Below are 124,266 nucleotides of genomic sequence, written 5' to 3'. Positions count from 1 at the left end.
CCCACTGTACCTCGTGGCCCTGCCACGTTCCCGGGTTCCCCCGTGTACCTCAGGGTCCTGCTGCATCCCCCTGTTCCCCGGTGTACCTCAGGCCGCCACCATGTTCTGGGCCACCACTGGGCACCCCATGCTCGCCAGTCCCCGCCGCCTACCCCAGGTCCCCACCATGTCCCCTAGGGTCACCGTGATGTTGGCCACAATGGCACTCGGTGGTGTTGGGCCACTGGCTGGCGTGTGCTGGTGGCGGCCTCTGAGGACACACAGAGGCTCAGTTACAACGGCCTCTCCCACTCGTGCCTCTTTTTAACAAACCTGACATGTTTCAGCTGCTTTTTAGGATGATGTCAGTGAAGACGGGCCCTTCCCTGGGGCTGTCCAGACACATGGCCACAAACAAGCCAAAGAAAGCGAAGGCGAGTGGGAAACTCTCCTGAGCAGGAAGAAGAAAACAAAGGAAAACACTGGTTATCGGGCAAAGGTGTGCTCAGAGTTGATGAAAACATAACCAGAACATTCGACTAGTGACCAGAGGACAGAGCTGCACAGTCTCTGGGTGTAAAGTAGATGGATATTTGGAAGATATTGTTTAAGAGCAAATAATGAAGAACGTTGCTTTGCTCCAGGAAGCAGAAATGCTGGGTGTTAGGGTAATCCCGTGGTCCTTATAACCAAACTTCCTGTCTCCTGTAAAGAATTTTCACTCATATTTTGCAGTGTTAGTGAACACAAATCAGTTTTCAATTTCGTGTCTTTGAGCTCTGCTGAGAGGATCTTTAGTACTGTGAGGCAAGGAGAGGTATGTCTTCGCTAGATTGATCATTGATTTACTGATTTCTTATAATTTCCCCTGATTTTTGTCTTCTTTCTAAGTCTTATTTACAGTAATTTTTTCAGGCTTCCCTTTTCCAGACATGCAGTTGTGCAATGGAGTAGTGCAGCACGTAGTATCTAGGTGAGGCAGTGCAACGAAAAAACATTTTAATATTCTCTCCATTACGCTCCTGAGACACCATCAGTCCAACTTTGAGCCAGAGGGTGAATAATGCGCCTAATGAAAGCAGCTGTGTTTACAATTCCCATGGCACGCCTCCGCAGGGAGCAGAACCAGTGCCCTTTGTGTCGCAGCAAGGGGAAGTGCCAGCTCCTGTGTTTGGTGGAGAGACAAAAAGCTGAGACAGAGCTTGATGTTACAGTGCAGGAGAGCAGATCTCTGCTAGTGAGGTTATGAACTGTCTTCCATGGCTGCGTCGAAAAATACTGAGCAGCTCTGTGTCTGCTCTGGATGAGCATGGGGATGGGGGGGGGGGTCAAAAGCGTGTTCACGTTGTAGGATCGGGGAGGTATGACAAGAGTTCCCCTTTAGGAGGATCTTTGGAGTGCTGCGTCTCACAGTGCGCCTGATCCCGTAGGACACATCTATAGTTCTAAATTAAGCAGCTCCTGGGGACACTGCTGGGTACAGGAATGTGATCATGTGTAACGACAAACTGCCAGAACAGGCCCTGGCCCGGGTTTGGGACAGTGCATCATCACACTCCCCAGGGACTGTTCCCAGGCAGGGAACATGGTGGGAACATCCCAGGGGCTGCTCCCAGTATCTGGATGCTGTTTGCCAAGAGATTTTACAGGCAGGGATGTGTCCTGGAGCAAAGTACTCTGTGCCAGCAGCAGAGCTGGAGTTCTCTGGGGCAGCAGGAAGGGTGGGCTGAGATGGCCCAAGGAGACTTGGATAAGGACAGAGGTTGGAGGGAGGGCTTGTATGAGGAAAGAAGAGGCTGGGGCTGTAGCGTGGATCTGGAAGGCTCTGAGTGGGCAGAGCAGGGAACTGGGAGCTCTGGAAGGGGAAGGAATGAGACACAGGCTTTGGCACAGGGACTTCAGGTGAGGATGGAGGCCTCCGGGGCAATAGAGCTGGGGTGCGAGGGGCTCCCCCCTGCAGAAAAGGCAGCTACTAGCAGGAGCCACAAGCCCTGTGCCGGGCTGGCAGTGCAAGTGCAAGACTGGGTCCTGGCATGTCCCAGCTACAGAGCCTGTCCGGATACACTGCTCTGCTGACTGCTGTGTAGCACAGATGTATTATCCTTCTGGGGCACCACAGGGCTCCCAAAGCCATCCTGCCAGGCTGCCTTGTCCCCTGTGAGCTCAGCTGGAGCTGGTGCACATACCTCTAAACTGCCCTGGCAATGCACAGGCCTTGGACTAGCTACAACAGGGCCGGGTGAGGGTTGGCTGCATGACAGCAGTCACAGCACCGTGCTGTGGGGCAGGGACACGTGCTCCTAGCAGTGTCCTTCCTTCCTGCCTTCGGCTGGAGCTGGTCCTGTCCGTCTTACATCCTGCCAAAAGCAACTGTGGCAGCACACGGGAACATAACAGAGAGGAGTAGGGGCTGACCAGGATGTGAAACGCTAGACTTCATTCAACAGACTGATTGTAATGGTCCTTTTTGTACTTAGCTCGTTCAAGCCACCAGGTCTGAAATGAATTTTCAGTGGTTGCATTGGTTTAGGCTGTCAGTGTCTGGCTTGGATGTTGGTTGATGGTGGCCTCTGTTACATCTGCATTACCATGTACCTCAGCTCGCTGCCCCACATCATATGGAATAATAAAACTTCTCACCTGTAAGACTCGGTGATGGGGGTTTTTATATTGAAGGCATCTCTGTATTGCTAGGTTATGCCCCAGCACGCTAGTTTGTTTTGACAGATTCTGTCCTCCCACCACATCAGCCCTCTGTAAGGTACTGACAGCATCCTCAGCAGTTCCTCAGATCTGCGCCACTGCGGTTTCATATTTGGGTGTCTTGAGACACTGCAGGCCACTGCTGTCTGGGTCCCGCTCAGATCCTGTCTCTGCTGCCCTCTCGTGATGCGTTTGGGATATGCTGGGCTTTGGGAAAGTCCTTTATCAAATTCACAATCAACTGAAAGATTTCAACACCAATCACCACTGTTGAAAGATTTTCAACTGTCTTTACAATTCCAGAACTTTCCCAAACTTCACATTCAGTTGTTCCTTGTGATTGCACGTCTTCCCCTGCCTACACAAGGGTTATAGAGCCCTTCTGAAGGGCTTACCCTGGGCCGCCACTCACAGAAATCATATCCCAGCTGCTCCTTACTCCAGACAGTCCCCTAGCTGCACACAGACAAATTGCTCATTTTTTTTTCAGTAGAAATTAAGTAGCTAAATTCTGTTAGTGATTCAGCTTTTTCAGCTACATTTTTTTTTCAGATAAGCAGGTCTCTGCAACTGCTGTGGGCTGCAACTCCCTGCTCTTCTCTGTTGTGGCCTGCAGTGCTGCCACTTGGCTTTTCCACACCTCCTCTGCAATCACTGCATGTACGATCCAGCTTCTGTCCATCCCTGGGTCACGGGCAGCTGCTCCAGGTCATTACAAGGCATCTGAGTTCTGCTCTTATCAGGGCATGAGGAACTAATTGCTGTTGCCATGAAAAGACCTGCTTTCTGAGACACGTTACTCAGTGAATAGCTATGCGAGGCACATCAGCTGACTGTCATGATGTGGCATGGAAAAGATCTGAATTAAGTCCCAGACAAGTGTAAGAGGTTGGCCAAGGAGCTGGTGAAATCTCCATGCTTGGAGATTTTCAAAGTTGGGCTGGATGCAGCCCTGAGCAACCCAGCAAAAGTTTGAAGTTGTTCTGCAGAGTGAAAGGTTGGACTGGAGATGTGAAGAGCAAAGCTGGGGGCTGAAAAGGCATAACATGGCCTCATGGCGGGGAGCCCTGATCTGTGAGATACAAGAGGCCAGAGCATGGGCCATGGCTTGGAGAAGGTTTTCCAGGTGGCCTTTCCCCAGGCCTGGGCTCCCAGGCATGCTCTTTGCAGAGTGCTGGGCTAGGGAAATCCCGGGCAGACTTACTCAGAGTTTCCTCAGAATGCCTAAATTAGGGCAGCTGAATCCCAGCCTCAGGGACTAGATGATAAAACAGCCCAGGAAATTCAATGAGCTCAAAATATCATCCACTGAAAATCCTGGACTCTGCATTTCCAGCAGGGAGCTGTGAGTGACTCTTTGCAATAAGCCCCATGGCTGGACAAGGAGCAAAAGCAGGTCCTGAGCCAGGTTTCTTTATTCCTAACTCAGGCAGTCTTCTTGTGTCCGGGAGGCAGCAGCCCCGCTCCAAGCTGCACCTTGCTATATAGCCCCCAGACATTGTCACATTCACTCTGTTCAAAAATAAACCTATAAACATACTGCCTCAGACCAGTGGCTAATCCCATATTTCATGCACAGAACCACAAAGAGCTGTTAAACTCCCCTGATAAACATAGAAAGGGTAGAAGTGTTGGTTAGAAAGGACCACTGGTGATCTCTAGCTCAGCCTCCCCTTTGACCAACCCTCTTTCCCAGCATGTCCCATGGTTTTCTTTAGGGCCCTCCCAGCTTTTGCCCAAGAAGATACCTTAGCCTGGTGCTGTGGCTCATGTTGTGTCTCCTCCCATGCCTGACCCAGGTCCGTGAACCCTCTCCCCATGCTGGGCACCAGCATGTCAGTGTCTGGGTCCTGCTCTGGCCCTGACCCCACTATTCTTGCTGGTTGGACAGTTTTATTTCCCCAGGATGGTCAGCACTTTCCAGCATGCGGCAGAGTGGCAAACCTTAATTTTAATATCTCAGATGAAACACGTGAAAGTCTGATCTTAGCAGTTTTATTCTTACAGTGTTACAGAGGGAGAAAAGCACACAGGATCTTTGCACTCTCTTTGGTTTAAAAATTGAGCTACTTTCTTCTAATCTGTGAGAACTGACAGTAAATTACAACATGCAGACGGAGGCACTGAAGAAAGTTATGCAACAGTGACACAGAGGTTAGCACAGTACAAACCCGACCCAGGAGTGTAAATCTAATTCCTGGAGCCTTTTGTTACAGCTCTTGGAAACCCAATCTCTAATCACAGTCACAAATGAATCAGCACAGCTCTTGCTGCAGCCCTGGGCTTTCTTCAGTGCTTCTTCTGGCCACTACTGGCCTCATGTCACCATCCAGAGTCCTCGTGTCCCCTCAGAGGGGTGCAGGAGCTCACAGGCCTCTTCTGCTGCTGCTGGTGCTCCAGCAGCTGGTGTCCAAGAGGAGTAGGAGGACAGCTTCCCACACACAGTTTAGTGCTCTGCACGGGAGAAGCTGGCCAAGCACTGCCCGCAGAAGGCAGGCTGTGTCCTTGCTCGTTGTGGCACATCTGCTGTGGTTTGCCCGAGAGGTTGGTGCCCATAAGTTGATGAGAAAATGATTGCTGGGGCCTCTGAAATGGCTCTGTCTTCTCTGGAGCTGTTGCCTGCAGCCCCGAGCCGTGCAGCCGTCAGTGCTGCTGGCGCACAGAGTGGCTGCTCTCTAAGGCTTTTTCCCCCAGCCAGTCTCTCTTGCTCAGGATCCTCAGTTAAGACCTGCATGATGATGATGCCAGCAAAGAAAAGCAGCCACCGCTTGACTAAGTCTTTCTCCTGACGTGGCAAATATTTTCTCACCTGGGCTGGGTATAGCACCTTCCTGGCTTTCCTGCTTCGCTTTGTTGGAAGGCCTGGAGGTCTCCTGACAGTTCGGACAGCAAACATTGACCTGGACAGACTTTCTGAATCGTTTTTCAGCAGATCTTTGCTGGAGAAAATATTTTCTCCGGTGCAAGGCAGCATGTCCTTAGCAGCCTGCCGGGGTAGCTCTGAAAGCTGGGAGAACTCTACGAAAATCTCTCTTTGCTCAAAGATGGTTTTAATTCAAAAAGCAGACCGATGAAATAATATTAAGAAATATTAGTAATAACAACAGCATTTTTATTAATTCTTGTTAAAGCAAAAATGCAGAACCCCAGAGCTGAACTCTTGGAGTGATTTATGCATCTTTCTGAGAAGCTATTCTTTGATTTCTCTCCCTACTCCTACCTGTGCTATAAATACTTGCTTTGATGAGTGAAGTTGTGATGGGAGGAGCTCAGCTGACTCACAAACTGCTCTGGAATGTCTCTACCCCCAGCACCACGTATCTGCCCACAGGCACTCGCTGCTAACAGGAGTGTGAGAGCATGCTGCAAATTTTCTCCTCCCCAGTTCTGTTCTCCTTTATTAGAGCTGTCTATCACAAGACTTTGCCTCAAGACATTTCAGTGCTTTTGAGAGTGTATCCTTCATTAAAATTCACCTATCTGCTATAAAAACCAGAAACGGAGTATGAGGACAGGCATGCTCTCACCTTCCTCCTCTGCCTTCCCATCCCATCTGACAGTATCTCTGGCCTTGAACCGGAGGGACGGAGGTGGGAGACCCCAGTTTCTGTTATGACACTGTGCAATCTCAGCACTATGCCCCAGAAAACGAGCAACCTCAGCACTTGCTGTGGCAAGCTCAATCTCAGATATGCCCAGAAAAGGAAAAAAACAACACTCACATTCAAATTCTTTGGGCCTTATGATGACTAAACAGAGCCTGAGAGGGCTGAGTGCCCACAAACCTGCTGGAGAGGTCTCCAGCTCTCTGGGATCTTTGTCATGAACTTAGAAGATTTAGCTGCAAACTTCATGTGTCTTTGTCAGTGTCAGGCACCACACACCTGCACCGAGAAGGTGGGAATGAAAGATGGAATTCTGTAAAAAGGTCTTGGGCAACCAGGTCTGGATGGCTAATGTAAAATCAAATATAACTTATATATAAAATCAAATATAACAGGCAGTCTTTAGCCACCACAGAGCAGCAAAGTGCAAAAACTCAAATTTTAAAACTATTCTTTGACATCACCTCTTGCCCTTTGGGCTCCCTAACTTTGCTTGCTTTCTGCTTTTGAAAGAACAAAATGATGTTGGCTTTAAGTCACAAGGCATCAAACTTCTGTGCTTTCAGCATTGTAAATCACCTGCTGTCATGATGTGAAAATTCTCAGTCATCAGGCTTATTCCACTGGAAACTAAGGCTTGGGCAAACCCAAAATGTAGCTACTAACACAGTGACTGCAAGACATGGAGTCCCATTTCTAGACATGTACCACCCAGCACCCCCAAGGTGATGGGTCGTTAAGTCCATGTGACAACACCGATTGTGGCTTTTGCAATCATCCCTAATCCCCATTTAAACCCAGTGCTGGAGCCAGTGGCTCACCTCAAGACACTTGCTGCTGAAAAACGCCTTCCTCAGGGCAGTCTCTTATGCTGCCCAGATGAGTGCTTAAACCTGAGACAACCAGAGTTTAAAGACAGAACTTCAGGGATCAACTTTTCCGCCCCCTACAAGGCAAAGCCCAGAGGGCTGGGAGACAAATTGCTGCTTCCAAAATCACTTACTCATTGGCAGCTCCTGGCAAGGCAACTCCTAGGATGTAAGGAACTGGCACAAGCAGCCTCTTTAGTCACCATCTCTCACAGAAGCTGGTCAGAATGGGGTAAAATGGCTCGTCCCTTAAGGCTGATAGCTAAAGTTGTGCTCAGTGACAGTGTCCTAGCTGCACTCCCTGCTGGGCATCTGCCTCCCACAACTGGTGCAATAATGTCAGGCAGCACCTAAATCACATAAGTGGTTTGAAAGAAGCACGCAATAAGAAAATATTTCATGTGGATTGCTGCTGCTTTGCCCTGTGGTGTCTGGGCCCTCAGACCCGCCCTGGTCTCAACACGCGAATGAGTCAGGCTGGGGATTAGTAATGAATCCTCCCACTCCCAGGCCATGGGTTTCAGGCCAGCTCGGCTCAGCTGACAGGCAGCTGCCCAAACCGGACACCAAATACACCTGGATGTTGAGTGAACGGTGGATGTTAAAGGCCAAAAAATCAAACATTCAGTATTACATTCAACTATCCGCTTTATTTCAGCCAGGATCACGTCCAAAGAGAGAGTCGGATCAATTTAGTTTCCTCCAGCTGTCCCATCATATGAGCTGTGTTTACTTCAGGGCAGTTAACGGCTAGCTCCCGATGGACAGGAATGCAGCCTGGCCAGAACTGACTCCAGCTCTGACACCAGTTGCACCACTGGTGTTAATCACGTAGAGGTTTCTCAGTAAAGGTCCACACCTTGCACCTCTCATGTGCCTAATCCATCTCACCAGCATTGCCCAACACCCAGCTGTAGGGAGACGAGTAGTAACTCAACCTCAAAACGAGCCCCAGGAAGAGGGGTGTCTACCTGTAGGGACAAATCCTGTTCTTATTGGCAATCATCATTACCCATTAGCTTATTGTCATGTGAGTATTACACAGGGATGTATTTATAACTCACAGGTGAGCTTGTCCAAGCAGGTCACCGGATCCTCCTCAAGTGAGAAGAACTAAGATGAATCAGCACTGCAAGAAGCAGATCTTCTGCCCACCAGGTGCAAGGAGAGGAAAAATAATTTCTGTTGAGCTGGATCCAAAGAACTGAATTTCATCAACCCCCTCTAACCCAGAGACTTCAGTGTGTTTCACCAATGGATCACCAAAGCCAAAAACTGAGCCTTGGATGCATCAGGAACAGCATCTGGAGGTGGAGGTGCTGGATCCTTGGCATAAAGTGCAGCCTAAAAGGCCTTGACATGGGTCATGGGAGTAAAAGAACCAGCATGGAATGGCTTTTGCAGCTGAAGGTGACAGAGGCCATAGCACTGATGGAGCTGAGGACACTGGGTCGCATCAGGCCACAGCGCTCTACAACGTTCAGTACCATGTTCTGACCTCAAGACACCCAAAAATCACAGTGCTGTTTGCGTTAAGGAAGTCTGCGGGAGGGGCAGAAATGCTCATTACATCATCTGAAATAGTTGGAGCAAACCCAAGGCGCACAAGCCCTTTTTCACGTTGGAGAGAGAAGTAACAACCTCGAAGCCAAGGACCGGCTTATGCTCAAAACAAAAGCTCAGAACTGACTTTCCAAGGCCCCCGCAGCACCCAGAGAAATGGCAGGAACTCGAAGGCAAGGCAAGCCTGTGACTCAGAAACCTTGATCCCACAGGGGGAATCTATGAAGTCATCTCAGGAAGAACTGGGGAGTTTGCTGTGACGTAACAGAAGCAGCATGCAGTAGTAACGCCAAGTTGTGCCAGATAAGAGGGGTACATACCTCTTTGGTTGCAGCCTTGGAAAAGCTACTGGGAAGCTGAAAGCCATGTTGTGAAAATGTGGAAGCTGGGGAAGGCTGGGTGGGAACGCAGCACCAGATTCCCCAATTTCAAAGTCATGCCTGCAACTCCTTTCATACCTGCACACAGCTCATGTTGGGTGGCTCAGAGAATTTAAAAGGAAACCATAAGTACTGGGAATATCTTCCTCCAGGATTTTGAAATTTTTTTTTTTTTTTGCTTGGAAGAACAGGCAAGATCTCACATGGGTCTAGTTTGAGAGCATTTGGTTAGTGCAGCACATTCATTATAAGAGCAGGAGCAGGGCAAAGGTACAGGTGAAAGCAGAGGTTTTGGCTGCAGTTAATGCTTTACTTTCTTTCACATATCACTTGCTGGCCATAAAAAAGTACACACAACTCAGGGGGGGTCAGGTGCCAGGATCTGGTGAAGGATGGGCTCCTTAGGACTGGATCCTTTATGCCCCTCTGGGGAAGCTGGAGCTGATGACAAAAGTTAACAAAAACCATGGGGAGCTGGTGAGGTGCCCTAGGCTGGAGCAGAGAGGCTGGGAGCTGGGGATGGGGAGAACATGGTGGTCCCTCCAGGCACACCCCCAGGGTACAGCCCCAGCAGGGAGGTGCACTGTTAACAATAAAAGTCAAGTGCAGGACAAGATGCCCCCCACAAAGATGTCCTGTAGCTCAAGGCAGCAGTGATTGCTTCCACAGCTGTAGTAGCAAACTAAGCAGGGCCTGGCCCACAGCTGCTGCTTAGCATGAGTTTGGCCTGCAGGAACTCACTCTGTCCCTCCAGACGGAAGATGCTGGGTGAGGATGGCTGGGTGTCATGGCAGGGTAGCCAGGGGTGGGATGCAGTGGTAGTAGCTCCCATCAGCAACATGCTTTGCATCAAGGAGTACAGAGCTGCAATGGGCTCTAGGAACCTGGGGGCTGTATAGGCACCATGTGGCCCCAGGGGTCCAGCCCTGCCCAGGGAGCCCAGGGCATGCACTGTGGCTCAAGGAAGCTTTTCCAGGTGGCCTTTTCCCAGGCCTGGTTTCCTGGACAGGCTCTTTCCAGGAGGCAGAGACGGGGAAATCCCAGGCAGACTTACTCAGACTTCCTCAAGATGCTGAAATTAGGGCAGCTGAATCCCAGCCCGAGGGAACGGTTGATAAAACAGCACAGGAAGCACAGTGTCAGTAAACTCAAAATAGCTTCCACAGAAGATCCTGGACTGTGTGTGTGCTTCACAGAGCCATGAGTGGCTCTTTGCAGTGATCTTCACAGCTGGAGGAGGAGCAGGAGCCAATGCCAAGTCCCATGCTGCAGAGCTCTGCTCCTGCACAGTGACACAAGGAGCCACCAACCAGCTCCACATCTGTCACTGGAGAATATTGAACCATGCTGGGGAGGTCTGTCCATTTTGCAGGTGCTTCCTGGAGATGGCTACAAGTCCTTTGAGGTAGCTCTAGACACAGACCCTAAAAATCATATCTAATAGCTATTAATAAACTGAATCAATAAGGGAAAAGTGTCAAGGGGAAGTAAACGGGAATCTAGATTAGTTCAGTTATGTGACAAACTCTTGTGCATACTCTAGTTTCAGTGCTGGCCAATTCCCTTTTCCTTCTAATTCATTCCACCTGGGAAATCAACCTATTTGGGGAGTTACTTGCTGATCTCACCACATTTCCCCAGGCTGACAGTTTTCAGATGCAGGTGCCTGTAACTTTGCACCTAAATCCAGGTATTTTAGTAACTGAAACAAATCCATTAGAGGAGTAATGTTAAATCCGTGTGATTGCTGTGAAGACTAAGCACTGCCAGTAAAACCAGCTGCGTGCTGGGCAGGAGAAAGTTACAGCTGAACCCTTGACAGACACCAAGGGATGACAAAAGACAGGCAAAGTGGGACCCTGTGAGACCACTGAGGCAGAGTCCTACGGCTCTGTCCTCCTCCTCTGTTCCCAGGTTCAGTGGCAGCAATTCCGCAGCCACTTTAGTCAATCCATTTTGGTGCTTCATGTCTGCAGCTACAGCAATTTTCCTCAAGTTTAACCTAAATCTCACGCTCTGGAGCCAAGGAGCACCAGGTGAACCAAGCGCCACTGTCTCCTTTCTACCAGTCTTTTGCATATTTTAAACCTCCTATCATGCTTCACCTGAAACTCTTCCCCAGGCTGCATCACCCCCCCTCACTCGCTCCCCTCCTGTGGCTCACTTTCGCAGGCGAGCTGGCTGGTGCGGCGCAGCACCGAGGGCTCCCTCCCCAGGAGGGTGCCCAAATATGGCCACAGTGCTCCAGCAAGGCACCACGCGTGGCCCCACATTACTTCATCCCTTGTATATGCAACACACCTATTTATATATTTTAATGGGATGTTTGCCTTTCTCACAACCCTGTGGTATTATTCCTCGTGCAGAGCGTGAGCGCTGTGATCCCCCCCAGGCTTGTTTCCCTTCCAGCCCTTCACCCTCCCCGTCCTGGAACGTGCATTTGCTCACTCCCACCCTTCTCTGCAGCACCTTCTTTCAGACCTTTCCTCCAATTTATGCTTTTCATCCCAAGCCTGTCTTCTGCAATGCTTGCATGCCTCCCAGCTCCCCATCCCCTCCAAATTCAACAGGCAGGCAAGCTCCCACCTCTGTCCTCCCCACCGTTTGGGAATATGGAATTTCCCCAGCTCTGGAAAACTCCTTCCAGCTCATCCCAGTAACTATTAACAGCTATTCTTTGAATATCCTGTCAGAGGAGGAAATTAGACTCTATGGTCACAACTTAACTTGGGAAGTGTTGGAGTGCTTGTCCTCCCTCCACCTTTCAGAGGTTCACTTTGTCTCCGTGTAGTCTGAAAAGCCATTGTAGACAGTTCCCTCTGCACCCTTGGATGAATTGCATCATTCACAGCTATTGTGAAATCTTTAACTTACCTGAGCTGCCCCCGCTCTTTTCTCTCCTGCTGCAGCCCATGATCTTCCCCTGCTGTCACTGATGTTAAAATTTTCTTTCCTGGTTGCAGCTCATCTGTTTAGCAAAGACTACAGGACTTGGAAAAAAAAAGCAAGAAATCACTTAACCTTCTAGAGATCATCAGTAGCTTTTCCTTGCCCTGTGTGTAAGGGCATATTATTAGTGTATGTGGAGATGGCCTTACTGTTGTCCTTGCACCCCAGTTTGCATCTATCTGCAAACACTGCTCAGGCGCCCCAGGCCAATGTCACACAACCTCTGTGGTTCTTGGTAAAGTTATCATGGAAGGTTCTACCAGAGGCACCAGCCAGCGAGGGCAAGGTCCCACTGGTGGGCACACTGCAGTAGGAGCAGCCCCAGCAGCACTTGGGTTGCTCAGGGACCGCGCAAGCCCAGCAAGGCTGGCACAATGCTGTGCTGTGTAACAGAGCAGCTCTCGTCAGTACTGTGCCATCACTGCACCATCTTCCTATGGGGTAAAGAAATCCCAGCAAGGACTCAGCCTTGCAGCCGGGCTGGCCATGTCAGCCAGCATCCACCTCTGGAGGCAGCTTTAGACAGGCTCACTTTGATTAATGGAGGCAGCTGGGATTAGCTTCTTTTTAGGAACATTTAAATACAAACCTCTTCCCCTGGAGGCAGCTGAAGTTAGCCAGAGCTCATGCAGAATGTGTGTGTGCACCTACCTTCCCCTGGCTGGAGCCAGGCCGTGTCCATGGGGAAACACGGCACGTCCCGATCGTACTCCCACAGCTCCAGACCCACGGAGGGGGCAGCCACATCCCTGGTACAGGAGTGCCATGGGAACCCTGGCCACAGCACTCCTGCCTGCAGCACTGCAAGCCCATGAGCTTGGGGAAAGCAGTTCATAATCACTATCTGTATAAAAGAAAAACCTCCCAATGCATGTGTCAGAGCAATCTGAGTGTCAAGTGGTCTCCAGCTTTCAGCCCTTTCTCAGGAACCACTAAGGATTCTCCTGCAACTGCAGAACTGGAGAGCCTGGCTGGGAGGTTATCCCTGGTGATGCTCCCACAGGCATCCGGAGCTGCAGGCACCGAGTGGAGCCCGGACACCGCCCCAGCCCCAAAGCCTGACTGCAAAATAACAGAGCCCTGCAGCTGAGCAGGACTTGGGCAACACCCACGGGCACCAGGAGAGACACCAGTAAAGGCCTCGTGTGCGTTGGGGCTGATCCCAGCAGGGAGGGGTTTGCTGTTTCTGTATCTTGGCAGCCCATGTTTTGTCCAGGCATCAGGGTTCCCGCACATGACATCTGACCTGAGCACCCACATCTGACCCCCCCTACCACCCGCTGCTGGTTGATGTGGTAGGGACAAGCGTGTGCCCAATGACCCCTGAGGCTGGGTGGGAGGGAGCAGCTTCAGCCCACACATGGGCACAAGGCACAGGGGTGGGTTGTCTATCAGGAACCACACACAGCTCAGGGAGGGCATCTCCAACACCAGCATGAAAAAGAGATGACATTGGGATGGAACATGAGCCAGGTAGCCAAGGGTGGGTCTGCAACAGCATGGTGGAGTGCACACCCACCCCGGGGTACACCAGGGTGACACCTTCACCAGCCAGGTTGCTGACGTGCTGCACTACTCCAGGCTGCTCCTTTCCCCAGACAGCCCCAGCAATTTGTCCTGCAACCCAAAGCAAAGCTGTTTTGGCAGGGAAGAGAGTGCAAGTGTTGGGAACCACGTATCCCCCCAGCTCTTCTGGTGCCGTGGAGGGTTCTGCCAGTATGGATCATGCCCTGGATACAGCTGGCACCAAAGAGAGGGATGTCACCTTCCATTCTATCTTTAGGCACCCATGGGGAGAAGGAAATCGGTGCCTTGGCTACAAGGTCCCCTTTAGTGTTCCCCACCAGCAGCACACCTGGTCTGATGGCCTTTCCTGGTCCCCCAAACCAAGGTGCCCCCACATCAGGGGTTAGCAAGAGCAAAGCTGCTCTCTCAGCAAGGAGGGAACAAGTGGGACCCCAGGTCCAGCAGGGACCATCCCACAGTACCTGCCTGGAGCACTGGGGCACATCTAAGATGGTGGTCAGGTCCAACCAAGAGTCCAGAGCAACCCAAAAGTCCAGATCCAGCAACATCATGGTGATGAGACAGGTCCAGTGTGAAGCCAGGAAGACAAGCCACAGATCAGGAAGAGGTCCATGGTGATGGGGCAAGATGAAATGTCAGGCTGAGGTTTTGGATCAGCAGAGTCCATAACCAGGCATCAATGGGGCTGAGCTGGAGACCAGCACCCCTCCAACACAGCTTCCCCAGGGACTGGTGGCTCTAGCTGAGCTTAAATAGGGTTCCTGAGCATGCTTAGAAAATGCTTCCCATGCAAGGAAGGCTCCTAGGTGTGGAGAGCTGTCAGGTGAGGCTGATGTGAGGAACACTAATTAGTGCCTTTAGAGCTGATGCTAACTGCTGTGTCTTCTCTACTGGGAGGTGGTCCTGGAGGTGGCACAGCTGCTCTGTCAGGGTCTGACAGCGCCATGTGTGTGTGTGTGTGTGTGATGGGAGTGCAGCTCGTGCCCCGAGGCTGTGAGGCCCTCTGTCCTGAGCCCAGCCCCAGGAAAGCCTTCAGCACAGACCAGGCCGATGTGGTCACAGGTTCCATCCTGTCCAACACATGCACTATTTCGTATTTACTTTTAGCATCCGTTATCATTGCCGTGCTCTTGTGGGCAGGAACAGCAGCTGCTCCCACATCCTCACTATAGACCTGTTTGGAATCACTCTGCACTTTCCCCAGGGTAAATGCAAAAAGGGAATTTGGCCCAAACACCACTCTGGCTCTGGGATGCAGCTGCAGGGTGCAGAGTACCTGCTGGTGTCCCCATGAGCCCCAGCCAGCCCATGACAGGGAACATTTATCCCAGTACTGCTTTAATTACAGAACCAGCCATGCTTTGCTTGAGGCCAAATACAATGCCATGCCCCCAGCGGGGCAGGAGCTGCTTTCCATAAATCACTGCTCCAAGGACAGGAAGGTGTGCCTGACTCAGGAAGACCTCCTGCCAGCTGAGGAAGCCTTCCCAGTGCCACCTAGAGCCACCCCTATAGCAGATATATGTGGCAGCTCCCACATGCCAGACAGCCCCCGTTCACCTGAGGGATCCAGAGGAGCTGGATGAAGGCACAGGACAGATGCGCAGCCACAGCAGTTCTTTTTATCCCTAGCAATATCTCCTACAAAGTTGTATTTCTACATCTTTTGATTACAAAGAAGCTACTGAGAGTAAAGAAAGGCTGGAGAGACCCCTTACAGAGGGTGAGGCTATGGACAACACACTCTGCAGTCCCCCTACTCTGTTGGGTGTTGTACCCCCTCCTGACTGCACAGTACATTAGGAAACAAGGGTTAGCAAAAGGAGGGTGACCCGTCCCAATGACTTGGACCCGTGGGACCAGCTGTCCTGGCATCCTGTGACACCCATGGCCCAGTGCTACTAGAAGAAAATGAGCCTTTCAACAGGCAAAGGGAGCTGGCAACACAACGGAGGCATGCAGGATGCTTTCAAAGTGAGGGAGTCCAGCCTGCCTACCAGCCCTTCAATTCACAGCTCGGCTCTGCAGGAGAAGAGCAGGACCAGCAGTCCAAGTGCCCCAGCCCGGGGAGTTCTCTCCATCCTTCCACTTCAATCCCATCCCTCCAGCTCAACCAACATTTCCCTGGAAAACGCAGTTGGATAAAGAAATCCACGTTAGGATAAGGAGGACAAAGTCTGTGGTGAAAGCACGTTACCACACACCTGGCATCTCAGTCACACCCATCAAGTAAAAGCTCTCCAGGAGAGCCTTGGGGCCTGTGCCAGGAGAATCTCCAAGAGGCAGAGCAGGACCAAGGGCAAGCCACCGTGCTCTTTGTGCTTTGGTCCCCAGATTACAGCTTCAGATGTGCTGCAGGAGGAGCTGTTTACTTCTCCAGCCAGCTCATCACCCCAGTCCCTCAGCACGTGTGCCACAGTGTGGGCTTGGCCAGGTATGTGTGGGAGTAGCTACGGTGATGAGCAACTACTTGGAGAGGTTCTTCTGGCTCTGAGGCAGCACAAGATGCTCCTGTGCCGAGCAAGGGCAGAGAACCTCAGCAGTCCTGTCACAGCCATTAAGAGAGGCTATGAGGTTTAAGTCTCCTTAGCTGTTCCTTTCCCTTAGACCAGCTTCCTCTGCACACAGCACTGAGAAATGACTCATCAGGCTCCTGGTGCTCAGCACTGGGGTCACCCATGTGCCAGCTTCACTGCCTTGAAAGTGCCTGGCAGGGCTGGTGGCTTTGCAGAGGATCTCAGGGCAGCTTGAGGCCAGGGACAGTATGGACAGATGTCTAAGCTGGGATCTTGGGGGAGGCTGGGGTTGGGGACAATCCGAAGAGCCATTTGAGCTGGGATCCAAGTCCTGGGGCAAGTTGAGACTGGGAACAACCTCGTCAGAAAGCCTTATCTTCTGGCAGGGGAAGTCCTCTCCATGGCCTGGAGGTTCCTGTTCTTTCTGATGAAGGCCTCCAGGGGTACAAGATGCCACGTGGGCTGGGGGTGTGGGGAGACACGTGTGCATCTTTGGCCAGATTGAACTCTCTAGAACTGGCCAAGAGATCAGGAGGTCTTCATGCAGCAGAAAGCTGAGCCCCACTTCTTAGCACTGAGAGGAGCTTTTTGGAAGGCAAATACCTTGGCAAGTCTTCAAGGTGCACAGGGCAACTGTGCACCCCATGACTTTTGCAAAATAATCTGGACAGCTTTGCTGTGGGAGGGAGTTGATGTGCAGAAGTGGGGTGAGATGGAGGGGGAGGCAAGATGGTGCAATATGTTCCCGACCTCCCTGAGCAGAGGCTTGAGGGGCCCTACACTGCTGAGCCTAAGGGTGCTGAGCTGCTCACGGTGAGCCCAGAGCCACCCAGCATGCAGCTCGTGGGGGATATGAAGGCATGGGCTGGTGTCTCAGTAAAACTCAGGCAGGGGTTGGGACCCCTGGTTTAGGGCAGGTGAATCTTAGAGGGATGAAAACAAGCTCTGCAGATGCTCAGCTCCACTCGAAGTCACCCTCCCCTCTCGCGCGGGGTGATGGTTTGTGCAGAGGCACCCAGGGACCTCTGGCACAACTAAACACCCTGTGGGTGGACGGCAAGTGCCAACATCCAAAACCAAGTCTAAATCCCCTCCAAAACATCTCAGGCATCCCCACAGTACTTACAGTCCCTTGCATAGCCCTTGGAAGCCTGAAATCCTCCCTTGTGAAGGCAGCACTGCCATCAGCTCTGCTGCCTGTCCTGACACCATGACAAAAGCCATCTGCAATCCAATGCCCATGGGTGCCTGCTTCAGCAGCACCCCTGCAGCACAGCACTACAAACATTGGTGGCATTTTCAGCTCCCAAGCCCAGGCAGTGTGGGTGACGCTTACCTCTCCTGGCATACTCTTGGGCTCCTCTCCCAGAAAGAAGAGACCTTGGTAGAAGAAACCAGAAATAACCCCTGTCCCTCTCCCAGCTGGAAGAGGAGGAGAATCCTGCTCCCTGAGTTGCTCCTGTTTCTTATCCAGGATAAAAACATATTAACTGTCCTTGTAGTAAAGTCTCACTAAGTTATGGAAACCAGCTCACACACATGGCTTCTTGTGAACACTTGCATCTAGGAGGTGGCTTAGTTTCATTCAGAGCCCTTCCCCTAAGCCATGCAAGCAGCCCTTCCTGCTCTCTGCCCAGCTGCTCTCACAGGCTATTCTGCAGGAGAAAAAGGCTTCTTCACTGGATAATTTCAAGAGAAGAAACCACAACAGGCTTTCCAGCCCAGCATCATCTCAGCCAAGACACTTCCCTGTCTCCAGCCTAGTCCCCGCTGTGCCACTCTGGGGGATGGAGGAGCTTGTGGCACACAGCTTTTGGCACTGCTGCACTGTGTGGGTTTTGAACCTGGCTTACCATGAGTGTACCTCGAGGAGCTGCACACACACACTGCATCAAGGTGGTCTGAAAAAAACTTGCAACAGAGCCGTAGCCCTTTCTCCCAAGCCAAGTCACTGGGAAACACAGGCATAGCAGTGCAGCTACATTGGTCCAGAACCGAAATTTTGGAGGAAAACCACATTTCAGTCAAATAAAGGAAATGTACTTTGAATTATTTTATTCAGGATAGTTTGGATTTATTCCTGACAATAGCTCTGGAAGGAGGAGTTTGTGACGGAAGTCTTTGGAGACAAACAATTAGAAAGAGGCAAATCAAACAACTAGTGCAAACATCCACAGGATTATGTGTCTGATAATTCACAGCAAATTGTAGAAGGGGATTTGGGCACAAAACCAAAACCTGGAAAAGCAATGTTATAAATACCTGCTGTTTGCCTGCTCAAAACAAGGACTTGTGCTTTTCCCGAGGTGCTCCCAGGCAGCATGCTCTCCCTGGGGTCGCAATGGCAAAGAGCCTCTTCTTGGCCTTGCAGGACTGGGAACAAGCCCAGGATTCCCACTGCACTCAGCCCAGACAGCCCAAACTGTCTTTTCCAGTGTGTGTTGCTTAATATATGTCAGTTGCTATTTTGGGCTTTCTAGATAATGAGCGTGGTGAAGTGTACCCAGAAGCAAAAAGCGGAAGAGCCCTCAGGATGAGTTGCCACCACCAGACCTGAAACAATCTGATGGTTATTTCTGCACCAGCTGGCACTGCCAACCAGTCTTCGAGACGAGCCCAAACAGACTTGCAGGGCAGAAATCTCGCTGGAGGTGCCAAAGGTGAGCTCAGGTATGAGCTCAGAAAAGCAAGAACTCAGGAATGGGTCCAAAAAGCTGTCTCTGGAGTGTACAGTCACGTAGGAGACTCTAGCTCTAGCTCTGACTGCCCATGCATTTGGGGGACGAGAAGTCGCAAATTCTCTCAATTCTCCCAGGTGTCCAGTACGGCCTCTGCTCTGCACATCACCAGCCTGGACCAACAAAAGCAAAGAACTGAAGACTGTGAGCTTGGAGAAGGAGTGAGACACAGCTACATGTACTGCAGGGACAGTTAACCCAGTTACTATTTCCTATTCCTGTTTATAGGAGCGTCTCACAACTCCTTAATGACAAAGTATCCCAAATGAGCACGTGAGGAACAAAGCATCTCACAGTTAATGGGAGGTTGCCTGAGCTTTGCTGCCTGCCTTATTCACAGAACATTAGGAACAAGTGAAGCATCTGGAGGAGAACAGAGACCATGTTGCAGAGGAGCCCAGGCTGCCGTCCCTCTACCTTGACTGGGACAGAGTCAGTGCAGGCCTGAGAAGGGACACCTTGACCACAGCCTACTGTAACGCACTCCTCCATAAGCCCAGGATTTTGTAAATCCTGAGAGCAGGAATTGGCCTCTGCAGAAAATCACTACAACAGGTTGACTTTGGCCACAACCTGCTTGCAGCCCATCTTGGAGTACTGCTTGCCCCCTGTAGTGTAGTAACTGAGCTGACTTGCTAAATTTTCAATATGCTTCTGGTCGGGATACAGCCCTTCTCTCCTCATCTCCTCTAGGAAGCAGTTTATGACGTGACTCTTCTCTAGAAGAACAAATGGGATGATGTCCGCAGATTTCCAGAGAGGGTGGGCATCAATCAGTACAGGCTGGATGATGCTCAGCAGTTCTTCACCTCCCCTTTGCTGATGCAGAAGCTCAGCAGATGCATTCTGGATAACAAACTTTGTTATTTCACCACCTCCTATGTTGCTTATTAAAATGTAGATGGCGTTGAGGAACTCGTTGGTTTGATTGGGTTCAAAGAATCGGCTGAGAGTATCCAGCAGGACTGGAGACATGAGTTCAACCTCATCCAGAATAAACAATGGTATCTTCTCTTCCATTTCAGCTCTTGTAACCATGTCAGAAATCTTCTTAGACAAATCTGTTTCACAAGTAAGAGGAGCCACCCCATTGGGGCAGTGATGCATAACAAAGTACTGAAGCACAAAGTCATTGTCCATGACAGAAAGAAAATGTTTGGCCAGCAGCCAGCCAACATGACTCTTCCCAACTCCTGTCGGGCCATTTAAAGAGATTACTAGAGGCTTGTTGTGTATATGGGTAGCCAGATAGTCTTTCAGTAATTCCATAATACTTTCCACAGCAACCTTCTGCCCAAATACTTCCCGGTGCATTGTTTTCTCCAAACCATCTAGGTCATATTTTTGGAGGTTATCATCCAGGTTCTCTATTGCATTGAGAATCTGGAAGAAGATAATGACAATGAGCAAGAGAAGGCAGCGTTTTGCCTTGCTCTTCTCCTCTGTTGGAAGGTATCTTTTTGTTTTGTCTGGATACAGGACTATCCTAGATTTCCTGCGATTCTTTCTCCGCCTGCATTTTTTCACAGCATACTGCTCCACAGATGTGTCAAAGGTGAAGTACTGGGAAGTTTCGAAGCTGGTCTGATTAAAGAAGGACATGGAAGGGCCATACAGGCTAGCGCGGTTCAGCGAAAGCTGCCTTTGAAACACCCTCGCATGGACAAGCTCTGAAGACTTTTCTCGAGGGAGCTCTAAATGCAGACGACTTTTCTTTTGCACCCGGTATTGTCGTCTCAGGCGGATGATTGCCCGCAAGGAAGAAGAAATAGAAGATATTTTCTTTGAAGCAGCAGGGATTTCAGTAGCCGGTAATTCTTCCCCGTCACTCTCATAGCAAGACGCCTCTCCTTTTGCATCACTCTTGGCACAGGGCATTTCCCCTTCGCCATCGCTGTCAGTGCCGGGCAGCTCTCCTTCCACACTGCTCTCAACACAAGGTGCCTCTTCTTCTGTGTTGGTCTCAGCACAGGGCATCCCTCCTTCTGCATTGCTCTCAGCACTGGACACGTCTCCTTCAGTATCGCTCTCCACACAGGGCATCTGTCCTCCCAGATCCTCTGTGGCAGAGGACACTTCTCCATCCACCTCAGAACAGGGCAGATCTCCATCCATCTCGTCCGGTTCTTACAGCCCATTCACATAATCTTCATTCTGAAAAGAAAAAAAAAAACGTAAAATTAATCTTTTTAAGCCCAGGAAGTGACCAACCACAGTGAAATTAGGCAGATATCCCACTGTCTAATGGGCAGAACAATTACCTGTAGCAATCAGCAATGGCAAGGTGGCAGAGAGAGACTTTCAGACCTAAGCTAACTTTCTGGAAGATGCTCTAGACATGCAAAACTACAGGTGAAATTCAGTGTAAATAAATGCAAATCGATGCATATCACAAAACCAACCCTGCCTTCACATACAGAAGGAAAGTTTGGAGCTGGCTGGAGCCAAAGCTGGGGGCTCTGCTACGTGCTGCCAGGAGCGAGAGGCAGGACACCGGGCAGACAGAGCCGTGCTCTGAACCAGAGCTGCCCAGTCCTGTTTCCTTACTAAATTAAATTAAAGCTAAATTAAAGCAAGACACAAAACCACACCTCTGCACCAGCATACACACACACGCACGTCCACACCCCTATAGGAAACAGTCACTCGTACACCCACAGAGACCTTTCAGGGTGTGGGAGTGTGCGCGGGAGTGACTCGCTGTGGAAACGCTCTCGCCACGCAGGTTGTGGTGGCATGGCATCTCCCGGGGGGTGGACTTCACCCAGCTGTGCCGACGAGCATGCCAGGCAGCGCCAGGCACTGCAGGCAGGGAGAGGAGGTGAGGGCAGCATCCAGCCAGCGCTCAGCCCTTGGCCCACGGCTCCCCAGGCTGCGCCCGGACGGGTTGCAGAGAACCGACGTGGTTGTGGCTAAGCCTGCCAGCAGCACATGGCTGTGGGGAGAGGAGGGGGCTGCCCCACAGCACCCTGACACTCCTAACCCCACGGTTGGTCCTTCCCTGACCCCTGTGCCCTCGCGCTCGCACCCCTGGACGTGGGGTGGCCGCTGTGTCCTTCCCAGACGAGACCCTGGAGCCGTGCAGGAAAGCGTGGGACATGAGCATCCCTGGGAATAACCATCTGCATGGAGAACGCGTGGACAAACCTTGGTCGGCAAACAAGGAGGAAGAGGAGAGGCTGTGCTCTGGCAGCGGGACGTGATGACAAGAGGCACGGGCCCAGCGGGGAAGCCCCCAGGAGAAAACAGCTCTGCAGGCCTGGAAGCAGCCACGAGGTGCAGGACCCCGCACGCAACCACCCCCACGTGCTGCAGTGCCAGGGACGGCTCCGTCCCTGCCCGGCACCAAGCTGGTGGTGGCAGAAGCTGTGTCACGGTGGGAGGGCATTTCCCCAGTGCCTCCAAACCGCAGCAGCACTGACGCAAGGGACAGTTTGCTGCTGTGACATTGCCAACCCTGAGAGCAGGAAGCCGGCACGGGCAGGGCAAGGAAAGCCGCTTTCATCAGCCGCCCAGAAAAATCAACCCTAGGTCTTGCCAAAAGCACCACGTCTCTGGGGAGGAGGAGGAGGTCCCCGAAGGGTTTGTTATTAACTCGCTTCAGCTCAGCAGGAAGTTACCAACCTGCAAAATGTCACGGTCCGGCGAAGGTTTTACTTCCCCCACCATGAGGCTGACGCAAGCAGCTGCCCGCCAGCACGTAGCGAGTGAAAGGGCGGCCGGGGAAGCTGCGTGGGGAGTTACAGGCACTGGGAAACGCTCCCGGCCACCTCCTCGCTTCACCCCGCTCCTCTCCCAGCTCCTCTGAAACGCGGGGACATGCCAAGCAAAGTCTTTGCCTCCGCCCTGGGGACAAGGTGATTTCTGGACCATGTGCCAGCAGCCGGCGCGTTGTGGGAACTGAGCCGGGGCGAGCGGCTCCCCCAGTGCTAATCGCTGACGAGCTATTGCTGTGCTGCAATTAGCCTCGAGTGCTAATTGCAGACCATATGCAGGATTTGGCCATGCCCAGAGCAAAACCAGCTGGACAAGATTCCTGCAAGCAGGCGCAGAGGTGGCACTGGGCGGGAGGGCTGGGGGCCACCACCACCCAGGATGCCACCAGCACGGATGCCACTGGGAACCCCGGGCTGTCCCCACGGCACTCTGGGGTCACACCCTCTCTTCTCCCCATCTTGCACACTGCCTTGATCACACAGTGCCTGAAGGTCCCCAAAGGCTGTCCCCAGACCAGCACCGGCCATGGTCCCCAGGGAGCAGGGACTGGGGACAGGACAACCCTCCGGGCCATCAACACAAACACACAGGGAAGCTTTCTCAGCCCCAAACCCACGCAGGTGTAGAGGGGGTTGATTAAATGCCAGGGGGATCTGTGGGAGTTTGCGGGAAAGGGTTTAGGGAGCAGACGGATGCCGGCAGGGAAGGATGAGCCATCCCGAACACTGCCCCGCAGATGCTGCCGATCGCAGCGGGGTGCTGCCCCCACCCTGCCTGCAGCCCCAGCTGAAGCACGAAGCAGTTTGGCTCCTCGCAGCTCATAGCTGACTCTCCTGCCACCACTGTGTCTGCGCGGGGAGCCCGAGGGCCCTGAAAGGCCTATGGAAAACAGCGAGGACCAAGTGCTCATTAGCCAGGAGATGCTCAAGACCCTCTTTCCCAAAAGCCAAGACCCCAAACAGCACATCCATCCCACAGCACGGGGTGCTCAACCCTCCAGATGAGCCGAGCAAGGCAGGGTGGAGGGACCAAATCCCATTCTCAGCAAGAAATCTGTCCAGTCACGCATGTAATAATCCTATTAATACCATGACTCACTTCCTAATACCTGCTGGTATTTACATAGGACTCGAATTTTGTCGAGAGCAGCCCCCACTTGCTCAGCATCAGGGCCAGGGCAGGCATCTGTGCCAGCCCGGTGGCGCTGCCAGCCTGCAGAGATGCCCTTTTGGCAGCTTAATTAGATATTTGGTGAAAACAATAGGAAAAAGAACGCAGCAATTAGGTCTGCAGTATCACAAGAGCTTGCGACACCGTTAGCCGCTGCTCTGCTCCAAGTCCGGCCACACCGCGGGAAGACTTGCACTTAGCTCTTGGAAACACTTCTGGAAAACCTCCAGTTTTCTTCCTTTAGCTCTTCCCCTAACATTTGCGTTTGTGTGTCACCCTGCTCCTACCAAAACAAGGTTTCCGCAACAGAGGAGCCTGCGTGGGCAGAGGGAGGCAGCCGGGCCGGGAGGGCAGCGGGACAGGGGCAGCCTCTGGGCAGAGGGTGTTCAGGGATAGAAAGTGCCCGGTGTGCAAGAGCCGTCAGCCCAACACCAGCTGGAGAAATATATCCCTGGTTAAAGTGCCGGCTGCTGAATCCGAGGAGAGCCTTGGAGAGGAGGGAACTGCACCCCAAACTCTGGCTCTTTGGGGTTAGCAAAGCTGCTGGGAAAAGGGACCGGCTGGAAAATCCCAAAGGCTGATCCCCTCCCCAGTGGGAAGCCAACCCCCTCCATCCAAACCTGAGCGTTTCCACGGGGAAAGCAGAGCCAAACAGCTCCCTGTAACGGGGGCCATGGATCGAGGGGGGTCAGTGGCTGGGAGCAGAAACCCTGGATGCTGGCAGATGCACCCCAAGCTGCAGCTCCCCAGGGGCACTGCTTGGAAACAGCCCGAGAAACATGGTTTGCTTCACGGCTCAAGCTCAGGGTGTGCTGACATTCACTGTCCCAAAAAAATAGAATAAGAGTGACAGCCAGGGCAATGGAAAACCCACCCCTGCCACCCCGAAAGCCTGCTTGCCATCAAACCCCACCAGCCCCGCTCCCAGCCCAAAGTTTTTGCCAGGCCCCCAAGACCGAGACCGACGGGAAGGGCAGCGAAAAGAGGAGAAGAGCCCAGAGCATCCGAAATCGGTGGGAACAGGAGGGTCCCCACAAAACTGGGGTGGTTTTTGGTGGAAAGGGGCCATTGGGGCCAAGCAGGAGGCAGTGGCGGGGATAGAGCTCAAAGTGGCCGAGGCCAAGGGGTGCCCCAGTGACCCCCTGCGGGGTGGGGAGCGGGACAGGGGAGCCGAACCAAGCACAGTTACCCGCAATGTCTCCCTCAGGGCCGGCTGCTGGCGCTCCCCTTCAGCCGCTGAGCCCAGCCTCGGACAGGCCTGCTGCTCCTCTGCCCTCCACTCTCTCATCCGTATAAAAACTCGACTGCGGAGAGGAAATGGCGAGGAGGAGTGGCCCACGGCAGCACTTCCTTCTCCCTGTGCTGCAGGACGGCCGCTGCTGGCTGGTTTTCTCTCCCCCTCTTGCTCAAAGCCCTCCTTGGCAGCTGCCGTCACGGCGGCATCGTGCAAAGAAACACGAATCCTGGGCAGCCGCAGCGGGACAGAGACAGGGCAGAGGGATGAGCTCATCACCCACGCAGCCTCGAAAGCCCTGAGTTTGGGTAAAACATCCCCACCCTCTGGGGTGTAATTAGCCAAGAGCCTGTGACCGGTAAAGGTCAAAGTGGTGATGCTGTGAAGAGGTTACTGGGGCTGACCCAGCGCTGGTGCAGCTTGGGGATGAGGTTCCTGGCCAGCAGGAAAAACAGGGAGAGCAGAAAATAGAGTGAATCTAGGAAAAAATAGTGAATCCATAAAAAAATAGTGAGCCTTGAGAAAAATAGCGAGTCCAGAGCAGTTGATTTGCCTGTCCCTGGGTAGGTGCCTGCACTGCAGCAGCTCCTGCTGCCCCTGACCGCTCCGACCCCACTGAGGTTTTTGGCCCCTTGGCAGCCCCCAGCCCTGCGACAGAGGGAGGTGGGGATGGCTGGGCCAGGCTGCACAGCCGCTGCGGGACCGACCTCTGGAAGAGGTGGTGTGGGCATCCCGAGGCCTCGCTGCACAAAAACTCCCCCCGGAAAAACCACTTCTTCCATCAGCTGTGTTAACAGAGGGAAGAAGGAAGCAGCAGGGGTTTTCCGTACCCGTCGGTGCCAAGATTCATCACGGCGGCTCCTCCTCACGTCCATCTGCAGCTCAACTTTCCTTTAGCCCTAACAAACCTGCCTTGACCCCCCTCCAACCTCTCACCTGCGCCTTCACAACCCAGCCAAGGCTTTTCCCTGAAAAACAAGCCCATTTGGCAAAGCCAGAGCAGCCCCAAAGCGACCTCTTACTGGTCTTTCCAGCTCCTAGTTTTGGATAAACCCCCAGCTGGAACCGCTCCCTGCGAGAGCAGCTGCCCAAGACCAAAAAAAGAGGAAAAAAACCCCAACTTGGAGTGTTTCAGAGCATCACAGCGCAGATCCCACCCTGGCTGCGATGCACACCAAGGTCCCTGCACGGTCCCCCCCAGCCCAGACCTGCAACATATCCCCGACCCTGTGCCAGGCAGCTGGATGTGCCTCCACTGCGGCCAGGGGGATTTGCCTAACAAATCCTTGCAAATGTGGGGATTTCTGTGTCACGAAGGCGCAGGAGCTCAGCCAGAGGACAGCCACTGGCACAGAGTGCCTGGGAGCTGCTCTCAAGGTCGGGAAGCCCTGCAGGGCTGACCCTGAGCTGGAGGTCCCCTCTGGAGGAGCTCAGGTGGATGTTTCAGGAACAGACATGAAAACAGATGTTTTTCTGGCTAATTCAGATTTTTGCAAAGGAAGAGCTCCAAAAGCATGGTTGAAAACCATTAAAAAAAAAAAAAATGCCCCCCCCAAACTGTAAAAGAAGCAATTAGAGGAGCAAGAAGCTCCCAGCCACCACCCAAGGGCTGTTAGCAAATCTCAACAGCCCAGAAAAAAATGTACTGCTGTAACTGTGAAGGAGTGTGACCTGTCCCCAGCGCCCCGTGGGCAGCTGAGGGGGCACAGGGGGTGCAGGAAGCCTCCAAAACACAGCAGAAAACCAAGGGTGCCCTGCTCATGCAATGAGGTTTCTAAACCCCTCCCAAAACGTGGGGACGGAGGGAGATGCTGGGAACCATGGTCAGGGCTGGGGGTGATGAGCTCCTGGTTACAGTGGGGACACGGGACAGACCCGTGCGGGTGCCAGGGCGATGCACGCAGGGTGATGCAGGGCTGGCACTTGCAGCTGGGGTCACCGTCACAGTGTCACCACCAACCAGCCTCCGGAATCATCAGCTCACTCTGGGGCAGCTGCCAAAAAAAAGGCCAGGGGGGGTGTCTGGGGGGAGCAGGAGGGCAGGGCAGGGGCATCGCTGACACCAAGAGGTGTCCCACATGGGGATGTCCCTCTGGGGTGGCACATCAGGGACGTGGGACAAGGGGAGCAGGACCGTGGAAAACAGCCCCTGATCATGCTCCTGGCCAAAACACACCTTGTGCTGCTGCTGCCCCTGCCACAGCCCTGGGGTGGGGGCTGTGTCCCCTCCCGCAGGGCTTTGGGGACCTCCAGCACCCCAAAGCAGAGGGAGCAGGCTGCCATGCCACTGGGTGCCATGGGGAGGGGACAGCCTCGCACCTCAAATACTGGGTTCAGTTTTGGGCCCCTCACTGCAAAAAGGCCATTGAATGACTCGAGCGTGTCCAGAGAAGGGCAACGGAGCTGGTGCAGGGTCTGGAGCACAGGTCTGATGGGGAGCGGCTGAGGGAACTGGGGGGTTTAGTCTGGAGAAGAGGAGGCTGAGGGGAGACCTCATGGCCCTCTACAACTCCCTGAAAGGAGGGTGCAGAGAGGGGGGATGAGTCTCTTGAGCCAAGGAACCAGCGCCATGACAAGAGGGAATGGCCTCAAGGGCCAGGGCAGGGTCAGACTGGCACTTAGGAAGGATTTCTTTGCAGAAGGGGTTGTTGGGCGTTGGAATGGGCTGCCCAGGGCAGGGGGGGAGTCCCCATCCCTGGAGGGGTTGAAGAGTCGGGTTGACCCAGCGCTGAGGGACCTGGTGGAGTTGGGAACAGTCAGGGTGAGGTTCATGGTTGGACTGGAGGATCTCCAAGATCTTTTCCAACCTGGATGATTCTGGGATTCTGTGACCCTGGGGAGGGGACGCATATGCAGGCAGCAGGGCAAAACGCAATTAGGGGGGCTGTATGTGGGGGGCAATGCAATGGAGTGGGGTTTGCATGGGGGGCAGTGCAATAGGGGGCTGCGTGCAGGCAGGGGGGGAGTACACTGGGGGGACCCCATGTGCAATGGGGAGGGCTGTGCACAGGGAGGGGCTGTGCAATGGGGGGGCACGTGTGGGCATCAGGGCAGGGCAATGGGGGAGCCCCGGAGGGGGGAGGCATTGCATTGGGGGGGACCACATGTGAGCAGAGCAGCGGCGGGGGGGGGGTGGGGGGGGGCATGCCTGTGCACTAGAGGTGCTGTACACATGCAGTGGGGCAGTGCAAGGGGGTGGGGGCTGTACACATGCAGGGGGGTCTAGCGCAGGGGCAGGAGGGGTGTGCTTTGGGGCCCCCCCAACCCCAGTCCCCCCCACCCACCTTGGGGCCACGAGCCCTGTGGCCTGTGCCAAGCGCCAAGGATGGGCCCCCCCAGCCAGGCCCCACACAGGGAGGAAATGGCGCTGGGCTGGATCGGGGCTGAGCAGCCGCGGGTGCCACGGCCCTTCCTGCAGAGCCACCAATGCAAATCCTGCACAAACACGGCCTGTCCCGTGGCTCTGCCCCATTGGGGCACCCGCAGGAAAAGGGCCCCCCAGGGATGGGGAGACAGTGACCTCCGAGCTGAGATTTTGATACCAGTCACTGGCTGGTACCCACGGATTTAGGTGATGGGCACCCCCCCAGTTTTGACACCCACCAGAAAACATCGCCAGAGGTTGGGGCGGCTGTATGGTCCCTTGTTGCTGGGCACCGACTTAAATGACAATTTTAGGGTTTTCCTCCATTTTTTGGCACGTAGCCTGTTTAGCCAAAACACCTCCAGGACCGATTGGTAGCAGCTGCATCCCAGACACATGCAAACACCCCCAGCCCCTCTGCTCCCTTTGGAAGCTGGAATAAGGCAACTGAACCCCTGGGGCTGGCAGATCCTTCTGGGGGGGCTGTGGGTGCCCAGACCCCAGAACGGGCCCAGGGTGAGCCCTGGCAACCCCAGGACAGAGAGTATGGGGGGTATGACCTCCATACTGGGGGGTATGCTGGTATGACCCCCAGCACTGGTCGTGCCCAGAGAAACTGCAAAAAAGGAGGAAATCTGTCAAAAAAGAAGCTATAGGCAGCTAAAAAGGTCATAGGCTTGGAGCCACCAGGAAAATGGATGTACAGATCAGATATATGCCCCATGGATGCAGGCAGGGAGCCGGCAGGGAGCAGGCAGGGAGCAGGCAGGGAGCCCCGAAACTAGAAGTGAGAGTCTGCAAGTGGAGAAGGGGAAATGGTGCTGGTGTGGGGATACAGAAACCCCCAAGCAGCCTCGTGGGCCCTGACCTCGGAGCTGGCCCCTCCTGCAGCCCCAAAAAGGGAAAAACAGAAGTATAGAATAGAATAATCCCTCGGCGTGGGGCTGCCCACGCAGACGGTGCCAGCAGCCCCTGGCAGCCATCGCCTGCAGGACCCGACCCCGCGGGGTCATTCCCAGTTCTTTTTCCGAGAATCGAGCTGCCCTTTTTGCAGCGTGGCCACCCACATCCCTGCTCCACAGCTGCATGAGCGATGGCTTGGGCTGTTGGGTGGGTTTTTTTCCTTTTATATCACCCACCTTGTGTTGATCTGCCCTGAATTTCTGCAGCTGCTCCAGCCCCTTGCTTCCACAGGGTCCCTCCGCACCGTCAGCCCTCCTGCATCCTAAAGCCGGTGTATCCGCAAGGAGCACGAACAGCAGCACGCTCGGTGTAAAACCAGCAGCAGATCAGTGACTCCCTGGGCAGGATGCGGTCCTGGGGCCGTTGAGCTGGATCCTGCACTCTTCCCAATCTCACTCTTAGCAAAAATTTCCAACCTTCGTAAGCAGCTCTGCTTTAACACATCCTAAATAACCCAAACAGTTTATCTGTGGGCCAAGGAACGTCCCCTGGAGGGACGCCGCATCCTGCTTGGGTTATCGTGGCCCTTCTAAACAGTTTATAAATAGACCAAGGTAAATGAGGGCTATGACTCGTTTTGAAGGAAAGCAAGGATTTTTATCTAATTTACTTTTTTAAAGCGATTCAAGGAGTGCTGGTCCAGGTGATCGCTCCTCAAACCCAATTTAAATTCGTTGCTTCTTTCTCCTCCAGCTGCGCTCTATTCCTACCTCACTAAAACAATTTTAAAAAAGGAAAAAAACAAAGAAAAGTGAGTTTGGCAGCTTCACCCCCTCACATGCCAGCCTTGGTGGCAGCACGGGGCCGCCAGGAAGGTCACGGTCACACCACAGGGCGCCGGCCAGGCTCAGCACCCGGGAGGCAGTGGGGTGGGTGCTGGGGCTGGCGCTGGGAGAGGGAAGGGACCAGCCACCCGTGCTGCCGCGCCTGGGAGGCTTCAGGGGCACACTGCTTTTTAAAGTGGAAAATTGGGGGGAAAAAAAAAAATGGGAAAATAATTTGGAAAAGATGGAAAGCAGCGAGTGCCCAGAGCCGTTCCTCCTACAGCGGGTGGAACAGCCCCTCCGCAGCGCCCTGCCAGGGCCGTATCGAGTCATTTCACAAGCGGTGACCAGAGAAAATCACTGTAACACTTCCCTGTGTAAAGGCGCCTTCACAGAAAGGGTTTATATCGCTCAACAAGGGTGTCTGTGAAACCCAGAGGAACTGAAGCCATTTCTAAACATCTAAGTAAAGAAATGGGATTTTACGTGCATTTTCAAGCTATAAATATTTTTTTCTTTCTTTCCTCTAAAAGTGGAAGTGATTTGCAAAGGCAAGGGACCTTTGACAGGCCTTCGCCTCGGCCAGGAAATGCAGCTCTGGCCTGAAGCAACGCGGCTGCACGGCCAATGGTGCAGGGAAGAGCCCAAAGCCCTTTCTTTTCCTCCAGCTTCTTCCATTCAGGCTGAAAAACTGCATTTCCAGCTTGTTTCAATTAATTTTAAGACTTTTACATTCCATAAAAGCTGAAGTACTCATTAAACCAGAGTTTTTCCTATTGTAACACTTTGAAACAACCACACTGCAGCTCAGCCGGTGGCTCTGGCTGGGACCTCCCGTGGAGAGAGAAGCAATTCCGGGTCCCCTCCAGCTCAGGACGGGCAAACTCATCACACCCCACGGGTCCATCCCATGGGGCAGCATCAGGGCAGCTGGGAAAAGTCAGGGCAGGAACGATGCTCATCCCGTGCCCTGCCCCGACCTCCACGGCACTGCCACGGCTTCGGGCACGGCAGGGAGGGCTGGATGCACCCCTCATCTCATCCCGGGGACGAGGTACAACTAGGGCACACTTGCTGCCCCACAGCACCTTGCCTTGGGGGTGAGGAAGCACCATGGGAGGAATATATCCACCTGCACCCATACATAAATAAATATTTTAGCATCTATACATTTTTTTGCTTCTATAAGCAAAGCAGAACCAGCCAGGGTGCTGGAGTCACTCACAGTCATGTTCCTTGCCCCAGCAGCTGGCCCCGGCTCCATCGGTGGCCGGGGACAGCCCCAGCTGCCAGCAGCCCCGCTGCAAAGCTGGCGGTTTCTTTGATCTCAAAAGATCAAAAAGAGACGTTTCCCCACCCTGTCGCAGCCGCAGGGCACCCAGACGTCCGATGGTCAGCCACGAAGCGCAGAGCGGGACGTGCCGTGGCACACCCCAGGCTCCCGCCGCCAGCAGACGCTGCCCCCGCGGCCCCGCAGCTGCCTACCTTTCCAGATGCTTCCCTGTGCTCGGTTTTCTTTCCTGAAAAATAAAACTAAACGAAATAAAACAAGAGAAGCTGTGAAACGCAGCCCTGGGGCTCTGCACCTGCAGCACATACAGGAAAGAGGTATCCTCCAGGGATGTCCACACAACCTGCCCACAACTTGCTGCCCCTCGCCCTCCCAGGGTTTTGGATGGAGCTCAGGCACTTGTGGTCTGATTTATTCAGTGGCACATCAGCATTTAAGCAAGAGCTGAGCAAGGGCACGAGCTGAGCAGCCTTTGAGGGAACGTGGAGAAGTCCCCAGGAGGTGTTTTCTGCAAGGGAAAACCCACCAGGACCTGGTGCAGGAGCAGCCAGCAGGCAGCAGAGACCTCGGCCTGGGGTTAAATGAGCTGCAGTTCAGCAGTTGTGTGTCTCATGTCCTCGACATGTGGGTCCCAGGTGTGGCTCCCAGGGATGTCCCCAGCCACATCCCATGCCAGGCACAGCGATGACGAGGCCAGTGCCATGTCCTGCCCAACCTCAAACAACAACAGATCCAGCCACGGGTCCTACCAGGGTCTGGTGGGGCTCCTCACACGTTCGGGCATGGATTTCCTTCCCCCACCTGTGGTGATTCAGGATTAGCTGCTGTTCATCTTTCTTGGCTTTACCTGGAGTAATATTCTACACATTCATGAATCGGGGGTTATTTATTGCCAGAGCCCCCACAGCACAAGGAACATTTTAAGCTTCACAACAGAACACGCCAACCAGCTCCTAGTGCCACACCACCACCAGCCTGGGGTAAAGTGCCACAGGGAAACAAGAACACGTGCTCTCACCCACAGAGGAAAAAACATAAATGTGCACAAGGGGGAGGTGAGCGCCGTACCCCACTGCCCCACAGTGTGGGACTTCCAGGCCTTTAGGCACTAAAAAACAAGGTTCAATGTTAAATAGAGGTTGTTTTCGATGTTCCACAAGTCTCTCATGCACCTGGATGCACAGCCAGGGTTGCTCCGGTGCTTTAAGTGTCTTCAGTGTCTCAATTCCAGCTGCCGCAATGCCCCTCTGCTGAATCTATTCCAGCCCAGGAGGGGAAAGACTCCGTGCACTGTGGAAACTCATTCTTTGCTTCACAGAAAACAAATTTTTAGTAAAAGCCAGATTTCCCCAGCATATTCCTCCTGATGAACAAAACCCACCCAGAAAGCAGGACTGAGGAACCCTGAATGCTGTTAATGGAGAGGGAATACAATCCTGAAACCCACTGCTTGATACCCAGGTTGGGGGCACGATGTTTCACCAACAGAGCTCAGGGATTATCCCACCTAAGTGCCACGCTGACCTCAGTGGTGTCAGTAACTCTGAAGCACACCAGGACGATGCACCCTCGAGAGCAGCAGCCAGGGTGTTGGAAGGGAGACGTGTATTCGTGCCAGAGTAAAGCAAACCTACCAGTGCCCAGATAATCCACTCACTTATCCTCCAGGACTTGCCCTGAAGAACTGCTATGTCTCATCCATCTAAAGCATTCTTCATCCCACAATAGAATTATTCCACACAATTTAGGAGTCCCAAACAAGGGTAAGCAGACCCTGGAGTCTTCCTCCCACATGAGCCAAAGGAGACAGCGTGAACACTTGCTTTTGTGTAGGGTCTTGCTCATCACAGCCAGCTGCAAGACACTGCTTCAGCCACACAGAGAGACCCAGACAGCAACTGGGGCTAACAGCCCCCCCTCCCAAAACCTCCTGGGGCTACAGATGGAGACCCAACGGAAGGGAGACAGTGCCTGGCAGACTAGGGAGTTTCCTGCCTGCCCTTTCAGCATGGGAAGGCTGATGCCAAGAGTGCTCTGCCGAGGGGAAAGAAAGGAGTTGGTACCATCTGAAAAAGGAGACTGCTGTTTTTTATTAACCAGTGAAGTGGGCCCAAACACTCACGTGTGGGAGGAAAAACAATGGGGGGAGCAGGCCCAGCCATAGCCCAGGCTGCTGCTGAGCTGTCTCCACGTGGAAAAGGACACCCTTTTGGGGAAGGGGGCACAGCAAACCCCCAGGGCAGAGAAACTACCCAGCAGGATGCGGGGAGCTGGGTGGCACTCAGGAGCTGAGCGCAGGCACGGAGAGGAAAGCAGGGATGCTCACAGTCTAGTTGCAGTTCTTGGGCAGGCGATAGACACCGCCAGAGTAGATGAGTTGCTGGTCTCGAACCTTTTTCTGAAGAAAACCCTGCAGCTCTTGTATATCGATTTCTGTCACCACTGGGCCTGTCATCACAAACATCTTCAGCATGCTGTGAATCCTCTCCAAGGACAGGCTCTCGAGGTTGGTCAGCATAGCCTGGATGTATGTCCAGAATAGCTGCAGAGGGGGACATGCAAGTAACAGTAAACCACACTGACAACTATACCATGAAGAAAAGGGGTACCTTAGCATCCTGTACCCCAAAAGCAGAGCAGGGCTGTGGCTGGCAGTAAGTTCTGTGCTCAGCCATGAGCATGTGGTCTTTAAACAGGCAATATCCAAGAACAGCATCAGGTGTTGGGACACACTGCTAGAAAGCAGGATTTGACGTGCAGTACGTGCATGACCCTCAGTGGATAAACACCAGTATGACACCTCCGTGTTGCACAGTGGCACAACACACGCACAACATGACACATGGGTAGGAAAAGCACCGGAAGTGACCAGGAACCACAACCCAGAGAAGGCAAAGGTCTAGCTGCTTGCGCAAATCCAAGTAAGTTATGACTATTTTCAAATATGAAATCGTGTCTCAGACTTTCTCTTTTTTTCAAACTGAAAAAACAGATTTAGAGATGTCCAAATGGTTGCCTGGCTCAGCAGCCCAGCACTTTTCCAGAGGGAAGGCTGCAATTCAGCACCTGCATCAATGAGCATTAATCAAGAGATATCCTCTGCAAAAAACCCTCATGCTGTGGAAAATGCAAATCCAAAGTGCAAATTGAATCCATCATCTTAATAAGATTCCCCAAAACCAAAAGCACTTTGCATTGTCCTGCCAGCTTGGCAAGCAGCCAAGACACACGGACGGGTACCTGCAGCTCTTCCTCTTTCTGGTCAGCCTGCGACGCCATGGCAGAGTCCCCCTCCTCATCGCTGTCTATCAGAACGACCTTCTCCACCTGGTCCTTCTGCTCCTCCTCAATCACAGTGAAGGTGCCTTGGGGCTCTTCACGCAGGACCCCCTGCTGCAGCCACAGCGTCATCTTCCGCTTCAGCGATGTCACAGGCACCTTCAGCACTTCGCTCAGCTCCGTCAGTGTCCACGTGCCTGCAGAGACGGCGAGTATGGGAGAACAGCGCAGGACACCCGCCCACCTGCGCGGCCGGGAGCGAGCAGCCGTGCGCAGCAGCTGCCCGAAAGCAGCCTGGGTGCTGAGCTGTGGCCCCGCTGGGTGCTGTCTCCTAGCAGAGCTGGTTGAGCCCGGTGGTAGATCCAAGCCCACAGACCAGGTCTTGGTGCTGCTGCCAGAGCTCTCAGAGCCTTCAGGCACCTGAGGACCACGGCCCTCCCACCCGCCCACGGGAAGGGCACAGACACGGGTGGTAACGCCGAGTCTCTGCCACTCACTCTTGGTCTGGAAGTGCAGAATGATGGCAGCATGCACGGGAGAGACGGACAGGGAGAGGGTGCGATCTGCCAGCTCCACCTCCAAGCTCACCAGGCCCAGGTGGTACTTCCAGTTCAGGGTCCTCATGGCCTGGAAAAGGGGGAAGCAGCCGTTCACAGCAGATCTTCTACCAGGAACCACTAAGTGCTGCATTACTGCAAATGCCCCTCTACCACGAGGGCCAGCCGCAGTCACAGAATCACAGAATCATCTCAGTTGGAAAAGACCTCCAGTCCAACCATGAACCTCACCCTGACCGTTCCCAACTCCACCAGATCCCTCAGCGCTGGGTCAACCCGACTCTTCAACCCCTCCAGGGATGGGGACTCCCCCCCTGCCCTGGGCAGCCCATTCCAACGCCCAACAACCCCTTCTGCAAAGAAATCCTTCCTAAGAGCCAGTCTGACCCTGCCCTGGCGCAGCTTGAGGCCATTCCCTCTTGTCCTGGCGCTGGTTCCTTGGCTCAAGAGACTCATCCCCCCCCTCTGCACCCTCCTTTCAGGGAGTTGTAGAGGGCCATGAGGTCTCCCCTCAGCCTCCTCTTTCCTAACTGCAATCACTGTGATGACCCAGGCACCCCATAAAGAGACAAACCCTTCTTTTGGCAATAGCTAAGCTAGCGCAGCTTCTAACCCTGATTCAAAGCTGAAGGACTTGGGGATTCCACCATAACAGCGTGGTGTACTAGCAGCTAAAATTTAAGGCATGTTAAAAACCATGCTATATAACAAAGTCTGCACAGCATACATCTCTTTTAAGGATGGTTAAGGTTGTCTCACCTTTAATTTTTCATACTTCTTGGAGTAGGCTTCCATGGCTTCCTTCACCTGCTCCGGAAGCTCTAGCTTCTCCTCTTTCAGCGGTGGCCAAAACTCACTCGACAGGATAACGGCAACAAGGCTGAACGGTGGCCTCTCCTCCTCTGGGAGCTTCTCTTCCTCATCACGAATGTTGGCATTAATGCGTCGCGAGTCAGCCATATCCTGGAAAAAGCAGAGGAAGCTAAAGCAGCTCCTTCTCTTCCAAGTCAGTGCTAACTCTTAGTAAAGGAGAAGCTTAAACTGTCTAGTGCTGTCTCCAAATGATGATGATGGTGACGTTGGAAAGGATATGATCATGTGTGTCTACTAGAAAGTCTCCTACATACCCAGAAACATTTGTGGGGAGGTTGAGGAAGAACTTACAACTCAACAACAGCCTACACTGGAGTCCCTCCAGGCCTGTGCTCTTCCCACAGCGCTCCAAGTGAATTAAATCCAGAAACCCAACCCTAGAGGTGCTGGAAGAGCCCAGCTCTTCAGTGCCAGAATACTGCACTGCAGGAAAGGCAGGTGAGACAACAGCACCAGAGCAACCCAGCATCAGCAACCCAGCCCACAGGGCTTAAAAAACAGACAGGATTTTGAATGCAGTTTTGCCTGTCACAAATCAGCCTCCTCACTGGCATTTTGGGAACCCCACTTTCCTAAAAGAACATTTTTGGGTCATCCTCAAGTCCCTCCCCTTCCCCAGTGAGCTCAAACACCCCGGACTTGAATTTAAAAAAAAAAGAAGTTACTTTTAACATGACTTCACAATAGTGCATCTGAGCTTCACCAAACCGCAGCTTCAGCAGCTCCACGTTGCGGATCTCCCTGATAAGAGAAACAGCTCAGACACGGCTCCCTCAGACAGATGAGCCTGGCTTGGCCTCCACCCCTTGCAACACAGCCGAAAAAGGAGCCCCCCTCCTAGGAAGCCTTGCAAGGTGCATTATCTGAACAGGACGCTTCCTGGCATCTAAGTGAGGAACAGTCACTTCCTCTGTGGGCCAGCAGCTCTCTGAAGACCCTCCCATCCCGTCCATTTGGACGAGCACAGCACCTAGCCATTCCCCTCGACGACACAGCACGCCCTCAGCACTTGGCGAGCCACTTGCCTGAGACTGCCCGTCCTAGACGTGGCTCACACTGGCTGCGTTTCACAGAAAGGAAAACCACTGCAACTGTTGAATCAAGAGACATAGCTGGGTTGCAACTGAGGTTTCCTGATGCTTCATCCCTTTTTCTTACTTTGACACTTTCTGCTGACCCTAAGCAGCCTGTGCAGGTTGTGGGGGTCACTAGAAGACATGGGATGGAGCTAAGAGCGTATCGGTGCCTCCAATTTCCTACATGCTGCCCTATTAGTGCAAGCCCAGGGCAGGACTGTGCGGGAAGCAGCCAAGAAGAGGTGAGTGCATGAAATTCTAGATGAAAACCCAAAGCTGCAGAGAAAATGGCCAAAACCATTCCTGGCTCCAGAAACAGCCGTTCGTAGGACCAAGTCTGAAGCACACCTTTATCAGGTGATTTTACCATGGAAAATTCCTGGCTGAACATGAGCCAGCAGTGTGCCCAGGTGGCCAAGAAGGCCAATGGTATCCTGGCTTGAATCAGCAATAGCGTGGCCAGCAGGGACAGGGAAGGGATCTTCCCCCTGGACTTGGCACTGGGGAGGCCGCCCCTCGATGAGTGGGTTCAGTTTTGGGCCCCTCACTCCAAAAAGGCCATTGAATGACTCGAGCGTGTCCAGAGAAGGGCAACGGAGCTGGTGCAGGGTCTGGAGCACAGGTCTGATGGGGAGCGGCTGAGGGAACTGGGGGGGTTTAGTCTGGAGAAGAGGAGGCTGAGGGGAGACCTCATGGCCCTCTGCAACTCCCTGAAAGGAGGGTGCAGAGAGGGGGGATGAGTCTCTTGAGCCAAGGAACCAGCGCCAGGACAAGAGGGAATGGCCTCAAGCTGCGCCAGGGCAGGGTCAGACTGGCTCTTAGGAAGGATTTCTTTGCAGAAGGGGTTGTTGGGCGTTGGAATGGGCTGCCCAGGGCAGGGGGGGAGTCCCCATCCCTGGAGGGGTTGAAGAGTCGGGTTGACCCAGCGCTGAGGGACCTGGTGGAGTTGGGAACGGTCAGTGTGAGGTTCATGGTTGGACTGGAGGATCTCCAAGATCTTTTCCAATCTGGATGATTCTGTGGAAAGGTCTGGGGTGGGGCGTTTGAACCTCACCTCTCAGCACTGTAGTTGAACTGATGTAGTAGGCGGTCAGCCAGAAGTGTGCGGTATTCGTTGATAAACAGGTCCTTGCTGCCATAGATGCTCACCAGCAGGCTGATGATGTCCGAGGACCGACGCTTGGAACTTGATTTTCCTAGTGAAATCCAGCAGACAACAGTGTGAGATTAACAGAGACCTGCCGCAGCCCAGCTCAGCTCTGGAGGACGAGGAGCTGAGCTGCTCAGGACTACAGCCCACCGGGGAAAACTGCAGGCTGTCAGGACTTCTGGTCTTGGCATCTAACCTGGATCTGCATCAACCGGGTCAGGAACCCAGTCCCCCGGTTCCGAGATGTCATCATCACTCTCCTGGCCGTTCTCCAGGGTCACCGGGTCAGCTTTTGAGAGCTCGTTTGCAAGATCACCAGAGCCCTCAGCATCCCCTGTGAGACCGGCCACAATCTGCCGCACCGTGTCTTCCCGAGTCCTGCCAACAGGTAAGAGAAACAGCAAGTGGAGGGAAGGGGAGGGAAAGGGGATGCTTAAGACCACCCTGCAAGCCTCTTACCTCAGATACTTCCTGATGGGCTCACAGGCGACCTCCAGGATAACCATAGAGGGGTCAAGCTCCCGCAAGGCCTTGATGGCCGAGATATACAGAGTGATGATGTCGGATGTGTTGACTCCTACAGGAGAGGGCAGAAGCAGTCAGAGCCCCAGAGCACAGACTAAGAGCTTGGAAGCAAGGAGCCTGGCTGCTCCGACCCCTCTGTTCAATCTACGGAGTCGGAGGTGAAGGGCTTGCTGCCCTGCTGCCCCAGCCAAAGGGAGAGATTGGATCTGTATGTCTGAGAAACCAGTTCCAACCATGAACACAGGCTCAGAGACTACTATAAATCAGCTGAGCCCAGATTTCGCTTCAGGAGCTCAGGCCACACACAGCAGAGAAGCCTTTTACTCACCTGGACCAAAGCTAAACTTCCAGCTCAGCTTCTCACCATACTGCAGAAATGAGGCAAGAAGGGGCTGGGATATAATGAGCTACTGCTGCCCACACATGCTCCAACACAGAGCGCATGTGATGTGCACAGCCTGGTTGCCTCTCACTCTTTAAACATGAAATCAGGTGATGGCTCCCAGTAGATCCCCAGTCATGCCCAGGATCACAGAATCCCAGAATCATCTCAGTTGGAAAAGACCTTGAAGCTCCTCCAGTCCAACCATGAACCTCATACTGACCGTTCCCAACTCCACCAGATCCCTCAGCGCTGGGTCAACCCGACTCTTCAACCCCTCCAGGGATGGGGACTCCCCCCCTGCCCTGGGCAGCCCATTCCAACGCCCAACAACCCCTTCTGCAAAGAAATCCTTCCTAAGAGCCAGTCTGACCCTGCCCTGGCGCAGCTTGAGGCCATTCCCTCTTGTCCTGGCGCTGGTTCCTTGGCTCAAGAGACTCATCCCCCCTCTCTGCACCCTCCTTTCAGGGAGTTGTAGCGGGTCATGAGGTCTCCCCTCAGCCTCCTCTTCTCCACACTAAACCCCCCCAGTCCCCTCAGCCGCTCCCCATCAGACCTGTGCTCCAGACCCTGCACCAGCTCCGTTGCCCTTACAGTGTTATGACATAGGCAGGGATGTAAAACCCACCAGGATGCAGAAGTCGCATTTCCAGAGCACTTTTCAGGGAGCTGAGCAGCTGCTGCCTCTGATTAGTCCTTTCCAGGCAGAACTTGAGGTCCTCCACAGCAGGCTTAGACTCTGGGAAATCTAGAAACCAAGCAGGGATTAGAAACAGTGCCATGCTCTGTGGGAAGGCAAGAGGAGACAGCGTGGCACGTCAGGAGATGGAGACAGCTCTATCATTCGTGCAATCCACGTCCAAGAGTGAATGAACGCTGAACGGGTCACACCTACCTCGAATAATGCTGAAGAGCTCTTCGATGCGCATGCTGGCGTAGATGCGGTAGAAGAACCTTTGGACATGGCACCGCCAGCGCTTCAAGGTGCCGCTGGCTTCTGGAGAGGAGCGTGCCAAGGGACCATCTTGCAGAAAAACCCTGCTGAGCCAGCCTATCACCTTCTCAATCCACTGCACAGAGAGGGAGAGCACAGAGATGGTGAACACCACAGCTGGACGCGCAACCACGTCCCACACTTCCCCCATCACCAGGCAGCTACCGCAGCAAGCAGAAACGAGCAGCTAGCCAAGGACAGCACTACCCCCAGCTGCTCTCCAAACGCTCCCTGGCCTGGGTCATAGCCAGGGAAAGCCTAGCTGAAAGACTATGAATTTAACTAAAGATACAGGATATAGACTACGCAATGTGTACGAGAGGGGCTGACTGAGGACTGTACATAGACACTGGGCTCCAAAAAGTATAGGGTATATTCAAAAACTTGCAGACTAGTCTATTCTTGCAGAATTCAATTCCATTCTGTACTTGCAGAACTATTCTTTTTATGAGAATATGAGCAAATTACCCATCACACCATCCTTGGCCCAAAATTTCTATGATTCCTGAAATCAATGAAGAGTAAGCAAGCCATCCCAAGGACTCACAGACATACTCTTACCAACTAAACTCGGGCACTTGAAACCAAGACCTCAAAAACCAGCCTAGTCACTGAATAATAAAGTAAAAGCCTGAACAGAGAGTATCCAAAGGTTAATTTTTTATATTTGAGATTTAATTTTCTACAGAGAAATGTGTACTTGTCAAACTTCAAATGCGTTCAACTACAATATCCAGACATTCAAAAGAAATGCTTTTTTAAAATTTTATTTTTCCTTTAAGGTGGCAAACGTGTAGCACTTCCTGGGATAGTATTTGAGTATTAATAGCTAATAAATTATTAATCTTTTTTGATAACTGGATTTGGACAGCCTGAAACAAAAATGCTATGTACAGATCTGGTTTGATTATGTTAATTTTTAATAATCTACTCAACTGAGGAAACACTGAAGGAATGTACAAGTTCTGCTAATTACAAGGCAGGACAAACCTGAGAACTAGAGAACACCTGGGTATCAATCTGGGCAAAACTGTGGAAAAGCTGATAAAGAATTGTCCTAAAGAACAAAAGGAAAAGACCATAACTGATGCAAAGCAACTCAATTTCACGGAGTACAGTTATCACCAAACCAACCCATTCTTCCCCAGGGGTTTATCTTCCCTGAGTGCTCCTGCTACAGCCTGATTAGCGACCGACACTCCACACCGCTGATGATGTGTCTGAAAAGGGGGTTTGCTGTCAGCACTTGTACTTTTACCAAGCTGTTTCTCAGACTTCTCCTATTTTACCTTTAGCTCGCCAGGCTTCTGCTTTTTTGCCTTTTTTTGAAATATCTTCCCAATTTGGATACCAGTTCTACTTCTTTTTTTTTTTAACTGTCTCTTCCTAAGTCTGGCACGTTCCAATACTCCGTGGCCAAACACGCTGATGTTTCTGGAGAGGTGGGAGCAAGGGGACCTTGGGCAAGGTCTGACAAGCGGAATGCAGTTGCATTTTCTCCGGTGCCCTTAAAATGCCCTTAAACAATCTCCAGGTCATCCGAAAGCATTTCACACTAGGTCCAACAAAGAAAGTGTTGCGCAGCAACTAAAAGGAAGTATATACAAAATGACTGCCAATGTTTGCAGATGACAAAAATGGCCGGTGTGGCAAACAGCAAGGAAACCATAGAGAGTGGTCTGGTTTGCATGGCAACCTGGCTTCATGCATTGTTCTTCAACGCAGGCAAAGGCAAGGTCACACACCGAGGAACAAAGAGTGCAGGGCAAGCCTGCAGAGCCAGGAGTGTATCCCAGAACAGCCATAACCCAGAGAAGAATTTTATTTTACAGTCATACTGAGTAAATATCCCAAGACAAACTCAGTTTAAGGTAGCAACAAAACAACTGGGTAGTTCCAAGGAAGGATTTTAATTCTGTGTGTGGCCCACTGGTGAGATCAGTACCAGAGTATAATCTCCCATCCTTGCTTCCTATTTTAAAAGGGTGCTGAAAAATTGGAAAGAGGACAGAAAGCAGCCACACAAATTCTAATTACAGGCCCACCTACACACAGGGAGGGTCCTCTGCAGGCTAGGCAGCACTAGTTGTTCTTGTAGTTTGTAAAACAGAACCACAGAAATTCCTCACTACCAGGGACATCTCCAGGTGAAATACAGGGGTCTGTTATGCACCGGCCAGAGCAAACCTTCCCCTCTCGCATAAATCAAAATGGGGAGTTTTAACCACCTCTTCTGCCAGGGACGGTGGATTCATAACCCAGGACCAGGTGTTTTCAGGTGGAACCTGCTTTTAGCCTGAGCTGCTAAACCAGTAAGAGGAGCAGCTGCACATCTCCAAAGGAAGGGTCCTTGCTGCCCGCACACCTTCCTTACCTCCTGGAACTCATTCAGGAAGGAGTGCTCGTATTCCCCCCTGCATCTCTGCTCCATCCTCTCCTCGATCATCCGGTGCAAGATGGTCGTGACAGCATCGGCACTCACTCTCTCCAGCAAATTCAGCCGGCGGCTACAGACACAGACAGGGACCCGATTCAGAGCGTACAGAAGCAAAGGTACAAGCAAATAAAGAAAACCTAACTAGCTGAAGGCACCTTCCTCCCCATATGCTCCACAGATGCAGGTCTAGCTCTTACTTTAAGTGCTTTGATAGCCCACATAGATGCACTACATATATAACACATGACACTACTGCTATCCCATCTTCCTTAGAAACATTATTTTCTAGCCATCAAAAGCTTTTCCATTTAGAAGAGTTTGCTTCTTTGAGGACAGAAGGCCTTAGAGCAAGAGGCAGATATTCTTATATCCAGGGAGAGGAACTTTCTGTCTAAAGATCTGCTCTAGTTCAACCACCAGTTGGGAACCAGCTGCAGAAACCCCGTGCCAAGTTCTCTACCCGGTACCACAACACAGCCTGACCTCACGTGTAACTCTTCCTGTTTTCAGATATCAAGAAAACCTGCTGCTGCTCCCCATCCGGACCATCTGCTTGTTCTGAGTGACAGCCACCACCCCATAAGCTACGTACAGGATGTCATTGAGCTGCTGAAACTGCTCCATGGCTTTGGGGCACCAGCACTGCTCTCTCCTGCTGCTGCAGCCTGCGCACAGCGGGCTCTCTCCTCCGCCCTCCTCCGTATCACTCTCCTGCTCGGTCTCGCTCATGCTGCTCTCGCACTCGTTGGTTCCATCTTCTCCTTTCTTCCACTGCCGCATGTATATCCTGAAAGTGCGGCTGTAGAACTGCTGGATCATCTCCTGGAAGGATTTGGTAGTGGAGAAGAAAAGGATAGCTTTGAACATGGTGTAGACCTTCTCCTGCAGCATCTGAGCGCCTGTCCCCAGGAGCAAGCCTGCCCTGGTCCACCTCTCCAGCAGCTCCAGGCTGTTCAGGTAGGGGTCCAGGCGGCACTTGAGAAGACAAAACGCGTCCAGGAGGAGCGAGGAGCACTGGGGCTCCTCGGCCGTGTTTTCATACTGGCTGATGCAGTTCCAGAACTCAGGACCTATATTTGCCTGAAGGTCCGTCTGCAGCACCTCGATGAACCACTCCTCCACCACCGAGTGCAGGTCGTAACAGCGCAGCACGTCCAGGGCTGCCCGCAGGTCGCCATCCTTCAGCGGCCCCGCGGCCTCCGACCTCGGCGCGGCCTGAGGAGCGGAGGGGACACGGAGTCAAGCGCAGGGACCGACCACTCGGGGACCTGCGGCACAAGAGACCCCAAAGCGTCCCAAAGAGCGGGGCCCAACCGCACGCGGGCTCCGCTGTCGCACGGCACCAGAGACCTGTCGGGGTCTCCGGCACTGAGCACCCACCTCCCCGGGCTGGCACCCGCTGCTGGCCCACGGGCTAGCGGGAGCGCCACGAGCCACCCTGGGGTCCCCGAGACACCAGGCTCTGGGGCAGAACCCGCCCTGGCCGGTGTGGGCTCGCAGGGAGCGGAGCTGCAGTTTTGTGCCGCGCTGCTGCGATGGGGCACAGGGGCACGGCTGGCCCCGCACGGCCCCTCTCGGCCGCCCCCCCCCGAGCACCGCAGCGCCAGGTCCCCCATTCCCCACCGGCAGCTGCCCCTGCCCCGGGCAGCACCGAAACCCGCGCCCAGAGCGGAGGGACCGGCCAGGCCGGGGCTGCCTCAGCCACCCCGGGGCGAGGGCGCGGAACCGGAGGCCGGCGGGGTCGGGGCCTGCCCCGGGCCCACGGGGGCGGCCGGAGCCGGCCGGGCCCAGAGACCCGCGGGCGGCGGCGTGAGGGGAGCGGGGAGCGGCGCGTCCCCCCCCGGCCCTCCCGGCCCTCCCCGCTCACCAGCCCCAGGGCGGCGGGCGGCACCAGGGCGGTGCTGAGCGTGTGCCAGGCGGCCGAGAGCCCCGCGCCCGCCGGCGGCTCCATGCGGGCCGCGCCGCAGGAAGAGGCGGAGCGCGGCGATGAGCGGGCCGGGGGCCGCGCTGCGGGGGCACGACGCGGAGCTGCGGGAGGGTGAGCGGGGCCGGGGCCGGCGGCGGGGCGCGGGCCGGGGCCGGGGCTGACGGGCCGGTACCGCGCAGGGCTGGCGGAGCTGCGCGCCCGGCGGGAGGAGCTGAGCGGGCGGATCCGGGCGGAGGAGGCGGAGCGCGGGCGGCTGCAGGCCCGGATCGCGGCGCTGAGCGAGCGGCTGGCCCGCACCAGCGAGAGCCTGGCGGGGCACCTGGTCGCCCGCGGCGAGCTCGACAGGACCATCGCCGAGACCGAGGCGGCCTACAGCAAGGTACCGCGGCCCCGGCGCTCCCCGCCCGGCCCCGGCCCCGGCCGAGCCCGTTAACGCGGCCGGGGGGTGTGGGGGGGGCGGGGGGTTCAGTGCGGCGCCGGGGGCCCCCGCATGGCCCCGCCGGGAGCGAGTCCCGGGGAGCCCGGCGCAGGCACCGCAGAGAGGACGGGGGAAGCGTACCGGGGCCCTAGAGCCGGGGGAGCAGAACTGGAGTTAAAGCATATTGCCAAAATACAGCAAAACGTTCCTTGGAATGGACCCTAGAAAAAGACCATCTTGCAAACCGTCGTTGGGGGGGGAGGAGGAAGCCAGAGGCAAGACGTTGACCCAGAAGACCGTGAATTCGCACAGGTAACAACAAACTGATGACAGAGCCGTCGGCCCACTAGACACATTTTTTGCCCAACTTTTCATGTAATTTCTTCCATCTTTAATGGAATTATATCATGATAATATCACTAAAAAAAGTAGAAATGTTGGATCAGCAGAGGAGTGGGAAGGAGGGGAATGGTGCAAGGGCTGGTACTGTTACCCCAGTTACTGGGATGGCTCAACCCTTTCCTGTAAACTCTGCCAGGCAGGGACTGCTTCGCTCAGTGTATAGGGTAACAGCTGAATTCACTTTTGAATTACACACCGATCAGCTTTGTAAAAAAGAGAAGTATCTTTCCAGCCCACTTTCTGATAAGCAATGATTTTCCCTCTGTTGGTAACAAGGAGCTGTTTAGTCCAAGAGCACCCCTTCCCCTGTTAGCTGCTGCCTCCATTCTTTTCCCATGCATGTTTGTAACGTGGCCTCTAGTGTGTATCAGATCCTCTTCATCTCCCAAAGTCAATACTTCCCAGCGATGATTATCAGAGGAGCTGGAGCTGTTTTCTCAGCCTACTTCAAGAACTGATGGTTTGGGGTGAAGGGGAGAACTTGCATAAAGGTTTAACAGCTTAGAAACCGTGTTGCAGAGCTACATGAACAAACAGCACCTTTTAAAGGAAACCTTTCCTGAGATACAAGTCACAACCCCCCAGCCTACAAATGAATTAACGTTTATTGAAATTAGAAGACAGTCACAGTAGGTAAAAAGCAGAGGTGGTTAGGAGAGGAAATGCAGATGTCCTGCGAGCAGAAACAAGTAACAAAGTTCCTTTCCTGTGATGTACATCTCTTGTCAGTAATCGCACTCCTTGCCTTTTCCCAGCCCCTGACAGTCGCAGGCCTCCACCTTCTTTCACAGACAAGACAGCAAGATCCCACCAACACGTTGTACCCACGTCTCACCCTGCGGGGCACTTACCTTCATCTCTTCTCTGACCACTTAGTGATGTCCACAGGTTCACAGGAACATCAGTGAGCTTTGGGACTACAACCCTACTACCCCATTTTGTTACAATAGTGCACTGTGTTAAAACTGCAATGTGGCAAGAGGGACAGGCAACAAGATCTCCTAAACCTGCTGTAGCCTTGCTTCCTAGACAACAACAAGTGGGAATGTTAGATTATCTACAACATACGCTAAAAATAGGAGAAAATGAATAAAAGGAAAGATTTAGTCTGACTTAAAGACTAACTCAACTCCACAATGACCTTAAGCAAGAAACTTAAAAGCGTGTAGTTTTAACAGTGGAAGACAGTTGAAACTGGGTCATCTGAGCACAATTTAATACTGATCTGAAAAGCCCAGGTATCAACATCTCCCTTAAAAAAAAACAAACACAAAACCACAACTAAAGTTCACCCCACAGCCTGCTTCAGGAAGTTTTCTGCCTCACATTCCAAGACAGATAAATTGCTTAAGGTGTTTTGTATTCAGAATACGGGCACGAACCAGAGAAATTCCTCCAGAGAAATTCCCACAGTGAGATAGGATGATACGTCACCAAGAATTAGATAACTGTAAGGGCTGGAGAATCCCTCTTGCTGCAGGGTAGGTCAGCAGAATTCAAAGGGAACTCATAAGAGTTTATGTAAAAATAAACTATTTTTATTTCTTTCTTTCCCAGATTCTGGAGAGTTCTCAGACATTGCTAGATGTCCTGAAGGGAAAAATTGAAAATGCTGGTGAAGCCAGTGAGCGACAAAGCACTTCAAAAGAAAAAGAAAAACAAACACGTGGACAAAAGCATTCCTAAACTTGTTCTTCAGCCTGGAAAGTCCTGTTGGTCTGGGACAGCTGCTAATCTGGTACAAGGATGACACACATTTAATAAAAGTCTGTTTTGCAGAAGTAAATTTTCCTTTCAGATACACTTTGGTATTAGCTAGAGATTTCTTAAAGTTAATTCTTAAATGCTAGAGGGTAGGTATCCTATAAAAAAATACTTTATTTTGAGCACAGTGATACTGAAGCATATCCCAGAAGGTGACTTATCAGCTAATGCTTCTGCCCTCAAAACAGCACTCACCTTGCTCTGCCATGAACCAGCTAAGAGTTCATGTGGTACAGACTGGGATTAGAGTACAAAGTCGGGAAGTGGGAAGGCAGCACCCAGCGAGGCGCAGATCACAGCTACGAGGTAGAGCAGGCAAGCTAGAAGAAGGAGCAGAGAAGTCAGCAGCACGCCAGGGCACCACGTGCTCCTCTTGAGAAGCACACTCTGCACTCACACGCCTCCACTGAGCCTGTCCTAACCAGAGGAGCTGTAGGCACAGAGCTAACTCACTGGGAACAGCACACACAGCACCAGAGCAGCATTTCAGTTGGCTGAAGTCAGTGGAACGAGCTGCAGGACATTGCTGGCTTTAGCATTCCTCGTTGATCCACAGCAGAATGAAGTCAGGACTAGTTCAGACACCTTGTCCCTAACTTCAGTTGCAAGCAGCTTTTGCTTCACCACCTGCAGTTTTGTTAAGTTGCAAATCTAGAGACAGAGCTGCCTTAAACTGGGCTGAGCTTTTCCATAGTGCAAGATGCTCCCTGGGACCTTTTCTGCTAGAAAAGCTGTGCATAACCTTTTCTTCAAACATGGTCCCCGATCCCCTTTGGCTGTGTGCACAGCTACTGGCCATGGGCACTGCTCAGTGTTTAACTCCACCTATCCGATAACCTACTCATCCCTTAAATCTAGCGGTTACTAGCAGTCCTGCGTTTTTCCTCGTTGTACCCCAGTTTCAGCATCATGTCCTGAAGTGTTTCATCAGTGGGAGAAGCCTCGGCACATGGGATTCACTGCTCTTTCCACTGTATTTGTGTGGTGTAACAGGCAGATGTGCTGCCAGCCACACACTGCTCCTGGGAGGTCACACAGGGAGCGGATCTCGAGTTAGCTTGAAAAGGACAAGCCTTAGAAGTACAAGGAGGTGGAAAGTCTTCCTTTGTGACCCCTCCAGCCAACATCTAACAAGTTGCTGAGTCTCATTTTTTTTTGCACTCTTTCCAGAAACATTTAGGCACCCAGGGCAAAAAGAGGAGAACAGCTAGAGGTATATGCTAACATTTAGCCCTGACCATATTTTTCAGCAGAACAACCTTCCTCCTGCTGCTACAATATACACCAAAGCAAGTGCAAGGCATGCAGAGCATATTCAGTTCATAGACCAGTGTCAGCTTGGCTAGACATTCATCATCTATCTGTAGTAGACAAACCAATAAAAGTACCAAATTTAATCAAAGATATCAGCCTGTTCCTTTGGATAGAGCCACGCACTGGGGTACCACTCATTTCATAAAGCCCAAAGAGGCCGTATCTATTCCAACTGCATCTTTTTTAATCCCAGAAGTACAAATCACATTAGCAGCAGTGTTCCATCTCTTCCAGAGTGCAATTTTGACCCTGAGTTTACAGTAGTAGAAAATTTAAATGGAAGTCTAGCAGATTCCTTTGCATATTGGCTGCATTAAACAATTACAACAGAACTATAAAAATGCTAGAAAAAAACCCATATTCCTTGTTCAAGTTCCGTAGAAGAAAGGAGTGAAATTGCCCTCCTGTGCTTTGCATTAGAGGAGCAGAGCAAGCACAGCTAGAAGGAAGCCTCCCTGCCAACCAAGACGGATAAATCTTGGGCCTGGCCCCATTAGATGCTGCAACAAAGCAACAAAAGGAACTGGCAAACAAGCACAATCAGCAGTTACTAGAAACTGGATGCCAGAGTGGGGTAGGGACAGCTCAAAGGTATGGCCAATGTTTGGGAATCTTCAAGAGGTTCAAGCCAGTCTGGACAGTTGTTTACAGAGCAGTGCAAAAGTGACACCTAAAGCTATAGGCATTTATTCCCCTTCCCATCCCTCACACGGTGCGTTCAGCTTCCTTCACAAGGACATAACTGGCACATTAATTCCATGATGGTTCAGTGAAACTAGACCCAGAAACAGGCCAAGAACAAACCATGAACCTTCAACAGTTTTACAAACGGACACCCAATCTAGCTGTCAAATCACAACCACTTCTGTGAATCCAGCTAACTGCCCAGGTACTCCCAGGGCTCCAGCTCCAGAACCATTCCTCAGTGGGGCCTCTGATGGGAGAACTGTTACAAAAGCTGTCCAGGCCCCACGCAGTGCCTGGAGGAGCGGACTCAGATAAGCACCGAGAGAATCTACATCCATCCCAGGATTACAGACCTGTTCTTAAAACGCTTGCCTAATCGGCAGCTGATCTTGAACAAGGAATATGCAAGGCCACAGGTAGAACAAATCATACGCCTTAAAAGTAGTAGTTAGGTCCCAGAATCCAGTGCAAATATTCTCCGAAGATGCCCGATAGCATCTAGTCCACCCTTGGCATGAGGATCCAATGAAAACTGTGGTGAGGGAGGGACCCAGAAGCTTATTTCCACGGTGCTTGCATGGACTTTCGGAAGGTGCACTGACACGTTTTGTCCAGCAGCCGCTGCTGCAGGCTAGAAGATGAAGCGATCAAAAATAAAGAGCAGGCTCGCTGCTGAAATCGGAGAGTCCGCCTTTCTCTGCTGGGGTGAGCTGTGGAGAAAGCAGAGTTGACAGGGAGCTGTCATCAAACCCAAAGCAAATGAGTACCCACACCTGTGGACGGCAAAGGCTGCAGTGGCACCTTGCCCAGGGCTAACGAACACGTTTAATTCACCCCTCCAAACATGCCCTGGAGTGCAAAGCGTGCCAGCTGCCTTAAGTCTCCTTTACACATACAGGGAGAGGTAGGCCTGCAGTGGGACGTGTGTTGGTCCCTTTGTGAGCGGTGGGATGCCTCCCTGGGCAGCGAACACAAACACGGGTGTTTATTGAAAAGCACGTTCCGTCCCATCCAGACCAACCCAAGCACCGGATAACAGCACAGCAGGAAAAGCCAAGACTTGCTTATTTAAAGTCTCACCATGACTTCGTTCCCATGGGAATCAGCTTCCTTCAGGAGGGATCCCTCTGTGGCAGGCATCTCCTCATACTTCTGCTCCTGCCACTTGCTGAACTTCACGGAGTGCTTTGGGGTGTAGCTGGATAAATCTGCTGGAAGGGCAAAGCTGACGTAAATATTTCTCACCACCCCAAAAGAAAGTGGGATCAGGATCCTGGCAGGGACAGCTGCCCACCTGCAGTTCCCTGTTCTGGTTCGAGCCCCGTCCCTGCTAAGCCCCAATTCTGCCATCAGCTGGCAGAAGTCACCTTCATGAGCATTTCCACCTGTGTGGAGCCCCATAAGGGTCTGTAGGAAACACAGACAGTGTCAGGCACCACCAGTAACCCCACAGTGCCTGGCTCACCTGAGTTAGGTGTACTGGGATGCAAAGTGCTATTTGGGTGTGGAATCTGAAAGGTGCAAGATTTGTCCTCCTCTGTTTCAGAAGCATGTCCTTCCTCTTCTTCCTCCTCTTCTGCCAGTGAGCTCTCTGATGGGTACTCAAACATGGTCTGCAGACTTGTCTCATTGAAAGAGATCTTCATCTAGACAACAGTGAAGGAGAATTATTAGAAAGCAGCACAAGAAACCATTGATCCCAACGCTTGCTCTGGCAAAGGCCACCTCCCACACCAGGCTTCAGCCTGGTTTAAAGGAGCCGTTGCATATCCCCTCACCGTTCCACATGTGCCTTGCTGAATCTCTTACCACGCTGAGAGAAACCACAAAGGCAGATAGACAAATAGATGGGATGGAGGCAGGAGGCTGAGAGGCCGAGAGTATCTCTGGCTTTTTGCCCTGGCACATACTTTGCCATCATCGAACCCTGATGCCCAGCAGCCAGGAGGAGCTGCCAGCGTGTCCCTCAAGAGGGTCAGCGTTGCCAAGGAGGAAAGGAAAGCATCCACATGTTGGAAAGGTGACTTGTTAGTGCCTGCCAACTAGTTTGTGTACCCATGCTCTAGACAACAAAAACATCAGTGATCAGGACTACATTTTTGGGAGGACGTCCTGGCAAAAAAGCTATTTAAGCTAGATAAAACCAGAGTTTAATACCAGAAGTGAGAAGATGGAAGCAGCTAAAGGAGAGACGGTAGTAGTAGAGGGAAAATGCTGGACAAGTGGGAGGTCCTTAAAGGTTCTGCTTTGAAACTGGTTGTATAGAGTATTCTCATTAATGACCTTTGCACAGCAACTGTGAGACTGAGAAATGAAGATGACTCCAACATGGGAGTTCATCAAGGGAAAAGCAGAATTTTATGGGTCATTCAGAAAACTGGAAAGCAAGAACACCAGAATGATGTTCAAGGCCAACCCTTGCTCTAAGAGAAGCCCATCACCTGTGAATATCTGAGAAAGAAAATTTTGGATTGGCTACAGGACCGTAGTCATCATTAGGATGCTGCTTAAATAAACCAGGAACAGAGCAAGGTGTTTCCACTGGAAAGAGGGACTGCCTGGCTCCATCTTCCCTGTAACACCCAGCAGGTAGCAGAAGGCAGCAATTGGACTCCCCCCTTCTCTCCTCCAGGCTGAACAAACCAGCTCCCTCAGCTTTTTCTCACAGACCATTTCCTTGCTCCAGTTTCTTCATCTGCAGCAGGACACCCAAACACAGTAACTCCAGATTTGCTGTTCAGAGTAAAAGCTGAGGGAAGGGATCGTTCCCCTGCAGCCTTACATGTCCTAATCATTATCTACCCTTCTGCTTAGAAGACGTGATTACAAGTCATCTCAACAGGTGGAGACGAGGTTCAGCCTGTTCACGCCAGCAAAAATGAAGGTTGAGAAAAAGCATAACAGCTCTTTGTAAGTACACCAAGAAAACAAACACCAAGGCGCAGAGAAGAACAGCTGATGCCAGCATACAACAGAAAAACAAGGAGGGTAAGTTGCCAGGAATAAGTTTATGCCAAAAGTAGGGAAGTATCTAGCCAATGCAGATCAAGGTTCAGGAGCAGCTGCCTAAGAGGGTGTTGCGATCCCTTTACTTCTAACTGCATTTAAAGTTGAGCTAATAGGGTTATGAACAGAATTTAAAGGGCATGGTTGCTTGGACGGGCAGCAGGAGCTGGGTGGTTCAGAAAATCTCTTCTGATGCTGTGTAATAGCAACTGTCAAGTAGAAAGTGCAGCACATTTGCCCCATGTGCCACATTTGCAGTTTCCCTCATATACAAAATACTCCGCAGGCTGAGAAACAGCACACGGTCCCAAGCAGCTATCAAGCAAGCACGTGTGCTGCCCAGATGCACGTGTTTCTTGCACTCTCTGCATCTCCTGCACGTGGAGCTCTGGGGCGATGCTGCTGCTGCTGCCAGCGGGGTCTTCTGAAGCCCAACCTGCAACTGCTCAGGGGCTGGAGCCCGCAAACCGTCGGGAGCAGGAGCTGGCCTGTTACTGTGCTCTCCTGCTCTGCCCACAGACACACACGCTGGAGCTGTGCAGGGTGGTAAGGATTTTCAAAAGGAGCACTGGGGCAAGACAGCGAGCATTTCCCTGCTGCTTTACAGAAATGCAGTGAAGGGAGCTTGGATCAAACTCAGGTAACAGAGTGACAGAGTCCCCTCTGCACTGCAAATAAGCATGACGGAGCTGCCTGCTACTCTGCCTGAGTCCGGGATGTACCTCAGGCACAGGCTGGCTCCCTTCCCCACGCTCCCAAAAGACAGGATGGAAATAGCAGAGAAGGCAACCAGCTGCCCTTCCCCATTCCCTGCCCCAGCCCTGGCCAGAGCCACTCCGACCTTCTCCAGATGACACATGGGGAGAGGAATGGTTATATTTCAGAGAAAAGGGGTTGGAATAAAATGGCCCTGAAGATCAGAGCATTCCAGTCGCTGTTCCCTGAATTTCTCACCCCTGCTGCTGGCCTAGATGCTCCCTGATCCGAGCCAGGCAGCAGAGCGGGCAGCAACCGCTCACAATGTGGTGTCTGTGCTGCAGGGATGAGCCACGCTGCCAGGCACGAAGGCCACGAGGGTGGAGAAGCCCAGGGCTCCTGGAAGCTCAGAAGCTATCCCAGAACCAGAGACTGCACGCAGGCCACTGACCAGTGCTCCAACTGTGCTGAAGGGCAAGAAGTACTTGGCTAAAGACAGAAAATAAACGGGACAGGCCTTGGTTTTAGAATTTAAGCTTGGAGATGGAACTAAGTTTTCCTGATTTTCTGCTGTCAAGAGGAAATCTCTAAGAAAAATTACTTTGAGTTCAGTTTGGACCAAAGCTGCATGTAGCACAGGAGGAGAAAACAGCCTCACCAGGGAGTAAACCCAAAGAGTAGAAAGCAACAGAAATGACCAGGAGACACCCACCACGCAGTGCCCAGAGGCAACACGCCAACAGCCCAGCCTAAGCCCGAAACTAAAACAGCTCCTACTTGCCCACAGCCAATTCAGCTCGGGCCACGCTCACTCCCGGAGCCGGGCTGGGTGTCCTGCAGAACGTTCTGCCACCGGGGTTTCTCAGGTACCTGCTGCAAAGAGGCCCCAACGCTGTAGGAGGCAATGGCAAAGCTATTCAGGAAGAGCAATCATTAACCACAGCAGCACCGGTCCCACACACCCAGGGCCCCAGCCTGGGGGAGAGCTCATAACAAGATAATTTGCTGCTTCAGCAACACCTCCGGTTGGGCCAGCGCAGCCTACACAAAGGCTGACACCAGGCACTCCTGCTTGGCATGGGTGCACCCCGGCACAAGTCCCCGCTCCCAAAACCACGTTGGCTTGCTCTACGGCAGCGTCCCACCTCCCCCCCCGCACCCAGTGTGCTGCTGCCAAGAAGCAGGAGGAGCCCCACGGCCGCTCTGCAGTAACGCACTGGGACGCACCCAGGCAAAGCAAACACCCGAGGAACAACAGGCAAACAGGCTCTGCACCAGCGGCCGCCTTCCCTGCACCTGTACACCCCCCCGGGCACTCGGTCAGCCCTGCCCACGCAGAGCGAGAGCCCCAAAAGCTGCCTCAAGACTCAAAGCGATAAACCTGCTGTGGCATGGCCTGAGTTCCCTCACGAGCTCCCCTCCCCAAGCACGAGGTGGTTTCAGGGGAAGCACAAAGCAGCTCTGCTTGATCCAGCAGAAGATGGAGGGCAACTTATTCAGGCAAAACGAGGGGACACATGGGTCAACATAACTGCCTTAAGAAACCCTCTGAGCAGCTAATGAGCAGAGCTGAGCACTGTGCACAGGGAACACAGCAGATCCAGTCCCAGGAACCATCTGAAAAAAAAAACAACTCAAGAACCCAGTAATGGCACAGACAACAGGTTTGCACAGCCAGCAGCCTCTTGCCAGACCATATAGACTTTTATAGAAACACAAAAGGCCAAAGGGGTCATTTTCTTTAGAAGAAAAATATATTCTAGAAGAGCCAAACTCACTCAAGCCCAGCCAGAGAGCTCTGCTCATCGGGTCTCAGCAGCGGTTCCCCTGTTTCTGCCCCAGCAGTTGTGGAAAGGAAGAATTTTGCATCCTTCAGCTGTGGATGTTTGCTGGGATTTGTCATTATTTGCTCAGCTGAATGCTTCACCCAGAACTGCGTCACAAAACCAAGGTACAACCCAAAGCCATATATCGATATATTAATACTCTGCCCAGCAATCAGAGCCACACTGGGAAGAATAAGGCAGGCTTTTCAGGGAATATTGTGCTGTTCAGCTACCGGATTCTTGTTGCCATAGAAAAAATAATTTACTTATTTGCTAGGATTTGAACAGTAATGAGTAACAGAGTACCCAGGAAATAGAAGCCAGGGTAAACATTACCCAGCAAGCATAATTCTGAGTAGTCATACAGGGCTCATTTAGAAAAGGGGGGAAAAAAAAAAATTAAAATTCAACCCTGTTTCAGGGGATGCAGGCTGTCAGGACCCAGTCTGCACCCAGACCAACAACAAAAGAGCCCTCATGTACAGAGACATATTAGAAATAAAAATAACCAGTTTACAGGAACCAACCTGCGACACAAACAATGAAAGTCAGCAGATACCTCACCTCCAAGAGCTGAGGTGGGAAAGTTTGCAGGACTCTGCAGTTAATGAAAGGGCAAGTACCCAATGGCTTCTCACAAACCAGGAATATCACCGTAAGTCTCAGGAGAGAACCATGGGGTTAGTCTGCATCAACTCCAGAAGCAATCGCTAGTGTGGCTTTTCTCTTCTCCACCCCTTATCACATTTGCTTCTTGGCAGATGGGGCAGCACGTGATAATGTAGGGTGTTTTATACCTTTAAACAGGAACCTCTTTGGCAATCCAAATCCTCGCCTTATAATAGTAAGGGGAAAAAAAACATTCTAGGCATTAAAAGAGAAAAAAAGTCACCCTTTAACTACATTCCAGCAAGTAGAGTCAGAATATTGATTCCCATCATAGCAGCCTCTCGTGGGACTGAAAACAACTGAGCCCATTTCCCCTTCCCCGCAGAGCGACTGCGAGCAGCCGTCTCTCAAACCCGTGGCTTTTGCAGGAGGCTGCAAGGGGCACCGCTGCCGTCCCTGCTCGCTGTGCGGCCGAGCCAGATGGGACGGCAAGTTGTGATGCACCAGCTGGAGTTTATTCCTCCCCTGCTAACATCACACAGTACCTCCAGCACATGCTGCAGACTAGGTAAGTGGGCAGTGGCTGCTGCACAGTGACAAGAGGGCCATAGCAATTTTTTGCTAATGTGGTTATGCTACCCAAGTACTTCACAAGATCCAAACAGCTGAGTGGCACCAGGGATCAAGATTTGCTCTTTTCAGGTACTAGTTTTCCTCTAATCATCCTCTCTCCCAAGCAATATAATCCTGAAGTGACAAAATTAGGGACTGCACGGACTCCCTAGGACATGCACAGGCTGCCACTGTGCTGCTGGGTGGGATTTAAAGCAGCTTTTCACACCTGGTCAATCAAACACCGCCTCCTTTCTCAGCAACAGCAGCAGCAGGAGGCTTTCAGCTGATATCTGCAGGAAGGGTGGACAATAATTCAGCATGAGTACAAAAGAGCAAGTGACTGATCTCTCTGAGAGAACAAGCATGAACAAAATCAGTGTTCTGAACAAAATCAGTGTTCTGAACAAAATCAGTGTTCTGAACAAAATCAGTGTTCTGAACAAAATCAGTGTTCTGAAGAACCTTGCGCTTTTGTGCTTACACTGAGCTTTGCTACATTTGCTGCTACACTGGTTGTCTAAGCATTTGGTCAACGAGACGAAAGCACAAGACATCACAGCAGATACCTGAAAACTGCAGCAGCTGGGAGTGCATCAAGCAGCCCGTCGATATAGAGCATCCCATACAGGTTTGCAAGAAACAGCCCCCAAGCTGGGCAGGAAAGCTCCTCAAGCACCAAAACCCACTCGGTAGGTTGGTGAAGGCTCTGCCCAGCGGAGCTCAGGATCTCTGCAAAGAAGTGGGTCTCTCAACACTGAACAACCTCCCGGCTCCACGCTGCTGCGGGGTGAAAGGGAAGGTGCCTGCACAGACAAATTACTGTGAGATTGCAACAGAGGGTAGAAGCAGGTATTTTATGGTGGACAAATATCCCCAAAGGGTTCACCCTGGTCCTTCCATCTGACCCAGTCTGACCATTCTCACAGGTCAGCAGATTTCATAAAAGGAGGTGGTGGAGCCGTTCATAAACTGCATAACCCTGCAGGGACCTTAATTTCTTTCATTACAACCTGCAGTCAACGATCTAGACAACTCCCATGCGATGCACTTTTCTCTCTGAAACTTTTAGATAAACGATTTTTGGGAAAATGAGCCATTCCATATGAGTTAGCAATGAGCTTGTCTACGTGCCTGTACTTGTCCTGAAAACACAGCCATGTGTCAGCCCAAACTGTTGAGTAACTCCAGGTAAAATCTCTATGTGTGGCAGACCAAAATAGTATCCTGGGGGCTGCAGTAGCATCACAATATTACCAAGGCATTTGCTAGCATTCAGGAGAAGATAAGGAGCTTTTATACCAATAAAGCATTTCCTTGGCACAGGAAGAAAAGAGTTTTTCCCTGACAGGTACCCCTAGGAATAGAGGGGACTTGAGGCTTGGTTCCTCTATCAAATTAACTCTGTACTGCTATGGCTGAAGCAGCCTAAGTATGCCCAGAAGACTGCAGATGGCACTTCAGAAATGTACTTTTCTGTCATTCTGTACAAAAAGTTAAGTTTTGGGGCACAGGAGTTGACTGCTCCACCATAGGCTGGATCTTGAGCAATCAGGCATTTCCAAGAAGCGTTTGCTAAGAGTAACACTGAGTTCTGCTCAACTATTAACTGCATCACAGAGTTACTGAATAGAGCTAGCAGCACTAAAGATTTACAGCAGTAGCATGTCAAGGAAGGACTGTGTTGCTGGCAAAGGAGAGGCTGCCTCCAGGATCGCATCCCAGCTCCCAAGCCACAAGGCAAAACAAGAAAGTCTCCATTTACAAGGCAACCCACAAAGCCAGCTCTGTGTAATCAATATGCTGAAGCACATGGCAGATAGGAGCAATGCATGGAGATTCGAAATATTAAACTCCTTGTACAAGACACGGGGAAGTTTCAAATTCCTGATGAGAAGTGACAGGGTAAGGACAGTCCCGGAGAGCATCACAGGGCAGGCAGCTTTGTTAACTCTTCCCTTGACTGTGTTGGACAAGAAGAGATTGCAGCACCCAAACAATCACAGGGCAGCTGGAGTCCCAGTCTGACACGGTACAAAGCAGCTATTCACCAAGGATCCCTTCATTCCTTCGCACATCTGCAGATAGACAGGCTAGAGCCTTCCACAGTTTAACAAGCAATTCAAATATTACTTACTTGGCTCATAAGAATTGGACAAATCTCCCTACATACACGAAACAAATCTCATCTGAATACACAAAGAGAGCAGGCATAAACAAGATACAATTAGTGTCAAGACTTGGTATCTTCACAGACACCATACAAAACTCCCAAACAGCAGAGGATTCTACTTTATAGGGAACTCACCATACAATTTGTGGCTACGAGGCACTGGGAGGTGCCACCCACAAACATTTCTGTGCAGCCAAGACTGACCAGAGCAGTCCAGACAAATACCTCGGTTTGGTGCAAGTGAACAGTCTCCAGCTGGAATGGGACAGATGGAGCATAATTTCCCAGGAAACACGGGGAGCTTGGGAACAGAATTACTTCCCATCCTGGCAAGGAGCTCATTCTGGACTTCAGGACCAAACGGCTTCAGTGATGTGAACAGTATTAGCCGCACGACAGAGTTCATGTTTCTCTTGCCTTTTTTCTGTACTAGTAATATGCAAAGATACTTCCTCGAGAGAAGTGACTAAGTGCAGCAAGTTCACCACGAGGATTACGGATATGCCCTCAAACCTGCATTTTCACTAGCTGCTAGCTATACAATTTCCCTAAGCACACAAGTGTTTTGCTCTCATAACGTCCAAGGTACTTTCTTCAGCTTGCCTACAGTCTTTCAAATGCTTACAAAAACAGCAGCTCTGTCCTGCCAAGTTCCCAAGATCATCTGAAGGGCACTTCTCAGAAAACATCAGCACCAAGTTCCTTCAGTCCAGATTTTCCCAGGATGTTTGTAAATTTTCTCTGTGTGATACAGATGCCTCACGTGACTCTTCCTACACAAACTGTCCAAACAGGGAAACCATTACAGCTCCCACTGCAGTCACTAGGAAGAGTCTGGGTTTGTAAATAGATTTTAAATTGCCCAGGTTTCACTCAGGAGGGGAGTGAGAACAACCACAGAGGTGAAGGAGATGCTCCTGCTCCAGCAGCTCTTACTGAGATTTCTTTCACTGCCACTGAACCTGGAAACTAAACATTTTAATTTTTCCTACCGTATCCCACGTAGAACACAGACAAGCAGGACTTCTGCCCTAGCCACCCCAGTGTGTACTTCCTCAGCTCTTCTCCGGAACACCATGACCATGTACTGGAAAAAGCAGAGTGGGGATGACAACCCAAACCCAAGGCAACCTGAATACTTGAGATGGAGGAAAAATATAAACCACCTCCAATCTGGTCCACAGATTAAGGAGATTAAGATAACATTAACTGTAATCCACATGATCAGAATTCAGAGCACAAAGCACTCCAAATCTCCTCTCAAACTCTGGCGCGGGCTGAGCCCTGGGCACGTCCTAACCAGCTTCAAAGGCAGGCTCGTCTCTTATTTGCGTAAGAGTTTCTATTTTAGCTCTTCTGTCCCATTCCCTGTGCTGCTGACAGTGGCAGGCAAGCAGGAGACTGGAGGAAGAGAACCCGGGGGGAATTTGGGAGCAGCTCAGACTGTGGCTGCGGCATGAGGCGAAGCATGGGAGCGGTGAGGCCACGGAGAATCTCAGTCGCAGAAAATTTCCCACTATGGAGATGAGATAAATATGACTCATCCGCTCTGCCAGGGGTTTAGTCCAACGAAGCACCAGCACTTCAAGGAGCCGGCAGGCAGCGGGGAAACAAAAAACAACCTACGTCGCCACCGATAGCCTCAGGGGCAGCTTGTGAGGTGGTTTAAAAACTATAACTACAACAAGATTCTGATTTCTAGAGTCTTCAGCTGTCAACATCATAGGCTAAATCAGCAGAATTAGAAGAGGGCAGGAAAATCACACCGTCTGGGTGAAACAGGATGCTCACACCTGCCAGCTAGTGGAAATCACCTCCTCAGGGAAGGGACCACGCCTGAGCATCCAAGACATGTATTTTCTGAGCTGACTTGTCACTGCTGACCTCATCCACCAAAAAATGCAATGCATCCATGTCAGATACGTACCAGAGCCCCTCCTTAAAGGTGCCAGACGTATTTGCCCCAGCAGAGCGCAGCCACGAGGCAGAAAATAGACCAGGAGCACGTGGCTCTAAATAACACAGATCTTTGTCCTGACCCCTCCAAAACACAGAGATGAGGGAATCTAAGTAATTTTTGCTAAGAGATTTTTGCTTCTACCGCCAGGTTAGTTAACTGCTGTTATGGTTAGGTTACACATTGCAAAAAACTACTTCAGGCAGACACCAGTATTTAGATTCCACACTGTGCAGACTTGCTCCAAACAGGTCTGGGCAATAGCTGGAAGTGTTCATCCCTGCCAACATCTCAAGCCTACACCTAGTTCTCACAGGAGACCATCTCCAGCAGAACTGACAGATGGAAAGCTACAGAGCAAGAAGTTCAGCAGGTTAGACCAACAAAACTGCTGTCCAATCCAGCCCATGATGAAAAGCTGATGGATGTTTAGAATAAATTTTTAACAGACATTTCAGTGGGCATTTGGAAGCCACGTTCAGACATCATGCAGTTCAAAACGTTAGAAAATGGACCATGCTGAAGTCCACATAAGCTGGAACTTTCTGAAGTTCAGCTGAAGCTGAACATCTTTGAAGACAGTTTTGCAAAGGAGCAGGAAAGATTAGACTCCGGCTGTTTGGATCCCACCAACCTTGTTCTTGAAAGCCCTGTTCACACAAGGCTGCAGCTCACCTTCCAGCACTCAGCAAACTGCCAACTGCAACAAGCAAAAAACATTAAAACCATCAACAATCTGATGTCTGTTGGCTCTCAAGTCTTGTTATTTATAGGACTTTGGGTGGCCTGGCCAGAAGTCACCTTTCCTGCAGGATCCCCAAGAGGTACCAGGGCCTGGAGAGGACAAACATACAGTGACTTGGGATGAACTGCAGGAGTGACAAGACGTAAGGAAGGAGCACAGTTGGGGCAAATTCTGTACACACAGGACCTTCACGGCAGAGTCCGGACTCCAGCAAGGCGGGAACATGAAGCCTAAGGACAGATGACTACTTCTCAGGACACCAGCTGGATCAGCAGCTCGCAGTCCTTTCCAATCACTCGCTCCAACATGCCAGTCACATGTTTTATAGAAACCTAGATTTCTATCTTGCTGACAACTTTATTGTACATTATTCTGGCAGGTAACCAAACCAAGATTGATTCTTGTCAGCTCAGATGAGCTAGGTTTTATCCTCTGAGATCCCCAAGATCCACATCCTGCAGCAAAGCCTTCCCTTCCTCCTGGGGCTGCTGTCAGGCTGAAGCGTCTTTACTTCTTCTGCAGTAACAGAGTACGAAGACGAGCACTGAACAGAGGTCACCAACAGCACTTTGCGTCCTCTCCCCCACTCCCTGTTTAGAATAAAGGTCAGTAGGTCTCCTTCCAGTCCTGCACACGTATCCTGTCCTCACCGTCAGAGCCGGCGGCTCAGCCAGCCGCTTCCAGCAGCTGCCCAGCGCTCCGCTTGAAACCCAGCACATCCGTTCAAGGCTGCAAACCTCCACTTAAATTTTCAAACTGAAGTCACACCCTGGGACAAGCATGGCTGGGGCTCTGCCCTCCATCTGCAGATCTTGACCGTGTCCCATCACACACAACCCATGTTCACCTTCAGAGCCCTGGGTGAACAACAACTGTCCCACCGCAGCAGCTCTAGTTGCACAAGACAGCTAGGAACCCATTTTTTTATTCTGACACAGGAACAGCACTTCTCTCCCTCCCTCATCAGCTCAAGATCCAGCTCCAACCCCAGAACAAACAGCTGCTTCACATATTTGAAGTGTCTGGAAGGAGCAATAAAACTATCTTTCCTGAAGGGCCTTGAACACCAGCAGGCCACAGCAAAGTCACAACTATAACTCGGTCCTGCAGCCGCGCAGCTGAGAGCAGGGGGCTGGAGCTCCCTCCACGCAGACCACAGCAGCCCTGGAACCCACTCCCACCTGTCCCAGCCACCTTCCCGCTCCAAAAAGCCCCAGACGATGTGGACTGGAGGACATGGACTGAGTCGGTTCCATTTTGCTGGCACCTCTACCATAGTCAGGCAATCAGTGGCCAGACAAGGGGACGGAAAAGGGAGGCCAAATTTCCACATTTGAAGAAAAACACAATTTTCATTTCACAGAACAGTCGAACTGCCACAACCACCTCTCTCCCTCCTAATAAATCATTAGCCCTGACTGTAAGCACAGACACGGGCCGATCCGCAGGAACGCCACATTCCCAGGCTGTGCTAGACCTGATGTTTATCTCGCCCAGATTCCTGCTGGGCATCAGCAAGCAGACAAAGTTTTCAAAGTCATCGAAGTCTCACTAAACACCAGTTTCTTGAGCCTGGAGCACACTTAAAGACCCTTCAGCAAATTCAAGGCAAGGTTTGGAAAGGAAGATGCTCAGCAGGAGGTGGCCTCATCCAGCAGGTCTGCCTGGAGAGAATCACCCCAAAAGACCCGGGTAGCATCAGGTTTGATTTCGCTACCCCCAAAAGTGAAAGGGACATTGGTTTTACCAAAGAACTGCAGCTTCCAGCTCACAGGAAATGTCTGCTTCTGCCCAATTCAGGCCAAAATCAAGTTTCTGAAAACCCCGACATAGCTACAAAACAGAACCCTGGTTTTGGCCGGTTGCCTTGGCAACACACAGCAATCTCTTGGGAAGAAACCAAGGAATGCGTCCTAATACTAGCTCCTTCCTTTTCAGGCATCAACACTCAGCCTTATTACCCAGAGTAAAAGCCACAAACATCCTCTAGGTTAAGAGTAAAGAGAAATCTTTCCATTTGCTACAGCGTCAGCATCTTCTAAACCCTGGCTACAAAGTCGAACTCCATGCTTGCCACCCCTAGGAGGAAGGGAACTGAAACAAAACCTGGTGCTTCTCCCACTACATTGCCACATTTAATTTCACACAAAAACTTGTGTCTCCACTACTTCTCCTTAAGCTGGATCTTATTTTCCGAAGGGTCCCCATTTGTTTCAGCCTCCTGAGTCATGTAGCAGGCAGTTCCTCCTTTGCCTTTTAGTATCTCCTCTTTATGTAAGTTCTCATGCCGGACATCCCCCACATATAATTCTTAGCAAACACTGTTACATTTGTATATGCATCCTGCAGTACTTAGCACGCTTCATCTTCAAAGTGCCTGCAGAGTGGGACAGTTAGTGCTATCAAGCTGGTAAGAACATAGGTGGAGAACATAGCTACATGACCTGCCCAGTGTCACACAAATCCAACACTGAACAGACAAAACAGTTGTTAACCTACTTCAAAGGATCATATGATATTTTAGGTTGGGAAAGGACCTCTGGAGGTCTCTAGCCCAAACTCCTGCTGCAAGCAGGTCTGACTTGATCAGTTGCTCAAGGCTCTCCCCAGGAAAGTTTCAAACACCTCCAAGGACAGAGATGCCACTATTTCTCTGGGCTCCCATTCCAGAGTTTGACCAACCTTAAACAATTCAGTTGCTGCATCAGCTCTGTCCTCATCTCCCTCCCTCCTTTTTGTACCATTAAGGATGGCTTCCACTGTACACCATTTAATTGGTTTTGCTTACTTGAGGCTTTTAGTCTTTTACCAGCAAGTCTGCTGCCCCAACAGCACCACCCCGCACAGAGAAACCAGCTCCTCCAGCTGCATCAGAAGCTGGACTTATCTAAGTGTGTCTGTCCTGAAAGGTTTCCTCTGTTTTCTGCATTATCCTAAAAGCACCCATAACTGTAACATGTTGTCTTGATATTTCACCATTTATACCACACACCTGATTTGGTGTAAATCCAATTAATACCCCAAACTGAACTGAACAGAGCCAAGGAAACAGCTGGAATGAGTGCAAGCCAGTGGGTATCTAAGCAGCAGAACAATTCCAGTCTGCTCAAGCATTTCCCTGGACGAGGACAAGGAAAAACTGCAGCAGCACCGAGCGAGAATCAACAGTCCTGCTTATTTGCTCATTCTGGATCTCATGGTGCTCATGCTCCAGATCTGCTACCTGCATTAGTCATGATCAAAATAATACAGACTGTGTGCTCTCCTGAAGGAATTTAACAACGTTAAGCCACGATAGACAGCACTCCCTGCCTCCCTTCTAAGTGAGATGCACCCTTTTCAAAGGATTTCCTCAAATTATAATGCTCAGCGCCTCAGGCACCCGTGTGGATTCAGTCCATCAAATATTTAGTCGAATTTAGGTAACGGAACGTCAAACAACTCTTCCCGCTATGGAAAAACATGTCACGTCGCAGACCTAGAAATCGGGATTTGTCACCTCGGCGTGCTGCTTTCAGAGCCAAACAATTCACGCCTACTCCTCCGGCACAACAAAATAACCTGCTCTTTCACCTTGACTGTGTCTTTATCACATCCAGATGCATTTCACCAAGCCATACAGAGATTAATTCTCAATTTAAGGCTTACAAAGATCTAAGTGAGATCCCAAGCAGTGAGAAAACCAGGCATTCGCTCTGAAGACACTTGGAGCAACTGACATCTCACAGATCATCAGAGACGTAGGTGCACATCCGAAACGAGCAGCCAGGTGGTATAATCTTATCAAGGGGAGTTAAGTTGTTGCTGATCTCTTTCTGCCTAATAGAGACCTAATTCTTGAGCCTCTATCAATAGATCACTAATGCGAGGAAGACGCCAGCACCACGCTGCCCGCCGGACCGTGTCACAAGCCAGGCAGTGACCACGGGGAGTTCAACATGGCCAACACCCGCCAGGCACAGCGAGCAGGGCTGGAGAGGGGGCAAGTCTGCAGCCGTTCAAACCACGGGACTCACCTCAAATTTCACCTAAATACCTGAAATATTTTACTTTCCGTTATCATACCTCCAAGAAGCAACTGTGGGAGAGGCCCTGCAGTTATCACAGATCATATCCCACCCTCACCTGCTTACTTGGTGGAAGAGCACCCAATGCCCCAGGGCAAGCCTCTGGCTCTCAAAAGGACCAGAAAAACACTGCCCATCTTCCCACCCGGTGCCTCATGGAAAGACAAGCCAGAAGTAGTACTGAGTGACTTTCAGCCTGGCTGTTGGGCACAGAGGCGCCCCAGGCAGTTACCTTCTTGCGGCGGGAGCCCGTCTTGCTCATGCAGGACCTCTCCAGGGACAGGTACCCCCCGATCACTTCGATCTCGTTCACCGTGGGGTAGCGCTTTTTATGGGACATCCCTGCTTGGGGCCCATCAGCCTTCTCCACGGCTTTGCCTTTTCCTTTGCTCTCCTCCTCCTCCTCCTCTTCCTCCTGCTGCGGTCTTCTGCTGGCATCAGTGAGAGTCTGCAGCCCCGAGGCAACGGGCTTCCTTTTGGGCACGACAGTGAAGGTGCTGCCTCCCCGCTGGTGGGGGGCAGAGTGTGGTCTGTACAGGGGCACGGAGGAAACCTCCATCGCCAGATCAGGGCCAGCTCCTCCAGCCTGATCCACCAAGCTCCCTGTCCTCGCAGCCGAGCTGGCCCTTGGAGAAACCTCCCCGCTGTCCGGCTCCACAATGTCATCGATGAAAGTCACAGGTACCAACGGATCCAGAGGCGCCGGGGGGGAAGCGACAGGCTCTTCCTGCTCCGGGGCGGAAGCCCTCGGGGGCTCCTTCGGTGCCTTCTCCTCCGAGGACGGTGGCGGCGGCCCTGGCCTGGCGCTCTGGGCCGGGGGCAGAGCGGGGCTGCCCTCCCGGCGGGGCACGAAGAGGAAGGAATTGCGTGAATTCAGGCGCAGCTTGGCCAGGGCCTGGGCCTGCAGGTCGTGGGCTGGGATGGCAGCCAGGTCGGGCTTGGGGGCCGGGTGGATTTCGAAGGAGCCCCCGGCCCGGGGGGCAGAGGCGGAGAGCGGCTGGGTCGGGCCGGTGGCACTGGGGGCCAGACTGGCACTGGGCGGGGGCGACACGGCCGCTTCGGCCTCCTCCGGCTTTGGCCTCCTGGCGTTGGCTCTGGCGTGGGGAGCGCTGGCGGATGGCACTGGCGGCCCCTTGGGCACCGCGGGGCGGCCGGCGGGGACGGCGCCGGGCTCGGGGATGCGGCTGCCGGGGGGCAGGCCCCGGGGGGTGACGGTGAAGGAGTTGGAGCCGATCTTGTGGAGAAAGTAGTTGGCCTGGGGGGCTGCTGCGGCCTTGGGGGCGGCTGGGACCACCTGGGGGGCCGCGGGCTGCGGGGTGACAGCCCGGGGGGGAGCTGGGGCCGTCTGCGGGGCCGCGGGCTGAGGGGGAGCAGCCCGGGTGGCAGCCGGCTGCAGGACGGCAGGCTGGGGGGCGGCCGGCACCGCCGGCGGGGTGGCAGCCCGGGGGGGAGCGGGCAGCGGCTGGGGGGCGGCCGGCACCGCCTGCGGAGAGCCCGCTCTCGCCTTCGGGGAGCCCGCTCTCGCCTTCGGGGCCGAGGCCCGCGGGGAGCCGGGTCCCCTCTGGAGGGGCGCCGAGGCCCGGGGGGAGCCCGGTCCCACCTGCGGAGGGGGCGGCCCGGCCCGGGGGGAGCCCGGTCCCACCTGCGGAGGCGGAGGCACGGCCGCCCCGCCTGGCACGGCGCCGGGCCCGGGCCCGGTCAGCGCCTTCCCGCCGCGGCGTCGGCGGCCCCGCGGCCGCTGCCCGAACTTCTCCAGGAGGCGGCTGACGGTGCCCGGCTCGGCCGCCTCGGGCGGCTCGGCCGCCTCGTAGATGACGACCTGGTCAGCGCGGATCTCGGCGAGCGCGGCGCCGCGGCGGGCCAGCAGCTCCCGCAGCGGGTCGGGGCGGCGCGGCGGGGAGGAGCCGGCGGCCGGGTCCCGGCGGCGGCCGGGCAGCGCGTCCCCCTCGGCGAAGCAGGCGGCGGCGTCGGGCTGGGACTCGATGATGAGGATGTTGTCGGCGCGGATGGTGCGGATGCCGGGCACGGCGCTGTACAGCTCCAGCAGCTGCTGCAGCGGCCGCGCCGCGCCGGGGCCGTGCCCGGGCAGCCCCTGCCGCAGCCGCCGCCGCTCGCTCTCCAGCCGCATGAAGGGGTTCTCGCGGAGCGGGCCCAGGCTCTCCGCCACCACCAGCCGCTCCCCCGCCGGCGGCTCCGGCTCGCCGCCGCCGCCGCCGCCGCCGCCCGCCCCAGCCAGCTTGGCCCGCTTCCGCTCCAGGATCTCCCGCTTCCAGGCGGGCTGCGCCCGCGGCCCGGCCCCGAGCGGCGGCTCCGCGCTGCTCATGGCGGCGGCACCGGGAGCACTGCGCGGCCGAGCCGCCGCCGCCGCCTCCTCCCGCCGCACCTGAGCAGGCCCCGCCGCCGGCCGCGGCACCGCCCCCGGGCCGCCCTCCGCGGGGCGGCGGGAGCGGGGCGGGCCGGGCGCCATGACAGGGCCCGCGGCCGGGGGCGGCCCGGGGCGGGGGGGCGGTCGCCGGCGGCTCGCTGAGGCCGTGCGGGGCCGGGGTCAGGGAGATCCGCCCCTGCGGGGCCGCGGCGGGCGCTGCCCGGCCGGGAGAGCCCCTCGGCGGCCACGGGGAGCAGCTGGGCTTTGGCACGGGCGGTGTTACCGGACAGGGCCGTGGGGGCACGGCCGGCCCTGCCCCCCCGCCGGAGTCCCTGCTGCCCACACCGCCCCCCCCTCCCGCCGGGCCCCCTCAGGCCTTGGGGACAGGCCCCCGCGGGGTCTCCAGCCCGCCAGGAGCCACCGCGACCCTCATCACCCAAAAACCCCTCATCTGCTCCTTCCCCCATCGTGGCCTGGCCCGTGTGGCACCAGCCGAGGAGGAGGGGAGCGAAAAACGCCTCTCGGGTCCCCCAGGATGAGCCCGGCCGCGGTCTGGGGAAGAGCCGGTGTCTGGGCGTGAGCAGCCACGGCGGGCATGGAACAAGCCAGTGGCACCGAACGGCTTATCGGGCCTGTCAGAGAATTGTTCTAAGGAGAGGCCTGAAGGAGACAAGCGGGGGTTTCCACGGCACACAGCAGCCCAGTGGGAAAGCATTTTTCCCGCCAGCTTTGCTCTTCAGCAACGGCTGCTTGTTGGGCACAGAAGCCCGGGGAACAGTGGCGTTATTTCCAGGCAGTGCCTGTTATCAACCACCAGCAGGTTTCTTGGGGAAGTCTATGCAATCAGGAAACGGTCACACGGCAGCTCAGGACTTTCCACGCCTCTGATAACGCTGAAATTCTCAGCCCGAGAGGTGCAGGGGACATGGAACGCTGTGACGTAAATAACCTTTGGCCAGAACTTGCCGAGGTCCAGCCTGCCCAAGGGCTGCAGAACCGCGCCCCGGCGTGCCAGGCTGCTTCGACGTCAGCGACTTCACCCCGCTTCAGCCGGGCTGCTGCAAACACAGGTGTGTGTTTACGGGAAGGAGCACCGTATCCTGCTGACGAGGCTCTTACCTTTGCACTCCCAAGCCAGGACAGAGCAATTGCACCTTCTTCAAATGATACCTGGAAACAATACTATCAAAAATAGTATTTTGTTGCCTAAGCTGCCTGCGTGCCAGGAGCCATGCGATGTGCGCCCCGAGGAGCTGCTCTGCCGCGAGCCAGCAAACCAGAGCTAAATGGAAGGAGGCAGCTCTTTGCAATTCAGCTTAAATAACACAAGGGTGATTTAAGGTTTACACATGACCCAGTGTACTCGGCTGAAGCACAGGTCCATGATGCACCATCCCGTGTCCTGGCCCTTGCCAGGGCCCGCAGCGGGTGCCCGGGGTTGAGGATAAAGACCCGACATTTCCCCGCCTCTGGTGACTCATGGCTCAGGCACGTACAGAGCCAACAATGTGCCTTTGTACTCCAGAGATCTCAATGGATTTCTCTTTCGTGGTCTTGTCTGGTTGGCTTTTGAGCCCGTGTAAAGCCCATAAATCCTGAAATAATGAATCCCACAGTTTATCTGCACCTGGCGCAAAGAAAACGCCTCCCTTTGTGGGGATTGAACCTGACATCTGCTAGTTTCGCTGCATGCCTGCCTGCCTTTATAACAAAAAAATAAATCCAGCCATTATTCATCTCCTCCCCTGCCAGTCAAGATTTGAGAGCCTTCTATCATTTCTGTCAACTGTTTCTTTCCTAGGCTGAGTCAGTGAAACAGCGTTAAAGACTGGACAGTGAAACTTGGCTGGCAAGGGAGCACTTTGGAGCTAATCCCCTGCGTCACTGCATTTACACCCATGGTTAACCCCGGGGTACAGCCCAAGTGCTGTTACTAAGAGGCTCCTGGGAATCCTGTTCAGCACTCATATTTTGGCACAAAAACGAATGCTCGATTACAAAACCCTGGTGTGACGATGGCAGGGGACAGGACCTGGAGGGGGTGACGGCAAAGTGCCACCATGTAGCACAGGCACAAGTTCCCGGTGTCCCAGGAGCACCAGGCCACAGCTGATGTGGGATGTGCCATATAGCGCAGGTCAGCACCAGCCATGGCACCAACCGCTTGCAAGGGAGGTGGGGCTGGCAAGGGTAGGATCTGCTGGGACGACCCCAAGTTCAGCCAGGTGACAAGGGAACAGGGAAAGGGCTGGGCCCAGCAGTACTCAGAGACGCGTGATTTCACCTTGAACCCCCGCGAGACATCTCAGCTCCTCCCTTTTAACAGGGCAGAGCGAAACTCCACTTGTGCAGCTCCTGCTCTGGGTTTGTGTCCATCACACCACCATGTGTATCAGAGCACAAAGGGAGAGGGAAGGCGGTGATGGGTAGAAATAATCCATTGTAACTGGGCTTCTGCAGCAAATTTGACTTTGCACCTTATAATACTGATTTAAAACCAGGACAGTGCCAGCATGGAAGGATTCCAGGATAAAGAATAAAAGCCATCTTTCTGGCCACCACTCCGGGCACCAGTGATGCTACAAAGGCCTTAGGGAGAACAGTGGCCAGGTCTCTGGCCAGAAGCTGGCTGCGCAGTTGGTGGTAAGGGATTAAAAGTGATTTCTGTCATCTGTCACACTGCTGAGATGGATATGGCATGGCCCTCCCCGCTGTGGTGGTGGCACATGAAGAATGCAGAAACGAAGGCTGAGAGATCCCAGCGCTGAAGAAAAATGCCTTAAATGACAAGAGTTGTGCAGCCTGTTTATCTCTGCCTCTGCTCAGAGGGGCTGCAGTTACCACATTTAACGGAAGGTGAACATGCATGTCACTGTCAGCACTGGAGATAAAGGGGAAAATTACAGCTGGGAGTTCAAGCCAGACCTGCTCATGCTCACTTTGGCAATTAAGTCAAACAGACCTGTGATAAGCAAAGTGGCTTATCGGAATTCAATGCCTTCTGCCCTCCTGGGGATCTGCTTTATTTTGGAGCTGGTCTGTTTTCCCCAGAGGGATTATCAGGCCTTTAGCCTCCCTTGAATTTCTTCAGGGCTCTGTTTCTCAGTGTCTACGATGGTGCTCAGAGATTGGCCTTCCTCCCAGGAAAAGGCACAATGCTTAATGCTCTCTAAATTCCTTAGCGATCCAGTCCATGCTCACTAAGCTGCAGATGCTGCTGGAACTGTGAATCACTCTGTACCATCCCCATCACTGGATTTGTGCCTCTCAGATGGTCCCCTGTTTAAAGCATCAGGGGTTTTTACCTTCCTCCCCTCCCCTTTTAACTGCATCTGGGCCTCTTGCACCTCTGGAGCTCTGCTCTTGAGTTTCCAGCATTTCCCTCACCTGCCAGCACAGCAAAGCATCTGCCAAGTGACATTTCCTGGGTCTATATAAACCCAGCCAGAGAACAACAACAACAAGCAAACGAGAGAAAACCTGCTTTCCCAGAAACAGCTCTTTTTATTAAATCATGTCTTAAAACCTAGAAACATTCATGTATTTGAAACCTGGTTATCATACACGAAGCAGCAGATAGTCTCAGAGACACATGTTAATGGAGGCAGCAGAGATGGCTGATGTCTCCTGCGTCATGGCCAGGTTTGTCCCATGCCTGGGCAGCAGACAGCCAGCCAGAAACCGCCTTGAAAACCGGGGAGAGGGCTTTGGGGTAACTTTCTTCTGACTTCTCTAAGGAACCAACCTGCTGGTCCAGGGCCCACCAAGACCTCGGAGCTTACAATCTCTGTTTTCAAAACTCTCCATTAAGACAGTTTTGGCCCCAAACCAGCACATCTCAGGTTGAGCTCTCTAACCCAGAGGCTCTCTTGGGGCCAAGGTTTCAAGCTCCTTGTGCATCTGTTCTGCCTTCAGCTTCCCGCTGAGATGGGGTAAGTAGAAGAGGGACCCGAGTGCTCGGACACACCAGCACCACGTGTGGACCCAGCCTCGCCTGAGCAGCGTGGAGCAGCGCAGATGGACGCAGCCCTGTTACCCTGCACTTCAGTTTGATTTTGAAAGGAGCAGGATGCTGTCAACTGCCTCTGAACTCAGCTGAGAGCAGAGGCAGAATCAGACCATAGAGTGCTTTATCTTCACATGGTTTGTCAAATGGTCGATTACTATTTACACTTGGATGGTTTGGGGTCTTTTCCCTCCATTATTTTGACAACTATGCTTCTTTCTTTCTTTTTCTTATTTGAGTGAAAGTAACTTGCTTGAATATCTCAGAGTTTAGGAGCATTACCAGATATAACCTATCCTTCTCCACATTACAGGGTCCATTTTCAAGCTTGCACTGTTACCTTTTTCACTTGTTACTCACACATTACTCACAATGATGCCCCCCATCACCAGCAGCTCTGCAGTAGCAAAGGGAGGGCTCACAACTGGGCAAAGGAGCTGGAAATGAAATCTGGTGCCAGAACTCCAAGGGGAAACAGTAAAGATCCCAAAAGCTCAGTTTTTGCTGTTGCTTGGTATCGCAGCTGAATTCACCCCAGTTCCAGGAATAGTGTTGTTAAAGAACAACAGGAAACACACAGTGGAAAAACCACAGCCCCTTCTTGCTCATTCGGGTACACTGCCAGCCTGGTTTCCTGGGATGGGGAATGCCAAACTTGCCTGGTTTCTTCAGTCATGCCCATCTTAACACCTAGCAAAAGGACGTCTCATTCAGCACAGGGGCCAGCGGAAGCGCAGGGGAGCAGGATCCATACTCAAAGGGCCTTGCTTGGCTCTACTGATCTGTGATGTTTCTGGGGCTTTTCAAATGTAAGGGCAAAGATACCTGTCCTTGAATTCCCAGCTCTGTGCCAGCTCCGAGTTAACAGGACTGTGTAGTGGGGACTGTATCGCTACCACTGAGTTTTAGCACTAAAAAAATAGATTACAAGCAAAATTACACTTTCTGTTGAAGCTTTCTGAATACCACCGGCGTGCTGCAGTTGTCTCCCCAGGTAAGAAACTCCCCACGGACAAGTCAGCATGTCCCCTACACACCCACGGGAGAAAAACGCCACTCAAACACACCGAAACCCCACGGAGAGCAGGAGCAGGGCAGGGGCTGGGCCCGTAGGTTACTGCTGTGCGTGCTCGTGAATCATGGGAGGGGCCACCCCAGGACACGGATGAAAGTTTGGCTCCATCGGCTGCTTGGGGGTCTCTGTGAATATACGTTTGATTTGCTCAAGGCTTAGAAATGTGGGTGGAGAGGCTCCTCTGGCTAAAGGTTTATAGGGCCATTACTGGTGTGATTAATCACCAGTTCATTTGGATGCTGAGATAAAGAAGAAAGAGCCGAGTGCCCCGTTAACTAACCAAACATAGCCTGCCTCCCCCATTGCAATGTAAGACAACCCTCGATGGGTCTCATCTGTCCTTGGGTATGACAATTTTAAGAATACTCTACAAGCAATACAATAATGTGAAAAATTATTAGGTTGTATTAGTTCTTTAAAATTTACCAAACATTTCTGGAAAAATGCAATTTACCTTCCCTTCAGATGGATTCTTTACATTTTATGTCATAATGTTTATTCCTTCCAGTCTTTCACACTGATTGGCAGTATGTTGGGCTGAATTTATTTCTGAAAGCAGCTCCTGGTTCCTATCGCTCTTCAACAGCTCATGCACAACCTCGGCAAGAGATTACACACTGGCATTTCAGGCAGAGACAGCAAACTCTGGTATCTTGCTATTAATCCTGCTGATTACACAGCAGGATAAACTGGGAGTAACAATGACCACAATCAGGTTCATGGTCATTAAACCACCCATTTACTCACTCAGTATACGATATTATTAGCAGGCTGACTTGTTATCAAGACCGTAACAATTTCCAGTTGACTTTGGCTTGTGTTTCCACAACTGAGAATTAAAAAACAGTCCCATGGAAGATGCAGAAAGCCAGGGATACTCTGTGATCAGCGGGACAAAATACAGGATCACAAACAACTTTTTACAGACCCTCCCTTGGGAGGATATCTGCATGGTGTCCTTCGGGAAGGGCTGTCTGTATCATCAGCTCCCGGGACTGTCACGGCAAAACCCAGAGTAGACAGCGATTCAGCTTTACGTGTACCTGCAAATCTGTGTCCTGGTATGGGCAGCGTGGCCCCATCGCTCGAGGAAGGATGACACAACCCAGCACATCCTCTGATGCGGGGTTCCGGCAACGCGTGCCAATTGCCAAGGGAAGGATTTTTTTTTAATCGTACAGTAACATACCTTATTCTGGACCAATACATTAATAATATATGTGTGACCTTTAAACAGGGTTTTGATGGGTTCAATGTTTACACTTACACCAAGACAGCAGAGCAAGCCTGTTGTTCCACCTCCTGTCTGGGCTGGGATTAAGGACATGCTCCCATTTCCAGATCCCGCCAGGCTGGCTATTTAAAATCAGCATTTTCCATTCTTTCAACTAACCCCACTTCTGTTGCCTGAAGGTGACGAAGCAGTGTTTGCAGTCACTCTGCCAGCAGAGCCTTGGGAACAGGAACTCCCTGCCACAGGTCACTAACATAGTCACGTCCTGAAACAACAGCAGCTCTTTGTGAAATGGATGCGTGCCAGGAGCCAGAGACGCTCACACAGCGTGGACGACAACGAGAACACTGCCTCACGCTTTACCACACGTGGCAAAACAAGTGGGGGCAACTGAGGGGGAGCACCTCCCCCAGACCACGGGAAAGACCCCGTGTGTGAAGAGATGATGTGAACACACACACACACACACACATACTCCAGAAGCCCCTGGAGCGGGAAACCTGTGCCGAGCTCCAGGCAAGAAGTCCAGGCTGAGAAACAAAGAACAAATTCATTTCTAGAGTCCCCTCCACAGAGGCAGAGCAGAACCCCGCCACGGGCCATGGCTCGGGCAGCTCCAGAGGCACTCGGAGGCCGAAGCAGGTGGGATCCCACGGGTGTGCACAGCAGAGTCCTCGCATGGGGCAGGATGAGTTGGCTGGTCAGATGTTTTGCTACAGCTGCAAGAATTTTTCTGGTTTTGTTTTTCTTAATGCAGGAAGGGATTATCTGCTAACTCATTCATTTCCCACCCCCGGCCTGGAGGGCATCTGCAAAAGGAAGTTGGCAGCTGCAGCATGAGCAGGGGTGCAAAAAGCTGTATCTCAATTTTCTACTGATTTCTATGTCCTTTGGGTAACCTGAGTTTTCTTCTTCCCTTTCCTTCCCAGCCAAATGAGGAAAAAAAGAGAAAAGCCTCTCTGGAAAACCCTGTATAAGACAAGCAATACATCCAAGAAGACGACCCCCACCAAGCCTCTACAGCTGAGCTCATATTCTCTACAGGCACCAGAGAATACAGTTGGGGGCTGCTCTGAATGCGTGAGCCAGGCTGAGGGGCAGCAGACTGGACAGCCAAGGCACCTGCTGCCCACCCTTCTCCTCTCCTGGAGGTGACAGTCCCAGCCAATAGTGCCTCATAGCCGGAGCAGCAGAAATTGGGTTGGCACCCAATTTAGCTATTCCAGTTTAATCTGCTTCCCTCCGGGGTTAACCAAGTGCCCCCATTTCTCCAGCAAATTCAGACCACACAGGAGCTGCAGCAGCAGTTCCCCGTGGTGGGACAGGGCTGTGATCCTCTAACAGAGCAGGCGGGGACAGGAGCTCAACCGCACCGTAAGCCGCTCGCTCCGATTACCCTGAGGAGAGGTGAGCTCCACCCAGCCCGCCCAGCCCGCAGTGACCCACCGCGCATGAACACGCTGGTTTCAGGCCTTCAGACAGGCAGGCACTCCCCTCGAGCAGGTAGAAGTGGAACGACAAATTGTGCTGTGTCCTCGGCTGCCCCAGGCAGAGCTCCCTGTGCCCGGGCCTGGCCTCAACGCGCCCCCGAGAAGAGGCTGCAGAGGTGCTCGGGGTGTGAGGAACAGGCGCTCGGCCCCCGCGGGCGGGACGTGCTGGCCGTGACCGTGCTCCACGCTGGCGCCGAGCACGCGCCCAGAGGTCATCCTTTACGGGCTGGTCCAACTGAGGAAGCTACAGGCTCTATTTTTAACTCTAAAGTTTAAATAATTACAATTTTTTGTTTTTTGCATCCTAACCTCTGCTGATCCCTTCCTTTCCCAGCAGCCACTTGAAAAATTCAACCAGTTAAAAAGGGGAAGAAATTTGTTTTCCTCTTTCAGAAACGGTTAACTTCAATGATGCTATTCGCACAGAGGACTTTAAACATCAAAACTCTATTGTCTTTCCAATCACAGCTTTAGGAGTACTTCATCTCTTCAGTCAAATGAATGCTACAAAGGAAATAATATGCTCATGTCATAAACATCACAAACTATGAGGAATATAGATCTTTGGAAAAGAGAGAAATGCATTCATCGTTTGTCATTAGACTATACTACAGTCAACTGCACCAGTAAAACAGTCCGTAGTGTTCATTCAAACATACATCTTCCTAGAGAAGTTATGCAACTGTACAAGCTACCTTTCTACTTTGCACCCCTAGTTCTACAAGTGGTTAATGAGGATAGATATACAATAGTTCTACAGAGAAATCACTGAAGTGGATACATAAATGGGCCCTTTCGGAGTTAAATAAGATTTTCAATAGTTCCACAATGCTACATTCATGCTACCAAGTTCACTGAATTGGGATTTTACTTTAGAAAAGAGAAAGAAAGAACAGTTTGTCTGTCTCCAGTTAGGAGCATAACCATAGGAGGTAAAAGGGTCAGAAAGGAGAGAGTTTTGTGTCAGCATTTTAATCTTGCCACTACCATTTCCTTCTCCAAGGAACACAAGACTTTGTGCTTTCATCGCACCTACAACTCCCACCTCTCACAAGCACAGCTGGCGGAAGCTACCATGCTAAATAATAGAGAATTGGCATCAATTTTGTTTTCTTTTTTTTAATCTGGCATTTTCTCCCAAAAGCTACAGACGGGTGCCTATTATCCCCTTCACTACAAGTCTGGAAAACATGACTGAGTCAAGAGGGTAAGAGTCCAGCCCGGGGTGAGATGTAGCCACCAAACATCAGCAGAGAAGCTTCCCAACAGCTCTGAACCAGAGGGGGAGGCAACAGCCCTCACCTGTTTGGTTCAATATGTTGCCTTCAATGACTTTAAACCATCTCTCTCCACCTATTCCTCTCCTTACTTACTATATGTACATTATTTCTTCAAAAGTTTTGCTATAAAACTGCTATAAATGTACAGGGTTCAGCAGTTCTAGCCAGAGGCCTGCTCCCCAAAAATCACAACCACAGATATGTCACGGGGGAAGGAGTACTCTACAGATCAGAACAACTAGTTCTTTTTGTAAGTATTTAAAAGAAGATTTGTACATATATTTTCCTTCACTTCACAATCAACTAATTTTAGATACCAGGAAATCAGGAAACCAAGGTAATCCTTCCCTGTTACTTCTCCACTTATAAAAGAAATCACTTGTATCACCTCCCAGAATTGCCAGAGTGACCTATGCAGACTGTAAGTAGTAGTTATCCTCTGAACAGGAGAGTAGATGAAAAAAACCCTTCCCAAAACAAAAAGCAACCCCTGACCTAAACAAACAAAAAGTAAATATATCCCAAAATATATCCTCAAATATCAAGTACAAATCTGGGTTCTCAAACCATGGCTGCTCGGACAAAGCTCTGGGTTTACTCTGTCCTACACAGAAAGGGATGTGAGCAGCTCAGACCAATGAACAGGTCTTTTTAGCACTGGAAAAAAGGTGGTTTATGCACAAACAACTGGCAATCGAGTGAACACAGGGAAGATTCAAACTCATGCTACAAACCCGTGCTGCATTCCTCCAGAAGCAAACGCCTGAGCAAACAGTCTCCTTGGAGGGTTTGTGATGGTCGTGTAACCACGCTGCTCCACACGGCAGACGAGAAAGAGAACTCGTCTCTCGACACGTAGCAAAACACTGGCATGAACAAGTAATTACCATGGCTATTAATTTCTAATTCATTTTTATACCATAGTGAACCTGACAGAGGTTTCTCAGCCAGGTACCGTATTTCTAACCTAAAGTATTTCAGCAAAACTAAAGTCCCATAGTTTTGCAAGCAGCAAAATAGAAAGTAACAAAGTTGTGTCTAATTGGAGGAGAAATATACATCTGTGAGAGCACGTACCATTAGTGCAACACAGCTACTCTGACAGTAACGAACCAAACCGGAGTAATCAATGCAGCAGACATGCAGGGTCTGCTAAGTTATGTTAAAACCATGTTTGCTGGTGATTAAATATGTCTACAGAAGATATATTACCATTTTGAATATATTTTCAAGCAGACCAAAGATACCTCACCTATTGGTTACTGGTGTGTTATTTTTAACTAATTCAATATTGGGAGGGATTTTACTCCTCTCGCTATAAAAATTGCACTTATTTGCTATTAAACAAAACAAAAAAAAGGGTTAGATTTCAATTCTATATTCCAGTATATATTCACATTGAAACTGGATCGTCTGGATCTAAGCTTGCAGGAGTAGGTGTAGCAGTCCTTGCTCTCCAAGATCCCCAGCACAGAATGTCCCATCAGTACACACCCCTCCTCCCTCTGTGCTCTGGTCACTTCTTCACTGTAGTGCATGGGTAATTGATTTTATTTTTTTTTGTAAGAAAACCTGAGCTTCAAAAGTCTTTAAAAGGACCTGGAATCAAATCTGGCCCATTCTGACCCAAAACAGCTCAGTTCTGCAAGGAACTCCATCCTGTCCTCGTTTCACACAGCTCCTCCTGAGACACCACGGCTCTGACCTGAGGCGAGCGAGGTGCCAAACCCTTTCCCTCCAGTCTCTCTTGACCCAGCAGACTTTCCTCCCGACACACTTCCGAGGGCTCCTTCTTCCCTCCCTTTAGCACTGCTGCCTCCCATAGGGCTTTGAAGGGCTCCCTGTGCCAATAAAAAAGTCTCTCTGCAATAAGCATGACTTCTTGGACACCGGTGATCAACTTCCTCTTGCAAAGTCTTCTCCAGCTCATAAAATGTCATCGTAATCCAATAGTTTAGAGTGCTGGCGGGTCTTCCAGAGGCGGTAAAGGCGGAAGTCAAAGTAAGTCTCAATCATTTGCTTACCTAGAAGTGAAATGAAGCAGAGGGGTTACACCCTGCAGCACAAGGGAGAGATGCGAGAGGCTGCAGCAGCAAAAAAACCCAAACCCACCTATGGACGTGGGCACAGGAGAACCCGTCCATGTGCCTCATCTGGAGAACGCCGACATTCCGCACCTACCCAGGGCACATGAAGGTGCTCACGAGAAGCAAACACCTCTTTAGACATCCTCAAACCATGAAAGGCTCCTCATAATCCCCCGGCAGGGTTTGTCCGTGGGGGTGGGAACTGAGCACAAAGTCTGTCATCAGACTCTGACCTCTCTGCACTGACTGTGAAAGGGGGGGGGCGGGGGCTGTAGAGGCCAGACAACAGCTCCAACAGCCTGCATGAGGTAACCTGGAACAGGGACTTCAGAAAATTACAAAGCAAGAGTAAACTCACTGCAAAGATTTGTGAGAAACATTAAAAATAATTAATGTTGAAAATTCAATATCTATTTTTTTTAAATTAACATTAACAGGCTGTCTCTGTCCTGCAGACCTGTCTCTTCTCACTGCAATGAGCTCAACAGGACACACTAAAGCAGGTTGTGCACCACTGGCACCTCTGATGGAAGGTGGGGGGTCTCACAAGGCAGTCACAGACCGAAAGCCACGCACGGGGCTGGCGCTGGAGGCAGCGAGTGCATTTGAAAACACAAGGGCAAACAACCCTGGACCCTGAGACAGGGCTCAAGGAAGGGATTTTCGCTTTTGAGGCCTGATTAAGATTAGTTTCAGATGACTTTGCACAGGATTAGAGAGGGTACACTATTAGCGTGTCCCAGATTGATCAAGGGGATAAATTCAGATGTATTCTTCAGCCCAGCCTCCTGGAAGATCACTGAGTGCATGTGCACAGAACCCGCTGCCTTGCCTGCCAAGCTGCATGTAAACCCAGGAATTTCCCTGCAAGTTGCTTCTTGGCACACGTGTATGGGCATGTTTGCTGTGGGATCTGTAAAGCTGGGTCCAAACACTGACAGGACACGCACAGAAAACTCTGGGCAGCACAAATGTGCTCAACTCCTGTGCGTTCCTGTGACAGTAAGTGGGAGTTAAGAATAACCACCCATCAGTGCTGATGCCAGCTGTGAGCAGCAGAGGAAGTATCCACAGTGCTCACAGCCTAATGCTGCATGGTTTTATCTTCCAAGAGAACAAAGTACCAAGGACTACAGCAAAGATAAAATAATGAGGGCAAATTCAGAACATGTGGCTTATGAAACTGCACCCTTAATTACTGACACTGACCAAAGAACAGGAAAAATTCTATAGCCCCCTGAAATATAGAATCATAGAATCATTCAGGTTGGAAAAGACCCTTGGGATCATCGAGTCCAACCATCAGCCCTACAAAGTTCTCCCCTACACCACATCCCCCATATCTTGAGCTACAGGCGGGGTAAAAAAAAAAAAAAAGCAAAGCAGACTGAGATGTAGAATTGCACTAATGGGCTATATCCCAGTCACTTGTTGATGAAACAACTCACTCGGTACCAGTGGTTTGAGTCCTGGAGAAGAGACCCCTGCACTTGGTTACAGAAAAGGTTCTGCTCCCATGTGCATTTCTCCCATAGACTTCACATGCCCAAGTAATATGATTAATCTCCTAAACTCAGCCTGGAAAGCTGCCTACAATTTAGGCTACTTTGCCACTGCCTGGGAGAGGGCTCTGCAGCTTCAGGCACAACAAACAGGGTAGATGAAATGTGAACGTGGAGGAATTGCAAGGGGAAACCAGGTTCAGCAACTGAACTACACAAGGTGGTTACAAGCAAAATGAAGCTATGGTAGGACTTAAGTGAGCTCAAAATTGCTTTTTCAGGAAGATGCCCACTGAAGGAGGCAGGCTGATTAGGAAGGTGTGTATCTTTGTACAGAAAATAAATTACCTTGAGCTGATAGTTCAAGTGGAGACTCAAAGGCAACCCTATAAGGATTCATTAAGTTTTTCAGATTCTGAAATAGCTGAAAGGAAAACATACCAAGAGTTAGCAGCTGAAAACAAAGATGGACTCCAGGGGACCCAGAATGGCCCATACTTGTTCCCTACCTCTAGAAAACCTTCCACTCATGTCCTTTAAAACATCTAGCTCATCAGTAAATAAAGTGTTTGAATGGCTGTTCTCCTTAAAGGCTTCAGTACTCCATTCCCCCCTGCCCTGTGGGGAAGGCTCAGCCCATGGGGTGGTTTGCCCATTCACAGCCACTCATGGGACAGGATGGCAGCACGCTCCCACGCAGCAGAAGAGGAAGGTTTAGTTCAGAGTGGCCTTGGGCTTGGTGCTACTCAGCAGATGCTCCCAGAGAGGTGACCCAGGAAGCTCTTACCTTCTCCCCATTGGGGTTTCCAAGAACATAGCAGCCCATGATGTGAATGATATTTGGTTCGGGATTGACTTTACTCATCAGCCGGCTCAACCTCTTCCAGAAGCTGGAAGAAATGGGGAAAAAGAAGAATACATAATTAAAAAAAAAATAAATAATCTATCTCCTCATATGCACGAGTAATCACAAGAATGTGTGTGCACACAATGCTCAGAAGGGGCCTGAGGCTTGTAGCCTGAGAAGCTGTTCAGGAGGAGCCACTGGTTCTTAGACAAGGAAGAGCAGGGGCAGAGCAAGGGCCTGAGGAGCAGGTCCAAGTCATGTGGTATAGAAGGAGAGGCCCATCGAGCCAAGGAAGCTTGAAGGTGAAGAGAAGGGAGCAAAGTCCACCAGGAGTGCTTTTAGACTGACAGTTTTACTAAGCATCCTCTTCTTGCAGCAGTTACCTCCAATTTCCTCTCTCCCATTTCTATCAATTGCCCTTTCTAAATATGAGTGTTGTTACCAGTGCACTGGCTCATCTCCAGAGCATGAAATCAGCAGAGAACCACTGGAGAAGTGCTTGTTCTACATAGCTAGAGACACACCACCAAACCAGGCTGTTCCATGTCAGCCAGCGCTTGGTGCTCTTCACCAGTCAGACACCCTTTACATTTTGTGACTACTGACCAGGCACACTGTGCCTGAGGGACACGAAATACAACCACCTCGCCTCCTGGGCGGTGGGTTAGAGCAGACTTCTGCTGGGCTCTGGAGCCCGGCCGTTCCTCTGTGGGGTCTGCAATCAGATGGCAGCCTAAGCTTTTCTCAGGACTGCCTCCCAGGGACATACAGGTTGGATGGAGACATTCATTTCCAACCATCCAAGTTTTCAGTTGTTTATTCACAGCTTTTTGACAGTCCCTGAATTACAACTTTGGACCTGGCTATGCCTGGAACACGTTCAGAAGCGTGTACGTGCACATGTGCTGAAGAATTTTATTGACAGTGTTTGTGCCAGAGCATGAGAGCGCTGAACAGATGTTGACTTTAATCCTCAGTTCTCATGCCAACAAAAAGTTGTGTAGGAACAGGTTGGTATACATCCTCTCCCCCACAACGAAGCACTGTTAGCCAAGTAGGTTTGAGCCAGCACAAGCGAGCAGGCAGCAAAACAGGCAAAGCTTAACTCGCTGCAAGAAGCAAAATTGCCTCAACAACCCCAGCTGACAGGCTGGCATGTTTGCGAAAATCCTCCTCAGTAACGTGCTGGACTTTGAGCAGGTTTTGCAGAGACAAATTCCATTCCCCCCTGCAATTAGGAGGGCAGTTACCGGAGACAGCTGGGAGGGGAATGGTTTGGATTCCTGCCGCTAGTCGCCTGCTTAGAACTGCCATCTCAGCCACTTCTGAGCAACACAGGCACGAGGTGCATGTTCTGGTTTCTGGTCAGCAAAACCTTCATTAGGAGAGGAAATATATATTTTGCTTTTCCTCTTTTGATAGGCTCTAGTCCAGAGAGACACTAAACAGCACATAAAAGCATAAATCTCCTGGTGACCCGTCCCAGGGCCACACCACCCCAGGGACGAGCTCAGCTCTGTCGCCTTCGCAAGTCTCTCTGAAGGAGCTGTGAGCTGCTATTAGGACCCCCTCAGCCTCTTCTTCCTCTGACTAAGTCACCCCAGCTCCCTTCACCTCTTCTTCTAGACCATGTGCTACAAAAATTGAGCAAACCGAGCAGAAAAATGCTATCAGAGTGCAGAACATAACGCAGCCACTCACAGGATCATATCTTCCTCCTTCTCCACTTTGGCGAAAGTGGCAACTTTGTTCTTTAACAAGTATAAGTGACCGGGACCTCCCTGCAAGAGAGACAGACAGATGCAAACCACTTTGCACAGGCCTTGAAGAAACAAACCCTGGGTATGTTTCTTGTCCTTCATTGCCATACCCAGAAGGACCAGAAGGGAGCAGAGCAGACACGCCAGGCTGGCACTGCTGCTGCAGCCTCCGTAGCAGACACCCCAAGGCCTTGCTCAGGAAATATTCACATATGGAGAGTGTGTGGGGGGGTGGATTCTCCGTTTTTTACTGTTGTGTGCCCACCTCATTCTAGAAAAGCACAATAACAGACAAAAATCTTCATTGTGGGTGGCTGGAGAATAACAGGGAAGACGAGAAAGCCCCTTTCATTTGGGGGTGCTAGGGGACTTGCCATGGCAGGCAGACGAGAAGCTGAGCAAAGCAGGGTAAGCAGGCAAGAAGTCATAGAATCACAGAATCATTCAGGTTGGAAAAGACCCTTGGGATCATCGAGTCCAACCATCAGCCCGACTCTACAAAGTTCTCCCCTACACCACATCCCCCAACATCTCATCCAAACGACCCTTAAACACATCCAGGGATGGTGACTCCACCCCCTCCCTGGGCAGCCTATTCCACTCTCTGACCACTCTTTCTGGGAAAAATTTGTTCCTAATGTCCAGCCTGAACCTCCCCTGTTGGAGTTTAAGTCACTGTAGAAGAACTGGACTTCAGCAGTAGCAGGCATAAAACAATTGAGCACAACACCAGGGAAATTTAAGAGTCGCAATCCCCAGGTCGGGGTGCTGCAAACCCTGCTATTCTGCAGCGTTAGGCACGTGGGAGGGAGTTCAAGTTAGGTTACTGCCCTAACTTCTCATTTCAAGGTTCCCTGCACAGCTGGCGGGGAAGTTCGAACCTGACCACCCTGAGGAACAAGAGACTTGGGAAGGAAACCCCCGACAAGCCCCAGATCCAGCCGGGCCTGAATCTGTCCCACCCCCAGCTGGGTGGGCCTGTGCCCTGACCCCTCTCCCACAGCTCTGAGCTGTGCCATCTGCCCAGCTGATCCACAACACACATCACTGTCACCGTCAGACTGAAGCTGTACAGAAACTATAACCATCACATCGCAGATGTGTGTTCCTTTCCCGGGCATCCTCCTTTTGAGGTCTGCACTAATGCTGGCTTGCCTGGGTTTCCTTGAAAGCAGCTGAGAAGCAGCCCAGCTCTGGAGTTGGCCACAATAAATCAGATTTTATTTCCTACTGTCACAGCAACTTGAGACTGCTCGGTGTCTGGGGAAATGAGAAGTGAAAGCCATACACATGCAGTTACTTTAAGAGAAACTGACTTCGGAATACTGGTTCCTCTAGGTAGTTTTCCCTGTAAAAAAAGACAAATTTGTAACAAACCGCCCAAGCGCTTAGCAACTTTCACATACCTGGCAAAATATCAGCATCTTCCAGATTTTGCAGCCTTTCCGATAAATGTTAAGCTTCTTCTCTATTTCCTCTGCAAAAAAACACGTTGGAAGAGATGAACCATAGAGGAAATTAAAAATTAATCTTACTTTTCCTTGCTTTAGTCCTGAAGGGAGGAGGCTGAGCTGTGAGAGGTGCTCAGCACCTACATTCCCACTGATGTCAAAGCAAACCCTCTGCTTTCGTGCTGTAGAAAGCTCAGTGTATCTCACGGCAGAGAAGGTACAGTGCAGCCCCAGACACGGCTCTGTAGCGACCATGGTGCTGTACCAGACCCAGCTGTCCTGACCCTCTGTTAATGCTCCTGCTCACCTAACAAAGGTACACTGGGCAGGATCTCTGCTGCTCTGTGCCTCAGCTTCCCTTTCAGAAACCAGAAGCTTGGCATCGAAAATGGGCCACAGAAGTGAAGTTTTATTACTGCAGCACATCCAACAGCAGCTGCCTGACTGTCAGGTGTCACTGGGGTGATAAAAACACCTTTATGAGTGGCAGCTGAGGCATAGGGCAGAGCAGTGGTTTTAACATATTGATCAGTTACATTTGCAACGGGCAGGAGTTAAGGAGTAACACTCACGTACCTAGGATGTCATCAAAGGTGGCATGTTCATGGTCCTGGAAACCAAGAGAGAAGATACATCAAGGTTCACTGTCACTGCACCAGCTCCCATGACATTATTATAGTCTCTAATATTGCACACAATCCCACTCCCAGTCAGACACTCTAAGAGTACAATTATACCAACTGAGGGCTTCTAGTCACATCACAGTAATTACCACCCTAAAACACATCTCAGCAAAGAAGCTGAAGACTGAACAGTCCATGAAGACCAAGTCCATCCAAAGGCTCTAAGACGAATCCTGCAGACAGGCCAAAGCACACACCATCCATCAGATGTAGTCAGCATCAGCAATGCGTATTTGCCTCTTGGCCCGTGTTTTGTAGCCAGCCTCTGGCTTTACACATGTCCAAGGTGGCTAATGAACAGTCACCCTCCCAACCCATCTGGCCTCTGGCATGGCAGGGTCATCAGGACAACCATCCAACTCTCAGAGAAAGAGCAGCAAAGCTAAACCCCCCAGCAGCACTGCCTGCAGCACATGGAGACTGAGTTTTCTGGGCTGTCAGTCCCACCTTTCCCTTTCAAATTTAGTGAATATAAAGTGATTAGGAAAGAGAGATCCATGGCTCCTTGCTGGTGTTTCAGACACCTGCTCAGGCAGGACGTCTAGTGAAAAATCAAGGTTAAACTAATGACTGACCACTGTACATAGGGTGATGGGGTTCACAGTCCGTTGCAGAGCTCTGAGATCCAGCTCATCCTGTCTAAGGACGAGCATAAGGAGGAGCCCTAAGCCTGGAAACACACAGCTCTGCTTGTGTGAGCCCTGCCTTCCCTTGTTAATCTCCCCATGCTGCCTGGCTGTGCCTGCATAGACTGGCAGCCCACATGTGCAATTTTCACTCCACCTTACTCTTCCACCTAGACCTGAGCCCCCACAAAGCTACCCCAGACCCAAAATCTGGGTTCAGCACACCCCCAGCCCTTTCCTGAGAGCTTTTCCAAATCACATCAGTGTTTCAGAATCACTGTAACAGGAACTAGGGATAGGGACAAAAGAAAAATCCTCTGTATGAAGCCTGCTCCCACACATCCAGACACAGCAGAAGTGATATACTTACATAGAGAATGGGGATGATAGAGGGATCGTCCCTGCGGATAATTGTCGGGACATACTCTGCTTTGGGCACCTTGGAAGAAATGAGCTGGAAGGGGAAAAAAAGCAACAGCATGAGGAGAAGCCAGTAGAGTCTGGACAGAAGCACAAAGGCCACGATAACAGTGCCCTGTTCAGCTGCTCTCAGGTGTTACCCAAACTAGCAGCTAATCCAGCCTATTTCCATCCCTGTGGCAGGCCCTCCAAATCTGGGGTCCACTACAGAGCACCCCCAGGCTTGCCAAGTACCCCCATGTGTCACAGTCTCCTCAACCATCAACAAATGAGCACACAGCTCTGCCTGAAAGGCAGGACTGAGTCTGAGATAAATCTGTAAAGGGGAGACCCTGCACAGAGAGGATGAAGCAGCTTGTGCATCACCATGAACAGCTGTATCCCAGTAAAGATCACTTCTGTACAGCCTTCCTCCACGCGAGGGTCTGTGCTTCTGGCTGTAGAACACTGTTCAAACCGGCACACGTGGCTGGCTGGTGGTGGGACACCTGTGTGCCTGCAGAGGAACCAGCCAAGGGATGAAATGGCATCAGGCACAGGTAGGCACACAGCCGTGGGATGTCAGGCAGATGCAGGTTGCCTGGCAACGCTGGCTGAAGCTTCCGCTGGCTCCATCAGCACGAGAGCCCGAGAGGATGGGGCTGCCATCAGCGCAAGCCAAAGGGCTATGGGAACATGGGCAATTTGACCGTGCTGTGATTTCAGGCACCTCTGTTCATTGCTGTGAGAGGGGAGCAGGCAGCGGTGCTGGTGGGCTTGTAAGAGCAGCCTGGCTTTCAGCTTGGGCTGGCGTCTAAGCCCTCCCTCCTGGCAGGCAGCACATCACTGTTTTGGAGTTAAAGTTTCTGAAGAGGCACAATACAGAGTCCAGGGATGGACAGTCATCACCTGCACCACCTGGGAGCCTCACTGGAGCTGTCAAGGGCTGAACAAACCCAAGTGTTGGGTTCCCAGAGTTTGAGCCTCACCTGGACACTTTGTCCTGAGGGTGCTTTGGGGCTGGCCTGCACAGCCAGCCTGGGAACACATATAAAAGCAGGCTGTCTCCATGTCCTTCACTCTTCCCAAGTCTTAGCAGGACCCACTCAAACACAGCACTGCTGTGCTCGGCTGGCAAGGGTGCCCTGAGAACAAGCTGGAAAGCTGGAGACCCCATTTTGCCTGAGTACTTGTGCATGTGGTCCTGTCTGCCAAACCCCAAAGAGCAGAGCAGGGAGGAGCACGGGGGAAGCCTAGCATCAAGGAATGATAGAAGAGCTGAGGGCATCTCAAGGGGTGATGTATGGCTCCAAAGTAAATGAGGTCAGTAACAACAGGAGAGAGGGACTGCTGGGACTGGGGACTCAGGTCTCTGTTGTCGGGGTTATTGAGACTCAGGCTCATTCCACTGAGTGTTGGTGACAGTCCTGCTCTGATTTGGGGTTGGATTACATCTCCTTCCACTTCTAGTTTTCTTTCAACACGTTATCCCTAGCAATAACAGATGCCAAATGCCAAATGCCATGTCATGTCTTGGCTGATCTCCGAGTGACCCTCATACACACCTGAAGAGTTGCCTACACAAAAGACTTGCCTCTTCCTATGAAGATCCTAAACTTAGCAGCTCTGAAAGGACAGACAGGGCCTGAGTAGATACAGGTAGCTGAGTTGGAATCCCTCACCATTATTTTTGGTGGAATAAAGTCTTCTCCGTCACATGCCATGGCTTCAAGTTCCTTTTCTGCTTCCCAGTTCAAGTCGAAGTCGCCATCCAAAGTGCCGCAGGAATCCTGAAGGTCATGGCCTGCCAGAACACAGTGTGCATTACAAGGGCTTGCCTTCCCCACTCGATCCTGTCTGGCAGCTACCTCACAAGAGGTACCACAAGCCATGAGACTTGTGCTCTTTCTTCTACAGAGCAACAGACACTGGAGTCTCTAAACAGACAAACACTTAACGAATGAAGAGCGCACACACAGAGCCCGATACCACATATCACATAATTTTTCATCACTCTCACAGTCACCAAGTTTAGCTTTCAAATGCTAATTTGCAACAGTCACCCTGTCATTTCAGAAACGGAGAAGGAGACGGAACGCAGACAGACTCACTACACTTCAACATTGCCAAGCTGATGAGCAAAAGTCCAAGGACAATTACTGCTCTGACTACATCTTCTGAGTGATTATAAAGAAACTCTGCCTTGTTGGTCAAACTGATCCTGGCAGAGAAGTCCCAGAGTGTGAGGACAGCCGTAGCAAGCACAGCAGTATTGCAACAGTATACTTGAATTTTCTCTCCAAATTGACCTTACCTGTTGGCCTTCAATGCCTCCTGGGGAAAAAAAACATCTGGAAGGAATATAATTGACCATTAAAGGTTAAAAATAGAGATGGTTCCCTGAAGCCAGGGACTGAGGAAAGAGAACCGAGATGCCTCTATTAGTGCCTTGTGGGATGTCCGAGTGTCAGTGGGCAGTGCCTGGAGCCTGTCTGAACCATGTCTTTTCCATTCGCCTCTGAGTTAGCTGAGGGAGAGGGGAGGAATCAGACTGCAAAGGAACAATCGGGTCATGTTTTGAACGTGGCCTCTCATACATCTTCCCCTACAGCCTGGTGCGGTGTCTTCTACAGCTAGGAGGGCTGGATCTCGTGCTTACCTGGTAGGTCAGTGAAATTCATTTACAACACAACCCATTTCAAGATCAGCAAACTCATGTCCACCAAGTCCCTCACCTATAGGATTTCAATAAAATCTGGGTAAAGCAGCCATTCCCTTTATAAAAAGACAGTGGGAAGACGCTGGCATTTCCTCCTGTAAATTAACACAACAGCATCTCAGTCCCCACAAGCAGGACATTGCAGCATTACTGGGGATTCCCACAGGAATTCCTGGCAGCCCAAACGAAGATCACATTGCCCCAAGCCATCACCTGTGCAGCCAGCACGGCCAGGAAATCAAAGCTACATCTCATGGAGCACTGCAGCTGTGCTCTTGAGCTATTCTAGCCTAGGAAAGAGCTCAGAAGGGGCTCCTGCACGGGAAGCCAGGCAGAGCCTCACTATGGTGAATGTAGCCTTGGACTGCTGTGCTTCCAGGTAGCTTGGTTTGGTCCCAAGTGAATAAGGGATGATGGGAACAGAGGGCTGTAAGACAGCTGTACCACTGGGTATCCTTTGGCAACTGCACAATAACATGAGGTTAGATGTGTTGTGCTCTACAAATAAATATAGGTACACATGGATGAACAGGTGCATATATCTGCAGTGTTATTTGCCCAGATCTCATGAAACTAAAAGGATCACAGATGGGACAAAAGGGCACAGAGGATTTACTCCAGTGGGACTCCAGTCAACACCTCAGCTGGAGGGTTTGGCCACAGGAGGAAGCTCAAAGGACTCAGAACTCACTTTCTCGAGAGTCATGGAAGGAATCAGCTTTGATGGGAGTCGGGTCACTCCAGGACCTGCTGAAGCTCCTCTCACGCCGTTCGGCAAATGCTAGGATAAAACCAAAGCACGACATTAACAGACTCCAAAGCCACCTCTGTTGCTGCCAGCAAAACAAAACATCCAGTAGATTTCCACCAAAGCCACACATCACGGACTCCCCTGTGCTTGTTCTTCCACTTGCCAAACGTGAGTCCTTTCCACACAGCAAACAAGGGTCTATCTTCTAGACAGCAGAAGACAAGGTGCCCAATTTCTGAGCAGGACCATTACAGGGTATGTAACACAGTAAAATGAGGACACTTGATGGTCTCTCCTTAAATGCACACAGCTCAAACCTCAATTTAATCAAGGCTATTCCAGTCTTAGTGTAAATGCTCTGACTCAAAGGCCTCGCAGGAAGATGTACTCAAAAGCTAACAACATATACATGACCAGAAGAAGGCAGCAGTTCTCCAGTCAGTTCTCCCTTCATGTCCTAGTGCCATCCCAGTCAGAGCTGGATCACATGGAGGGGGGCCTCTGGAAAGCTCATGCTTTCTAAATTTTATTGCAAAAGAGGAAATCCTTCAGTTTTTGCTTGCCGGCATTCTCGTGAGCACTCCCCCCTCAGGTTTTTTTTTTCTTTTCCCCAAGGGGCATTATATTGTTTGTGCTGGCGTTTCCCAAGCGGAATCCAGGGAGCTTGGCCCAGCTAGTTGCACTGAAGGCAAATTCCTGGGAACTGCCAACCACAATGTCTGACTTGGCAAGCACATGTGAGAGCCATTACGCCTAGATTAACAACCACTTATAGCCACTAATACCTATTTCTGGCAGCAGACAGAGCAAGTTTGCTGCAGCATATCTAGTAACAGCATCTCATGTCAGCAGCACAGGAATTCACTGCAGATCTGCATTACAAGAGCTGAGAAGCAACCTGTCCTCTGCTGCAGTGTGTCCAAGCACGGGTGTCCAGGGAGACAAATCACATAGTAAGTTCTTCAGGTGATCTCCATCCTCAGCTTTCTTTAAAAACCATGAATTTAGCTATTGTGCTCACGAAGAGAGCTTTGAAAACATGACCCGAGAGTTACCAAGGCAGAGAAGCGTGCCTGAACTTCCAGACAGCTCTAGGGGGAGGTGAGCCCTGTTCATTGCAGGCAGTGCTAACTCAGATGCCAATAAAGACACTTTAAAGGGCAATGCTCTTTGCTGTTCACTTCCCACAGCATATGAGAAAGGAGAGTAAAGAATGCAAATTCAACTCAGCAGTGCTTTGCTGTGGGCAGTCTGTACGTGATGCCTGGCCAGAGGGTGGGAAGAACAAGCTGTTTCCTCTTCTGGAGCAATTCTCAGCTCTCAGGAGCAGGTTACACCATTCTCAGCCCATTTCACAGCAATAAGGGAGCTGCCCCAACCAGGTTGTGGAGGAGTGTTGCCTTCCTCAAGGAAAGGGTGCTGCTGTTTCCCAGGCCTGAGAGGTGATTTCTTCCCCAGTGAGGCATAACACTCCCTTATTTCTCTCTCACTCCAATCTCTTCCCTGTTCCTCTTCTTTTTCTCTTCCACCGTCCTCTCAGCTCCCACCAGGCAACTTTCCCCCAGGTCCTGCTGCAAGACGGTGGTGGGACAGGGGAGGAGGAAAGAGAAAGCCACTAGTCTGTGTGGCACACGAAACACTGACTGTCCCCAGGGAGCCACAGCTGGTCCACAGCTTCAGTAAGAGGCCAGGCAGCCCTCGCCAGCTCTGCTGAACTCTCAGCTCTGGTTCTCATCACAAGTGTCTACGCCGGTGATCACGGAAAACCACACGCACATGGGACAAGGGATGCTGCAGCTCTCCTTCCACTGCTTGCACTGAGGCCACAGACATCTCTCACAGCCAAGGCAGAGGGTCCTCAGAAATAGCTTACAGGCTGCTTGCAGACATCCGTGTGTCCTGGAGACTTGCAACAACCTGGCCTTCTTTTTTGTAGGGTAAAATGGCACCAGCAGGTCAAATCCTTTCTCCAGCCCAATGCTAGGTCCTTTCTGCCCACATCTACACACAACATAGGGTTCCCCGTGTCCCACCGGCACAAACCCCAACTCCTCACAGCCACATCTTACAGGTACTCACTTACTTTGTGCTTTAACCCTTCGGCTCCCCACCATGCGGAGGTGCTTCCGAAAATTCCTGAAAGAAAGGCCAAACACAACCTCTGAGAAAGGTAACACAAAGCAATACCTGGGCCCAGCAGGACTGAAAAAACTGGGAGGAAAAAAAAAATAAAAATGAGAAGACAACGTATTTCCTTCTAGGCATTCCAAAGCTGGACACCAGGTTCCCAGCCTGCACCTACTCAATGCTGGGGACAGTTATGTTTGTCAAGAGTGAGGCTGTTTCTTCTGAATTCCCCGGGCTGGTGGTAGGGGGCAAGTGAGGTCCTACATGGCAGTCCCCTTCTCATGGCCTGCTTTCACCTTCCTAGGACTAAGGCACGCCTGTGCTGTAACTTTGCTGAAGACACTGCCACTGCCCATGCTGGCAATGTTCCCTCTTCTCCTGGTAAGCAGCAGTAACTGCTCCCCTCTCTCCTTTCTTCCACACATGCTTCAGCCAGCAAGTGGGGTGCCCAGGCTCTGCCCTGCTAGGCAGCATGCACACACCGTGCTCATGGCTGTGCTCATTCCCAAACACATTCACAGCAGCTGCTGAAATCCCACCCGTGCTGTTAGCAACCATGCAGCCCATACTGCTCTCCAGGGCAAAGAGCTGGGAAAGACTGAAGCAGCTTCTTCCTTCTCAGACAGCACTGTTCAGCAAGGCTGACTGTCCTCATGGCCTGCTCTCTGCTAATGCTGCCTGCTTAACCACATGCTTCCCTGCCCAGGACTCACAGGCAGAGTTCAGTGGGGCAGCAGAGTACACAGTTCCAGGGGAAAGTCCACCAGAGGGTAAGGCTTGGGGAGCAGCTACACCCCACAGTCATGTGTCAAACAGACCATCCTGGCCACTCCTGAGAGACCATGGCAAAGGGACTCTTCGTCCAGCCCCTCTGAGTGCAAGGGACCTGTTTCCCTTAGTTTCTCATCACTCACCTAGACAGGAACCAAAGAGGACAGGAACCAAACAGGACACCAGAAGAGACACAGGGAAGAAGCAGCACATGGACTATCAAGAAAAGTGTGAACCCTACTTAGTCAGGATGGCTGACTCAGTGCAGTCCCCATGGCCCCCAGGGATGTCAGTGAGCTGCCCGCATGGAGCGGGGGAGCCTCCCTAGATTCCTTTCTGCCCCACCAACATATATGGCAGACATCAAGCAACAGAGACTACTGCTGGTGAAATGAGTAAAATGACAAGTTGTCTGGCTCACACACAAGTTAGTGGGATGAGTAAGGACCCGTTGCAACCATGCAGATGCTTTGGCAAACTAATTGGACTAGAAGACACTTCCAGCATTGACATGAAGTTGTTCAGAGAAAGTCAGATACGTTTACTCCTATACAGAGATCAACCAAACACAGCCCTCACGGGACAGCCCTTAACCCACGCCACCTTCTGCACTGTCCCCCACTTCGGCCTTGGATCCCACGTTGTCATCAGGACCCAAATTCAGCAGCTCAAGAAGGAAAAACAGCAGCTGAGTAGTGAAGCTGGGAGCAACGTTATTCCACAACAAATTTCCATCTGCACTTGGGCTATTAATGTTTTTTTACAGATTTATTTTAGCTGTACTTGGGTATGTGAAGATTCTCTGCTGTGGATCAGACAACTGCCCCCTTTAGAAGAGTAACTAAAAGAATTCTCTTTACTAGGACATGCTGGACTGGCTCTGTGTACAAAGCCTTCTGGGGCACATGATGATGGATAATGTGGGCTGTTCTACTGCGCATTAGCTTCAAATCCAAATAAATACAATATTTAAAGGGAACGAGGGTTGTTCTTTACACAGAAAGGTCTTAGACATATGTTGTAACTCATCAGAATGAAAATCTTTATGGTCCATTGTGAGACCGAGATCAAACCAGACACTGAGCACCAACGTTAATTGCCAAGGCCACTGTTACGTCCTTTGGGCTTTTGGCATTTTGGAGTAAAATCCATTTTTCTGTTAAATTCTCAACTGTCCTCTCTGCAGAGGAGCTTCTTCAGACCCTGGGGGGAATGGGGATAAAGCAGTCTTTGCCATAGAGGAGTGCTGCTCCCAGTGCCTAGACAGCTTGGTCTCTCCCATGAGTGCGCATCGAGGGCAGCTGTCTGGATACATCTGAATACTGCTGAGAGCAACTCCGGGGAGAATCCAGCTGCTCAAGGTTAACCACAGCACTAAATGCTCAGAGAATGGGACAAAGGCCTTTTTTTTTTTTTTCCCTCCTCATCTCTTCTAGAAAAAAAAAAACGCTTTGGAAAGGAGGTGCAAGTCTGGGACTGCCTCTCAATGTGGGCATGCTGTGGTCATCCAGATCCTTCTGAGGGCTTTTTGCAGCTATATTGGTCCTCAGGCCCTGGGGAGCTGCAATCTGCTCTGTGAGCAGTGGGGCTGCATAAACCTGCCCCATCTTCCTGCCTGGCTCCTGCAATTGCACCCAGAAAACCCAGTGTTATTTGATCACCAGCAAGATCTCTTCACCATCAAAATTCAATAAGCATCTCCCAAGTTACAGTGATAAAATCTCCTTATTACTCCCTTTCCTGAACAGTCCTCCTCCTGACAGGCTCCAGCTTGCCACGTGGCCTGCACAACCCTATGCCACCTCCACGGTGCCATCCCAGCCAAAGGGTCTCCACAGCAGCCACGCTTCACACACTCTGCAGCTCCACCTGCAGCGGTTCATTTTCCAACATTTTCACTACCTGACATGTCAGCGACGGAATTACTGACATACATCAATGCTCTGGCAAAACTCCCAACAGCACCTCTCCCATTCTCCGCCCCAGCTCCTCCTTGCAGCAGTCACAAGGCTCAGCAAACCACTGGGCATCACTCACTCTCCAGCAAACACCCTCCGTTGCTGTGCCATGCAAACCAGCCTCCCTGGGCACCAGACACACAGGGCCGAGCACTGAAGGGGTCGTGCAGTAACAACTGAACTTCTGAAACACCCGAGGCCGTGAAGGGCTGCACAACAAGCATCCGAAACTGCAGCTAGGCTGGGATCCTCCGCGCTCCCTGGAGAAGAGAGCTGAACACTAACGGCCAGCAATCCTGACAGCTGGCCAGGGTCTGCTTGCATGGCACAGCCAAAAACCCGTCAGAGCTATCCCATCTCCTCTTTAGGACAAGATAAACGCAGATGGGCTCCCACTGTACAGTCCTGCCTTCAGTGTCCACAGGAGGTGAAGGGACGTGCTGGCCACTCAGCACAAGGATGACATGACCCTGTCTATCCTGACTACACAGCATCTCCGAGGTACATGACTCCTACTCCTGTACTCACAAGCCACATGAACAAGCCATTTCTAATAAAGACTTGCCTCTAACAAAATTCTGAGAAATCTCTTTCTTTTTAAAGATACACTGTCTATTTATTTACAGCGGCTTTAGTTTTGAATCTTATTTCTCTTCATTATTGTTGAAAAAACCCACCACCCTTAAACTGCTTAAAAAAAAAAAAAATCTTCCTGGCAATTTCCCAGTTAAGAAAAACCTGATGTTTTTCTCCCACTTTGTTTTGAACAGTACTGAAGTGATCATGGCAGTTTTTAACCAATGACACAAATGCCGTGTTATCCTTCTTAGTAGGCTGCCAAAACAGAGGAGCCTTGGCACATTTAAAAAACCAGAACAGTTCTGATTACCACAGTGGCGAGGTGATGTGCCCTGTGAAGCCAGCAGAGGGAAACCAGGGCCCTTCTGTAACACCCAGACAAGCAATCAGTCCCCATCCCCTTTTCTTCCCTTGCCGTTATTTAAAAAAAGATTAAAATAATAGACTTCTGGTCACTAGGGATGTTAATTTTGCCTACGCCGCAGATTTTTGAGGTGCATTTTTAGACGTAGCAACAGCACCTGAAAGTACTTACTCAGCTAACCTCAAACAAATTCCAAGTATCTGGGAGAGGGCTGAGGAAACTTCATCTTTAATTTCTTTATATATATATTATATATTTTTCTGCCTGAGGCACAGATCCTGTATATTATATTTGGAAGCTTAAAAGAAACTTGACAGTGTTCCTTTAAGAAGATGGAGATCAGCTATCTTGAGCACTGCAGCATCATTCACCTCCACATTTCCAACACAACCACTGCTAGTGTCCCTACAAACAGCAACACAGACAGGGACAACCACGTTCAACGTCATCAAGCGTCACTAATGACACCCGAAGGGCCCATGCAACACCAGGCAAGGTTACAGCTGTGGGAGAAAATGGGCCCTACCTCTGTATAACAGCTGCAGAATCATTCTCTCGTTTCCGTCTCTTCCTCTCTGCGTAGCCCCTGAACGCCCTGGGAAACCATTTTAAGCCATTAACCAACTACACAGCTTTGAACTGGAGAGGACATGAAACAGACAGGAAAGCTCTCACCAGACAACAAAGAGAGATTAGGCTGACCAAGGAAGACAGCCAGCCCTTGCAGGACTGCGTGCAAGTCAGGGGCCAGGCAAAAGACTCACCAAACCAAAGGTCCTCACTCTCTGGGGTAGGTGGCTGGACAAGCCATTGTTCCTAAAGCAAACATAAGAGTGGCCAGAGCATGGCTCAAAGAGTGAAGGAGAGCAGCCATCATCCCTGCTACAGCAGAATGGACCTAGGAGACTGCAGACACAAAACCTGTGTACCCCAGGATCAAGAGGGACAAAAGCATGCTAGCAACTGTAGCCTCCATTTCGAAGATGAGGATGGTTGCAGCGTATCCATGTAGGCCTACGAGCTGTAGCCATCTAACCTCTTGCCAGCTGACAAACAGTCCTAGCATAGGGAAAGCACAAGTGAATATGATGGACAGGAGAGGAGAGTTTATCCAGGACACCAACAGACAAGGTAATAAAAAAAAAATTAAGATTATACTTACGAGATGCTAGAGATTCCAGGAGCACAGGGAAAAAGAAAGAGAAGAGGAATTCATTAGTGCTCAGCCCCAGCCAGTGTTCTGAGGGAATTTTCACTCCAGAAGGAATATTTCTTGTTAGGTGGAAGGAAATTGCTTTTTAAATTAAACATTTCTCAGTGGTGAGACTCCTGTTTGACCAAGCTAAATCCTCGCTGGGGCAGCGTTGGCATGTGGCTTGGATGCAAATTAAGCTCCATGTAGACCCAGAGAACATGCAGATGTACAACTGACAGCTGAACATGGCCTGTCAGGCTACAACAGGAGCTCAGCATCATGGGCTTCTGGAGCAGGGAGACCTTCTCCCACAGTGACCTGTGAAGTCAGCTCACGCTGTCTGGTCTATGAAGGAAGCAAGCAGAACGGGCTGAAAATGCTAGAGGAGAGGCCAGGAGGACAGGGGCACCTGGGGGAGCCACTTAAGGAGGTGCCCTGAACTTCTGGAGAAGTTTCTATGCAGTTTCTAGAGGCAACACAGGACCTCCAGAAACATCAACCAAGGAGCTATGTTAACCAAGGGAGCTGTACTCCTCAAGGGTTTCCTTAGAGCACCATTCCCCAAACCAACCTCTCTTTGGCCTCCAAGCGCTGTAGGCCCTGCCATGGGCCATTATCCTGCAACAAACCTTGTACCCAGCAAAGATGACTTCAGATAGCAAAGGATGTGCCCAAAGGCAAAGGAAAGGTGCTGATTTTGTGCGTGGTTTGGTTTGTCAGATCAGAACTGTAAAATATCATTCACTGTTATCAGCCAACATTTTTAAAGAGCAAAGCAAGTATCAAATTGCCCTCGGCCTGCCCACAGGCCCTGTCAGCCTGGTGCCCAGGAGCGTTAACCAGCTGGGATGCCACCAGATTTACAATCCCTGGAAGGGAGGCAGGGGGACATAGGGTTAAGGTAAGAGAAGCAGTGCTAGGACAATACAGAGAGAGCAGAAGCCCACAGAGGCTCCTCACTCCCACCGTCAGGGTGGGATCAGCACCCTGCCACAATGCATCAGATTTCACAGACTGGCACCGGGCAAATGCCTCCCCTTGTGCTGTTCCCCAGGCCGGGAGGGTGGGTCACACCTTCAGCCAAGCTGGAAGGGAAGGGCAGGGCATGATGGTAAGCATTTTTTTCTGGGGGATGCAGATCCTTTCCAGTATCTCAGCAGCCACCCCTCTCCCCAACTCCAGATCCAGCCCTCCCTGCATCAGTCCTTACAGGTCTGATCCAGTCTGGGTTATCCCGAGATCAACAAACAGCCTCTTTTCAGGATTTGAGAAAGGAAAGGTATGAGGGAAAGAGGAAATGGCAGAGAAACAGATTACAAAAAGGACACCAGATTAGACAAGGAGGAATAAAGAGAGCAGTAGAGCTGAGGATGACAGAGACACTGAAAGCAGGACACAGGAAAAAGGTGACAAGGCTGGAGAAGGACCTTAGAAAGCACAACAGTGTCTCATCTCCCTCCCTGCTCGCCTTGGCTTTCCAGCCAGGTAGGAAACACTTGAAACCAGGAAGATGGCATTTCCCAACAAGCTGGGTACAACCTGGAAATGAGGCTTCCCTTATTCTCTTCAGTCCTTTGAGAACTGCCTCCTCCCAACACACAGCAACCAGGGGCACCAAAACCTGGGTGGAGTGTGGAGGGAAACGCTGTTCCTAACTCAGATTCATTCACACTTTGCAGAGATTTTACTGACACTTTCTTCAAATGACCAGACCAGCACAGAAGCTGTAGGGCTACATCTCATTCTAGACAAACACACTCCTCCTGGAGTGAGGGATGCAGGGCAAGCCTGGAATAATGTTCCCTCAGGGCAGTGGCTGCAGCAGAAGCAAGTGGTGGAGGGTCTTAGCTGGTGCTCCCACAGGACCCTCCCTCTGCAGAGGCAGCCAGGGACAGGGCACAGTGTCACAGAGAAAATAAGGGAAGCAGAGAAGAGCTGGGTAGCCCAAGGAGTTAAAGAAGGTAAAACCAAACAAATGGGAGTAGTAGGAAAGAGAACTAATAAGTACAAAAAATAAATTAATAAGAGACAAGGTTCTCTCTCTCTCACCCCTGCACTGCGGTGCCAAACACACAACTCAATTGCTCCAGGCTCTCAGATACAGCTTTGAGAGGGCCATGAACTTTAAAATACACAATAAAAGCTCCAGCAGAAGTTTCACTTACGCTTGCATAGTTGTAGTAGCAGTTTGAAAACTGAAGAGGTTCTCTTTTGGGAACCAGGTTCGTATGGGGACATCATCTGGAAGAGAGAGCAAAACCTGAGAACCCAGCAGCAGAGACATCGTTCAGCCAGCAAGACTTTCTGAGCTCTTTCTTTTAGTACTTTTCTTCAGCATCCTGCCCTATACTAAACAGGAGAGTCTCATCCTCCTCATATATATGCACACTACCACCAAGGGTTTTGTAAATTTGTGCTAAGCCGGTCTATCAGGCTACTAAATGAAGAATGAAAGCTCTATTCTAAGCGTGGAAGATTACAATGATCCAGGAATTACAGAAGAAACATTTGAAAAAGAAAAAAAAAAAAAAAAGACAACACAGGGGAAAGAAATACTTCCCATTAAAAGCATTTTCCAGCCTCTGCCTTTTCCTTAGTACCATTCATTTGAAATGTCCCATTCATCCAGTTCTTTCTGATACAGCCTCCCATGGAAAACAACAAGCATTCACCTCCCTCTCCTCAGAACTGTAAGCCTCAGACATACTCTCTTTTTCTACCACCAAAGTTTCAATAAACCCCTCAGACACTCGCTCCTGATGACCTGGCCTTCATGAATTTTTCTGGTTTTAGAAGTCAAACTGCACATCTGCTACACAATCTGCGGATAACTCAGTCCCCTGTTTGTAAACTGCCCTGCCTGAACCAACTGTGATTATTTCCCAGTTCTGTTGCATTAGAACATCACATCATCTTCACGTAATGACCACTCAGACAAAAAGCAGGCAGCAAATTAAGTCTCTAATGATGTGTGTGGGATGGCGGTGACCAGAAGGAGGAATCTGACCAAGAGGCAGCTCCTACTGAGAACTCTCAGGCTGAAGTCGGTGAGGCAGGACTCAGAGGTGTGCTAAAATCCACTGACACAAGACATGCGAGATCTCAGTGGACTGGATCCCTGGGATTTGGGGCTACCTCATTTTTCATCTTGCTTCACTTCCAATTTGTGGCTTCCTTGCTTAATGCCTCGCCACATGTTGCTCATCATGTGTCTTGCTTCACTCATTCATTTTAAGATCATTAGCAACTATGGTATCTTAGTCATTAATATTCTGGCATTGTCAAGAGTATTTTTTTTTAATACACTCTCATTGGTCAAAACCCAAACAAACCCTGCATGCATACTGCAGACATAATTACTACAGACGAGATATCTCACCAAACGCTTTTCACAGATCATCATCTACTACCGACTGGTCCTGCTGCAATTACAGATGCAAAAAATGCTAAATGCAACTGGGGAGGCTTCCTTTGAAGTGAAGCTTCCAAGAAATCATACAGAAAGCTGTAACAGACACTCTCCTCAGCTAACAGCTTATGTCAAGCCTCGTATAAAGGCACCCTAAGGAAATATATGTGTTAAGTGAAAACTGCATTCTAGTATGCTAAATACTTATGAAGTTCCTATGTCTGCTCTTCTTCAAAAAACAGATAGAGAAGAAATTCAAAACAGTTCAGACTGTAAATTAATTACTTGTTTGAAGTCCTGAATCCACAAAAGTGGTGAAGGAGGAGAAGCTGTACAAATTCCTTTTTAGCCAACAATTCTGTACAGACTTCTCAGGGACTACGCATCTCAAAGGACTGACAATCTCTTAATATATTTTACAGCTTTTAAGCCAGTAGCTTATTCAAAGCAGAGTTTACGAACAAGAGCTTTGCCTGGTCAATCACTGGAAGCCTCCCTCCTTTTCCGATAGACGGGAGTCCACCTTGGAAAGATATCACTGCCCCACCCACAGCACTCAGTGGAGACTAAAGGATGTGTGACCCTTCAGAGGTGCCTCTTTACCAGCCAGAGGTAGAACAGTTGCAGAGAAGCACACAGCCAGGGACTAGGGAGCATGGTTTAGCTCCAGAGCTCATCTGGCTCATTAAAATTCAGATTATGAGTACAACTAATTTGCTTCCAGGAGCAGGTAGCACGCTCCTTTTTAGCCCGACAGAGCATTTTATTCTCCTTTCTTGTTACCATCAACTGTGATGAAATAGTCAAGGAACCACAGGCCTGGGTAAGACTGGAGGAACACCACCACCATGTTCAGCATCTCCAGCCACTTGACAGGCTACATGAAAATCTCAGCACCTCTGTCCATGAGGGATGTGTTTGCATGAGATGCTGGGAACAGCACAGGAGACAACAGCTTGCGCTTCTCTGGAATGGTGTTAGGCATCATAAACTCAGCATAAAAATCCATATTAAATTATGCCAATCTGTCCTAACTGCCATGAGTGTTGGTTTGCAGCAACAATGTGTCATGTAAATCCAAACAGAGAAAGCAGCGCTGTAAATTGAACCTCTGGGGAAATTAGTCTCTCTCTCTCATCTCCATTCATCTCTGCTTTGTTTTCTCTGCTAGCCATGCATGAAGGACATTCCAAGAAATACTTCTTGCAACCTGTGACAGTTGTGCCACTCAATTCTCGGTTTTTCTCTGAGTAACAAACGAGACCAAGCTGAGAACACTTTCACTCCATGATGCCAGCGCTATGACAGGATTTGGTCTCAGAGGCACAGCGCTGCCTGTGCAGCCACACGTGCAAGCACTCAGAGGCTTGAGACAAGCACGGAGGGTAGCTGCTCTCTGCTTGTATGAAACATGAAATACTCATCTGCAGGTCCACTTTGTTCCCATTTAAATAACTGCTCCAATATATTTTCAGAAAGGCACATCTCCATTTCATATTGATAACTGACCCTAACAAAAATTGCTGCATAGTTGAAAATACATATTATAAATCCCAAGGCCCAGAAACAGAACATGGCATCTCTCTATAGCATTTGCTAGGACATGTTTTCCAGCAGACAGAGGCATTTAGCTCCAGCCATGAGGATCCGTTAGTGATCTGGAGCTTTCCTTTGGTTCTGTATCAAGTACAGAACTAGTCTCACAGTGCACAGTATATTTTTGATTTGTTCAGGAAAGCTTTTAACATAAATCCATCAGCATTAGAACACGAAATCTTCACTTTTCTAATTCACTACACATCATGAGGCTGCAACCAATTCAACTCAGCACCCTGATCTCCACAAGACCAAGTCTCTGGGGCTGGTGATCTTCTTTCCTGAAAGGCTGGGACTGAAATGGCTTTCTTCTATCTTCACACAAGCTTTCTGGCTGTGTCATCATATGCAGAGCCATCTTTTAGCAGGTAAAACATGTACGATCATAAAACAATAAAAGATTTCTATCCAGGAAAATTCTTCTCACTCATTTTCTTGCATTTAAGCAATAAAAATAATAAAGTCTAAACTTGCACATGTAGTGTCTGATGCGAAGCCCAAACATCACAGGGAACAAACAGAGAAACAATGCTTAAAAACTATACACAGGAATTAGCAGGACTGTAGGTGTTCTGCACACTTAATAATAAATTGTTTTCTAATTATTATTCCTCAGTATTAATCCATGTATGAATTTAGTCACAGAATTTCAAGCATCTAGGCATGAAAATATGATCCAGAAATCAACCTTTCTGTTATTTTACCTACAGTAAATATCACTATGATATTTACTAGAAAACTATGAACCCAGGAAAGATGCACAGTTTGATCTCCACTCATTTTATTTTCAAGGAGAAAACCTCGACCTTTCCTGGCTGGACATTCTGCTCCAAAAGCCTTGATGTGTGTTTACATAAAAAAAACAAAATTAAAAAAAAAAAAAAATCAGACAAATTAGGTCAGACTCCTTGCCAGCCACATGTAGAGCTGACAGGCAAAGACGGATTGTGTACTAGCTTATAATCCAAAGCATACAGATTATGACATATATTTGATTAATAGTTAAGTTTTTAAAAACAATCAGGAATTTTGAAATGTAATTTAATAATTCCAAGCCCTATTCCCTGAAAATATTGAGCAAATGGATAGTGAGTGGGGAAGAAATTCCAATATTGTATTATTTGCTAGTATTTATGGGAAGACCGTGAGGTGGTACTAGGTGAGGGACCCTGCTAAACCGCTTCCAGCCATGCAGATGAGCATGTCAGGGACACACCAAAGTACAGAACACTGTACCTGAGCTGAACTGAGGCTCCCTCGGAGCACCCTGGCACGTTCACAAAGATTTCACCTGCCTCAGTGCCAGAAGGAGGCAGAGGAGAGAGGGTCCTGCTCTGAACTGCATCCTGGATGAGCATAAATGTAGGTGCTTTGCCCCTGCTCTCTTGCTCTTCCTTCAACAGAAAGGCAACGCACAGAGATCAACCACACTAAGCTACATGAAGCTGTCATGAAAACCACGCAGGTCATTTGCTGCCAACAAACTAGGAGAGACAGTGAGGCTTGGATGAGCTGGCCTCAAACTGAACTCGGCTGATTTTAAACTCCCCCTTCGACAATCCCTTTCCATGAACGCTGGTGCAAGGTGCTGAAGGGGAAACACTGCAGGGCCCGATTTGAGGCACACGGCAACAAAACCCCCATGCTGGGATAAGATGGGTGTCACCCTTCACTCCTGTGCCAAAGAGTCCTTTGTGCCCTCCCAGCACCCACCCTTACTTACCAGACACTCGATCGACACTGTACATCCTCTCCAGCCTTTTTCTGTGCCACCCAGTCTCGCTGGATTGATGCTGCTCCAGGTCAAAGGAATGCTGGGAAGGGGCAGCCAGCCGGGTGCAGTTTGGGCACTCCTTGGAGCCCTGCCGGCTGCCCGGCCAGCCCTTGCAATGCCTGCTGACGCCGTGAGAGCCACCAGCACCCTGCCCTTGGTGGCCATGGTGGCATTCCTCTTGCGCAGCCCCCTTCATCACCACCAGTTCCATACTTTCGTTCTCGTGGTCTGACAGCATCGGCCTCTCGCCAGAGATCGTGTAGACTCGTGGCTTCGGTCCCTCGCTTGGCATCTTCTCTGCCTGCTCCTCAGAGAAGCTCCTCTCAAACTTGCCGTCTGAGATGACGGAGAGCCTGCGCTTGTTCTGTGCTGCCTGCTGCATCTCAGGGGAGTCCTCCTGTCCGATGTAGGAGTCTGCTAACAGGTGATCTGAAACAAATGGCACACTTCCCTTAAAACCAAAGCACCCCAGACACCGGCAAACTCAGGAGGCTCTTTGTTACTGTTGCAGAAAGGGGAAGGGAGAGACAGATACGGCAGGTTCCCCCAGGAACCTTCTCAGTGGAACGTGTGCCCGTAGCCTTCTAAACTTCCAGAGCTGCTACTGAGATGAGAGACTCTTCTCACAAATACACCCAGTATTTTAAGCTTGCGTGGCCACCAAACAAGGCTAGAAGCAAACACAGGTCTCATTGCACAGCCTGAAAATGCTTATGTGCAAAACAGCTCCTGCTCAGCTGCACCGTCCTGTCTGCTTCAGCGGGTTTAGCCACCCCAGGGCTACTGAGCCGGTGAAAGTTTGCAGGGCAAGGATCAGCACCAACTTCTCGAAGAAGTGACAAACCCTGCGTGTTCTGTGCCCCAAGTTACTATTTTTTTAGAACTAAAGGAAAGGGGCAAACTACTAGGGTTTGGTTTCCCCCCCCTGCGATTTTCTGCCAATTGGTTTGACATGAAAGAAATAGAAAAAGATTTCAGCCGACAGCTGCAACCCAGCGCCTGCGGCGCCCCTGGTTAACCGGCCTCACCGCGCGCAGATGGCGACAGCGCAGCCCGCGGAAGCCGTCCTGAAGGACAATACAGCCATTCCCTTTGTAGGGTAGGAAGATCGAAAGGAGAGAGGCCCATGAGTGCAACTATCTTTGGAGCCCACACACTGGATGAAGTGCCAGGAAATCTCAGCATTTCCATGGCAATTCCATGCATGAACCCAACAGTAGCTCCCACCCACCTGCTAATCCTTTTTTTCAAGTGGCTGTTAATTACCTCTTACACTTCCCTTCAGATGGGAAGCCAGGGGACTGTTAAAAACGCTCAGCAGGGAATGCATTATTCATGTGACTACTACCCCAGAAAAAATAAAATCATCAGTGTCCAGCACAGACAGCAGCATTTTAAACAGAGGCAGAAAGCAAACCCAAGCCTTTACTTCATTAGATATTTAATGAACATCTTTCCTTTAGCTATTGAGTCATGACCTGGAAGAACTTGGCAACAATCTGAGGCTTGGCTACCTTGTAGCTGGCCATGAAGAGATGAAGGAGAGAGAGACCTATCTCAGAACAAGTCTGATGTTGTATGTGTGCAGCATGGACCTTTCACTGCTGTCACACTCTGCTTCCCATGAAGCGCTCTTGTGCCCCCCTGAAAAAAGCCCTCCCGAGGTGAGGACATACACTTCAGTTTTTGAATCTGAAGCCCATCCTGGATTGTGCTCACATTGCCCAGGGCCTCTCTCCCTGCTCCGTCTGCAACCAAGAGTGAATTGAATTGAGCTGGTACTGGTACAGTGTCACCCTTATCTCATCCTTGAGATACAACTTCCTCCAGCACCACTAGGAGATAAATACATCTCTGGCCACTCTGCTCAGGGAGTGACTGTCAGGACCGTTCGGGCTGACACAACCCAGGTTCATTTCATTTGTCTCCCAGTGAGATACTGTAGCTGGCAGCTGTGTGACTCCTTGAGCTGGCCAGGAGGAGCTGCCTGTAGAAGCCCTAAAGGAAGAGCCACGCCTCTTGACTCTGTAGCTGATGCTGTCTTTCCAGACTTCACATGGAGTCCAAAATGCACGTCTAGGAGTAGTGAGGAGTCATGCACCTCACTGGTACTGTCCAGATAAAATATGAAAGGCAGGCAGTGGTCTATGTCACCCACGGTCTCCTGCACAGAGACAGCACAGACATCTGCCCCTCCTCCAGGAGGAGAGCCTGATGGACAGCAAGGGCCGTCACCAGAACAACTGCAAGCCATTCAAGGGGAAGAAGCTGCTTCACCAGCTGTCATGCAACAGCTTGTCCACTGAGTCCTACTGCTGCAGGATACAGTGTCATGGACCAACTTCTGCAGAAAGTGTTCACAGGCACCAAAGTCCAACCACTTGTCACCCCTCAAGAGGCAGCAGGCCACCACATTCGTTCTCCAGCAACTCTAAGGTGCGCTCTGGAGTGGGCATGTCTTGGGAAAACACCACCGAACGAGTCTTCAAGATTTGCCAAGATCTGTGCTGTCTAATAGTGCCAAGCACACCATTTTTAAAATTAGAAACAAAGGCCAGTGTTAAGTACTCATCTCACCAAACTTACTAATCTGTGTGGGCACAATGATGCTACATATTTTTTAAGACACCACAAAATAGTGGCTGACAGCTGCCCCTGTTCCTCCTGAAATACTTCTATGGAAGATGTATAAGCATCATTAGAGCAAACACACACAATCATGAACCTTTACTCACACACTGACAGCACAGCGATTCAGAGATCTGAGAATTTCTGAACTCTGGTATTTGTGGGTAAATGGAAAAATGAATTGCCCAAAATATAGTATGTCTGAAAATGCTGACGATCACAAGTGCAGAGAGTCTAATTCCAGTCTCTGTTTTATAAGCACTGAGGTCTGTTCAGCCCCATAAAATTTACAGACATATAAGTGGGACATGACTGGTTTCAAGTAAGAGTCAATTTTTTACTGAAATCATGGCCAGGTTACAATTCTTGGATATATTTGACATAAACTACCTGTCTGACCTAGCATGAAAAATACAAGGATAATCCTTTCTTCCTACCTTACTTGTCCCTTACTGAAGGTGTTTTCACTTGTACTTATCCAGGAGTTCTCATGGCAGACACTACAAAGGCCTGTCACCACACCACTATGCTTTCTCTTTGTCAAACAATGGGATAATTGTTTCTTATCATTCAATTTAGCACCTTCAGTAACTACATATTGGAGAAGCAACTTCATACGCAAAGGGAATGTGAAGCTTTATTCAAGCCTTCTAGTTAATAAAGAATTTATCTACAGGAAAAACCTAGTATGGAAGAAAAAGAGATTCAAATATCCTTCATAATGCATTACTGGCTTCTAAAAATGAACCTGCACCATTTCAGGGAGCTAGTCTGTGCTAGGATTCACACACACATGCATCCACGCACACCAGCAGCGCGGAGATGTTACCAGTGACTAGTTCCTTTGTCTGTGCTTGCAGTGAACTGGATCCAGGTGCCAAAGCACCGCACCTGCTTCCACTATGGCATTTTTGGTTAATAGTTTGCTTCTGCTAGGAAAGAAGTCAAGCTGGTCCAGAAATCAATGCTGAATTAAATCTGAGCCACAGGGATGTTTAGTGGAGAGAAACAAGAAACAGCAACAGGGGACTTCAGCAATAACTGGAATTGTCTTCCAAGAGCCAGCTGAAGCAGACTGCTGTTAACACCCTCTGCCTGGTTACTGCTGCTCCGTTTCATTTCCACATTGCTCTTGCCACCTCTCCCACAACCAGCTGCTCCATCAAACTGCCACGCCAGCCCAGGACAGCGTGACGCGGGAAGCCTGGCACAGCGCCCTCCTCTCCAGCCACTCCGATGAAGCTGACCTGGTACAACTCTGCTCTTCCACTTGCCTTCATCAGCAACACCTTTGTCTAACACAGCTGCAAAGCTACCTTGGAGCAGACAACTCAGGTTCCTCAAACGGATGTCTTTTCGTCTAGATTTGTGCCCTACATGGATTCATTGTGCCTGAGATACTTAAGAGCAATATCAAGGGAAGAGGACCAAGTGCTTGATCACGTGTCTATTGGTAACAGAAACATTCAAATCGTATTTTCATCACTTCCCTGCCTACCTGGGCTAAGTCCCACAGCCTGTCCAGAGCCTGGGGGCTCAACAGTCCAGTCCTAGGGGTCAGTCCACTTCTCACCTCCCTTGTTATTTACTTTAACACATCTCTTTGGCTTCACTTGCTCCTCTCTGATATTTCTTTCTTCACCTTCCACGCAGCACTGCCCAACACAGTCATCAGGGCACGTGTATCGCCAAAGACATAACCACCAGCAGTGGTGATAATCTGCACTCATTAATTTGCAGTATCTTGGGAAAGAAAGAATCCACATTCTCAGTACATGTAGTCCCTGATAATTAGGTACTTATTACTATTAGATACTTACAACACATCCTTTCTCATTCAGTAACCCTAACTTGAGCACTTGCTCTGACCCAGGTAACTAACCGTGAAAGGACTTGCACATTTTCTTTTGCTGTCACAGTGTTTCTCGAGAGGAGGTAACACGCTGGGATAAGCCTCAGCTGACTGATGTCCATTCACAACAGTGGAGGGACTCACCAAGCCAAACTCACATCTGCTGCAGACTGCCTTGTAACCCCATGGGATGAGAAGTTTATAAATCAAGGCAGAATATAGCCACAAGGCATAGACAGAAGCTTTAAAAAAAAAAAAGTCCCAAATTTATTACTGTATTTAGCAGCCAAACTGATGATTAAAGCACCTTAGATTTAAAACCTCAGCTCCAGCATCAGAAGCAAAGTGGCAAAGGGGAATTCAGATAAACCCTATTAAAAAAAACATCTGTCATCTCAGAAAAATAAATTTCAGAGAAACAGATCTCTCTTCCCTCTCTGCTCCACCTCAGCTGGACCTCTCCAGACCTGATGTTTATAGTACCAACTTTAAATGAAAGAACTGTCTCAGCCATTGAAGATGAATGTAAAGATTTTAGCTTTACAGTATATGGACTTGCTGCGTTGTTCATAGTAGTAGGAATGAAGTTAATGTTTTTTTATTTTACACCAGTAGGAGTCCAGGTGATACCCTCAATGAGGAGAGCAGATGGGTGCACTGGCTAAAGCCCAGGGCATTACAAAAACAGAAATATGTTTTCAAACAGCACAGCTGAGCTGTTTCTCTCGCAATTTCAGTTCTGAGACCCCCCGAATGCCTGTCACTGCCCCCCAGGTGTGCCAACAGGCTGTCAGGCCCTGTTCTCCCCTGCTCCCTCTCTGACCGTGCAGCAGAGCCATACTGCAAAGCTCCCTACCATGTCAGCTCTGTCCTTCCCAACGCTCACGTACCGCAGCATGACCCCGCCAGCACAGGGCTCCTGCCTCCAGAGACAGGCTGGCAGCTGACCTCACTGGTCTGCAGGGTTGAAACGTAGTCAAGAAATAGGCATGGTAAAACCCAGGAAATCTGTTCAAAGTATTGAAGCATGGGGCAGGGATATAAAAACGGAGATACAACAATTAAAAAAGGTCACAGTGGCATTTCAGCTGTACAGTAGCTTCAGAGTCAAGTGAGCTAATGACATGCACAACATTCACTATGGGATTATCTGAAGCCTGACAAAGCCAGCTCTGCTGTGACTTTATGTGGGCACCCTGACCCTACTGCTCCCGAGGAAGGAACATCACACGCTTCTCTGCAAGGCCACAGAGAAAAGGCAAGGGCAGCTTCTTCAATAAGGGAGCTGCTCTGAGAAAACAGAAGGTCACTTAACTATGACAAAATGGTTCCAATTAATATGCTGCACTGAAATGGGCCTAGAAAACAAACAAACTGAAGATGTTGTTGACATTGTGCCTCATAGATGAGTAACCTTTTAGTTTGGCTTGTAACATTAATGTGAATAGATGAAATTGTTACTGTGAGACATGACCCAAAGGGGCAAGTGGCAGCTCCACCACTGGCCTTAACATTTCCATGGTAACACTGTGACCTATGTTTTTATTCACTTTATAAGCAAACATGCTCCACGGCAAGTTTTAGCATACACCCACACCATACTTGTGCTGGCCCATACTGGAAGTGGCCTGAAACCCTCAGAGATGAGATTTCACATCCCTGAACTCAGACTACCTACAACCCCCTCTGGAGCACTGGGGTCTTTCTAGAAAGGCCACCTCCATTGCTCAAGGCCGGCCACACCACATCAGCACAGGGATACGCCGAGAGAGCTGGGCCAGATGCACTGCTGGGGTCCGTCCGGGGGACACGGTAAACATCCTCTAGAGAAAAGAAAGACTCGGTGCTTACCCTGAATCAGGCTCCACTGGCAGCTCCCCAGTCTGAACACTGGCACATAGAAGGTGCCTCTCAGAGCATCGTATAGTGGCAGCCTTACTTCATGGCTTCATAAAAACCACAGCTCGCAGGTCACTTGCTCAGCCTGAAGCACCTGCAAAGCCCCACGCTGGAGCTTGTCAAGCCCATGTCGGTTCCTGGCAGTGTCAGGAACCTCCTCTGTTGCACGGCTGCTGCCCTCCACACGTGCTCACACCCTCTCTTCTGAAGCAGCAGAAGCCCAGGGTGCAGCCACCAGCGGTTGCTTCGGTGCAGTCTCTGCATGTGACACAGTAGCCTCAGCAAACATGTTTTTCTCCTGCCAACACTGCCCATTGCTATTTGGCTTGGGGAAGCTCACAAGTGCCCTCTTCTTACACACTCAGTGTTTTCACTGATAGCTCAAACATCATGCAAAAACAAAGAAAAGATGCAAAGATTACTTCGTCTGAGCTTAAAAAGAAGCTTCTTCCTGTTTCAGGTAACTATTCCCTTTGGTTTGTACTGACTGACAGAGTACAAACCAGAGTGGCCATGCTGTTTCTGCAATAACCCCAGCAAATTTGGGTCAAGACCTGCTAGGCAGCTCTGGCCCAAGGCCCATCATCTCTGCAGCACCAAGCACACCTTACACTTGCTGGGATTTTTCCTCCTCTCTTGCTTCCTGAGCCTTTCATGCGCCGCTTGCCCAGAGCGGCCCGTCTGCAGTGGGCAGCTGCAACAACCAGCTCCACCAGCACTCCAGCAGCAGTACCTGCCCTCAAAATAACCCAACTGAGCAGAATAGAAACTGCCTGATAAAAAAGTACCAGGAAAAAACCCAGCCCAGCTCCCTTCCTTTCCTCAAAGGATCGTTGTGTCTGAATCCCACCTCACTGGGATGCATCGCTGCTTCCCAGACAGGAGGAAGTTTCTCAAATGCTCTGCTTGCTCTCATTTTTAACTTCACTGCCCCACACCCTGGGTATCTTTTTCCTCTTAGTTTCAGTACATGGAGATAAAGAAATCTAAAGCAGTATCACAGTGTGGGGCCTCTGATGCCTAAGCTGGGAGAAGGGGACTCTGGGAACGTCCAAAACTCCTTATCCCATGAGCTCTGGTGAGACCGATTATTTCTTCTACGTTTTGCTCTCTACAGCCTTTTTACACTTCCCTTTCACAACATTTCAATCCTTTTCCTAGTCTCTCTTCTAGGTCTGTCCCACGGGACACCCACTCCTACATTAAAACCAAGCCACAGACAAGATGGAAAGTCTCTGGAAGGTACCAGAAAGCTACAAGAGTCAGCAAGGACTCTGGCAACTGCCTTGCAGTCAGAATGAATGCTGACCATGGAAAAGTGCTCTTCTTGGGAACCCTCCCAGACCTTCAGCCTGCATGAATAAGCCAGCAATGAACAGAGGCGGGAAGAGAGCAGGAGATGCATCACCACCTCGGCACCAGCTCCCTGAACAGATCTCTGTCCTGTCAGCTGCAGCAGAGTCCAACCCTCCCTTTTTTCTAATTCTTCAGGATATCTTAAAGATCAGGAGAAAAAAATCTGAGTGATCCCAAAGGCACAACTCCTTCACCCTCTCTGCCAGAAACTCATACCCCATCACCAGGCAGCTGTTCTGTTCCAAAAGGGAAGCAAAGAGAAGAAAAGTCTGTATTGCCATCATCCCCTGCTGTAACCTCACAGAACATGGTCAGAGCACTCTGAGACAAGCAATAGAGGAGAGGTAAATGTTCCTCTTCAGTCACCTGGAAAATCCTCCCTCAGAATAAGACATCAAAGAGTTGCATAGGGATAGTCACACGGTATTTCTGAGCCATGGAAGTTCTCAGGCCTCACATCAGGAAGAATCAGAAGTTGCAACCAACAACAAATACTCTCCCTCACCTTTTTCTCACTACACGTACCCCCTGCAGTACCCTCTAATCCTCTTTACCTCCTGCTGATGTTCAGTTCCATACCCACCACCACCCTAGTGAAGGGAGCTGAGCATGGACAGACTGCAATTGCATTGAAAACAGAAGGTGAACAAAGCCTTGCAAATAACTCACCCCTCACTAAAATGCTCAGACTTGGCAGCCGGCCCACCCTGCTGATACACAATCCCTCTGTAGTTCTTCATTACCACCCCCCAATTTCTCAAAGACATTCTGCCACACACATACACACAAGCTCTCCAGAGGAATAGACTCTGAGGTGTAAAAATGAGCACCAAAGAATAAGATCTTTGTTCAGTTGTGGAATGTGAAGTAGGTGGGATGCAAAAGCCGTTATACCAGCTCCTTTCCTTGGAGTCAAGGGACTCTAAAGATAAAAAAAAGTCAAACCAAAATGGACAATCCTCAGAGAACAAAGCGCAGCAGAAATGGAGTGAGTTGGGGCATTCTCTGCACACTTGGCATCTCCATCCAGATGGTGGGTCTCCTGTGTCTGCCTGGGGAGCTACAGAGCTCCATGTTTCTACCGAGGAATTGAATTAGCAGGTGAAGTAGCAAAGGAACTGGCATTCCAAAGATTCACACCCACCTCATTTTCCGCATGAGGACTGTGCTCTGCAGGGAGACAGGAGGGTTCTAACTCCTGGATCCACAGGAGAGGAGGATGCTGCCCTTCCCTCCTCCATTTAGGCTTCCACTGTCTTACTGATGACTCTGCACCTTCCTGCTCCTCAAAGACCACAACCCTTTCCCCTCACCGCATTCATCAATGACTTTAAACCTTTCTTAAAGCTTTTTTGTGTGGGCTATAAACTACTGAAGTCAAGGCCTGCCTCTTTTCATTCACATTTAGGGTAGAGCCTTAATCCCAGCTGCAGTCTGCTGGCAGTGCAGGGAACATCCACACATCCAGCTAGGGTTATTAGAGTGGAAAGGAGTCCTATCCCACCAGGTAAAGACACTCACGGTGAAAGCCCAGAGTGCCATGAACATACATGCACCAAGGACTCAATTCTTCAGTGTGCTGAGCTGTCTGGGCCTAAGCCACTAACACACGCAAACAGGAATTTAACTACAGGATACTGGTGGGCTCGTACAGCCATAACACTGCCTCTCCCTGCTTTCTTCAGCCAAGCTGAGGAGTTGGAGCAGATTCGGGTACTTTTATATACGTGCTACTTCTTCAACTTACGTAGAAGAAAACTCCTTTGCTTCACTGGAGTTACTGGATGAAAGCTAATTATACAGCTTAAGTGCTCTGCCAAGCCAAAGGTGAAGTGTTCAGAAGCTTGCAAAAGCGGTACTGAGATACACAGAATTTCTGCAGGAAGGAAAGAGTTGACTTCTCTGTTATTGGACTACAGGGATGAACAAAAGGGAGCCAAATTTTCTACTCTCAACATTTTTATAGGATAGCAACCTTCCTAGCATGGTTATTTATAAATGTTACAGACTGTGTTAAATTATACACTGCAGAATTTCAAAAGATGACTTAAAAAATGATGATTCTTTTTTTCCTCTTCTATACACATTTAGAGTAATTTCTAGGCAACTTTATTTATTTCTAAGTCAATACTTAAGGATCCCATAAGGACTGTGGTGTTTCCATGTGTACCTCTCGCTGCTTGATTCTTATCTGCAGCAGCTGAATTCGCTTGGATTCAAATACAATCTCAAGCCTGACACACCAAGAAGAAAGCGGGTATGAGAAGGCTTCCCCGGAGAGCTTACGGATATGTTACGAGCACAGAGAGGGCTTAAGTGCTGGTCTGGGGAGCCCAACAGCAGCACATTACCCAGGAGTCGCATCAGCTCCATTGCCATGTTCTCGTTACCTACGTTCAGAGAGGAACTAACAACTAGGAGCACCCGTAAGGCTGAGTAAAACAACAGCTTCGTAACTGCGCATCAGAGAGGCTCCTACTCCTCGGCTTTCACCAGGGTTCCCCAGGTCTCAGGCACCTGAACAGATCTGCAGTTTCCCCTCATCTACATCAGAGATTCTCTGTCTGGCCTGAATTGGACCCCACAGATACCACGAGGGCACTACAAAGTGAGCAGGAGACAACACTTCTCCCTGTTGGAACTGGGGGGGCTGCAGAAAAGGACCAGCAAAGGCTCCGCTGACAGAAGCAGCTGCAAAAATAGCCATGATAAAGGACTCTCTTGCCATTCTGGGAAGCCTCCTCAGACCTGCCTGGCCTGTCTCCTCCTTCCCTCTGCCTCACAGACGCTCCAGCTCAGCTGCATTAAACCCCAGCCTTTTTCTACCCTTCCCTTCCTACCACCATGGGTTGTTAGACCAAATGTTAAGTAATGTGTCCCTGGAGTTTCTCATGCCTGAAAAAAAATCAAAGAAAACTGCAGTAAATTGTTTTAAAGCCCTTCCATTCACAAAGTTAGCACAATTCAGCCAAGGACAACTTGAAGGTCATTAGACCAGATCCAAGACAAAAGGCAGGGACTCGTTCAGTCGGCTGTCAAAGACTAGTGTGACTGGTCTTGTTCTTTTAGCAAGAGGTGTTTCCTGCCTGTAGAGGTTTAAACACACACACTTAACAGTTTACATAAAATTATAACATCACTCTATATTACATTCTATTTAATAACTTTATCCTCTGCAAAACAGTTCAACGCCACAGAACAACCTGCTACTTGTTCACACAGGATTTTCTGTGGGTTCAACAGGATTTTCTATAGGTTTTGTGTGCAAAATGTTTTCTTTCCTCACAGAGAAAACACAGCCATGTTAGAAGTCAAGTGAGTTTCTCTGGTGCTCTCTTGCCCATCAAGCAGAACTCATAACAAGCTGACAGGGATGTCTAAAAAATTAACACACTAGCTAGCACATGCTGGTGCCCTCAACTAGACAAGGCAAATCTCATTTCAACCCCTGTAGAAACAAACCCTGGGAATAAATCCAGATGTTACCTTTGTCAGAAAAGACAGCTTGCTGCACAAACACCAAGCATGTCAGTTAACACACTATAACTCACCTTTTTTTATTCCTCAGTGAAAGCAAGACCTAGGAGTGATAAACCAGTGTGGAAGCATTGTGCAGTGCAGTCTTTCACTTCCCAGCTGAAACTTCTTCCAAGGACATCAGCTCTAGGGGTGAATTTATAACAGGGCACTCGTCCACTAAAACTGAACTCATCCCCACAGCCCACCCAACCCCTGAGTCACCAGACTACCTTTTCTCCTCAAGGGCTACACAGATCTAGAGGGTGACTCCTCCTGCCTCTCAGCTGCTGAGATCTCACACTAACCCTTTATGATAAATAAATGCACTTTCATTTCAAGGCCTATGAATAAATAGACACACGCACATACGGATACAAACAAGGCATGTCAGTTCTCTTACCTGAGCCGTTTCTACCTTCAGGATGATTTTGTGAAAGATATTCTCCAAAAGCCCTTGCTGCTCTGCATATCCAAGCATCACAGAAGGCATCAAAGGAGAGAAAGAGATGGGTAATGGTTAAAGGCCAAGGAAAGAAAGAACAGTTCAATATCAATATACTGCTGTTTTCCTGCAGCTGCCCTTCCCTCGGCTTCAGGTGACACTAATTTAAACATGCTGCAATAGCAGTGGGGGCTTCCTGGTTAACACACCTCAGTTTTCCCCCAACCAAAGGGAATAACAGAGTCAGACTACAAGCACAGGACTATTTCAGGCTTTAGCTTCTCTGTTAAAACCAAAAAAAGAAATTGAAATGCACCTGCATTAAGCTTGGCCTTGTTTCAGTGATGCACGTAGGAACTGGATCACTGTCTCTAACCTCCCTAAGTTAAACAGTTAAACCCCTCCTGGCAGTTCAGGAAAGACGGTATCTCTACCCCAGTCCCAACCATCACCCCAGCCTTCTACTCCGGTTCTGAATGCCCCTATCTGTGAGCTATCACAGCTTAGACATTAATGCCAATACCCATTTTACCTACCTTTACCCTAAATTCTCGAGCACCAATTATGTCAGTATTTGGATTACTGGACAACCTTATTTGAGAGACTCCCACAACACCCCACAAAAGCAGTTCCTGGTTCTCTGATGGATTCAGGTTCCATGGATGACTGAGATTTTACTGAAATATATTAAGAATCAACCAGGCAGGGTGAGCTCAACCCTTATCACACATCAAGGCCTACATAAGAGAGCAAACCTATGAATACTCCAACCAAGGAAAAGCTTTCTGCTTGCAACCCACACAGGAAAGGAATCCTTGGTCAAGGCATGCATTCCCTGGTAGACAGTAAATACAATCTCCACTTTTCTATAGCCGGGCCATTTGTAACATCCAGCTGCTGTGCTTGTTCTCCTGTACTCGACAGACCTGTGACTCAAGAAAGCTAATACCAGCTTTTCCCCAGCCATCCATTTTCCCCAGGTTTGTAGTTTGTAGAACAATCTCTCCAAGGTGTGCAGCATCACAATCAGGCTGATATTTGCCAATGGACAGTCCAGGGTGAAGGTTCACAAAGAGTGAGAGAAAACAGCCACCCACCTACTGGGCAAGCCAAGCCAACAAAGCCCAGTAGCCAAGCACTCTCAGCCTGCAAGGACACCAGTAACTCTTGTGGGAGGAGACAAAGACCTGCTGCAACAGGGAAGACTCTCCACACCAAGGCATCATGTCCACTGTCCTCCACCTTCAGAGGTGCTCAACCTCAGAACATCCCTCTCCAGTTCAAGCTGCCACAAAAGGCTACGCTCATAACAGCCATTAAACATCTAAGTGGAAAATGGCTTTGACCTCCAAAACAACCTTCTGCTTTGCTATCTGACGCAGCAGCATACCCCAACTTCTGTAGCCAGGATTTTCCCCCACTGCTTTTATACACCTCCTCCCAAAGGGGAAAAGATTAACAAAACTACAATGTACCTCCCCGAGCAACTAGAGCTGGAAGGAGTGAAAAGTCCATTTGTCATCCACAGCCAGCAACCGGGGATCAATATGAACGAGTAATTTAATCTCCCTGGGACTAAATTTCAGCACAGCCAAATGCAAAATGCTTTGGAGCAGCGCAGCTGGAGCTGTGCAAGAAGCAAGGTTTAACCTTCTGCATCATTCCAGGCTAACATACAGTGCCGAGGTTTTTTCTGTTTCCAGGTTCCTGCCTGTCTAGTAGCAGGCTGTGCCTTTGGACACTAGCCTGGTGTGGCAGTTGCCCAAACTATCTTCCTCAATGCCTGAGCACCCCCAGACACGGTCATGCAGAGACTGTGCAAAATGGGAAGCTGTACAATTAATACACAATCCCCACTACAAAGAACAAAGGGCTGACCATCATGGTTCACCATACAAGAGGATAAGTGCCTCATGGCTGTTCCTTGCAACCACTATCTTTCTGTCTGGGCAAAAAGCAGGACTTGGTCCTGGGGCAACACACAAATGTAAAGCTGGGAGCTGGAGTGTGGCAACTTCAGGTAAGTGGTTGAGTCACCATCCCTGTAGGTATTTAAAAGACGTTGTGGATGTGGCGTTTAGGGACATGGTTTAGTGGTGGACTTGGCAGTTTACAGTTGGACTTGATCTTAGGGGTCTTTTCCAACCTAAATGATTCCATGATTCTACAATTCTAACATCAGGCTATGCAGCTGCAAGAGCACTCCTGAGCTACTCCTGCACTCCACCTGAGAGGTGGTTAAGGCTCAGCCAGAGCCACGGCTGATCTCACGTAGCACTGGCAACTGCCCTGCTTTGAGCAGATGGCTGGGCTAGAGACTTCCAAGATCTTCCACTAAGACTTCTGTGATTTCAAGGCTTCCCATGGAAACGTCTGTCCTTACAAGGCATCATCAAGATTCACAAACAGGGCGCTTATACCCTTGGGAAAGACTTTGAAGCTTCTCCTGTGCAGCAGCAGTAGAAAAAAATAACAGCAAGCAAGTTCTCAGGTAAATTATCAGTGAGAGAACATGGTGATTTACACAAAAAATGCTAAAATATGATGATAAAATTTAGTCTGTAACTAGTTCAAAAGCTCCAAGAGCATGTTAGTTCATCTGTCATTCTCTCCATTCATCTCTCTGCTAATGCCCAAAGCTGATCTGTCTCCCTTAAAATCTGAAACAATGCTTCACCCTTAGCTTGCAAACCACAGGCTCAAAAAATCAGTACCAAGCACCTCCTAAGACCCAAACTGCAAATGGCTAACACGGAGCCAGAGAGAAGCACTGCTGCCTTCCATCCCACCTCTTCCACGGTGAAAATAGCGTCACTCAGAATAAGAGCCTGAGTTTAAAGGTGCTGCAGTGCCTCTAACCTCACTCTCCTGTTTCCCCAAGCAGACGAAGAGGGTAAAATCCCAAGTGCCAGAGCTCCCAGAGAACAGAGCTCTCCTTGCACTCACTCAAAAACATTGCTGCTTGGGCCGGGCTGAACCCGCGGTTCTGTCACTACTGTTCCACTCGCACTGCTCTCAGACGCTGCAGGCCAACCTAAGAGCAAATGAACGTGGATGCTTGATCACAGTTATCTAGCGACAGCTAATAAGGCAATGACGCCTGCACGGTACAATGTGCGGCGGGGGTTTTCCAGCCAATTACACCGCAAACTTCAGACTAATTTTTTGGCCTATTATCTCAGCGGTTGCCTTCTACATTCCTGCTTCCCAATGCCATCGGCTTTTCCTTGGCTGTGTCTCAGCTGATCTCCCACAGATGTCTGCATGTGCCCTTTGCCAAGGGGACTCTGCTGGCCACGCTAGCTCCTTATGCCCGTCTCCCCTTGCCAAGCCTTTTGTGTTCCTTCTCTGCCCTCACTGTGCTCACAGTCACCCCAGTTTACCAGCATCTGCCCATATCATTAATGTGCCATTTACCCCCTCTCCTTGGCTACCCACTGACTTGATCGAAATAAAGCCAGAGCAGAATTCAAACAGATGGTAGCTGCTCTATTCATCCCATTCTTTTCTATTTCTTTTATCAACACACGGCATTAATACAAGGCACACAATTGTACCTTTCTCTCAGTTCAGTTTTGCCTTCACTATCACAGTCAACATAGTTCAAGTACCATCAAGCCACCTGATGGCACTGGACAGATAACCCCTCAACTGGGCTCGGAGCAGAGACACCTCAGGATAATTTAACTGGCAAGAGATAAAAAAGGAAACTTGTTTCACATAAATGAGATAAAGTAGAAGGTGCCTTACAGATAACACGGGCCGATGAGCTATAACCCTGAGTGTATGACACTGCGAACGCTGCATACAAATGAGCAGGTAGTACTGAGAGGTAATCAGCTGATGACATGACAAGTTTAGCCCTGACTCATCTAGAGAGAGGTTTTTATTTTAGTGGCAAATCAGACCTGCATGTTACTCAGTCAGCACAGCTTGATTTAACAAAAGGACATCAACCAGGGACCATAGCCTTGGTACGCTGCACTACTGAGTCTAACCAGTAAAGACAAGACTGCCACCGCCTCAGAGAAAACCCCACCATCTTCTCCAGCTTCTTCTCCATCAAAAAGACTTCAAGAGCGCAGAGGGTGGGATGGGGTAGCACAACACAGGTGACAAAGGCAGCTGCCCTTCGGAGGGCATTTCTCAGTACTCACTGCATGTTAGATGTCAAAGCCGGACTCGGGTCTGGACAAGAAACTGAGATTTTCCAAAGAAGCACAGACAGTCTAGACATACATTTGCTAGAAGGAGGAAAGCCGCCAAATAACAAAGATCTTGATTACAATGTGGTGAGCATGGAACAGCCTTCACATCTCTGAAATAATCACATCAACAGGATAAAAAGGGCCTTGATGCATACTAGCAGCTATGAGAAATTGATGCACACAAATTTATGCAATCCACCAAACTGACGCTGAACTGTGTGAAGAAATGTGTACTGAAACACTCAAAGATACACAAAAGACCTGAGATAACTCCATTTAGAGCATAGCAGCCAGCTAAGCAAAACCTGGACTATTCAGGAGTATTACATGGAAAAACAAAGAACACCCACCACCTCCTCGTGTTCCTTCAGAAGTACTGCCCAGAGGAATTGCAGCAGGAATCTGTTGTGACAGCATGTGACAGTGCTGCATCTCAGGAAAACAGAAGAGAAGAGACCTCCTGCATCATCAGGACCTACGTCCTCCTACAGCAGCAATCCTGCTCTTGTCACTAAGCAGAGAGGGGAACACTGCCAGCATATCCATAGTTAACAGCTCAGTCATGAAAAGACTGTTGACACCTACGTTGTTTAAACCTAATAGTAACAATACCCTGACAAAAATTAGGTTTCTGAAATATCTATGTAGGGAGATGGTAGCTGGAAAATTTTAATTTTAAGATTCTAAATTCTCACTGTCAAGAAAGGGAAATTGGATGTCAGCAATGGATCTTAAAGTCAAAGACCCCATAGTCTTGTAGCTTGGACAGGAGGAGAGAGGACAGAGCAGGAAGAAGTTAAAAGAACAAGATAATCAAAGCATGAAAGTTCATACAACTCACAGGAAAATTCACAAGCTGAAAAAAAGGAACCTAGACTCCATGAAGAACGCCGATCTAACTGAAAAATTGCTCACACAGTAAGAAACTTGGGATAAGGAACACATTCAAGTGCCTTGACATTTTGTTAGTGCAAGATTTACCCTTTTGCAGCAATTAACACTTTGTGGCCTTGTTTAAACTCACTCTCTAGCTCTCTCTAGTCGTTAGAGAGGGAATGAGGCCAAATTCGTTCCTCTCTGTGGGTATCTTGGTCTAGATGCCCAAGTCACAGAATCACAGAATCATCTAGGTTGGAAAAGCCCTTGAAGCTCCTCCAGTCCAACCATGAACCTCACCCTGACCGTTCCCAACTCCACCAGATCCCTCAGCGCTGGCTCAACCCGACTCTTCAACCCCTCCAGGGATGGGGACTCCCCCCCTGCCCTGGGCAGCCCATTCCAACGCCCAACAACCCCTTCTGCAAAGAAATCCTTCCTAAGAGCCAGTCTGACCCTGCCCTGGCGCAGCTTGAGGCCATTCCCTCTTGTCCTGGCGCTGGTTCCTTGGCTCAAGAGACTCATCCCCCCTCTCTGCACCCTCCTGTCAGGGAGTTGCAGAGGGCCATGAGGTCTCCCCTCTGCCTCCTGAAACTGGGTAAGATGAACCACATTTTTGACTCAAATATTTCTTGTGCTAACTATAGCAAACACCCAGCAAAAGTCTCATGTGTGTTTGCTCACACTATCACACGCTCCCAAAGAAAAGCTGTAGGCCGGAGTAACACAAAGCAGAGCTGCAGGAAAAGATGTACTTTATTGCCACATTTGGGGTGCCAGTATCGTCTGTGGGCATCAAGGCAGCAAGGACAAAGAGAGCGCATTTCTCAAGGCTTTGGTTCATCTACACCCTTAAAAGTGTGCTGAGGAAGCCAAGGAGCGTGTGTCGGACAGGACGCAGGTCAGGACCCTGAAGAGAACCTGCAAAGCCCAAAGCGCAGCAGCCTGGCAGCTGTCAGCAGAGGGGCAGCACCAAGGTCATGACTCAAGGACGACTGCGTCATCCCTGCCTTCAGCGCTCGTGCCCCGGGAGCCGCAAGGCAAAAAAAGCTCACATAGGAAGGAAACACTGTACGAGAGCGAGATGTCACATACAGGCACTTCAGATCTGATCAAAGCAACCACACCAAGCCACAGTCGCTTCCCGGGTGCCGTACACGGAATCAGCGCACAGCTCGCTGCAACTCTCTCAGGAGAAGACAAGGCTACAGAGACCAAAGTTGGCAGCACTGTGGATGCTCCCAACAATGCTAGCACAGAGCAGCTATGCCATTATTTTGTAAGAAGCTATTTAAAAGACCTAGCAGACAACAAACTGCATGGAGCTTAATTAATTCTCCCGGGGCAGGAGACTCCCCTGAGTCGCTCTGCAGAGATTTTAATTTAAGAATCTAGGGAGCTTGCACCTTCTGCTTAGATCACATTACTCACAACAGCAAACAAATGATGCTCCCTGCTCAGTAAGACAGTCAAATGCACACACACACACTCCAGCTACACATAATAAATATACATCAGTGGCCACTTGGAATTTCAGGAGATAATTTTTCTCTCTAAAAGAGAATTCAGGAGAATCATGCACAGAGCAGAGCTCCGGAGGTGCAGAGAAACAATCTCAGGGCATCTCCTCCCGCAGCACGAGAACAGGATCCCACAGCTGCCTACACGAAACCGCAAGGGACCTGATCATTGCAGCAGTGCTACCTATACAGGTGATCCGAGTCCTCCACCGCTTTGGGAAGGGAGGAATAGTCTATCTCTGTAGCCTTACCTACTGTCCTGCAGAGTCTTCGCTGTAGATAAGGAAGATAAGGACACAGGGGATACATGGAGGACCCAGGGCAGAGCAGAGGAGCTGTGTGCGATGTGCTTGGGGAAGCCTGGAAGAAACCTTTCAGCAGGTGGGTCATCACCACTGTAGAAATTCTGAGGGTGGCAGAGTCCACACAAGGCAGGGACTGAGACAGGCCTGGAGTGGCAGGATGGAGGTACACTGGCAGTGCCCATCCCCACCAGCACCTTCTCCAGGCAAAGAGGCAATGCAGGGAGTTCCTCAACACGTTCTCTGCACTCCCCAAAGGCTTTTTTGAATAGGCATTTCTAGCACAGGGCATGAACAGGGAGACACAAAAGAGCACCTGTCCTGTGCCGTGGTCTACGTGACCAGACACTCCTCGAGGACTTTAAGTTCCCCAGCCCAAGTCCACTCAGGTAACTCTTCTGGTCAAACCACCACAATTCACACCTCCACCAAGAGACACCTCAGAGCTCCCACATAACACTAGCAGCAGCTGGTCAGTAGTTAGCAGGCGTGTAGCAAACCAGAACCCCAGAGGCACCTCCTGGACTCTACACAGTTGATACTACTTGAGCAGCATCTGCCCATGCTGGTGTAGGCTAGCAAGCCATTGCATTCAAAACACGTTAGTCGCTCCCAAACACCCACGCTACCATTTGAAATCTTACCAATTACCAAATATGTTGTTTGTGTGACTGGCTGTCTAATCCTTCTCCCAGAACCCCATTACAACAGTTATGGTGCATTTTGTGTCATTTCCGTATATCCACCTGGCTGACATCTGCCAAATAGAATCCCACTTCCAGATCTCTGAAAGCACTCAGGTTTTCCTTACTGGTTACAACCAGGGTGTATTATAATGTGGGGAAAAATTCCAGGCTCTGCCCGGACAGCTTTCTCCAGAGGCACTCCAGACCTTGCAGGATGGATTTCTTTACAGTGTAACCAGACAGCAATATAAAGATTTCTTCACTTCAAGCCATAAGCCTTTATCTTTCCTCCCGGCACAGCAGAGATGCCGTAATGCTGAGTTACAGTCACAAAAAGGTGACTGACATCTCTCAGTAGCACAGATCGAGTCCTACACATGACTCCAGGTTATTCTAATGCAATTTTGTCTAACACAAAGGAGAGGTTATATAATGCAGCTGAAAAGTTTATTTCTTCCCATTTTTTTTCTGCAGCAAAGAGCTAGTCTGGATGTAGCAGAGACACCGACTGACCTACCCCCTTGCACAGCCGTGCTGTAGGAGCAGCGAAAAAGCTGCGCCAATGCCCCGAAACAGTCACCAGATGACTGCCGTGACACTTGCGCTGCAGCGTGGGAGAAGGGTCGTTTCCATCTCTCTGGGCAAAGGGCACTGACCTGCGACAGCTTTTTAAACCTAAGGACAATCAAGCAGTAAATACATTTTCTAGGATCTCCCATGTTTGATACCAAAAAGCACTGGGACCGGGCAGTAAGTGAAATTCTATACTGTAGAAGAAGCAATATAAAAACGTAACAAACACAATATAGAACCCAAATCTTTTAAGTGGTCAGCGGCAGCGGCGTGGGGCACTGCCGGAGAGGGCAGGTGAGGTGGGACCAGATCTTCCCGCAATAGGGTTTCCATTCAGAGGAGCAAGACCCCCTGAAGAAAGCTGCTGCCTTTGCCCTCGGACACGCAGATGGCATTTCAGCGGAGGACAAACCACCCAGCAAACCGACCGTGCTTCCAGTTCCCGAAGATCTGAAAGATCCAGCCCTGACAAACCCACCTCTGCCCTGCTCCTCGCCAGCCCCGCAGCCGGACCCAGCAGACGCCGGCAGCACGGGCGGGGATCAGCGCCCCGACGGCTGAGTGCGGGGGGACCGCGGTCACCCACGGCCACCAGCCGGCTGCTTTTGGGGGGCCCCGCAGCACCCAGCGAGGGGGACGAGCCGGCCGCGGGCACACGCCGGGGCCCCCCGAAGCTCTGTGCCCCCCCGGCTGCCGCTGCCGAGCCCCGGGGGCTGAGCCCCCCGCCCCGATGGGCCCCGCACGGCCGCCGCTCCGGCCCTGGGGGACAAGCCCCGGGGTCGCGCCCGCAGCCGGCTCGCCCCGAGGGGCTCGGGGCCTTCTCCCCGCGGGCAGAGCCCCCCCAGCACGGCCGGGCAGGCTCGGCGGGGCCCGCTCCCCCGGCACCCACCTCACTTTGGCCGCCACCGACGACATGGCCTCGTTCCTCAGCGTCTTCCTTTTGGACACGGCTGTGCCCATATTCGCGCGGGGGGGAGCGGCCGGGGGAGCGCTCATCGCACGACCCCGCGGCTGCCCATGCCGCGGCGGGGCCGGGTGCCGGGGCGAGCCGCCGCCGCCCCTCGCTGCCGCGCTCCCTCAGCGCCCCGCCATGCCGCGGCCCCCCCGCCCCGCCCCGCCGCGCTGCCCCCGGCGAGTGCTGCGCTCCGCCGCCGCCGCTGCCTCCTCATTGACTGCGGCAGGAGGGAGGGCCCGGCCGCCCAGGAAGCGCCGCTATATTTGGCCGCCGGCTCCCCCCTCCGCCCCCGCCTCCTCCCGCCTGACATCATGGCGGGCCTCGGCCCGGTGACCCCGCGAAGGGCGCTCGGCCCCGCGGCGCGGCCACCGGCGGGACCCGCGATCAGCGCGGTCCTGCCCTGCGGGGGTCGTGTCCGCACCCGAGGGGAGGCCCGGGGCGGGAGGGGGGGGGGGTGCTCCCGCCAGGAAACAGACCCGCAACCGGCAAAAAAACCCGAAAGCCGTCATTTTGACATAAAACTGTCGCCTGCCTTTGACGGAACCGGTGAAAGGGTTTGTGCACGGTTTATTTTCCGCAGCGAGGCGGAGGGTG

At 50.8% G+C, this 124,266-nt stretch overlaps 4 protein-coding genes and 1 long non-coding RNA gene across 10 annotated transcripts; 1 reads left to right on the top strand and 4 right to left on the bottom strand.

Annotated features, from left to right (window-relative positions):
* Positions 1–18,129: 18,129 nt before the first annotated feature.
* On the bottom strand, positions 18,130–25,203 carry TOR4A (torsin family 4 member A). The gene is made up of 2 exons (XM_074891440.1): positions 24,906–25,203; positions 18,130–20,983 (listed from the first exon to the last, which is right to left on the bottom strand). The coding sequence occupies exon 2, from the start codon at positions 20,942–20,944 to the stop codon at positions 19,376–19,378; it is 1,569 nt and encodes a 522-aa protein (XP_074747541.1). The 5' UTR covers positions 20,945–20,983; positions 24,906–25,203; the 3' UTR covers positions 18,130–19,375.
* Positions 25,204–33,399: 8,196 nt separating this feature from the next.
* ANAPC2 (anaphase promoting complex subunit 2) lies at positions 33,400–44,911 on the bottom strand. The gene is made up of 13 exons (XM_074891465.1): positions 44,473–44,911; positions 43,198–43,820; positions 42,543–42,675; positions 40,070–40,244; positions 39,803–39,922; positions 38,727–38,844; positions 38,464–38,645; positions 38,172–38,313; positions 36,707–36,782; positions 35,928–36,131; positions 35,109–35,238; positions 34,573–34,808; positions 33,400–33,874 (listed from the first exon to the last, which is right to left on the bottom strand). Exons 1-13 carry the CDS (start codon positions 44,881–44,883, stop codon positions 33,662–33,664), a joined length of 2,763 nt encoding a protein of 920 aa, XP_074747566.1. The 5' UTR covers positions 44,884–44,911; the 3' UTR covers positions 33,400–33,661.
* Positions 44,912–44,917: 6 nt separating this feature from the next.
* Positions 44,918–47,138, top strand: LOC141953139 (uncharacterized). Its single transcript, XR_012631860.1, has 2 exons — positions 44,918–45,262; positions 46,910–47,138. It is a non-coding gene; the product is annotated as an uncharacterized LOC141953139 (long non-coding RNA).
* On the bottom strand, positions 45,940–67,162 carry TPRN (taperin). Of its 2 annotated transcripts, none has more exons than XM_074891466.1 (4): positions 65,041–67,162; positions 50,583–50,763; positions 50,198–50,328; positions 45,940–49,827 (listed from the first exon to the last, which is right to left on the bottom strand). In XM_074891466.1, the coding sequence occupies exons 1-4, from the start codon at positions 67,129–67,131 to the stop codon at positions 49,765–49,767; spliced, it is 2,466 nt and encodes an 821-aa protein (XP_074747567.1). In that variant the 5' UTR covers positions 67,132–67,162; the 3' UTR covers positions 45,940–49,764. The 2 variants fall into 2 exon arrangements, with proteins under 2 accessions (XP_074747567.1, XP_074747568.1); XM_074891467.1 differs by having other exon boundaries at positions 50,198–50,325.
* An 8,244-nt stretch (positions 67,163–75,406) lies between these two features.
* NSMF (NMDA receptor synaptonuclear signaling and neuronal migration factor) lies at positions 75,407–123,853 on the bottom strand. 5 transcript variants are annotated; one of them, XM_074891037.1, is made up of 15 exons: positions 123,607–123,853; positions 114,511–114,572; positions 102,806–103,285; positions 98,243–98,318; positions 95,409–95,477; positions 91,167–91,219; positions 89,024–89,113; positions 87,296–87,417; positions 85,585–85,668; positions 84,482–84,515; positions 83,861–83,931; positions 82,396–82,475; positions 80,635–80,737; positions 80,196–80,271; positions 75,407–78,282 (listed from the first exon to the last, which is right to left on the bottom strand). In XM_074891037.1, the coding sequence occupies exons 1-15, from the start codon at positions 123,711–123,713 to the stop codon at positions 78,185–78,187; spliced, it is 1,605 nt and encodes a 534-aa protein (XP_074747138.1). In that variant the 5' UTR covers positions 123,714–123,853; the 3' UTR covers positions 75,407–78,184. The 5 variants fall into 5 exon arrangements, with proteins under 5 accessions (XP_074747138.1, XP_074747140.1, XP_074747139.1 ...); XM_074891039.1 differs by lacking the exon at positions 89,024–89,113; XM_074891038.1 differs by lacking the exon at positions 95,409–95,477.
* Positions 123,854–124,266: the final 413 nt, after the last annotated feature.

This window comes from Strix uralensis, chromosome 21, assembly GCF_047716275.1.
Source record: "Strix uralensis isolate ZFMK-TIS-50842 chromosome 21, bStrUra1, whole genome shotgun sequence".
Taxonomy (NCBI): domain Eukaryota; kingdom Metazoa; phylum Chordata; class Aves; order Strigiformes; family Strigidae; genus Strix; species Strix uralensis.
This window is presented reverse-complemented; position numbering and strand designations above follow the sequence as displayed.

Bases quoted from the DNA above. Each gene is read 5' to 3' on its own strand.
- ANAPC2 (XM_074891465.1), bottom strand. From the start codon at position 44,883: ATGGTCCTGTCGAGCTCGCCGCGGGCGACCAGGTGCCCCGCCAGGCTC. The intron at 38,845-39,802 runs GTGGGTTTTACA...CCTCTCCTGTAG, and splicing joins AATGCGACTTCTGCATCCTG to GAGTCAACACATCCGACATC. The intron at 38,646-38,726 runs GTAAGAGGCTTG...ACCTGTTGGCAG, and splicing joins CCCATCAGGAAGTATCTGAG to GACTCGGGAAGACACGGTGC.
- TPRN (XM_074891466.1), bottom strand. From the start codon at position 67,131: ATGAGCAGCGCGGAGCCGCCGCTCGGGGCCGGGCCGCGGGCGCAGCCC. The intron at 50,764-65,040 runs GTAACTGCCTGG...ACTGTTGTCTAG, and splicing joins CGGGCTCCCGCCGCAAGAAG to ATGAAGATCTCTTTCAATGA. The intron at 50,329-50,582 runs GTGAGCCAGGCA...TTGCCCTTCCAG, and splicing joins TCCCAGTACACCTAACTCAG to CAGATTTATCCAGCTACACC.
- NSMF (XM_074891037.1), bottom strand. From the start codon at position 123,713: ATGAGCGCTCCCCCGGCCGCTCCCCCCCGCGCGAATATGGGCACAGCC. The intron at 98,319-102,805 runs GTAAGTAAGGGT...TCTCTCTTCCAG, and splicing joins CAGTGTCGATCGAGTGTCTG to ATGATGTCCCCATACGAACC. The intron at 83,932-84,481 runs GTACGTGAGTGT...GTTTTTTTGCAG, and splicing joins CACCTTTGATGACATCCTAG to AGGAAATAGAGAAGAAGCTT.
- TOR4A (XM_074891440.1), bottom strand. From the start codon at position 20,944: ATGGATGGAGATCTGCCCTGTTCTGAGGTGGATGGAGAAGTGTCCTCT.